Here is a 144,179-nt window from a genome sequence, read left to right on the forward strand (position 1 = left end):
TCCCTTTAACTTAAGTGTTAACCTTAAATGCGTTGTGAAAAGATGATGGATGTAGGCACATGTAATGAATTTATGCTTTCATAAAAGTGACTGGTGGGCCATTCTTGAATCTTCAAATCATTTTGTTTTTCTCGCCTCTTTTATAATGATTTGAATGCATGAAATAATTAAAGAATATGTACCCCAGTTTAATAGAGCCAAGAAATTTGATCCAGTACTTGTACAAATATACCCGTAGGGCCTACATACTTTGGTTCACCCCTAATTCAAAGATGGAATTTATTTTTACTATCAACCACAATTTGACCACAAAATATTACAGGAACTTAAAGATACAGTGTATACAAGAATTAAGGAATTGTAGGGCTCCTAGGACATATAAATAAATGAATAAATATATGAATAAAAGTGAGGATATGAGTTTGTGGGCACTTGCCCGTACGAGGCCATTAATTTGTACTACTGAGCAGGTCTGGCCAGAAGGTCTGTTTATAAACACTGTCAGCAAGTAATCAGGGCAGGGGACCAAATATAGTCGACCAAGCAAAGGCCATCAAATTTTTACTAAATTTTATGAGGGAAGTGATGAAACTCGCCAATTCGATCCCCCCCCCCCAAAAAAAAAAAAAAAAAAATAATGATAATTAATTAATTAATTAAATAAATAAATAAATAAATAAATAAGACGAAAAAAGGAACCTGGCGTAAATACTCAATCCTGAGTGATACACGCCATTACAATTAACCAAAATAGCATTTCGTCGACGAAATGGCTGGTGTCATGGCAATTTTGTCCACAAACTGACTGATCGCAACGAAAAAGAGACCTAAGGACACTTGGCGCTCCATACTACAGAATTATCCCTCGCCACCTTATTCGATGGACGGCCGACCTGGTACCGACAACAATAATATTTACACCGATTTTCCGCAGTTCCGGTCAAACAAAACACGCTACTCCGAGTAATTCTGAGGTCTTTACCATACACTGAAGCAAAATTTTGAGCAGATGTCAACTTCCGAGGAAGAAGAGGAAGGTGAGTATATAAAAAAAACGATCTACAATAATTTTTAGCGGCATATCTCTTCAGCTAATTGGAATTGAAAAAGGCAGACTGGCTGGAAGAACGGTTTATGCACGCACGCAAGTTGCAGGTAGCCCGACTGACGCCGACCACCGCTGATGGATGCACCAGACGCCGGGCCGGGCCGCCTCCGGGCCGTGTTACATCGACACACAGCAGGTGCCCCGCCGCGCCGCCGGGTTGTGTTTGGCTGTCCGACACGATGGTACGAACGTGTTGGATTGGGGGCTTAGGCTGGCCGGCTGCATGTGTGACAATTTTTTGCTACGTTTTCATTTTTATTTAGAATCTATTCAGTTTTCTTTACCCAGGGTAGCCCCATCAGTGGTTTACACACTGTTACAGGGGGCCCGCCCTGCAACAGAATGACAACAGTTCAACAAACACAAATTAACAAATCAAGAAGGACATTCCTTTTTAATTTTACATCATAGCATCAACACAATATCAATACTCAAGGTCCTATATGAATGAAGAAATGCAAAATTAATCTTTGGCGATAATAATACACAAACTCACATTAGGGCCTACTTGAAAAAAATATACCTAACGTAACAGTTAGGTCCTAGTTTAATAACATTATAACGTTAAACAGGAATATAAAAAATACCCGAATTCAAGGCTACCCCAAATGAGATTGTTATGCTGATTACGAACGCTTGAAAAGAGGTAACTATACACAGCCCAGTCGCTGTATGTAGTATTCGCACAGCGTAATTAATAACAGCGTCTGGTCGGGCTAGACTCTAGAGAGGTGGCATTTCGGACTTCAGCGGGGTGCTGATTCCAAATACATGATGCATAGACCTAGTGTGAAAATGATTTTTTTTTTTCCTGCTTGAGTTTTAACTTGTGGAATTATGAGACCATTATTACTTGTGTTTCGTGTACGATATGAATGTATGTCAAGGGGCGTAATTTTGAGTTCTTGCACATATTCGGGCATGTTGCCATGAAGTGTCTTGAAGACTGCTTTACAAGTGTTCAAACGCCACCTCTCTTCAAGCGTCCTGCCCATATATATGCCAACGTAACCTTCCAAGCACCTGGTTGGTTGGCACTGTGTGATCCACTCTCCTTACCACTCTGGCCATTTTCTTGTGTTGTTTGATAAGCACATCTTTAAGAGTTTGTGAGTAGTTTGACCATGCACAAGAACAATAATCAAAATACGGTAGGATTAACGAGTTTGCCAGGATTTTAGCGCTACTTTCGGTTAGGTACTTCTGCAGGCGTCTCAGCAATGCTAGTCGTGTGGCAATTTTTTTACAACATTCTTCAACTTGCTTTTGCCATCTCATTGATTCAACCATCCAAACTCCTAGGTACTTATATTCCCTCACTCTATCCAATTCGTTACCATCAATTTCAAGTTTCAGCTGCAGCAGATGGCAGTTTTCTTGAAGTTCCTATCACCATGAACTGAGTTTTCTTAACATTCAACGTCAAACAATTTTGTCCCAACCACCAGTTTTCATTGTACAATTCAGTATTCAGCACGGTTTCGATCTCCTGGGCATCATTTCCACTGTAAAACAGGACTGTGTCATCTGCATATAACATTACTTCACTCTTAGTCTTACTGAATTGGGGAGATCATTTAACATAACTGAAAAGAGAAGTGGCCCAAGTATCGAACCTTGGGGGACACCCACACATACATTAGTAATTTCCGATAAGACCCCCTTTAGTGAGGTGCGCTGTGTACAACCACTGAGATATGAATGGAACCATCTCAATGCATTTCCCCTCACACCGTACATACATAGCTTTCCCAGTAAAAGTTCATGGTCTACTGAGTCAAAGGCTTTCTTCAAGTCCAAATACACCGCTCCAGTTAGTTTACCACGATCCGTGTGTCTGTACAAAAAATCACTGAACGTACATATGTTACGTATTGTAGACCAACCAAATCGTGGTGGGTTTAGTTTTTTGTATTTGGACTGTAGTCTTTGGTGTGCCCTTTGGTGATTTTGAGACCGATGGAGAATAATGAAAAAAAATACTATAACACTGTTAGACCCTAGGGCCTAGGCTAGGGTATAACAAACAGTTTAGAGCTAGGCTTGGGCCTAGCGCTAGACAATACAATAACTAATTGTTAGAGAAGCACTCTGAGAGCACAGAACTCCACCAAGAATGCAGCTCATTTCCACCACTGATCTTGTTCTTCCATAGAGATAATCAGTGATTTCCATCCATGTGCTGAAAGCCGCCCAACGATTTCCCAATTTCCAAACAAGTTGCTGGCGATTCCTACCCGGACCCAACTCTATCGGAACTCATTTTTTCCGCGCACAGTAATGGTAACTACTTGGAATGGGCTTCCTAAAAACACCCTTGAAGCCACTTCATTGGAGGCCTTCAAGGGAGTCCTGCTTGGCATCTAGACTGAGGAACTGGATTTTTACTCGCACCATATATTTTTAATGCACCAACAAGCATGCACTGCAAATGAGCACCTAAGTTCAATTCCTTAGCACTACATTGTACATCCTGACTTTTATAGATCCTGCTGAGTATCTTCATAGAAGTAGAAGCCTTTGTTACGTTGTAAAACCTCAGCTGCACGGCGCACCTCGGCCTAGCAGAAACTAGAGTCTAGAGCACGCACTTTAGTGCGCGCATGCAAACCTCAAATACATGCAGCCTGAACTCCCAAGTTCATTGACCCTACCTGCCAAAATATCAAAAATCCTTCATAAATTCCCCCAAAATTCTCGAATCATTATCAAAAGTTTATCGTTTGTTATTTGTGTCATTCTCAACCTTTCCTGCAAGTTTCATCCCAGTCCATTAACCCATATCTGCCTGTGTAAACAAACAAGTGGCCCAGCACCGTTCGCGCACACACCCCGACAAACAATCCAAACAAACGCTCTTCATTAGCAAGCAATGAAAAAAACATAGACAAGTTATATATCATTTGAAAGAGGAAAAAAATCTCTTTTATATGATATATGCTGCCATTCAATGCATAGTACAGTCATAGTACTCGGCGGAAGTGAATGACGTCATCCCGTAATTCATACGTCATTTTATTCACTATGGAATATTCCATATGTGGCCCCTGTGGCGTTTGGACGAACTACGGAATATCCCGTAGATGACCCGATATGGGTTAACTACTTTTTGAGTTACCAACGGTAACGAAAACATAACCTCCTCCCTTGGCGGAGGTAATTAATAGTAGACATTTATAGAGTGCTTTTCCACAGGATACAAAGCGATATGAGATGTCATCCCTGGTCGCCATAGGAGATATGTCGATCATACAAAATACCAGGTAGCGACAGTACAAGTCCAGTGCACATATAGGGACATCAAAATAAATAAGTCTTCAAGTTTTGTTTGAAAAGGACATACTGTACGAGCTGAAATTTTCGCGGTGGTTTTATTTTCGCGAATTTCGCGAATCGCCTATGAACCGCGAAAATAACAACACGCGAAAATAACAACGTGCGAATAGATAAGTACAGTTAGACCTCACAACCGCGAAATTAACAACTCGTGAAAATGTCCTAGTAGCAATTCGCGAAAATATCTGTACACGAAAATTTCAGCTCGTACAGTAGTCTAGGTCCTAATCGTTACATCATAAATGTTGAATTAGGGCCTAACGTTTACTGTTAAAAAAAAAAAAAAGAAGGAAAAAAAAATGCATAACTCCCTCCTGCGACCAGACTGAACATGAACAGTAGACTCTAACGTTAGAACGTCTATAGAAGTTAGAACTGTGTGAAGGAGCTAGCACCCCGGGCCCGGGGTTAGCATTTCCCTAACTGTAGTCTGAAATACACACCTCATGTAGAGAATATGCTTTTTATGTCTATTTCTGATAACCAAACATATGGTTTGTTTGTTTGGGTGTCTTTCTCATCTGCCGGTTTTTAATTTCATTTTACAGTGTAAAGCAGTTTTTTTTTTTCCTAGTCTGATTGCAATCCACGTTTGTTTGCTTTGAGTCATGTGATACTTGCATCAGTTTTGTATTTTTGTGGTATTTTTCGTTTTTTTTATATTTGAACAAGTCTATTGATATAAATGTAATGTTTTAAGTAATAAGATTTTATTTTCTGGTGAATGCGAATGCAATATTTATTGTTGTCATATAGTACATTGAATTTCTGAAATGTTCATAACACCATCTCCATTAACAAGTGCAAGTAACCAGGATATAAAACTTGAGTACCCATGTTTGTTCATTACTGATTTTATCTCCAATCTTTTTCTTCTCAGATGCTTTTTTTTCAGTCTCGGGCAAACTTTTCTTTTTTCGTTTCGGTCAGTGCAATATTGCAATTCACAACAGAGCAATACTCGGACTCGTATGTTCTGTGTAATGTGATACACAAATTTTTTTTTAGTGTTTGAACAATCATTTTGATATATAAATTCAGTGTTAAAGTACAATGTATATACATTTAATGTTTAAGATGAGGCTCATCAGCATGATGTTTTTAATACTTTTTTCTTTGTTTGTTTATAATTGTTATCTTAATTAAGCAGGATATTTATTTCTCGTTTGATGTGTGACTGTGTATGCAAGAGTTGAACGGCTGCATGAGATGAGTATGGGTTTATCTGTATCTAGACATATGTGGATGTGATGTGCATGAGTACGTAGGTGTATGTGTGTTGATGCGTGTGTGTGCATGTGTGTGCGTATGAGTTAAGTAATATATTTTGTATAATAATTAGTATGAATTGGTTATTGTTTTGATATGATGCTGTATATGTTGTTCGATATTAATATGTTTTTTTCGATGTGATGCATTATAATTTAGCCTTCAAGCTACTTCTTTGCATTTTGTTTCAATAAACCATTATCAAATCAAATAAACATACATAATACACAGCCCTGTCAATCAAGCTGTCGCTGTGCACTAGTGTTGCCACAGCAGGGCGGTGTTTGGTCAGGCTAGCATATTCCTAACCCTAGGGCTAAAGTAGCCCGACCAGACGCTGTGTGAAGTGACACTTGTGTACTACAGCGACAGGGCTGTGTATTATAAGCTTTAAAAATAACCTTAAGAGTTAAAGGAAGCCAAGACTCAAGGAGAATTATGGATTGAGTAAAAGTATTTTAGACCGATGAATTTGCCTCTTGTCTTGTTCGGTAGAAATTAGATCGGTGGAGGAGCAGACTGACCTTACTGTTTTACAACAATATTTGGCCACCGAACAAGAGGCAGATTTATCGGCCTAGAATGTAGGCAGCAACATTTGGGTAGTAGAACATAGCAGTGAAAATTAGACAATGGGACAATTAATGCAAGAGTTATCAATTTTTTAAGTTTTGGCATTGTAATTTGATACTGGATAAAGAGACAACTACTTCAGTTTATGGCATCATGTGAAGACAACAATATACCGCTAGAGAAAAATTCAACATGCTTTCACTTTTGTAGCATAATGAAAGCAAAGGGGGGGGGGGACATTTGATGTATATTACCCTTAACATTGTCACTGTCAGTAACAAGTTAGAATGTGTAATTTTCATGAAAAAATGAATTTTTGTGCAATTCTCCTCATAAATTTCTTTATATTGTCCGTAAAGGCAGTATCACACTATCCGGGCAAGCCTTGTGTGCAAGTTGCGAAGAACAATTTTTGCTTCCTGGCTGGAGGTCCCCGCAGATGGCCCGCGCATGACAGTACTTGGCACAAATCTTGTCCGTAGTTACTCGGAGTTGCGCACGCAAGTCCTCTTTACCCGCATTCAGGTTTTGGCCCAGTGTTATCTTTCTGGGCAAGATACGCGGGCTTGATGCGTGTGGGGATTTTTGAGCGTGCAGGACAATTTTTTACAGGCAGACAAGGATTTGGGCGAGTTTTGCATGTGTCTTACCTGCTGGACCCGTGCCACTTTAAATACACGTTTGTACTTTTTACTTACTTTCATTGTTTGACCTGCGTGTCATGGGTGGCGAGTGAGGGCTGACAACTCGGTGAAGGAATTCCTGTGAACCAATTTGATATGGCAGATGTCCCACAGAATGGCGGAAAAGCATAGATCCACAGGCAACTTACGTACTTCAAGCGGGTCAACTGCCTGTGACTTGCGGTAGTTATGAGCCTCCTACTGGTGTTCTGCTTGAACCTCTGCGGGCAATTCCCGCGACTCCCCTGGAAAAGTTTTGGTCATGCTCAAAACTTGGCTGCAGGTAAATCGGACTTGCGTGCGCACCTCCGGACAACTGCGGGCGAGATACTGGCTATGTACTACAACATACTGGTACTGTCTCTGCTATTGGTAGCAAGGGGGTGGGGCAAAAAAAAAAAAAAAAGAGTAAAGAGGAGAAATCCTGGGGGAGCAAAAACAAAGAGGGAGAAAGGATGAATGAGAATTTATTCAAGCTATGAGTTATTAGTTAAGAAAGTATTAAGTGTCTTTAGATATCACTCTTTCATCTATAGTAGAAGTATTTTGTAATTAGACTTTTTAGGATTGAGTACACTGAAGATTTCATGTGTTCAGAATGTATTACTCTTGATCGTAATATTTGTTTTAATCTGTGCAGGAGCCCCCACTGTCTGGCAGTTCCTTCTTTGGAGTGAAGATCACAACACCATTGCAACATGTTTCATATCAGAGAGCAAGGCGGTAGGTGAGAGGTTGCTGGCCCACAATGCATCTGACAAAGGTGAGTGACCTCGTTGCCTTCTGTCCCCTCCAACAACCCCACAACAATTACACTTCAAAGTGTATCAACAAGGCTGGCGCCATGTTTTTTAAAGTGGGGGTTGGGGGAGCCAGCTATATTTTTGTGCCACTTCTAGGTTTTATCAGCTGACAATGAAGTAAAAATTCAGCTCCCAAAATTATCATCATGAAAGTCTTTGGAGCAAAATATGTCGTGTACATGCTTGGCATATATATGGCATTATGAACAAACATTTACAGAGCATCTGTGCATGCGGAGAATGCTTCACATTTTGATTTGTTACATAAAACTTGCTCTGCAGTCACTCCCTGTGTCACACAGAGTTTCCAAGAACTTGGAAAATTGTATGTTTATATAAGGCCAAGTAAAAAAAGAAACCAGTTTCTCGTCCTCGCGCGCATCGATTTTGGCCGCCGCATCAATTTTTTTACTATTTACTATTTTCAAAATGGCGCTGAAAATACTAAGAAATTCATAATTCTCGTCCCAGCCCGCTCCCCGTCCGCATCGATTTTCAGTTGCCGAATCGACTTTTTTGATATTTAATATTTTTTCGGCCGCCGAAAAAAAGAAATTGACAATAATATTCACCTACCAATGGTGATGTCTCATTTCTAATTACGCCTTGCGTCCTCTACTTAGCTGTACGATAGTACAGCTGTAGCTTCTGTAGTGCGTATGTAATAACGCATGCATTTCACACTGCTCCACAAAGCAGTCGAACTGTAGTTGGATGGGCGGGCCGCGGGCGGGCCTGGGCTGTGATGTACAGCGCACTCGGTACGTTGTGAACGCGATAGCGGCAACATTTTTGCGAACAATCGCTGATATTCCACGCGTATTTCGCGCAATGTTCGTATTTTTCCCCGTTTCTCATATTTTAAGCGGATGAATTGTACTGTACAATGCTTGTGAGGATTGTATGGAGTTTGTATACATTTTCCTGTCATTGTGACTATGTGCATGTGCGTGCAGTGTCGGAAGGTACGGTAATGCAGTGGCCGTGCCGCACCGTTTATTGGCAAAGTGTGCGTGTCTGTAGCTGTGTAGAGGCCCGTACACTCTGCTCTGTAACGTTGCATCCGACGGCGATGTATTGTTATATTTTGAAGATAAAATGAATGCGCTTTTCCAGCAAATGTAGAATTATTAAATGGGTGTATCTACAAAATAAATAAATTTTCCACGGATTCTGGTTTGTCTCGTATTTCTGCGGGATACTTTTCTTTACGATGTAAATTCACGGACACGGCCATGAGTCGTATCATCTGTAGTGTGGTATACAATCATTCATCATCCAAATGATGAGTGATTATCAAATGTCTTTTTACAACATGAAGAAACATCTTTAAATGTTTAATGCTATAATGCCATATCAGTATCATTTTGACATCCATCTGCAATTGTACAAGCCAGTTTCCAGTTGAATGTGCTACAATTGTACTGTGAAGAAATGCAGATACATACCAGCTGTGTGGACACAAAAAGTCACAAACACCAATGATAAATAAAGCAGTGTTTTGAATATCATGGAATTCATTTCAGTCGTACATTTGTTGAAAGACATGTTTTATACCTGTTTCAATTAATAGCACAATACATCAGAATTGCAAGTACACTGGTATCAGAAATGCCATTACAACACTAAATACCAGTCTTAAGATGGTCATTTTCCCTTGACATCTGTAGTGGAAAGAAAAAGCAAATGTATTTCTGCATCCATGAAGTTTCATTTCAAGTATGGTACATATAACTATTTTGTTTGAAAATGCACAGAGTGCAGGCAAGACATACACTTGGGACCTGGTCTCTCATAACACAGCTACCAGAGTGATATTTCATTTCATAAATTGGATATAGAAAATAGTAAAGCCCTCTCTCGTTACCTTTCTCAGAATTACCGGACGAGAAACACATATTACTTTCATTTTGACAATCCTCGAAAAAATAGTAAGATATCAAATAGTAAGGACCTCCCTCATCGCCTTGCTCAAAAAACCCGGACGAGAAACTACTTTCTTTTTTTACTTGGCCTAAAATGAATTAGGGCCTAAGGTTCATTGTTCCGAAATGTACAATTCTGTTGTTGTTTTAAAGAAAGAAAGAATAGAGAGAGAAAAATGGGGCACTATACAAATAATTTGCCCCAGATGCAATTCTGCATCTTACCCAGATTTTGTGCTCGGCCAGGTAAGATGAGTTTGGCGTCTTTTTAATTCCACAGAATTGGGACATCAACTACAGAAATATATGGCATGCAAAAATATTTGCATGATTTTATTTTTGTGCTAGTTTTTGGTTGCACGAAATGCATGAAAATTTCATCACTGCAAAAATTTCCACTTTTACAGTACCTCTGATGTACATAGTGTACATTAATTACTTGTGTTTTGCATACAGCTGTACATTCACTATAAGTATTTTAAGGGTACCACCTATCGGCAGGGTACCTGGTACCTTGATACTGGCACCCTGCGTATCATGGCTGTTTGTGTATAGAACGAAAATGTTCGTGTGGGATTAAGTGCCATTAGCTATAAAAACAATAAAAACAAAAAACAATGAAAATCAAACTCATAAACTAACAAACCAAACTAAACATGTGTCAATTACACATCCGCATGGTAACGATGTGTGACAGTGAAATTCATGTGTATTACCTATGGAGGGAGGGGGTGCTGATCGTGATGTACCCTTAAAAGCCGCGCAAAGAAAATGCGTGCACCAAAATTGTGTTATTTTACAATTGAGATTCAGAATCAACAGGACGATCAAGATATTCAAAACTGCAGTATTTATGCCATATTTGAGGGAAAAATTAGGCAAATTTGTTATATACCCCTGGAAGAAACAAGCTACAGATCCTTAAGGTGACGATAGGTGTTACCCTCAATCATACTTATTTTGTAGAATGTACAGCCTTTTGATATAAGAAATTAATTCATGGTTCTCTCCCTCCCTCTCTTTTACTGTCTTTACTCATGAAAGACAAAAGGGCTGTTGCCCGTTTCATGAACCACACAGGAGCCATGAGCATTCAAGCACAGGTAGCATTGGAAGAGAGCAGATCGAAACTGACAGGTCAGTACTATAATGTCATTATTTTCAGTATATTTATACCCGAACTTGAACAAAGTGTGTTTGGGGGTGTATATATACAAGAATCACTCTGGACACAATTTCAGACAAGATAAAGCATGACGGGAGAGAAGTGCTCCATCCAAGCGCCGACGGATCTGGGCCGGTTTCCGTTTTTGCCCAGACCCAGGCCCAGCCTAGCCGCACCAGACATGGACCCGAATGTGAAATGGCCACTTTGTGGCAGTGTTTTGTACGGTGGTAGGAACATTTCTGTCATTACGAATTTGAAGTCCTTAAATCATGCCATAGACATCCATCAAAATTGGTCATCAGGTCCATCCATATTTGCTTGTGCATGATGAGTTCTGTGCATTTTTACTGTCCGATCAAAGATCCTACACTACGTAGGATCTTTGGTACGTTTTTCCAGAACGGTTAGACCAGCAAACTGCTTTCTTTGCAACTGATTGACAAATTGCCCTACATCGACGTAAATAAGCACTGAATTGATCAGTGTTTTAGTAGTAGCCATGATAAAAAATCATGGGCGTACATACTCGAGCAGGATTCGAACCCACGACCTCCTGATCACCGGACAGGCGTCATCTCCACTAGACCACCGAGCCTTCGCCCGACAGCAAGTGTTGGTTCTAATCCTTATAGCATGCAGCGGGTACTGCTTTGTTATTCAAATTTATGAAGTTCTTCCGTCGAGATGTTTTCATTGCAACTGATTGACAAATTATTTTTGTCAATCAGTCAATTTATTTACGTCGATGTAGGGCAATTTGTCAATCAGTTGCAATGAAAACATCTCGACGGAAGAACTTCATAAATTTGAAAAACTGCTTTCTTGCATATACCACTGAACCTTCTCACTGTGCCTGCCATTGGTTGCAATAGGGAGACAAAAACAAGAAAGAAAAACCTGGGGGAGCAAAAATAAAAAAATGTATGTTAGTGTTTTAGATATCAACTCTCCCATCTATAGTAAGCTTTAGAAATAATTGTAGACTTTAGAGGATTGAATAGTGAACTGGAGATTTAATTTGTTCAGAATGCATTAATGCATTATTGTTGATCATTTATATATTGAATTTACAATTTTTTAGTTTCTTTATTTTATATATCTGTGCAGGAGCCTCTAACGTCTGTCAGTTCCTACTCAGGAATGGAGATCACAACACCATTGCGGCATGTTTCTTATCAGAGTGCAAGGCAGTGGGTGAGAGGTTGCTGGCCCACATTGCATCTGACAAAGGTGAGTCTGTGCCTTATATAAAGAGAAAAAACAAAACAAAAAAAGGGGGGGCCAAGTGTTTGGACCCTATGCACTGTAAAAGTGGATATTTTCGCGGGAAAAATTTTTCACGCTCGGCCGGTAGAGATGAATTTCACATGTTGTTAATTCTGCAGAATCAGGACATTATCTACTGGCGCGTATGACATGTAAAATATTGGCATGCTTTTAATTTTGCGCTTGCTTCTATTTGTGGAAAATGTGCAAAAAATATCCCCTTTTACAGTTTTTCTATGTATTAGCCCTGATGTTATGATGCTGGTGCACTGCTGAACGTATTGATACACTACAATTTTCTTTCATAAAGCACAAGAATTAGATTTCACCCATTTTGGAGGTAACCCAAAGTACAATGTTAATAATTCAGCACATTGGTGGATTTTGATTTGTTATGTGAGGGTTCTAAAAACTGCATCATATGTAAACATAATGAATGCATACAGTGCACTCCTGTTATAATGAAGCCATTATCATCGAAAACCAAAATTCAGGTCCCAAAATTTTTGTCAGCAAACTGTTGTATACATGGTAAACTCTCTTACAAACTGAAAAGAAAAAAACAACGTACCATGTAGCTCTCTTGCAGTTTCTTGCATAATTCAATAATTGAGTGAAACATCTCATTTAAAGGGAAGGTAAACCCCAAGAGCAATGTGGATTGAGTGAAAGCAGCAACATTAGTAGAACACATCAGTGAAAGTTTGAGAAAAATCGGACAATCGATGCAAAAGTTATGAATTTTTAAAGTTTTGGTGTTGGAACCGCTGGATGAGGAGACTACTAGAGGATATGACGTATGAGTGGACAAAAATACAAAGAAAATATAAAGGATATTCAACAAAAATTCACTTTTCTAGAATTATGAAAGAGCAGTGGACCAACCGCTTTCAGAAAGCAGGGGGAATAATTGCTACCCTTAACATATGTCAATATCAAGTTGATGGAATTTGTAATTTTCATGAAAAATGGATTTTTGTAGTATTTTCTTTATATTTTCTTGATATTGTAGTCCACTCATACGTCATAACCTCTAGTAGTCTCCTCATCCAGCGGTTCCAACACCAAAACTTTAAAAATTCATAACTTTTGCATCGATTGTCCGATTTTCTTCAAACTTTCACTGATGTGTTCTACTAATGTTGCTGCTTTCACTCAATCCACATTGTTCTTGGGGTTTATCTTCCCTTTAAGAGTAAGAATTAAAGTCTGACGTATTGTAAAAATCATTGGAAATATAAGACATTTTTGTAGCAATCTTGATTAGAGAAAGGGCAAATTTCAAATGCAATTATATTAAATAATCATTCTTGCATGAAAATTACATATATACGATATGGTTCAAATGGCCGCCAATGATATTTACAAGGTGAACTTACTTTGCAGAATATCCAGCATTTTCAGATTTGAAATTAATGATGCTTCTCTCTCTCTCTCTTGCTGTCTTCATTCATGATAGACAAAAAGGCTGTTGCCCATTTCCTGCATCATACGGGAGCCATGAGTGTTGAAGTACAGGCAGCAATGGAAGATGACAAGTCTCAACTCACAGGTCGGTACTATCGTATTCCCCTTTATTTATACCCCTACCAACACATAGTTTGTACTGGGGTATATAGTAATCACTCTGAAGTCCTGTGGCCAGGCAGTGGGTCTGTGCAAAATGTTTATGGATCAAACTACAGTAGCCTGACTAGTAACCGCTCACTTTGATACTTTATTGTGAATAACTTTACCAAATTATCTCCTTCCCGATCCAATCCTGTGAAATGTGGTTGGCGATATTGCTCTTTCTTATGTATGTCACCAACATCTGTTCACGAAGTCGAATAACGGAATAAACGCGCGACACGTTCGTCGTAGCATCCTGTACTAGCAGCCGCTCACCCCTGACTAGTAGCCGCTCACTAGATGGCGCGCGCACATTATGATGTATTAAGGCTCTGAGGGATGCTAAGATAGTCCCTTTCTGAATGATGATATGGGCATGCTTCCTAACACGTGTGCCAAGTCTTGAGATAAACATAAATTTTCGACCATTTACGGTGTGGTGGATATTCTAATTGTGTTCAATTTCCATATCTGAATGAAGAATCTATTATCACATTAATGTTTGTTTTGGTTTTTTTTAATGTGTAGGTATGTTGCATTTTGTGTCGTATTTATTATCATGTAAAGAGTTTGTTCGCAAAAACCGATAAGTCCATTTTTGAAGATTTTTTAAGTACAGTCTCTGTCATAAAGTACAAAATAATACCTTTTAAATGTTATGTTGATCACTACATATAAAGGTACATTTTTGAAGTTATGGTAAAAAGAAGCAAAAAAATTCTTATTATTCTCTTTATTTTTATTGACCTTTCATCGCAAATATCTCCATTTGGCAAATATGGACTTATCAGTTTTTGCACACAAACTCTTCATGTGGAAGACCAGCTTTGCTGATTCATAGTTGCGAAAATGGAATTATACAAGTTATGAAAGAGGCATTATTCACATGTATTGAACTGAATGATGCATGAGGGCTTTGAAAGATATTCAAAACGCATAACAGAATAGATCTAATGCAAATAAATTCATGTGCATGTGCACTGCGCTGTTTTATTGCAAATGCAATATCTTTTCTTTTTTTTTTTCCTCTCTGTTTGTTCCATTTTTCCTTTCTGTTTGTTCCATTTTTCCTTAGATCATTTCTAGATGTACAAACATGGCAAACATGGAACTTTACAAAGAAATCCATTAACTTTTTATACATAGTGTCAATGTTTCAAAACTTTTCCCAACAATTTCGTCATAAACATCATATATCACCCAATCATTAAAAGCGTATACACGGCATGCTTGGTATAGGTTTAGAATAAAGTCAAGAACTGGATTAAAATGTTTATAGTCTCGAGACTTTCCATAAAACATAAGGGTTATCGGTACATCATTGTACAAAATACTAAAACAGCTGAAACGTGATACTACTATTTGAATTTAACTTCTTACCAAGGTGTGATTGCCTGAATATCATGGAGGCAAACCACGCCCGTAACCAGTCTTTTTTTTTTCCTATGGAGAGGGTGGCGGAGGAATGTGTAAGTAAGAAAAGAAAACTGACTTTTCATGCATTTCATGCATTCGTTAGCGCCGACAATCTCGCTAAGCGGGAAGAGGAGGAGGAGGAGGGGAGATGGTTGTCACACATTGATATATCTCTTGTAGATCATTCACCCCAATTCCAATAGAATTAAGTATGAAAAAGGACTACATAATTATATAGTTCACCATAAAAGCTTTTAAATCTGTATATTGAAGGGAAAGTCCCACAGACGTTCTAGTGAATTCAGGGAATGTTGAACAAGAATGAAAACATATCAGATATGAACACTCCGAAAAATGTTATTAAAAAAATAGTATATCTACAAAATGCCATTTTATAAACAGGCAATACAACACCAATGCTGACATCTTTTTTAAAGATGTATACCTTCAAGACAGACTGGAATCTATTTACTTATATTAGTGATTTCTAAGGTAAATTATTCCATTAGATAGGGGCAATAAAAGCAAATGTTCATTCTCCGTAAAATGTGGTTCTTCTGTTTGGAATGACAAGTAATTCCTCACTTTTTGAACGAAAGTTCCTCTCTGGTGTGTAGATTTGAAGTAGCCCCCTCAGATAATGTGGAGCAAACATAAAAAAATATTCAAATGCTTATGAGAGCATCTTAAACTGAATCCGATTTTTCACTGGGAGCTAGTGTAAGCTTCCTAAAACTGGTGAAATTTGTTCATTTTTCTTAATTTTGTATATTGCTATTTTCTCCTGTCCTTGGTACAATAAATTGACCTCTGAAAGAAGAAAAAAAAATATCATATGGAGCGGTTAAGGTGGTGTAATACCCGGGATTTGTTTAAAAAAATATAAAAAAAATGTTGCAGCCAACCGCTCTTCAAAACCTTCCTTCTCATAAGGAGCAAGACAATTTGTTACCGCAACGTTTTCTGAACTACACTTTGTACTTCTGTAATAAAGTAGATAGTATCACTGCAGAACTTCAGTTGTTACGAAATAATTCAAACACCTGGCTGTATGAAGAGTCCACCCACTGTTACTCTTCATTTGAATACCTCAAGGCTCTGTCTGAGAGCGAAGTTGCGAAAGTTATCACTGCATCGTCATCAACAAAATACAGTCTTGATCCAATCCCAACATCGTTATTGAAGAAATGTCTTCCTTAATTGACTCCTGTCGAGATGTATCATTTATAAACGATTGATATTGGTTGTTTTCATTTGCAGTTTAAATGTGCCAATGTTTTGCCTGAACTCAAAGGCGCATCCAATGGGCCAGATGATTTGACAAATTGTAAGACCAATCGCCATATGTTTTTTTTTTCTCAAAATTATATTTTCTGTGAACTGTTTACTGCATTTTTTCAGCTGTTCTACAATTAAGAATAATGCACATAATATGTGCGTCGACATTATTAAACAAATAATATGTATGAGCGAGCGTAACATTGATATTGATGACTTTCGTGACGATTTAGGTCAGTCTCGAGTCTGTGTGTGTCCATCTTCCAGCATGAATGATCGTATTTACCACTTCAAGACTGTGGGCTTATCTTCGCTTCTGTACAAACATGCTCCCTCCATATCTAGAACAGTACAATGTAGACCAAATTCACCATGATTCAATGATAAAGTTAGTGAAGCTAAACGACAACTCGGACGATTTTAACTTAAAGCATTTTCATCACATGCAAAGGTTATAGATAGAGAGAATTTCAGAAGGTTTGAAAATAGAAATAGTCTATGTAATCTACGCAAAACTCAACACGGTTTTGAATATTCAGTTATTCGGAATATATTGTTGAAAATTTACAAACACACATTAACAAGATCATATTCACTGGTATGTTCTGTTAACCAAAAGGATGAAGGGACATGAGAACGACCGCTTTCAATTTAGCAGAAAGGGCATCGATACATGTATTTTGAGATTTCTGCGTCAACCTTATCTCTCAGTTCACTACATTCCAAATGCAGCCATGTGTAACAGAAATCGCAGGAAATCCATCCATCTTTGGCGGCTTCCTCTTTCCTGCATGCAGGACATACTTAACTAACATCATTTGATTCGATTCTTTCCTTTTTGTTCTTATTTTTTCCTTTTTCTTCAACGCTATTCTCCATTGTAGAGTCATTTTCCTTGTTTTCGTCTCTCTTCTTTTGCATTCCTTCTTCCAAACTCACATCTTTCTTCTTTTGCATTATTTCTTCCAACTTCGTTACTTCCTTCTGTTTCATTCCTTCTTTACGGTTCATTTCTTCTTTCCTATTCACGCTCAGATCTCTGTGTTCTTTCTTTCTATTTCCTGTACACATCCTCATCTCTTCTTTCTTCTTCTTTATGTCTTCTCTCTTCTTTCTTCTTTCTTCTTTCTCAATGTCTTTTTGCCTTCGTCTTTGTTTCCTTTGTTTCTCTCTCTCTTCCTTTCTTCTTTTCTTCGACTCTTCTTCCTCATTCTTTCTTTTCAGTCTTTCCTCCATGTGGGAAATGAAGTCATCTCCAGAAATCGCTTCTGAAAGCTGCAGCTTGCGCTTCCGACTACCTGGGACATGTACCACAGGAAACTCAATATAGTGTTCAAGAGAAGGGGAGATGTAGTGAGCGTTCAGAATCGGCGGCTTGCGTGGCGTGATTGTAGGCCTACATGTAGGGGTGATGGATCTCGAGTTCGAAGGTCCAGCCTCATCGTCACCTCTTCCCTCTTCTGATGCGGATGCTGGATGTGGCATGGGTGCTGGAGGTCGAATGGGTGCTGGAGGTCTTCCCATGGCATTGTGTCCTCCTCCGCCAACGTCTGGTTGTGGTGCGTCTTCATCGCCGAATGTGTATACAGCCGACGGCCTGAGCACACATGTATTGAACTGCCGCGTATACGGGAAAATCTTCGCTACTCTGAAGCCATTCACGGCGACAGACTGCTTACGAACTAGATCATTCCAGGCGTCTGCGAAGACCTGTGCGAAAGTACCTTTCGTCACATAATCTCCAGGATTCCGAAACCGGAAGTTTCGCTCAGCAGTGCACCATGATGCTTTCAGTGACCGAAAGACACTCAGATCACAAGGCTGCAGCACATGAGTGGCATTAGGAGGGAAGGGTACAAAATGATGCCATTGTCCCTACAGAATTTGGACACCTGAAGGCTCTGGTGGCCCTGAGACCATCTACCAGAAGGACTGGAAGTGGTATCTTCTTCTGAACCAAATAGGGGTGGAACAAGTTGGCAACGAAGCTAAAGAAGACTTTCTTATCCATCCACCCCTTCTTTGTCCAGCTGAAGAAAGATCCTTCTGGTCTTCCTTCTAGGGCAGTGGCGTCAGGACGACCCGGCAGAATGACTGGAGGAAGATAGTTTCCAGCCGCTGATGTAGTTACCAACACAGATACTTGGGATTTCTCTGAGTTCTTAAACACTTGTGCGTATTTTTCGCCTTTCTCAGCCAACACACGGTCTCCATACATCCTTCCAAGAGAAAACCCACTCTCATCGGCATTGAAGATCCTGTTTGGTTCATGTAGCACACTAAGTGCGTTGTTTTCGCTCAAGTAACTCTCTAAGTCATCAAACCATTTGTCAACGCGTTGTTGACTGACTATAGCCCGTTCTTTTCCTAGACTTTGTGGTGTGCGGTAGACGAGATCTGGGTGGCGAGTTTTGAAACTTCTCCACCACCGATCTCCAGGTCTGTTGTCAACGAACGGGTGTGCCCTACCGTTCTCATCTAGCCAATGCTTGATCACCTGAGAATGTGGAAACAAAGGAGTACGAACAGAAAAAAAATAATGTATTTTATTTGATATAGTCTAAGTGGAAGTTCGGTCAAGAATTTGCTTAATTCTAAATAAAAGAGGAAAAAACTACCTACAAAACAGTGCAAAAGTGATTTCACATAATTTCTATAAAAAAAAAATTTAAACCAGTTTTTATGAATATTCAAATGAGCGAATACTACCCTCTAGGGAAACTACCATCCAGCTAACTACCTTCTACGAATGATTACCCCCAGCTACCTACCCGCCAGTCAACTACCCCCCATCAAACTACCCTCAACGAAGTACACTTAATCAACTACCCCTAGTTAATTACCCTCCAACAAACTAGTCCCCCCCCCCCCTCCGAGTCACCTACCCCATAGACAATAGTTCGCCGGACAATAATAAACCTTATTTCATTTTTGTATTAACAAAGATTATGAATAATGAGTTGTAAGTAATTCATATATTGGTTGAGGGTCATTAACTGGGGGTATTTGGTTGGGGTATTTGACTGGGGTGATCATCCAAGTGTGTATTTAGCGGTGGGGGGGGGGGGGAGGGGTTTGGAAGTCTTTGAGCATGGTTATCCGGTTGGTAGTTGTTCGGGTGTTAGTTGGCGAGGGGGGGGGGGGATGCCAGTAAGACTACTTACATGTGCCCTTTGTGTCCATATTATTATCTACACATACAATAATAACTATCACCTCGTTGAGTACATAATAATGTTTACACGATGTAAGGTTTGATTATTTTCTTCGTTTGAACAGAAATTATATCACACTTTATTATGATACTATTATAGATATGGAATACTAAGAATTTCATTTTTTTTAACCTACATCTTGCAGATCTTGTTTTGTCTTCCCGAAGCCGATCCTAGCCATATCTTTCGCATAGTGAACAATTTCAGCTTCTTCAGCTTCTGTAAGTAATGGCTGCGGACCGTGCTTCGCGTCCAGCTCGTATCGACCATAGAATCTATCTCGTAGTGTTGTATTTGATATACCGTACACCTGTGACGCCACCCTAAATGACATCTCTCCAAATCTTACTCTGCGCAGGGCGGCCTGTAGGTTTTCCTTGGTCCAAGGCATTGTGTTCTGTTAAGATGTAGAAAAATAATTGATAAATTTGTTTTCATAATGGTATTTTCATGTCTTCCTTCACTCAAATTGATCGTTATATATATATATATATATATATATATATATTTTTTTTTTTTTTTTTAAGGAAGGTTTATTATCAATTTCTGTTAAATACTTTTAAATGTTGTTGTGGAAATTTATTCTCTGCCTCTAGGCCCATATTTTGCAAACAGGATAATTTCTTCTACGAAACTGACAGAGACAAAGCAGCGAGTCTGGTTTACCAAACACGTTATCCAGGTTGCATTGTACTAGTAGTTAGATGCTGCATGATGATGAAAGTAAAGGAGCATTCATGACTGGATGACAGACAACAAAATAATGACGGAAAACACAATCTTCATTTGAATAGACTTCATTTCTTTTATAATATTCACTGTTCTTGTAAACACATTTACATGAATAAATAAATATGTATACAATTATATGTAAAATTATGTATACATATATGCGCTATGTTATTTTGACAGCAATATAACATGAATTAAAATACAAATAAATAATTTTACAGACAGGAATCCAAAAATATATATTACATTACATAGAGTTCTATAAAACATTTCATACATCGCAAGTGCTGTATGATTGAAAATATTTAAAATTGTCAGATGTTGGTCTCTTTTTTTGTGTGTGTGAAACGAAGAATGCAAAATACATTTTCCAAAAAAAAAAAAATGTTTTACATTTTAAAATATTTTTTCAAACTTGTACTTTGTTATGTTATATAATATTCTGTATGCATTCATCGCCACTGTATCCTAATATCATATGTAGTTGAATCTTATAGCTATACTATATCTTACACTTTTCCATCACAATGGGCTTAGTTGAGAATGTGAGTGATTACGGAATTAAATGATCGTTATCAAACTCCACTTTCTTCAGCACTACCTCCTCTAGTATTGCACATTCTTTCGTCCCCGTATTGTCTGACAGTTCCCATAACATTTGAATGTAGATTTTGCTGAAATACAAGAAATACTCAATACTGGTGTGTTCGTTGAAGTAATATGTAATTAACGCTTTCTCTAATGCTCTCTGAAAAATGATCATCATTTCCAGCTCATGATTAGTTGCATGTTTAATTGATCTAACTGCATCAAGCAGTTTACTCCTTGTGGGCGAATTTTAGATCTGGCAGATATGGCACGCTAGAGGATATCGATAGGATGTGGGGGGGGGGGGGACGTGAGTTGGGGTTGGGTTTATGGGGGTTCATACCCTCAGGTGTGCCAAGGATCCCGCTCAGAGAGATGAGTGATGGGAAGAGGAAATTGGCAGAGCTGGGAAATGTTCTGTTGAATGTCAAATGGGTGAAATGAGAAAGAGAAATATATAGAGTAAGTTAGAATGTTACATGTATAATTTTCCCCTAAACAAAAAAAAAAAAAAAAAAAAATAGAACAAATATATCATATATGCCAGATATTTTTACCCAATATTAATTTTACAAACATTGATTGCATACTCTTAAATACCGCTACAATCTTCTGTACACTTATATATAATTTGAGTATCTGGAAGTTCATACCCTCGGGTGTGCTAAGGATCCCGCTCAGAGAGATTGGTGATGGGAAGAGGAAATCGGCAGAGCTGGGAAATGTTCTGTTGAATGTCAGGAGGGTGAAATGAGAAAGAGAAATATATAGAATAAGTGAGAATGTTACATGTATAATTTTCCCCTAAACAAAAACAAAAAAATAGAACAAATATATCATATATTCCAAATATTTCAAACCAATATTGACTGTAAAAACATCTATTGCATAATCATAAATACCGCTACAATCTTATGTACACGTATATATAATTTCAGTTTATGGGGGTTCATACCCTTAGGTGTGCCAAGGATCCCGCTCAGAGAGATGGTTGATGGGAAGAGGAAATCTGCAGAGCTGGGAAATGTTCTGTTGAATGTCAAAAGGGTGAAATGAGAAAGAGAAATATATAGAGTAAGTTATAATGTTACATGTATAATTTTCCCCTAAACAAAAAAATAAAAAATAAAAATAGAAGAAATATATCATATATGCCAAATATTTTTAACCAATATTAACTTTACAAACATCTATTGCATAATCTTAAATACCGCTACAATCTTATGTACACGTATATATAATTTCAGTTTATGGGGGTTCATACCCTTAGGTGTGCCAAGGATCCCACTCAGAGAGATGGTTGATGGGAAGAGGAAATCTGCAGAGCTGGGAAATGATCTGTTGAATGTCAAAAGGGTGAAATGAGAAAGAGAAATATATAGAGTAAGTTAGAATGTTACATGTATAATTTTCCCCGAAACAAAAAAAAAAAAAAAAATTTGAACAAATATATCATATATGCCAAATATTCTTAACCAATATTGACTTTACAAACATCTATTGCATAATCTTAAATATTGCTACAATCTTCTGTACACGTATATATAATTTCAGTTTATGGGGGTTCATACCCTCGGGTGTGCTAAGGATCCCGCTCAGAGAGATGGTTGATGGGAAGAGGAAATCGGCAGAGCTGGGAAATGTTCTGTTGAATGTCAAAAGGGTGAAATGAGAAAGAGAAATAGATAGAATAAGTTAGAATGTTACATTCAATTCAATTCAATTCAATTCAATTCGTTTATTCATCTCAATCATCATAAAAACAAATACATTGTGAGATCAACATAGCAAAAAGAAAAAGAAATATTGATGAGGAGAACGGGGACTACAAAAAGCGATAGCTTGAAAAGGCGTAAAGCCCCCAGATTACAATGGTAAATAGAATGCATGTACATGTAAATGACGAAGTGAACAGAATTTTTAAATGAAGTAAAATAATGAACTGCTTGAAATTGTACATAAAACACAGGAAATACTATACATTGAGATGGAAAATAAATAAATAAGGAGGTGTTAGCCCAGTGAAGTACGACGCCTCCTCCCCCCCCCCCCCATAAATACAGTCACATACATGATGCATATATATATTAATCTTGGTAAAAAAAAAAAAAAAATCATGAGTAATATTATAACTTTTGTAAGTTCTTTTGGAGTTCAAATCGAATAAATTATTGAACTTGGTTATTTTCTTTATAAATATGAATCAAAAGATTCTTCAATTTAAGTTTGAAAGAAGTTATGGTTGAACAAGAAGCGATGTCATTTGAAAGGTTGTTCCAGATACGGGGACCGGTATGCTTAACAGATTCTAATATGGAGTGACTATTGGCTACAGGATAATTGAATTTAAAACGTGAGCGAGTATTGTATTGGTGAACATCTATATTGTGGCGAAATAAATTAGAAATATTGACTGGTGCCAAATTGTTATTAACATAAAACATTAAGTTAGCGATTTTGAATCTATAAATATCATATATTGTTAAGGTTTTTAAACGAAAGAATAGAGGCTGAGAAGGGGCAAAATAAGCAGAATTAGAGCATATACGTAAAGCTTTCTTTTGCAATTTGTGTATGGGATCTAACTTAGTAACACCAACATTTGCCCATGTAATGGTGCAATACTGTAAATATGGGAGGACAAGAGAATTATACAACATAAACAGCTGCTTTTCAGGGAGCGTATTACGTAACTTGCATAATATACCAATATTTTCAGAAACTTTGTTACAAATCAAAGAGCGGTGTTCGTTAAATTTCAATTTTTCGTCAAATATAATACCTAGAAATTTAACTGATGTTGATATATGTAATTGAACATTATTCACCGTAATTTTAACTTCATCTAAAACATGAGATATTTTGGGTTTACAAAAATACATAACACTTGTCTTTACATAATTAACAATTAATTTATTAGCATCAAACCACTCAGACACTTTATCGAGCTCAGTATTTGTTTTAGAGACAAGATACTTAAAATCACTGTGCGAGGAAATAATATTGGTATCATCGGCAAATAACACAAAATTAAGAAGGAGGTTGCATAACATAAATCATTGATATATAAAAGAAACAGGAGAGGGCCCAGTATGGATCCCTGGGCGACTCCACACTATAATGAACTACAGTTATTGTAGAAAGTAAATTGGTATCTTTCATCTAAATAGCTGTGGAACCAGTCCCACACTGTACCCCTAATTCCAAAGTAAGATAATTTGTACAAAAGAATACATATTATACAGTGTTCACAAATTCATTTACATGATCTAAGGACGAACAATTCAATAAATTTAAATTAAAATCCCCCATGACATAAACTCCTTTGTTTTCTTTGGTCAGTCTCTCGAGACATTCATTAAACTGTGTGTTAAATTCATTAATATTAGATTTCGGATCACAATAGATAACGGCTACAATAATGTTTTTTGACCTGTGACGCTTATTTCAATAAAAAGTGAATCACACAAATCTTGGCCTAAGTTGAGATCAAATCTAACAGTAGAATTTAATGAATTGGGAATAAGCATAGCAACTCCCCCTCCCCTACTCTTTATTCTGTCGTTATGAAAAAATGTATAATTATCAAGGTGAAACAAAGTAATTGGTGTTCTATCATGAATCCAAGTCTCACTAAAACCGTAAACTGAAAATCTTGTGTCTAATTGACCAATGAAATCACGAATAGCATTGTATAATTTTCCCCTAAACATGTATAATTTTCCCCTAAACAAAAAAAAAATAAAATAAAACAAGATAAAACAAATATATAATATATGCCAAATATTTTTAACCAAAATTGACTTTAAAAACATCTATTGCATAATCTTAAATACTGCTACAATCTTCTGTACACGTATATATAATTTCAGTTTATGGGGGTTCATACCCTCGGGTGTGCTAAGGATCCCGCTCAGAGAGATGGGTGATGGGAAGAGGAAATCGGCAGAGCTGGGAAATGTTCTGTTGAATGTCAAAAGGGTGAAATGAGAAAGAGAAATATATAGAATAAGTTAGAATGTTACATGTATAATTTTCCCCTAAACAAAAAAAAAAAAAAATAGAACAAAAGGGTGAATTGAGAATGATGTATATTTTCTCCGAACAACAAGAAAATGTATAAATATAGGGCCTATCGTATATGCCAAATATGCTTAATCAGTATTAACTTTAAAAGTATTATTCTCTACAATTTAATGTATCTATATCATCATTCGATCATCATCAAAATCAGGTTATGATCATTGTTATTAGAATCTTTTTTTTTTTTAATTCATTGATGTTTCTAGCATATATCATGACATTACCACACTTTACCACAATTAACATCATCATCATCGTCATCGTCGTCATCATCATCATCATCATCAAAATCCGATCATCTTTACTACCACCATCACCACCGTTATGATTATCATCATCGTCATAAATTCATGAATATATGAGCATCATCACCACCATTATAATATGATTTTTGTCAATGTCATAATAATCTTTATCATTATATTAATTGATTTATTGGGCATCATCACCATTTATATACCTAGATAACCTTAACCTATACCCTTAACAATATACCCCACCACAACCATTATCATCATCTTCATCATCATCATCATCCTCATCCGATCATCTTCATCATGTCAAAGTGATTCATCACTCTTATCTATGTCTTCAGTATTATTACCACGTACTTCAATCAATGTGGTCTGAAAGCGCGCACGTAAAGTATGTATAGTGGGTGAGCGGTAACTAGTCAAGCGCCATCTCTGTACGAGTTACGAACATTTTTGCTTGCGTACGCAATTCCACGTACGTACCGTACACTACCATCGATCATATCATTTACCGACAGTCAAGTCGACAACGGACGCCTTTTCGTACGTCATATCTTAACTTTGAGGGATTTGACCATCGAATTCTTAGCATTGCGCATACGCTTACTGCAGTGCGTGCAGTGCTTATTATTGAATGTAGGGCCGATATTCTCGGTCATCATCAACAACAGTTGTGCGCTAAGTGGTGAGCGGTTACTAGTCAGGCTACTGTACTCTCATTAGGAATTCGAGCACTCTCCTAAAGTGAACTGTACCGTTCTGTACCCGCGCCAGAGGAGTGCTCGAACGCTCCTAAAGTGTACCGTACCGTACTGTACTGAGCCAAAAGTGGACCACTTCCTGATGTGCTCCAAAAGTGTACCAAAAGCGTACCAAAAGTTTGCTGTAAAGTATGCGCGTATCACGCCCATACGTCACAATGCAAAGACATCATTCTCTTTGTTTGGGACAGCTGTAAGTAGTTCAAGCGCCAGGTGGATGACATTCTTGCTACAAAAATGTGTGACCTTCCCTAAAAATAACTCGTGAGGTACGCTTTCTCGACAGAGTGCTCGAACGCTTCAAATCTGGCACAGTTCGGTACGGTACGCTTTGGTTCGCTTAAGAGCGCTCGAACACACCCATTGTATCTCCCGGCATATATACCAGAGGATAGTACTTTGGAGTCGGCAGTGTTACGCCGCTGCCGTCTCCGCAGCCGCAACTGCCACATCACACTGTCGTGTGCACTCTAGCGGCCACAAACCTTGACGGATTTTTTTGAAATTTTGTATGGAGGTTCATATTGGTATTTAGGTATATCCACACCTGTACCTTTGGGTGATGCTACCCCCGTTGTTCCGTCGTTTAAAGGGTAAAATGCCATATGGATTTTGTTCAAATTTGTATGAAGGTCTACCGCTATATGTTACCGTGCATCACAAAACGAACAAAAAGTCGCACACACTGATTTTGTGTTAGGACTAAAAATAGGTGAAATGGATCAACCTAGCCAATATTTAGTTTTTCATATTTTCTAAAAGAGCAGGTCTTCCTCTACATCATACTAAAATTTGGTATATAAATCGGGCAGGAAAGTGTGTTTTTAAGCAGTTTATCTCGAACATTTTTTTTGTGTAGAATAGTGTGATTATGTGTTTTTTTAGAGTCCCCTTTTCATTTCTTAAAGACCTTGTACACTTCACTTTCAACTCTCATAACTTTTGACAGGATGATGCTACTGCTTTGAAAGTTGGCATTGATTATGGACAGAATGTGTTAATAAGGCATGCTCAATTTCAGTTTAACCTGATATCACATCACCATTGCAGCATGTTTCTTATCGGAGAGCAAGGCGGTGGGTGAGAGGTTGCTGGCCCACAATGCATCTGACAAAGGTGAGTGACCTCGTTGCCTTCTGTACTTCCAACAACCCCACAACAATTAACACTTCAAAGTGTATCAACAAGGCTGGTGCCATGTTTTTTAAAGTGGGGGGGGGGGGGGAGCCAGTTTATATTTTTTGTGCCACTTCTAGGTTTTATCAGCTGACAGTGAAGTAAAAATTCAGCTCCCAAAATTATCATAATGAAAGTCTATGGAGTGAAATATGTTGTGTACATGCAGTGTTATATCAAAATGCAGATCACTATTCTACAAAATTATATGGCATTATGAACAAACATTTACAGAGTATCTGTGCATGCGGGGAATGCTTCACATTTTGATTTGTTACATAAAACTTGCTCTGCAGTCACTCCCTGTGTCACACAGAGTTTCCAAGAACTTGGAAAATTGTATGTTTATATAAAATGAATTAGGGCCTAAGGTTCATTGTTCCGAAATGTACAATTCTGTTGTTGTTTTAAAGAAAGAAAGAAGAGAGAGAGAAAAATGGGGCACTATACAAATAATTTGCCCCAGATGCAATTCTGCATCTTACCCAGATGTTCGATAATCCTAAAAATGAAGTAAAGTTAATTTTTACAGAGATGAAAAGGAGAGCGTACTAACTAGTCTTTGGAATCACATACCTTATATTGTTTTCCAATTGAAGAACCTTCTATAAAAACAAGTTTGCCTTAATTTTTAGAGTACTGAAGCTTCAGAATAATGAACCGTATATTATTTTTCATTTTCAAATTTAACCTTCAGAATAGCTGTTAAGCTATGGAGTAGCTACCCATAAAAATAGTGAACTTTCAGAATAACAACACCTGAATAACAGAGAGTTTTAAAAATGCTACTTATGAATTATTTTTCGCTGATTTTCTTATTTGAGACATTTATGGTATAACATGTGAGTAGAATTTTGCGCTTGGCTACGTAAGATGAGTTTGGCATCTTTTTAATTCCACAGAATTGGGACATCAACTACAGAAATATGTGGCATGCAAAAATACTTGCATGATTTTATTTTTGTGCTAGTTTTTGGTTGCACGAAATGCATGAAAATTTCATCACCACAAAAATTTCCACTTTTACAGTACAGTACTCTCCGCATAATCGGATAGGCTCGGGCAGAGCGTTTCTTACCCAATTATTAGTGGAAAAATGAGCAAAGAAAATGGGATTCCATCGGGATCCCGATGGAATCCCATTTTCTTTGCTCATTTTTCCACTAATAATTTATATTCATTTCTGGTCAGTTTTCTTCTGTTTACGTTTGTTTCTTACCCAATTAAGTGGAGTACCCGATTAACAGAAGAACACGTCTCATTCACAATTGACACACACAATGTGTATTTGGGTAATTCCATGAAGTTGGGGCAGTGTCCATGTAGCATTGTGATATTTAAACAATACATTTCAGCATAACTCGATATTAATTATGCTATACATTTATAGTTTGTAGGCTTTACATTTGCATTGAGGCCACACATTTTCCTGGAAATTTTGTGCCATTCAGACTCAATTTTGATGAAGTTATTAAACAATATGTAACAGTGTCCTGTAGCATTGTGACGTGTCCATGTAGCATCGTGATATTTTAAGATTTGGTCCTAAGAGACAAATTATGGCAATTAGCTTGACCAAAATTTGATGCAATATGCATATTTACAAGATATGAATGAGATAGCTAAATATCTCAAATTTCCTGTACACAGTTTTAATTTTAAAAGAAAATTACAAAATGTATCACGATGCTATGCGGTGTCCTTTTTTGTGACATTTGGTGGACACCGCGTAGCATAGTGACACATTGTGTAATTTTCTTGTAAAAGTAAAACTGTGGAAAGGAGAGTTAAGATATTTAGCTATCTGACTAATCTAGTAATTATGCATATTATATCAAATTTTGGTCAAGCTAATTGCATCAATTTGTCTTTTAGGACCAGATTTTAACTATCACGATGCTACATGGACACGTCACAATGCTACAGGACACCGTTACATATCGTTTTAATAACTTCATCAAAATTGAGTCTGAATGGCACAAAATTTCCAGGAAAATGTATGGTCTCAATACAAATGTAAAGCCTATAAACAATATATGTATAGCATAATTAGTATTGAGTTATGCTAAAATGTCACACTTTGTGCCCCAACTTCACGGAATTACCCACTTGAGATTCAGAATCAACAGGACGATCACGATATTCAAAACTGCAGTATTTATGCCATATTTTAGGTAAAAATTAGGCAAATTTCTTATATACCTTTGGAAGAAACAAGCTACAGATCCTTAAGGTGATGATAGGTGTTACCCTCAATCATACTTATTTTGTAGAATGTACAGCCTTTTGATATAAGAAATTAATTCATGGTTCTCTCCCTCCCTCCCTCTCTTTTACTGCCTTTACTCCTGAAAGACAAAAGGGCTGTTGCCCGTTTCATGAACCACACAGGAGCTATGAGCATTCAAGCACAGGTAGCATTGGAAGAGAGCAGATCGAAACTGACAGGTCAGTGCTATATTGTCATTATTTTCAGTATATTTATACCCTAGCTTGAAGAGAGTGTGTTTGGGGGTATATATACAAGAATCACTCTGGACACAATTTCAGACTTAAGATAAAGCATGAGGGGAGAGAAGTGCTCCATCCAAGCGCCGACGGATCTGGGCCGGTTTGCGTCATTGCCCAGACCCAGGCCCAGCCTAGCCGCACCAGACGTGGACCCGAATGTGAAATGGCCACTTTGTGGCAGTATTTTGTACGGGTGGTAGGAACATTTCTGTCACTACGAATTTGAAGTCCTTAAATCATGCCACAGACATCCACCAAAATTGGTCATCAGGTCCATCCATGTTTGCTTGTGCATGACGAGTTCTGTGCATTTTTACTGTCCGATCAAAGATCCTACACTACGTAGGATCTTTGGTACGTTTTTCCAGAACGGTTAGACCAGCAAATTGCTTTCTTGCATATACCACTGAACCTTCTCACTGTGCCTGCCATTGGTTGCAATAGGGGGGCAAAAACAAGAAAGAAAAACCTGGGGGAGCAAACACAAAAAATGTATGTTAGTGTTTTAGATATCAACTCTCCCATCTATAGTAAGCTTTAGAAATAATTGTAGACTTTAGAGGATTGAATAGTGAACTGGAGATTTAATTTGTTCAGAATGCATTAATGCATTATTGTTGATCATATATATATTGAATTTACAATTTTTTAGTTTCTTTATTTCATATATCTGTGCAGGAGCCTCTAACGTCTGCCAGTTCCTACTCAGGAATGGAGATCACAACACCATTGCGACATATTTCTTATCAGAGTGCAAGGCAGTGGGTGAGAGGTTGCTGGCCCACATTGCATCTGACAAAGGTGAGTCTGTGCCTTATATAAAGAGAAAGAAAAGAACAAAAAAGTTGGGGGGGGGGAAGTGTTTGGACCCTATGCACTGTAAAAGTGGATATTTTCGCGGAAAAATTTTTCACGCTTGGCCGGTAGAGATGAATTTCACATGTTTTTAATTCTGCAGAATCAGGACATTATCTACTGGCGCGTATGACATGTAAAATATTGGCATGCTTTTAATTTTGCGCTTGCTTCTATTTGTGGAAAATGTGCAAAAAATATCCTTTTTTACAGTTTTTCTATGTATTAGCCCTGATGTTATGATGCTGGTGCACTGCTGAGCTTATTGATACACTACAATTTTCTTTCATAAAGCACAAGAATTAGATTTCACCCATTTTGGAGGTAACTCAAAGTACAATGTTAATAATTCAGCACATTGGTGGATTTTGATTTGTTACGTGAGGGTTCTAAAAACTGCATCATATGTAAACATAATGAATGCATACAGTGCACTCCTGTTATAATGAAGCCATTATCATCGAAAACCAAAATTCAGGTCCCAACATTTTTGTCAGCAAACTGTTGTATACATGGTAAACTCTCTTACAAACTGAAAAGAAAAAAACAACATACCATGTAGCTCTCTTGCAATTTCTTGCATAATTCAATAATTGAATGAAACATCTCATTTAAGAGTAAGAATTAAAGTCTGACGTATTGTAAAAATCATTGGAAATATAAGACATTTTTGTAGCAATCTTGATTAGAGAAAGGGCAAATTTCAAATGCAATTATATTAAATAATCATTCTTGCATGAAAATTACATATATACGATATGGTTCAAATGGCCGCCAATGATACTTATAAGGTGAACTTACTTTGCAGAATATCCAGCCTTTTCAGATTGAAATTAATGATGCTTCTCTCTCTCTCTCTTGCTGTCTTCATTCATGATAGACAAAAAGGCTGTTGCCCATTTCCTGCATCATACGGGAGCCATGAGTGTTGAAGTACAGGCAGCAATGGAAGATGACAAGTCTCAACTCACAGGTCGGTACTATCGTATTCCCCTTTATTTATACCCCTACCAACACATAGTTTGTACGGGGGTATATAGTAATCACTGAGGTCGCGTGGCCAGGCAGTGTGTCTGTGCAAAATGTGTATGGATCAAACTACAGTAGCCTGACTAGTAACCGCTCACTTTGATACTTTATTGTGAATAACTTTACCAAATTATCTCCTTCCCGATCCAATCCTGTGAAATGTGGTTGGCGATATTGCTCTTTCTTATGTATGTCACCAACATCTGTTCAGGAAGGCGAATAACGGAATAAACGCACGACACGTTCGTCGTTACATCCTGTACTAGCAGCCGCTCACCCCTGACTAGTAGCCGCTCACTAGATGGCGCGCCCACATTATGATGTAAGGCTCTTAGGGATGCTAAGATAGTCCCTTTCTGAATGATGATATGGGCATGCTTCCTAACACGTGTGCCAAGTCTTGAGATAAACATAAATTTTCGACCATTTACGGTGTGGTGGATATTCTAATTGTATTCAATTTCCATATCTGAATGAACAATCTATTATCACATTAATGTTTGTTTTGGTTTTTTTTTTTTATGTGTAGGTATGTTGCATTTTGTGTCGTATTTATTATCATGTAAAGAGTTTGTTCGCAAAAACTGATAAGTCCATTTTTGAAGATTTTTTAAGTACGGTCTCTGTCATAAAGTACAAAATAATACCTTTTAAATGATATATTGGTCACTACATATAAAGGTACATTTGTGAAGTTATGGTAAAAAGAAGCAAAAAATTTCTTATTATTCTCTCTATTTTTATTGACCTTTCATCGCAAATATCTCCATTTGGCAAATATGGACTTATGGGTTTTTGCACACAAACTCTTCATGTGGAAGACCGGCTTTGCTGATTCATAGTTGCGAAAATGGAATTATACAAGTTATGAAAGAGGCATTATTCACATGTATTGAACTGAATGATGCATGAGGGCTTTGAAAGATATTCAAAACGCATAACAGAATAGATCTAATGCAAATAAATTCATGTGCGTGTGCACTGCGCTGTTTTATTGCAAATGCAATATCTTTTCTTTTTTTTCCCTCTCTGTTTGTTCCATTTTTCCTTAGATCATTTCTAGATGTACAAACATGGCAAACATGGAACTTTACAAAGAAATCCATTAACTTTTTATACATAGTGTCAATGTCTCAAAACTTTTCCCAACAATTTCGTCATAAACATCATATATCACCCAATCATTAAAAGCGTATACACGGCATGCTTGGTATAGGTTTAGAATAAATTCAAGAACTCGAATAAAATGTTTATAGTCTCAAGACTTTCCATAAAACATAAGGGTTATCGGTACATCATTGTACAAAATACTGAAACAGCTGAAACGTGATACTACTATTTGAATTTAACTTCTTACCAAGGTGTGATTGCCTGAATATCACGGAGGCAAACCACGCCCGTAACCAGTCTTTTTTTTTTTCCTATGGAGAGGGTGGTGGAGGAATGTGTAAGTAAGAAAAGAAAACTGACTTTTCATGCATTTCATGCATTCGTTAGCGCCGACAATCTCGCTAAGCGGGAAGAGGAGGAGAAGGAGGGGAGATGGTTGTCACACATTGATATATCTCTTGTAGATCATTCACCCCAATTCCAATAGAATTAAGTATGAAAAAGGACTACATAATTATATAGTTCACCATAAAAGCTTTTAAATCTGTATAATGAAGGGAAAGTCCCACAGACGTTCTAGTGAATTCAGGGAATGTTGAACAAGAATGCAAACATATCAGATATGAACACTCCGAAAAATGTTATTAAAAAAATATTATATCTACAAAATGCCATTTTATAAACAGGCAATACAACACCAATGCTGACATCTTTTTTAAAGATGTATACCTTCAAGACAGACTTGAATCTATTTACTATTATTTAGTGATTTCTAAGGTAAATTATTCCATTAGATAGGGGCAATAAAAGCAAATGTTCGTTCTCCGTAAAATGTGGTTCTTCTGTTTGGAATGACAAGTAATTCCTCACTTTTTGAACGAAAGTTCCTCTCTGGTGTGTAGATTTGAAGTAGCCCCCTCAGATAATGTGGAGCAAACATAAAAAAATATTCAAATGCTTATGAGAGCATCTTAAACTGAATCCGATTTTTCACTGGAAGCTAGTGTAAGCTTCCTAAAACTGGTGAAATTTGTTAATTTTTCTTGATTTTGTATATTGCTATTTTCTCCTGTCCTTGGTACAATAAATTGACCTCTGAAAGAAGAAAAAAAACATCATATGGAGCAGTTAAGGTGGTGTAATACCCGGGATTTGTTAAAAAAAAATATTAAAAAAAACGTTGCAGCCAATCGCTCTTCAAAACCTTCCTTCTCATAAGGAGCAAGACAATTTGTTACCGCAACGTTTTCTGAACTACACTTTGTACTTCTGTAATAAAGTAGATAGTATCACTGCAGAACTTCAGTTGTTACGAAATAATTCAAACACCTGGCTGTATGAAGAGTCCACCCACTGTTACTCTTCATTTGAATACCTCAAGGCTCTGTCTGAGAGCGAAGTTGCGAAAGTTATCACTGCATCGTCATCAACAAAATACAGTCTTGATCCAATCCCAACATCGTTATTGAAGAAATGTCTTCCTTAATTGACTCCTGTCTAGATGTATCATTTATAAACGATTGATATTGGTTGTTTTCATTTGCAGTTTAAATGTGCCAATGTTTTGCCTGAACTCAAAGGCGCATCCAATGGGCCAGATGATTTGACAAATTGTAAGACCAATCGCCAAATGTTTTTTTTTCTCAAAATTATATTTTCTGTGAACTGTTTACTGCATTTTTTCAGCTGTTCTACAATTAAGAATAATGCACATAATATGTGCGTCGACATTATTAAACAAATAATATGTATGAGCGAGCGTAACATTGATATTGATGACTTTCGTGACGATTTAGGTCAGTCTCGAGTCTGTGTGTGTCCATCTTCCAGCATGAATGATCGTATTTACCACTTCGAGACTGTGGGCTTATCTTCGCTTCTGTACAAACATGCTCCCTCCATATCTAGAACAGTACAATGTAGACCAAATTCACCATGATTCAATGATAAAGTTAGTGAAGCTAAACGACAACTCGGACGATTTTAACTTAAAGCATTTTCATCACATGCAAAGGTGATAGATAGAGAGAATTTCAGAAGGTTTGAGAATAGAAATAGTCTATGTAATCTACGCAAAACTCAACACGGTTTTGAATATTCAGTTATTCGGAATATATTGTTGAAAATTTACAAACACACATTAACAAGATCATATTCACTGGTATGTTCTGTTAACCAAAAGGATGAAGGGACATGAGAACGACCGCTTTCAATTTAGCAGAAAGGGCATCGATACATGTATTTTGAGATTTCTGCATCAACCTTATCTCTCAGTTCACTACATTCCAAATGCAGCCATGTGTAACAGAAATCGCAGGAAATCCATCCATCTTTGGCGGCTTCCTCTTTCCTGCATGCAGGACATACTTAACTAACATCATTTGATTCGATTCTTTCCTTTTTGTTCTTCTTTTTTCCTTTTTCTTCAACGCTATTCTCCATTGTAGAGTCATTTTCCTTGTTTTCGTCTCTCTTCTTTTGCATTCCTTCTTCCAAACTCACATCTTTCTTCTTTTGCATTATTTCTTCCAACTTCGTTACTTCCTTCTGTTTCATTCCTTCTTTACGGTTCATTTCTTCTTTCCTATTCACGCTCAGATCTCTGTGTTCTTTCTTTCTATTTCCTGTACACATCCTCATCTCTTCTTTCTTCTTCTTCTTTATGTCTTCTCTCTTCTTTCTTCTTTCTTCTTTCTCAATGTCTTTTTGCCTTCGTCTTTGTTTCCTTTGTTTCTCTCTCTCTTCCTTTCTTCTTTTCTTCGACTCTTCTTCCTCATTCTTTCTTTTCAGTCTTTCCTCCATGTGGGAAATGAAGTCATCTCCAGAAATCGCTTCTGAAAGCTGCAGCTTGCGCTTCCGACTACCTGGGACATGTACCACAGGAAACTCAATATAGTGTTCAAGAGAAGGGGAGATGTAGTGAGCGTTCAGAATCGGCGGCTTGCGTGGCGTGATTGTAGGCCTACATGTAGGGGTGATGGATCTTCCCTCTTCTGATGCGGATGCTGGATGTGGCATGGGTGCTGGAGGTCGAATGGGTGCTGGAGGTCTTCCCATGGCATTGTCTCCTCCTCCGCCAACGTCTGGTTGTGGTGCGTCTTCATCGCCGAATGTGTATACAGCCGACGGCCTGAGCACACATGTATTGAACTGCCGCGTATACGGGAAAATCTTCGCTACTCTGAAGCCATTCACGGCGACAGACTGCTTACGAACTAGATCATTCCAGGCGTCTGCGAAGACCTGTGCGAAAGTACCTTTCGTCACATAATCTCCAGGATTCCGAAACCGGAAGTTTCGCTCAGCAGTGCACCATGATGCTTTCAGTGACCGAAAGACACTCAGATCACAAGGCTGCAGCACATGAGTGGCATTAGGAGGGAAGGGTACAAAATGATGCCATTGTCCCTACAGAATTTGGACACCTGAAGGCTCTGGTGGCCCTGAGACCATCTACCAGAAGGACTGGAAGTGGTATCTTCTTCTGAACCAAATAGGGGTGGAACAAGTTGGCAACGAAGCTAAAGAAGACTTTCTTATCCATCCACCCCTTCTTTGTCCAGCTGAAGAAAGATCCTTCTGGTCTTCCTTCTAGGGCAGTGGCGTCAGGACGACCCGGCAGAATGACTGGAGGAAGATAGTTTCCAGCCGCTGATGTAGTTACCAACACAGATACTTGGGATTTCTCTGAGTTCTTAAACACTTGTGCGTATTTTTCGCCTTTCTCAGCCAACACACGGTCTCCATACATCCCTCCAAGAGAAAACCCACTCTCATCGGCATTGAAGATCCTGTTTGGTTCATGTAGCACACTAAGTGCGTTGTTTTCGCTCAAGTAACTCTCTAAGTCATCAAACCATTTGTCAACGCGTTGTTGACTGACTATAGCCCGTTCTTTTCCTAGACTTTGTGGTGTGCGGTAGACGAGATCTGGGTGGCGAGTTTTGAAACTTCTCCACCACCGATCTCCAGGTCTGTTGTCAACGAACGGGTGTGCCCTACCGTTCTCATCTAGCCAATGCTTGATCACCTGAGAATGTGGAAACAAAGGAGTACGAACAGAAAAAAAATAATGTATTTTATTTGATATAGTCTAAGTGGAAGTTCGGTCAAGAATTTGCTTAATTCTAAATGAAAGAGGAAAAAACTCCCTACAAAACAGTGCAAAAGTGATTTCACATAATTTCTATAAAAAAAAAAATCTAAACCAGTTTTTATGAATATTCAAATGAGCGAATACTACCCTCTAGGGAAACTACCATCCAGCTAACTACCTTCTACGAATGATTACCCCCAGCTACCTACCCGCCAGTCAACTACCCCCCATCAAACTACCCTCAACGAAGTACACTTAATCAACTACCCCTAGTTAATTACCCTCCAACAAACTAGTCCCCCCCCCCCCCCTCCGAGTCACCTACCCCATAGACAATAGTTCGCCGGACAATAATAAACCTTATTTCATTTTTGTATTAACAAAGATTATGAATAATGAGTTGTAAGTAATTCATATATTGGTTGAGGGTCATTAACTGGGGGTATTTGGTTGGGGTATTTGACTGGGGTTATCATCCAAGTGTGTATTTAGCGGTGGGGGGGGGGGGGAGGGGTTTGGAAGTCTTTGAGCATGGTTATCCGGTTGGTAGTTGTTCGGGTGTTAGTTGGCGAGGGGGGGGGATGCCAGTAAGACTACTTACATGTGCCCTTTGTGTCCATATTATTATCTACACATACAATAATAACTATCACCTCGTTGAGTACATAATAATGTTTACACGATGTAAGGTTTGATTATTTTCTTCGTTTGAACAGAAATTATATCACACTTTATTATGATACTATTATAGATATGGAATACTAAGAATTTCATTTTTTTTAACCTACATCTTGCAGATCTTGTTTTGTCTTCCCGAAGCCGATCCTAGCCATATCTTTCGCATAGTTAACAATTTCAGCTTCTTCAGCTTCTGTAAGTAATGGCTGCGGACCGTGCTTCGCGTCCAGCTCGTATCGACCATAGAATCTATCTCGTAGTGTTGTATTTGATATACCGTACACCTGTGACGCCACCCTAAATGACATCTCTCCAAATCTTACTCTGCGCAGGGCGGCCTGTAGGTTTTCCTTGGTCCAAGGCATTGTGTTCTGTTAAGATGTAGAAAAATAATTGATAAATTTGTTTTCATAATGGTATTTTCATGTCTTCCTTCACTCAAATTGATCGTTATATATATATATATATATATTTTTTTTTTTTTTTTTAAGGAAGGTTTATTATCAATTTCTGTTAAATACTTTTAAATGTTGTTGTGGAAATTTATTCTCTGCCTCTAGGCCCATATTTTGCAAACAGGATAATTTCTTCTACGAAACTGACAGAGACAAAGCAGCGAGTCTGGTTTACCAAACACGTTATCCAGGTTGCATTGTACTAGTAGTTAGATGCTGCATGATGATGAAAGTAAAGGAGCATTCATGACTGGATGACAGACAACAAAATAATGACGGAAAACACAATCTTCATTTGAATAGACTTCATTTCTTTTATAATATTCACTCTTCTTGTAAACACAGTTACATGAATAAATAAATATGTATACAATTATATGTAAAATTATGTATACATATATGCGCTATGTTATTTTGACAGCAATATAACATGAATTAAAATACAAATAAATAATTTTGCAGACAGGAATCCAAAAATATATATTACATTACATAGAGTTCTATAAAACATTTCATACATCGCAAGTGCTGTATGATTGAAAATATTTAAAATTGTCAGATGTTGGTCTCTTTTTTTGTGTGTGTGAAACGAAGAATGCAAAATACATTTTCCAAAAAAAAAAAATGTTTTACATTTTAAAATATTTTTTCAAACTTGTACTTTGTTATGTTATATAATATTCTGTATGCATTCATCGCCACTGTATCCTAATATCATATGTAGTTGAATCTTATAACTATACTATATCTTACACTTTTCCATCACAATGGGCTTAGTTGAGAATGTGAGTGATTACGGAATCAAATGATCGTTATCAAACTCCACTTTCTTCAGCACTTCCTCCTCTAGTATTGCACATTCTTTCGTCCCCGTATTGTCTGACAGTTCCCATAACATTTGAATGTAGATTTTGCTGAAATACAAGAAATACTCAATACTGGTGTGTTCGTTGAAGGAATATGTAATTAACGCTTTCTCTAATGCTCTCTGAAAAATGATCATCATTTCCAGCTCATGATTAGTTGCATGTTTAATTGATCTAACTGCATCAAGCAGTTTACTCCTTGTGGGCGAATTTTAGATCTGGCAGATATGGCACACTAGAGGATATCGATAGGATGGGGGGGGGGGAACGTGAGTTGGGGTTGGGTTTATGGGGGTTCATACCCTCAGGTGTGCCAAGGATCCCGCTCAGAGAGATGAGTGATGGGAAGAGGAAATTGGCAGAGCTGGGAAATGTTCTGTTGAATGTCAAAAGGGTGAAATGAGAAAGAGAAATATATAGAGTAAGTTAGAATGTTACATGTATAATTTTCCCCTAAACAAAAAAAAAAAAAAAAAAAAAAAATAGAACAAATATATCATATATGCCAAATATTTTTAACCAATATTAATTTTACAAACATTGATTGCATACTCTTAAATACTGCTACAATCTTCTGTACACTTATATATAATTTGAGTATCTGGAAGTTCATACCCTCGGGTGTGCTAAGGATCCCGCTCAGAGAGATTGGTGATGGGAAGAGGAAATCGGCAGAGCTGGGAAATGTTCTGTTGGCTGTCAAAAGGGTGAAATGAGAAAGAGAAATATATAGAATAAGTTAGAATGTTACATGTATAATTTTCCCCTAAGCAAAAACAAAAAAAAAAAAATAGAACAAATATATCATATATGCCAAATATTTTAAATCAATATTGACTTTAAAAACATCTATTGCATAATCATAAATACCGCTACAATCTTATGTACACGTATATATAATTTCAGTTTATGGGGGTTCATACCCTTAGGTGTGCTAAGGATCCCGCTCAGAGAGATGGGTGATGGGAAGAGGAAATCGGCAGAGCTGGGAAATGTTCTGTTGAATGTCAAAAGGGTGAAAAGAGAAATATATAGAGTAAGTTAGAATGTTACATGTATAATTTTCCCCGAAACAAAAAAAAAAAAAAAAAAAAAATTGAACAAATATATCATATATGCCAAATATTTTTAACCAATATTGACTTTACAAACATCTATTGCATAATCTTAAATACCTCTACAATCTTATGTACACGTGTATATAATTTCAGTTTATGGGGGTTCATACCCTCGGGTGTGCTAAGGATCCCGCTCAGAGAGATGGGTGATGGGAAGAGGAAATCGGCAGAGCTGGGAAATGTTCTGTTGGCTGTCAAAAGGGTGAAATGAGAAAGAGAAATAAATAGAATAAGTTAGAATGTTACATTCAATTCAATTCAATTCAATTCATTTATTCATCTCAATCATCATAAAAACAAATACATTGTGAGATCAACATAGCAAAAAGAAAAAGAAATATTGATGAGGAGAACGGGGACTACAAAAAGCGATAGCTTGAAAAGGCGTAAAGCCCCCAGATTACAATGGTAAATAGAATGCATGTACATGTAAATGACGAAGTGAACAGAATTTTTAAATGAAGTAAAATAATGAACTGCTTGAAATTGTACATAAAACACAGGAAATACTATACATTGAGATGGAAAATAAATAAATAAGGAGGTCTTAGCCCAGTGAAGTACGACGCCTCCTCCCCCCCCCCCCCATAAATACAGTCACATACATGATGCATATATATTAATCTTGGTAAAAAAAAAAATCATGAGTAATATTATAACTTTTGTAAGTTCTTTTGGAGTTCAAATCGAAGAAATTATTGAACTTGGTTATTTTCTTTATAAATATAAATCAAAAGATTCTTCGATTTAAGTTTGAAAGAAGTTCTGGTTGAACAAGAAGCGATGTCATTTGAAAGGTTGTTCCAGATACGGGGACCGGTATGCTTAACAGATTTTAATATGGAGTGACTATTGGCTACAGGATAATTGAATTTAAAACGTGAGCGAGTATTATATTGGTGAACATCTATATTGTGGCGAAATAAATTAGAAATATTGACTGGTGCCAAATTGTTATTAACATAAAACATTAAGTTAGCAATTTTGAATCTATAAATATCATATATTGTTAAGGTTTTTAAACGAAAGAATAGAGGCTGAGAAGGGGCAAAATAAGCAGAATTAGAGCATATACGTAAAGCTTTCCTGTGCAATTTGTGTATGGGATCTAACTTAGTAACACCAACATTTGCCCATGTAATGGTGCAATACTGTAAATATGGGAGGACAAGAGAATTATACAACATAAACAGCTGCTTTTCAGGGAGCGTATTACGTAACTTGCATAATATACCAATATTTTTAGAAACTTTGTTACAAATCAAAGAGCGGTGTTCGTTAAATTTCAATTTTTCGTCAAATATAATACCTAGAAATTTAACTGATGTTGATATATGTAATTGAACATTATTCATCTTAATTTTAACTTCATCTAAAACATGAGATATTTTGGGTTTACGAAAATACATAACACTTGTCTTTACATAATTAACAATTAATTTATTAGCATCAAACCACTCAGACACTTTATCGAGCTCAGTATGTTTTAGAGACAAGATACTTAAAATCACTGTGCGAGGAAATAATATTGGTATCATCGGCAAATAACACAAAATTAAAGAAGGAGGTTGCATAACATAAATCATTGATATATGAAAGAAACAGGAGAGGGCCCAGTATGGATCCCTGGGGGACTCCACACTATAATGAACTACAGTTATTGTAGAAAGTAAATTGGTATCTTTCATCTAAATAGCTGTGGAACCAGTCCCACACTGTACCCCTAATTCCAAAGTAAGATAATTTGTACAAAAGAATACATATTATACACAGTGTTCACAAATTCATTTACATGATCTAAGGACGAACAATTCAATAAATTTAAATTAAAATCCCCCATGACATAAACTTCTTTGATTTCTTTGGTCTGTCTCTCGAGACATTCATTAAACTGTGTGTTAAATTCATTAATATTAGATTTCGGATCACAATAGATATCGGCTACAATAATGTTTTTTTGACCTGTGACGCTAATTTCAATAAAAAGTGAATCACACAAATCTTGGCCTAAGTTGAGATCAAATCTAACAGTAGAATTTAATGAATTGGGAATAAGCATAGCAACTCCCCCTCCCCTACTCTTTATTCTGTCGTTATGAAAAAATGTATAATTATCAAGGTGAAACAAAGTAATTGGTGTTCTATCGTGAATCCAAGTCTCACTAAAACCGTAAACTGAAAATCTTGTGTCTAATTGACCAATGAAATCACGAATAGCATTGTATAATTTTCCCCTAAACATGTATAATTTTCCCCTAAACAAAAAAAAAAAAAATTAAACAAAATAAAACAAATATATCATATATGCCAAATATTTTTAACCAAAATTGACTTTAAAAACATCTATTGCATAATCTTAAATACCGCTACAATCTTATGTACACGTGTATGGGGGTTCATACCCTCGGGTGTGCTAAGGATCCCGCTCAGAGAGATGGGTGATGGGAAGAGGAAATCGGCAGAGCTGGGAAATGTTCTGTTGGCTGTCAAAAGGGTGAAATGAGAAAGAGAAATAGATAGAATAAGTTAGAATGTTACATTCAATTCAATTCAATTCAATTCAATTCAATTCGTTTATTCATCTCAATCATCATAAAAACAAATACATTGTGAGATCAACATAGCAAAAAGAAAAAGAAATATTGATGAGGAGAACGGGGACTACAAAAAGCGATAGCTTGAAAAGGCGTAAAGCCCCCAGATTACAATGGTAAATAGAATGCATGTACATGTAAATGACGAAGTGAACAGAATTTTTAAATGAAGTAAAATAATGAACTGCTTGAAATTGTACATAAAACACAGGAAATACTATACATTGAGATGGAAAATAAATAAATAAGGAGGTCTTAGCCCAGTGAAGTACGACGCCTCCTCCCCCCCCCCCCCCTAAGTACAGTCACATACATGATGCATATATATTAATCTTGGTAAAAAAAAAAAATCATAAGTAATATTATAACTTTTGTAAGTTCTTTTGGAGTTCAAATCGAATAAATTATTGAACTTGGTTATTTTCTTTATAAATATGAATCAAAAGATTCTTCAATTTAAGTTTGAAAGAAGTTATGGTTGAACAAGAAGCGATGTCATTTGAAAGGTTGTTCCAGATACGGGGACCGGTATGCTTAACAGATTTTAATATGGAGTGACTATTGGCTACAGGATAATTGAATTTAAAACGTGAGCGAGTATTATATTGGTGAACATCTATATCTATATAAAAAATCATGAGTAATATTATAACTTTTGTAAGGCATGACAGATTTAATTTCACGAGCGTTCGGCCGCATGGGGAACGCTCGCGTTCCTCCTTTTGTTAGGGGACGCCCCTATTCCTCCTGCGTGCAGAATGGGGGGCTTAATCCCTCTATTCATCAGCCTAATGAGGGCGTTCCTTGGACGCAACAGAACGGACTTGCTCACAAGTCGCATTCATGGCGTTCCTTTCCGCTTTAGGAACGCAAGGATTATCCCAACCACGTGCCTTCCGCGCACGGCTTCACCTATGAAAAGAACAATTTGCGCCGGCAAGTGCACAATTTACGGTGGACGCCAGAATTCCACATCGTTCTTGCCAGTTAAAAATAAATCGCGTGGCAAAAAACAGGGTGAGAGAAATCGCGCACTTCAGACAGTTTACAAACGATTGCGACTCCACATGCATTTTTAATCGTCAAGTACAGTCGCCTACGCTACGGAGTAACATTGCACCAGTTCGCAAAATTCTCTCGACTCGCAGTTTCCAAGCGTCATGAACAGGGCTGGTATTCCAAAAGTTTTGCCAAAGTTTTGCGATTATTCACAAGCGAGAAGTTGCATTCTGGTTTACTTTTCGATGACATTAGTCAAGGCTTGACACTTACGGTGGCTCGGGGCCACCAAAAACGCACGTCGGGCCACTAAAAAAGTCGGATGTTTGCCTTTACTTTCGAAAATGAACAGCGATAACAATCGGCTCCGTAAGATGCTAAAATAAATGTCATATGTTTGCTCTTAATTTTGGAAATGAATAACGGTAATATTCGACTCCGTATGATACTAAAATAAATGTCGGATGTTTGCTTATACTTTTGGAAATGAATAACGGTAAGAGTCAGCTCCGTACGGTGCTTAGATTAATGTCAGATAATATTGATTTTGCATTCGGAAATGAATAAGGATAACATTCGGCTCCGGAAGATGCTGAAATAAATGTCGAATGTTTGCTTTGACGTTCGGAAATGAATAATAATAATATTCAACTCCGTATGATGATAAAATAAATGTCTGATGTTTGCTTTTATGTTCGAAAATAAATAGCAATGACATTCAGCTCCGGAAGATGCTAAAATAAATGTCGAATGTTTCCTCTGACGTTCGGAAATGAATCAGAGTAATATTCAATTCCATACGGTGATTAAATAAATGTCGGATATTTGCTTTACTTTCGAAAGTAAATAGCAATAACATTCAGAAGATGCCAGAATAAATGTCAGATGATTGCTTTTACTTTTGGAAGTGAATAGCAGTAACATTCTGCTCCATACCATGCTGAAATAAATGTCGGATATTTGTTATTCCACACTGCTCGATTAAAAAAAAAAAAAAAAAAAAAACTGTTACGATTCGCTATTTTGATATGCTGAAGGTTCGCTTTTCTTATAAGTTTCGAAATTTCGGACGTTATATAGCTGATTCGAAAACGAAGTTTCTTACCACGAATATGATAATTCCTTTACAGATAAACGACCATCCTTTTTTCCATTTTCGGATGAATGAACCATCTGAATATTTTTTTTTTTTTTCCGGAATGATGAATATCGTGCAAAGAAGTAAACGATGTCACGTTCAGAAATAAACCCATATTCCCGTCACAGGAAAAGATTCGGCGTTTCTAATTTTCTTTTAGCCAAAAATGATATAAGTTTCGTACCATGCACGTAATTCATTCTCACATTTACGAACCTTCGGAATAGTGCCACAAATGGTATTAACGAGCCCTAATACAATTTTGGATTAACAAATTTATTAGTTAAGGCATATCAAATTTGCGTGTTTTGCGGGTTCTGCAAAAAGAACCATCGGATTTACGAACCTTATTCTTCTTTCGGAATAATGAACATAAGGCAAAGGAAATAACGATGCCATAATAAGAATTCAACGTATTTTCTTGCCTCAAAGATTTTCAATACTTATTTTCCGAACTACTAACCCCCAATGTCAGACTAAAAATCCGAAAATTAAATAAGCTTTGCTTTCTGATGTTTTGTTAATCCCAGAAATTAAAAGGAACAAGTTGTGTCATTCGTTTTCAGAGTAACGTAATTAATTTCATATCCCGATAAATGCACCTTTAGAATCACAAAATTCGTGCGGTTTCGGATTAATGAATCATATTTATTTGTCACATCAACGAATATCAATCACGGCAATCACGGCCTGTCACATTTGCCTATCTCGTCTCACAGCGTTGTTTCACGTCCGTCCCGTTTTGTCCTTGATGGCCTGAAATGTGACTGCCGTGGTTGCCGGGAACATGGTGTAAACGCGGCTTTTAGCTTTACACAACCCAATTCCACATCTCCAAGAGCCTGAAATGCTCAAAAGCGAGATTCTCTTTGCAGGTCGACTTGAGAATGGACAGGTTGGTATTCCTCCTGTGCGGAAGCAGTCAAGCTGTAGGCCTATACATGTATCCCCTTTCCATGGTCAACTAGTCATGTGCCATCAAACAATGAAAGTATCGATCGGGCACCAGCTACACATAGTCATGAATAGACATTGCGCTAATGGGCTCACAAACTCTTTTGTTGTATACATGAATATTGTCACTGGAGGCAGGTATCTACTGAGCTGAGCCTCTATCGCTGTGTACATCTTCATTCGAGTTTTATTGCGAAACAAGCACACGCGGATTAGTAACGGCATTGCACAAAACCCAAATCTCTTGAGAGATTTTGAAAGAGCGGGATCCGAAACCTGGACCCGTTTCTAGACACTGTACGTTTTAAATTTGATTTGAAAAAACAAACGCATATTCCCCAAAGTGCATGCAACTTTGCGATTTAAATGCAAGTGCGTTGCTGTGAAGATATGCGTGTGATTTCGTATGATTCTGTCGAGATAATTTTTCAGTGCCGACTGAGTTGAAATAGGATGTGTGATTTTCCTTCCCTAAGTCGCCATGTGATTTTGTTTTGTTTAAATTTCTATTGCCATACTCTGAAAATGAATTGTTCTCGCGCTCCGATTCGCAACATTACCGCTCTGTACGGCGCGGGCCAGTCTGAAATAAAAAGAAGAAGAAAAATTTGTTAATCCGGAAACGACATCCTTTCGGATTACTAACCTTCGTAAAGATGAATATCTTTCCATCGTCGGACTTATTTAACTTTGGACTGAGATTTAAACCTTCGGAATAGCGAACTGCAGTAACAATAATTTGCTACTATTTTTTCACTGACATTTCGTGAAGCACGATGCGTTTCGGTAGTTTGAAACGTGTAAAATGTTGCGATGTCTTTCCCCTGCTAGTGCAGACTAAGTTCGGTCACGGCGAAAGTTCCGTTACGAAATAAAAAAATATGATTCTTAAAGTCTTTTCAACAATAGCACGCTTCGGTATAGATTTTTATGCGTTTAAACGCAGTTTCTAGTTTCGTACAGAAACCGCAAGTCTTTTCTGCAACGCTCTTGCGTTTTAAATACAGCGTTGCTTGTGATTTGATGGACTTGCATTTGACTTTTAGAATTGCGTCTAAACGCAATTGAGTTTAAGTTTCTTACAATTTTCTAGTGTCGGATGATTATCAAACGCAAGTCTTTTCAGCGTTCCGTGTGATTTGATGGACTTGCATTTGATTTTTGGGGTTGCGTTTAATTTTTAATTTTGCGTACGAAGTAAAAAATAATACAGGTCTTTTCAACAATAACTCACTTCCGTAGATGTTTAGAGATGCGTTTAAACGCAGTTTCTTATAATTTCGTACAAAAACTGCATGTCTTCTCGGCAATGCTCTTGCGTTTAAATACAGCGTCGCGTGTGATTTGATGGACTTGCATTTGATTTATGGAATCGCGTTGAAACGCAACTGAGTTTTAAAGAAGTTCCCTACAATTTTCAAGTTTCGTACGGTTATCAAACGCAAGTCTATTCAGCGTTCCGCGTGATCACAAGGACTTGCAATTGCATTTGATTTTCAGAGCTGCGTTTAATTTTTAATTTTGCGTACGAAAAAAACAAACAAAATAATGGAAGACTTTTCAACAATAACGCACCTCCGTAGATGTTAAGAGATGCTTTTAACCACAGTTTCTAGTTTCTTACGAAAACCACAAGTCTTCCCTGCAACGCTCTTGCGTTTGAATACAGCGTTGCGCGTGATTTGATGGACTTCATTTGACTTCAAGAGTTGCGTTTCAACGCAATTGAGTTTCAGGTTTGTACAATTATTTTCTAGTTTCATATGATTATCAAACGCAAGCCTTTTCAGCAACGCACTTGCGTTTATGTGCAAAGTTGCTCGTGATTTGATACACCTGCATTTAATTTTCAGTTGCATTTAATTACATGTGGTTGCATTTGATTACTTTTCTAAAAACGGGCCCAGGTTTCTATTAACGCTTCGGAATAATTAACGTTAGAATATTCGGTTAAACAGAAACACCTACACGTGTATCATGTTCTGATAATGATTTTCTACTAGGACCTTTATGTGTACACAGTTTGTGCGTTTTGAGAATAACGAGCAGGAGAAAAGGGGGAAAGTGAACTGCTTTGGGTAGGCAACTACATGTAATTCTCCAAAGAATGTAAATGAATGTATGCCCTTTCATTTCTGGCGTACAAGACAATGGACGCATGGCGCGAACGCTACCACGCCGTACACTAGCGAATTACCGACTCGCGGGAAAACAATTCTTTTTCAGAGAATGGCGATAAGATTTTGAGCGAAAAAAAAAAAATTATGTCGACTTAGACGAGGGAATAAACACGTATTTCAGCTCAGTTGGCACTAAAAAATCAGGTCGACTTACGCGAGTTGTCGACTTCTAAATGTCGACTAAGACGAAGAAATTTTCAAGGAATAACAAAGGCAAAAATCGGGACTTTTTTATCGTGTCGACTTTACTGTACTATAGCTCCATAGTTTCAGCAGAGCCAGATGTGTATGCACCTCCCTGGTTTCAGGCAGGCAGCTCTCATCAGCTAGCTCTCGCCAACTCCAGCACGTGTCTCCATCAGCATGCTCGTATTATACAGCACAGGGTTACTATACATAGCCCCTGTTCCCAGGCCCCATGCAATTGACACGATGTTTACGACCCATTCAGCGCGTACGCAAATTCCTTTACCCTGCGGTTTTGCCTGGCGGCAAACCTGCTTTGAAGTTCCTGGAAATTTCCACCAGCCTGTTGCCTGGCTGGCACGGCCATGGGTGTCAAGTTTCCGTCAATCTACCTAGCTATTGTGAATGTTTTTCTTAATACACTTGTCACTTCATTACACACATTTTGCTTCACCTGAGAAGCTGCTTACAAGAGTGGTCTCACGCTCATGTAAGGGGAATAAATACTCTTTCGGATATACTTTTTGATTACGCCTCTCGTCGACGCAAATTAAGGTAATCACAGCGTTACTGACGCGTATAGTGCGATGCCTTTGGTGGTTTCATTTGTTTGCTAATTTGTCCGTTTTTTAAGCTTCCATGAAATCAACTGTGTATAAGTGTTCCGCACAAGACAAAGGGAAGACTTAATCCGGGCGTTCCCGAACGCTGGCTACATGGAGCGATGGCTTCGTGGTCGATTGGGTGCAGTGAAGTTGACGCTATTGTGTTCAAAACAAAGGCACTAAACAAAAGACTTTTAGGCTGGCGTTCCCGAACGCGGACGGCATGGGCGCATGCCAAGCTCGAGCCAAGCTGGCTACTTAACAGATAAGAAGGCATGCCGGACGCGGGCGAACGCTCGTGATATTAAATCTGTTGCGCCTAAGTTCTTTTGGAGTTCAAATCGAATAAATTATTGAACTTGGTTATTTTCTTTATAAATATGAATCAAAAGATTCTTCAATTTAAGTGTGAAAGAAGTTATGGTTGAACAAGAAGCGATGTCATTTGAAAGGTTGTTCCAGATACGGGGACCGGTATGCTTAACAGATTTTAATATGGAGTGACTATTGGCTACCGGATAATTGAATTTAAAACGTGAGCGAGTATTATATTGGTGAACATCTATATTGAGGCGAAATAAATTAGAAATATTGACTGGTGCCAAATTGTTATTAACATAAAACATTAAGTTAGCGATTTTGAATCTATAAATATCATATATTGTTAAGGTTTTTAAACGAAAGAATAGAGGTTGAGAAGGGGCAAAATAAGCAGAATTAGAGCATATACGTAAAGCTTTCTTTTGCAATTATAAAAAGTATGTATAATTATCAAGGTGAAACAAAGTAATTGGTGTTCTATCGTGAATCCAAGTCTCACTAAAACCGTAAACTGAAAATCTTGTGTCTAATTGACCAATGAAATCACGAATAGCATTGTATAATTTTCCCCGAAACATGTATAATTTTCCCCTAAACAAAATAAAAATAAAACAAGATAAAACAAATATATCATATATGCCAAATATTTTTAACCAAAATTGACTTTAAAAACATCTATTGCATAATCTTAAATACCGCTACAATCTTATGTACACGTGTATATAATTTCAGTTGATGGGGGTTCATACCCTCGGGTGTGCTAAGGATCCCGCTCAGAGAGATGGGTGATGGGAAGAGGAAATCGGCAGAGCTGGGAAATGTTCTGTTGGCTGTCAAAAGGGTGAAATGAGAAAGAGAAATAGATAGAATAAGTTAGAATGTTACATTCAATTCAATTCAATTCAATTCAATTCAATTCGTTTATTCATCTCAATCATCATAAAAACAAATACATTGTGAGATCAACATAGCAAAAAGAAAAAGAAATATTGATGAGGAGAACGGGGACTACAAAAAGCGATAGCTTGAAAAGGCGTAAAGCCCCCAGATTACAATGGTAAATAGAATGCATGTACATGTAAATGACGAAGTGAACAGAATTTTTAAATGAAGTAAAATAATGAACTGCTTGAAATTGTACATAAAACACAGGAAATACTATACATTGAGATGGAAAATAAATAAATAAGGAGGTCTTAGCCCACTGAAGTACGATGCCTCCTCCCCCCCCCCCATAAATACAGTCACATACATGATGCATATATATTAATCTTGGTAAAAAAAAAAAATCATGAGTAATATTATAACTTTTGTAAGTTCTATTGGAGTTCAAATCGAATAAATTATTGAACTTGGTTATTTTCTTTATAAATATGAATCAAAAGATTCGTCAATTTAAGTTTGAAAGAAGTTATGGTTGAACAAGAAGCGATGTCATTTGAAAGGTTGTTCCAGATACGGGGACCGGTATGCTTAACAGATTTTAATATGGAGTGACTATTGGCTACAGGATAATTGAATTTAAAACGTGAGCGAGTATTATATTGGTGAACATCTATATTGAGGCGAAATAAATTAGAAATATTGACTGGTGCCAAATTGTTATTAACATAAAACATTAAGTTAGCGATTTTGAATCTATAAATATCATATATTGTTAAGGTTTTTAAACGAAAGAATAGAGGTTGAGAAGGGGCAAAATAAGCAGAATTAGAGCATATACGTAAAGCTTTCTTTTGCAATTATAAAAAGTATGTATAATTATCAAGGTGAAACAAAGTAATTGGTGTTCTATCGTGAATCCAAGTCTCACTAAAACCGTAAACTGAAAATCTTGTGTCTAATTGACCAATGAAATCACGAATAGCATTGTATAATTTTCCCCGAAACATGTATAATTTTCCCCTAAACAAAATAAAAATAAAACAAGATAAAACAAATATATCATATATGCCAAATATTTTTAACCAAAATTGACTTTACAAACATCTATTGCATAATCTTAAATACCGCTACAATCTTATGTACACGTGTATATAATTTCAGTTTATGGGGGTTCATACCCTTGGGTGTGCTAAGGATCCCGCTCAGAGAGATGGGTGATGGGAAGAGGAAATCGGCAGAGCTGGGAAATGTTCTGTTGGCTGTCAAAAGGGTGAAATGAGAAAGAGAAATAGATAGAATAAGTTAGAATGTTACATTCAATTCAATTCAATTCAATTCAATTCAATTCGTTTATTCATCTCAATCATCATAAAAACAAATACATTGTGAGATCAACATAGCAAAAAGAAAAAGAAATATTGATGAGGAGAACGGGGACTACAAAAAGCGATAGCTTGAAAAGGCGTAAAGCCCCCAGATTACAATGGTAAATAGAATGCATGTACATGTAAATGACGAAGTGAACAGAATTTTTAAATGAAGTAAAATAATGAACTGCTTGAAATTGTACATAAAACACAGGAAATACTATACATTGAGATGGAAAATAAATAAATAAGGAGGTCTTAGCCCAGTGAAGTACGACGCCTCCTCCCCCCCCCCCCCATAAATACAGTCACATACATGATGCATATATATTAATCTTGGTAAAAAAAAAAATCATGAGTAATATTATAACTTTTGTAAGTTCTTTTGGAGTTCAAATCGAATAAATTATTGAACTTGGTTATTTTCTTTATAAATATGAATCAAAAGATTCTTCAATTTAAGTTTGAAAGAAGTTATGGTTGAACAAGAAGCGATGTCATTTGAAAGGTTGTTCCAGATACGGGGACCGGTATGCTTAACAGATTTTAATATGGAGTGACTATTGGCTACAGGATAATTGAATTTAAAACATGAGCGAGTATTATATTGGTGAACATCTATATTGTGGCGAAATAAATTAGAAATATTGACTGGTGCCAAATTGTTATTAACATAAAACATTAAGTTAGCAATTTTGAATCTATAAATATCATATCTTGTTAAGGTTTTTAAACGAAAGAATAGAGGCTGAAAAGGGCCAAAATAAGCAGAATTAGAGCATATACGTAAAGCTTTCTTGTGCAATTTGTGTATGGGATCTAACTTAGTAACACCAACATTTGCCCATGTAATGGTGCAATACTGTAAATATGGGAGGACAAGAGAATTATACAACATAAACAGCTGCTTTTCAGGGAGCGTATTACGTAACTTGCATAATATACCAATATTTTTAGAAACTTTGTTACAAATCAAAGAGCGGTGTTCGTTAAATTTCAATTTTTCGTCAAATATAATACCTAGAAATTTAACTGATGTTGATATATGTAATTGAACATTATTCATCTTAATTTTAACTTCATCTAAAACATGAGATATTTTGGGTTTACGAAAATACGTAACACTTGTCTTTACATAATTAACAATTAATTTATTAGCATCAAACCACTCAGACACTTTATCGAGCTCAGTATGTTTTAGAGACAAGATACTTAAAATCACTGTGCGAGGAAATAATATTGGTATCATCGGCAAATAACACAAAATTAAAGAAGGAGGTTGCATAACATAAATCATTGATATATGAAAGAAACAGGAGAGGGCCCAGTATGGATCCCTGGGGGACTCCACACTATAATGAACTACAGTTATTGTAGAAAGTAAATTGGTATCTTTCATCTAAATAGCTGTGGAACCAGTCCCACACTGTACCCCTAATTCCAAAGTAAGATAATTTGTACAAAAGAATACATATTATACACAGTGTTCACAAATTCATTTACATGATCTAAGGACGAACAATTCAATAAATTTAAATTAAAATCCCCCATGACATAAACTTCTTTGATTTCTTTGGTCAGTCTCTCGAGACATTCATTAAACTGTGTGTTAAATTCATTAATATTAGATTTCGGATCACAATAGATATCGGCTACAATAATGTTTTTTTGACCTGTGACGCTAATTTCAATAAAAAGTGAATCACACAAATCTTGGCCTAAGTTGAGATCAAATCTAACAGTAGAATTTAATGAATTGGGAATAAGCATAGCAACTCCCCCTCCCCTACTCTTTATTCTGTCGTTATGAAAAAATGTATAATTATCAAGGTGAAACAAAGTAATTGGTGTTCTATCGTGAATCCAAGTCCCACTAAAACCGTAAACTGAAAATCTTGTGTCTAATTGACCAATGAAATCACGAATAGCATTGTATAATTTTCCCCTAAACATGTATAATTTTCCCCTAAACAAAAAAAAAAAAAAAATAGAACAAATATATCATATATGCCAAATATTTTTAACCAATATTGACTTTACAAACATCTATTGCATAATCTTAAATACTGCTACAATCTTCTGTACACGTATATATAATTTGAGTATCTGGAAGTTCATACCCTCGGGTGTGCTAAGGATCCCGCTCAGAAAGATGGGTAATGGGAAGAGGAAATCGGCAGAGCTGGGAAATGTTCTGTTGAATGTCAAAAGGGTGAAATAAGAAAGAGAAATATATAGAATAAGTTAGAATGTTACATGTATAATTTTCCCCTAAACAAAAAAAAAAAATAGAACAAAAGGGTGAATTGAGAATGATGTATATTTTTTCCGAACAACAAGAAAATGTATAAATATAGGGCCTATCGTATATGCCAGATATGCTTAATCAGTATTAACTTTAAAAGTATTATTCTCTACAATTGAATGGCATCATTCGATCATCATCAAAATCAGGTTATGATCATTGTTATTAAAATCTTTTTTTTTTATTCATTGATGTTTCTAGCATATATCATGACATTACCACACTTTACCACAATTAACATCATCATCATCATCGTCGTCATCGTCATCATCATCATTATCATCAACATCCGATCATCTTTACCACCACCATCACCACCGTTATGATTATCATCATCGTCATAAATTCATGAATATATGAGCATCATTACCACCATTATAATATGATTTTCGTCAACGTCATAATAATCTTTATCATTATATTAATTGATTTATTGGGCATCATCACCATTTATATACCCTATAACCTTAACCTATACCCTTAACAATATACCCCACCACAACCATTATCATCATCTTCATCATCATCATCATCATCTTCATCCGATCATCTTCATCATGTCAAAGTGATTCATCACTCTTATCTATGTCTTCAGTATTATTACCACGTACTTCAATCAATGTGGTCTGAAAGCGCGCACGTAAAGTATGTATAGTGGGTGAGCGGTAACTAGTCAAGCGCCATCTCTGTACGAGTTACGAACATTTTTGCTTGCGTACGCAATTCCACGTACGTACCGTACACTACCATCGATCATATCATTTACCGACAGTCATCAAGTCGACGACAGACGCCTTTTCGTACGTCATATCTTAACTTTGAGGGATTTGACCATCGAATTCTTAGCATTGCGCATACGCTTACTGCAGTGCGTGCAGTGCTTATTATTGAATGTAGGGCTGATATTCTCGGTCATCATCAACAACAGTTGTGCGCTAAGTGGTGAGCGGTTACTAGTCAGGCTACTGTACTCTCATTAGGAATTCGAGCACTCTCCTAAAGTGAACTGTACCGTTCTGTACCCGCGCCAGAGGAGTGCTCGAACGCTCCTAAAGTGTACCGTACCGTACTGTACCGAGCCAAAAGTGGACCACTTCCTGATGTGCTCCAAAAGTGGACCACTTCCTGATGTGCTCCAAAAGTGTACCAAAAGCGTACCAAAAGTTCGCTGTAAAGTATGCGCATATTACGCCCATACGTCACAATGCAAAGACATCATTCTCTTTGTTTGGGACAGCTGTAAGTAGTTCAAGCGCCAGGTGGATGACATTCTTGCTACAAAAATGTGTGACCTTCCCTAAAAATAACTCGTGAGGTACGCTTTCTCGACAGAGTGCTCGAACGCTTCAAATCTGGCACAGTTCGGTACGGTACGCTTTGGTTTGCGTAAGAGCACTCAAACGCACCCATTGTATCCCCCGGCATATATACCAGAGGATAGTACTTTGGAGTCGGTAGTGTTACGCCGCTGCCGTCTCCGCCGCCGCAACCGCCGCGTCACACTGTCGTGTGCACTCTAGCGGCCACAAACCTTGACGGATTTCTTTGAAATTTTGTATGGAGGTTCATATTGGTATTAAGGTATATCCACACCTGTACCTTTGGGTGATGCTACCCCCGTTGTTCCGTCGTTTAAAGGGTAAAATGCCATATGGATTTTGCTCAAATTTGTATGAAGGTCTACCACTATATGTTACCGTGCATCACAAAACGAACAAAAAGTCGCACACACTGATTTTGTGTTAGGACTAAAAATAGGTGAAATGGATCAACCTAGCCAATATTTAGTTTTTCATATTTTCTAAAAGAGCAGGTCTTCCTCTACATCATACTAAAATTTGGTATATAAATCGGGCAGGAAAGTGTGTTTTTAAGCAGTTTATCTCGAACATTTTTTTTTGTGTAGAATAGTGTGATTATGTGTTTTTTTAGAGTCCCCTTTTCATTTCTTAAAGACCTTGTACACTTCACTTTCAACTCTCATAACTTTTGACAGGATGATGCTACTGCTTTGAAAGTTGGCATTGATTATGGACAGAATGTGTTAATAAGGCATGCTCAATTTCAGTTTAACCTGATATCACATCACCATTGCAGCATGTTTCTTATCGGAGAGCAAGGCGGTGGGTGAGAGGTTGCTGGCCCACAATGCGTCTGACAAAGGTGAGTGACCTTGTTGCCTTCTGTACTTCCAACAACCCCACAACAATTAACACTTCAAAGTGTATCAACAAGGCTGGCGCCATGTTTTTTTAAAGTGGGGGGGGGGGAGCCAGTTTATATTTTTTGTGCCACTTCTAGGTTTTATCAGCTGACAGTGAAGTAAAAATTCAGCTCCCAAAATTATCATTATGAAAGTCTATGGCGAGTGAAATATGTTGTGTACATGCAGTGTTATATCAAAATGCAGATCACTATTCTACAAAATTATATGGCATTATGAACAAACATTTACAGAGCATCTGTGCATGCGGGGAATGCTTCACATTTTGATTTGTTACATAGAACTTGCTCTGCAGTCACTCCCTGTGTCACACAGAGTTTCCAAGAACTTGGAAAATTGTATGTTTATATAAAATGAATTAGGGCCTAAGGTTCATTGTTCCGAAATGTACAATTCTGTTGTTGTTTTAAAGAAAGAAAGAAGAGAGAGAGAAAAATGGGGCACTATACAAATAATTTGCCCCAGATGCAATTCTGCATCTTACCCAGATGTTCGATAATCCTAAAAATGAAGTAAAGTTAATTTTTACAGAGATAAAAAGGAGAGCGTACTAACTAGTCTTTGGAATCACATACCTTCCTTATATTGTTTTCCAATTGAAGAACCTTCTGAAAAAACAAGTTTGCCTTAATTACTGAAGCTTCAGAATATTGAACTGTATATTATTTTTCATTTTCAAATTTAACCTTCAGAATAGCTGTTAAGCTATGGAGTAGCTACCCATAAAAATAGTAAACTTTCAGAATAACAACACCTGAATAACAGAGAGTTTTAAAAATGCTACTTATGAATTATTTTTCGCTGATTTTCTTATTTGAGACATTTATGGTATAACATGTGAGTAAAATTTTGCGCTCGGCTACGTAAGATGAGTTTTGCGTCTTTTTAATTCCACAGAATTGGGACATCAACTACAGAAATATGTGGCATGCAAAAATACTTGCATGATTTTATTTTTGTGCTAGTTTTTGGTTGCACGAAATACATGAAAATTTCATCACCACAAAAATTTCCACTTTTACAGTACAGTACTCTCCGCATAATCGGGTAGGCTCGGGCAGAGCGTTTCTTACCCAATTATCGGGATCCCGATGGAATCCCATTTTCTTTGCTCATTTTTCCACTAATGATTTAAATTCATTTCTGGTCAGTTTTCTTCTGTTTACGTTTGTTTCTTACCCAATTAAGTGGAGTACCTGATTAACAGAAGAACACGTCTCATTCAAAATTGACACACACAATGTGTATTTGGGTAATTCCATGAAGTTGGGGCAGTGTCCATGTAGCATTGTGATATTTAAACAATACATTTCAGCATAACTCGATATTAATTATGCTATACATTTATTGTTTGTAGGCTTTACATTTGTATTGAGACCATACATTTTCCTGGAAATTTTGTGCCATTCAGACTCAATATTGGTGAAGTTATTAAAACGATATGTTAACGGTGTCCTGTAGCATCGTGACGTGTCCATGTAGCATCGTGATAGTTAAAATCTGGTCCTAAAAGACAAATTAATGCAATTAGCTTGACCAAAATTTGATATAATATGCATAATTACTAGATTAGTCAGATAGCTAAATATCTTAACTCTCCTTTCCACAGTTTTACTTTTACAAGAAAATTACACAATGTGTCACTATGCTACGCGGTGTCCACCAAATGTCACAAAAAAGGACACCGCATAGCAATATATGTATAGCATAATTAGTATTGAGTTATGCTAAAATGTCACACTTTGTGCCCCAACTTCACGGAATTACCCAATTGAGATTCAGAATCAATAGGACGATCACGATATTCAAAACTGCAGTATTTATGCCATATTTGAGGTAAAAATTAGGCAAATTTGTTATATACCTTTGGAAGAAACAAGCTACAGATCCTTTAGGTGACGATAGGTGTTATCCTCAATCATACTTATTTTGTAGAATGTACAGCCTTTTGATATAAGAAATTGATTCATGGTTCTCTCCCTCCCTCTCTTTTACTGCCTTTACTCCTGAAAGACAAAAGGGCTGTTGCCCGTTTCATGAACCACACAGAAACCATGAGCATTCAAGCACAGGTAGCATTGGAAGAGAGCAGATCGAAACTGACAGGTCAGTGCTATATTGTCATTATTTTCAGTATATTTATACCCTAGCTTGAAGAGAGTGTGTTTGGGGGTATATATACAAGAATCACTCTGGACACAATTTCAGACTTAAGATAAAGCATGAGGGGAGAGAAGTGCTCCATCCAAGCGCCGACGGATCTGGGCCGGTTTGCGTCATTGCCCAGACCCAGGCCCAGCCTAGCCGCACCAGACGTGGACCCGAATGTGAAATGGCCACTTTGAGGCAGTATTTTGTATGGGTGGTAGGAACATTTCTGTCACTACGAATTTGAAGTCCTTAAATCATGCCACAGACATCCACCAAAATTGGTCATCAGGTCCATCCATGTTTGCTTGTGCATGACGAGTTCTGTGCATTTTTACTGTCCGATCAAAGATCCTACACTACGTAGGATCTTTGGTACGTTTTTCCTGAACGGTTAGACCAGCAAACTGCTTTCTTGCATATACCACTGAACCTTCTCACTGTGCCTGCCATTGGTTGCAATAGGGAGACAAACACAAGAAAGAAAAACCTGGGGGAGCAAAAATAAAAAATGTATGTTAGTGTTTTAGATATCAACTCTCCCATCTATAGTAAGCTTTAGAAATAATTGTAGACTTTAGAGGATTGAATAGTGAACTGGAGATTTAATTTGTTCAGAATGCATTAATGCATTATTGTTGATCATATATATATTGAATTTACAATTTTTTAGTTTCTTTATTTCATATATCTGTGCAGGAGCCTCTAACGTCTGCCAGTTCCTACTCAGGAATGGAGATCACAACACCATTGCGACATATTTCTTATCAGAGTGCAAGGCAGTGGGTGAGAGGTTGCTGGCCCACATTGCATCTGACAAAGGTGAGTCTGTGCCTTATATAAAGAGAAAGAAAAGAACAAAAAAGTTGGGGGGGGGGGGCAAGTGTTTGGACCCTATGCACTGTAAAAGTGGATATTTTCGCGGAAAAATTTTTTCACGCTTGGCCGGTAGAGATGAATTTCACATGTTTTTAATTCTGCAGAGTCATTACATTATCTACTGGCGCGTATTGCATGTAAAATATTCGCATGCTTTTAATTTTGCACTTGCTTCTATTTGTGGAAAATGTGCAAAAAATATCCTTTTTTACAGTTTTCTATGTATTAGCCCTGATGTTATGATGCTGGTGCACTGCTGAGCTTATTGATACACTACAATTTTCTTTCATAAAGCACAAGAATTAGATTTCACCCATTTTGGAGGTAACCCCAAGTACAATGTTAATAATTCAGCACATTGGTGGATTTTGATTTGTTACGTGAGGGTTCTAAAAACTGCATCATATGTAAACATAATGAATGCATATAGTGCACTCCTGTTATAATGAAGCCATTATCATCGAAACCAAAATTCAGGTCCCAAAATTTTTGTCAGCAAACTGTTGTATACATGGTAAACTCTCTTACAAACTGAAAAGAAAAAAAAAAAAAACAACAACATACCATGTAGCTCTCTTCCAGTTTCTTGCATAATTCAATAATTAAATGAAACATCTCATTTAAGAGTAAGAATTAAAGTCTGACGTATTGTAAAAATCATTGGAAATATAAGACATTTTTGTAGCAATCTTGATTAGAGAAAGGGTAAATTTCAAATGCAGTTATATTAAATAATCATTCTTGCATGAAAATTACATATATACGATATGGTTCAAATGGCCGCCAATGATATTTACAAGGTGAACTTAGTTTGCAGAATATCCAGCATTTTCAGATTTGAAATTAATGATGCTTCTCTCTCTCTCTCTTGCTGTCTTCATTCATGATAGACAAAAAGGCTGTTGCCCATTTCCTGCATCATACGGGAGCCATGAGTGTTGAAGTACAGGCAGCAATGGAAGATGACAAGTCTCAACTCACAGGTTGGTACTATAATGTCATTATTCCCCTTTATTTATACCCCTACCAACACATAGTTTGTACGGGGGTATATAGTAATCACTGAGGTCGCGTGGCCAGGCAGCGTGTCTGTGCAAAATGTTGATGGATCAAACTACTCTCATTGGGTCCGTTCGAGCGCTCTCCTAAAGCGAACTGTACTGTACCGTACCCGTGCCAAAGGAGCGCTCGAACGCTCCTAAAGTGTAACATACCATACTGTACCGAGCCAAAAGTGGACCACTTCCCAATGTGCTCCAAAAGTGTACCAAAAGTGTACCAAAATTTCGCTGTAAAGCATGCGAGTATCATGAGCATTCGTCACAATGCAAAGACATCATTCTGTTTGTTCGGCACAGCTGTAAGTAGTTAAAGCGCCAGGTGGATGATATTCTTGCTACAGAAATGTGTGACCTTTTCTGAAAATAACTTGTTGGGTACGCTTTCTCGACAGAGCGCTTGAATGCTTCAAATCTGGCACAGTTTCGGTACGGTACGCTTTGGTTCAGTTCGCCTTGGTTCGCTTTAGAGCGCTCGAATGCACCCATTGTATCCCTGGCATGTATGCAGGAGGGTACTTTGGATTCAGCAGTGTTACACTGCTGCTGTCTCCGCCGCCGCGTCACATTCTTGTGTGCGCTCTAGCGGCCACAAGCCCTGACGGATTTGTTTGAAATTTTGTATGGAGGTTCATATTGGTAATATATCCACACCTGTAACTTTGGGTGATGCTGTCCCCGGTGTTCCGTTGTTTATAGGGTAAATGCCATGTTTTTGTGCATAGGTTGTGTGCACTCTAGAGGTCACATTTGCTAATTCAATGGATTTTGTTCAAATTTGTATGAAGGTCTACGACGACGTAATCTACAAGCCGATATATTTTGTATGTGCTTCCCCCAGTTTTCTGTCTTTCATAGGCCTGTCAAAGGTCATATTGCTGGTGGATGGTTTGTGCGTGCGCTACAGGCTACATTTGTCAATGGATTTTGTTTAAATTTGGTATGAGCTACAAGTCTAAAGATTTCGGATGTGCCGCCCCTAGTGTTCTGTCTTTTATAGGGTCAAAGGTCATATTGTTGATGGATGGTTTGTGTCCGCTCTATAGGCTACATTTCTGTGTAGATTTTGTTCAACTTTGGTATGAAGGTCTACCGTGATATGAGCTGCAAATTGAAATATTTTGGATGTGCCACCCCCAGTGTTATGTCTTTTATGGGGTCAAAGGTCATATTGTTGATTAATGGTTTGTGTGCACTCCATAGGCTACCTTTCTTGACAGATTTTGTTCATACATGTATTTGGTATGAAGGTCTACCATGATATAGTCTACAAACCTGTAGATTTTTGATGTGCTGCCCCCAGTGTTCCGTCTTTTATAGGGTCAAAGGTCATGTTGGTGGATGGCTTGTGTGCACTCTATTGGCTACTTTTCATAACAGATGTTGTTCAAATTTGGTACGAAGGTCTACCATGATATGAGCTACAAGTCAAAAGATTATGGAAGTGCTGCCCCCAGTGTTTTGTCATTTATAGGTAAAAAAATTACACTTTTTACGATGCAACGCCAGACGCAGAGCATTGTTTGAGCAACTGTGTGACTGGGGCATTAGCAGCAATCCTGTAGCCAGTCTGCATGCAGGTGACAACATATCTTCAGATATTACTATTGAATTTTGTGTACAGGTGCATTATACTTTAATCTATACCATAAATATTATTTTGTGAAGCTGCGCCTAGTTTTCACAATATTCAGCAGGGGAGGGGATCTTTGTCCCTCGCTCAAATTTGAAGATGAAGCAAAAACTGCTGCTAGTGCCTGGGGATACAATCTCATTGCACGGCAATAGACGTTTCTAGTTTCCTCTTGATATTCACATCTTCCATGTTGTCTCTATCATCTTTTTATCCTTCAGTTTGGACTAACAAAACCACAGTCAACCTTGTCTAAAGTCAGATCTATTTTGACTGAAGAAATAGCTCGCCTTAAACGGAAAATTAAACCAAACTCAACTTACAGAAAATTTGACTTATGAGGGATTAAAGTCAGAATAAAAAGGAAAAGGACCTTTGACTTGGGCAATTATTTAAGTTTTGCGAGGTGGACATAAGGCCCCCATCTCACTAGGAAGGTGACCATGGCAACCGTGGTGATTTAACAAATTTTGGCACGATTGCCGTCCATCTCCATTTTTGGCCTCCGAGGCGATTACACTACAGTTACTCTACGCTCAACTTGCGCTGTAGGCGATAGTGCCATGATAATGCTACGACGCTACCACGTTTTTGCCGCTTTTCCAAGCCGACGAGATGCGCTGCTTCTGCAATCAAAGCGCTCATATTGCGAAATTTGTATGCTTATCAAGACCTCGCTACAAAGTGATACGATCGGAGCGACAGTGATACGTTTACGCCACGCTCATGCTACGATCTCAAGCGATCAGTGTTTAAAATGGGTTTCATGATTGAATTTCTTCAGGCAAGATGGCAGTGTCAAACCAACATAGATATGCAGAATATGGTTTTACTCTTACATCTTAGCATTCTAAAACATGCCAGTTAGAACCTGATGTGAAATTGCACTATTAGTTAAGTCATCCATTCAACTAAAAGGTAAAATGTGTATATAATATTAAAGAACCGGCCTACGAGCAAACTACAAATCATATCTTACAATGAGACAATTTTTTTGAAAATATATTTGAAAAGATTACAACTTAATTTACTTTCATTGACTTGAGACGGTATATGATAAACAAACAATTTAATAAACAGTGTAGATTCGTACTGAGTGTACGTGGAAAAATGAGGTTTATACACTTTTATCCATGTCCACCTTCCTGGTCTGTGCACCACTTTCTTTCTTCATTCATGGTTGGTTCCTGTTAGGCAATACTGTAAAAAGTGGTAATATCTGTGGGCAATCGGGGCCGCATTCGATGCGCTTGAGTTACGCCTAACGCGTTGCTACCCCGTCAGAGTTACGAATGTGGCGCTTTTAATGCGCTCCTGAGGCGATTGTGATATGCTCTAAAACCACAGCAAACTCGCTGCGGAAGTTTTGGACATGTTCAAAACTTCTGTAGCGAGGGCGCCGACCATGGCGATGGTGGCGACCCTCCTTGCTTCTGAACCGCTCAAGATACGATGGAGAAGATTTAAAGCGATCAAGCCATGATCCGCCGCATTTGTCGATTTTTGATGATTTTAGCAGAATTGCCGTCTAGTGAGATGGGGGTATAAGCAAGGTTAACTGTACACCAAAATGACCCAATTATTTTGTCATGTGACTTATGCCTTTACTGCATTATGACTTTGCTGAATGTCTTGCTTCAGGAGCAGAAGTGAGAGATAAGCATCAATTTTCCATTGTCCTCATTGTCGTTGTTGATAATGTCAATAAAGTGGTGTTTTCATTCTAACTTTCTACATCTTTGACCTATGACCATCAATTGTTGCCACAGGTCTGTACATAGCCTTTAGATTACTGGTCAAGTTACAATATGGGTGAAATCTGACATGGTCAAAGGTCAAAAGGTCAATGAACTTGCCCTGATAAGCACTTTACTCCCATTGTTGTGGTGTACTCAAAACTTTCCACTATTTTGAGTAATGACCACCAAACTCACACCACAGGTACATAACATAAAAATGCCAAATTTGAATATACATTGTAGTTGAAGTCCTACTTGTTCAAAGGTCTGATGCCAATGTACTATACCTGATAAATCCAATACGTTGCACTGTGATGTACTCTAATATGAAAATGGCGAGATCATGCTTGCTGAAACATCGGAAATGGCCAGGCCCTTTTCAGGGCCATAAGAAAAGTGGTGCACAGTTAAGCCTTCTACCACCCTTCTACCACCATGGAAATCTTCAAAGATTTCATCATAGTCTAATAACTTTCCACAGCCACTGAGCTACACAGTGTATGACCACCAAGTTCATATCACAGGTATATCCTAAACATGCCAGTCAAGTTCAAATATTGGTGAATTCTCACCAGGTCAAAGGTCAAAATGTAAATGAACTTTCCCTTATAAGTACAATAAGCTGTGACCACCAAATTCATACCACAGGTACAATACCAAAAGACACAAGTCGAGTTGGAAATTAATTAATTCTGACAGAGTCTGTAGTCAAAATGTCAGTGAAAATTCTTTGATAAGCACCCTTTTTGTGTGCTCTAAACAGTTTTCTACAGCTTTTAACTTTGACCACAGTGATCAATCAACTTGTATTCCTGATTACACTGTACACATACATATGTAGCATGGTGGTGTACCTCAGTAACTTTCGCCAGCTTGTGAGTTATGACCATCAAATTCATACCACAAGCAGAGATTCCAAGTCTCCCACTTTCGACTGAAGATCTCTGAAAGCCCATTTTCACAAAATCTCCCCTTCTCCCGCTAGAGATTAAATTTCTCCTGCCCTGGCTCTGTGTCTCCTGCTCGTATGGTTATGTAGATGCCATTATTATATGCATGCATATAGCACCTGCATATGATATATGACATCAAGTTTTATTAAGCCAAAAGATATAATTTGAATCATTGAATTATTACTTAGTGCCATCATATGTTGAAGAATACTAGTATTACCTTGAGAGAGCAACTAGAACCCTAATGACCCGAAGAACTTTGCTCTTCGCACACATCATGTTTGAGACTCCCATTTGCTAGAGGTTCAGATGGGAGAATCTTTAGATCAGAAGGTGCTTGGGCTTCTAGTCTCTGCACCAGTACAAATTGTACATCATCCATAGAACGTGGCAGTCAAATATGAATATTGTCAAAGAGTCGAACACCTTACACTGAAAAAACACTAATCACAAATTGTGACGTATGTATGCTACTACTGAGCAACCTCTGCAAACCGGCACACAAAATAAATGAGTCCTCAGTCCATAGTTTGAAACTGTGCTGTGGTGTCTTATTCTCTGTCCTTGCTTGTACAGTTACATCTCATAATGTACACCTTGCAAATCTTCACTGTGTCGGTACCCTTTACACCTTGGTTACACTGTACTCGAAACGTTTGCACCAAACAGTTGCACCGAACAGTTTGCACCTTACAGTTGGACCTTGCACTTGCACCTTACAGTTGCACGTTCAATCTGCAAAATCAAATTAAATGTAACAACAATAATAAGCATTTGTGCTCAATTACACATCATGGATTTGCATGAATGGATAACCAAATGCTATAACACTGCTCACTTACCCTGATACTTTGGGTTCATAATCACATCTAACTCCTTACTCTTTATAGTGATCTCCAATCATTATCGAATACACCTGAATTTATAACTCTTTCCCTGTTTCAGACCTAAATCAACTTCACACAGTCCCTAAATTTAAACAATACAAACTACTATCAGACTTATCCTATGCTGTATCAGCATCCCAACCGATTAATACCCTATAGAGGCCTACATCGTGCCTTTCAACTGCACTCAACAGTGTTCTCACGCCATATAGCCCTGTTACAGCCTTGTAACGATTCTATACACCAAACTTATTTGATTAATCAATTTCACTTATTAATTCCGATACACCCTGTTGTACTTTACATACAGTACGGGCATTATTCTTCCTTTTACTTTCATCTGCCATATAACAGCACCTTCATTTTCATGCTTTATACACAACAAACACAACCTATTGTACACTGTACACTCATACGCTACGTATTGACTTGCACGTAACTAACATACATGCGCTAACGTACATACACATGTAAATCATTCACACTTTTCTACCCAAATTTTCACATTATGCAATTATACTTTTTATCATCTTTACACTCATACACCATTTCAACATTCCTCAATGGAAATCTTGACTTTGCAATACTCACAACATTGGACTTAAGCCGATTAGTGTGAATTTACTTGCAGAAATCACTGTCCACAAACACCCTGGTCTGTGATTTTTGAGGCTGGCAACCAACGCCCCCTATCGACCGAATAAGTCAATCCAGGCAAATCCCCGCTTCTGACGTCACTGGAAACCAACACATACTAAAAACTTACACAAATTGTTGTATGAGATGAGAAAACTGTGTTGCATGTTTGCCTTGTAACCTCAAATTAGCATTTAAATTGACAAAAGTTACAGACCATTTGAAATTGATCAGTGCCTAGTAAGCTCATGGTTTGGCAACTTTTTCTAGAAGTTTATTTTTAGATAGAAATTAAAGGGTAATACCATTATGTAGAAGATGATTTTCATTTGTTTAGGGTTCATTTTTGTCTCTCCAGGTTTTGTTCCTGTCAGTAGAGAGAGCGTGCAAAGAATGTCTACAGGAGTTCATGTAAAGATTGAGACTGAAGATGATAATCCAGGAGTAACTGCACAGTCAAGTGTTGAATATCCCACCAACCCTCCTGGGGCTTCCATGAGAGATGGTAGTGGAGCAATGGACAATGACGCCAGTGATGATATCTCTCTGGTATCTTCAGGAGTTGTTGTTAAGATTGAGCCCATAGATGACAATCCAGAAGTAACTGTGCAGTCAAGTATTGAATATCCCACCAACCCTCCTTGCACTTCCGAGAGAAATGGTAGAGGTGAAATGGATGCCACTGGTGACATCTCTCTGGTATCTTCAGGAGTTGATGTTAAGATTGAGCCCATAAATGACAATTCAGGAGTAACTACACAGTCAAGTGTTGAACATCCCACCAACCCTCCTGGCACTTTCCCAAGAGATGCTAGTAGTGCAATGGACAGTGACACCAGTGATGACATCTCTCTGGTATGTTCTGGAGTCGTTGTTAAGATTGAGCCCATAGATGACAATTCAGGAGTAACTGCACAGTCAAGTGTTGACTATCCCACCAACCCTCCTGGGACTTCCACAAGAGATGAAAGTGGTGCAATGGATGATGATGCCACTGATGGCAATGGGTATGCTCTCTGGGATCTTCAAAATAAAGAGGAGGCTACCCCAAAAGAGAATGTTACCCCAGAAGAAAATGCTACCCCAAAAGAGAATGTAACCTCAAAACAGTGTGTAACCCAAACAGAGAATGCAACCCCAAAAGAGAATGCCATCCCAAAAGAGAATGCAACCCCAAAAGAGAATGCAAAGGGAGTGAAAAATAGGTGTGTAAGAAGGCATGGTAGAGGGCATAGGTGCCGATACTGCCATGCCTTGTTTAGAAGAGCCTTGAACTATGATATTCATCGGTTGTTCTGTCGTGTACAACTTGTGCCATCAGTCTATGCTTGCTTTCGATGTCACTTTATCAACAAAAGTAGGGACGTTGTACTCAGACATCTCCGAGAGGCACATAAGGTTCCTCCTGAAGAGAAACTGGAAAGGATCCAAGATCTTCAGATTCCTAAGAGCAACATAGTCAGTTTGAAGATCAGTACCATCAGAAATGGTGCAGTGCGCTGCCTAGACCTAATGAAGTATTTTGCTTGTGATCGATGTGACTTTATTGACAAAGGCCAGGAACCTATCATCAGACATCTACAAGTGGTTCATGGGTTAACTCTTGTAGAGACACTGTCAAAGTATCGAGAACTTGAGGTTCCTGGGAGGAAGGTAGAGACTAGCAAATGGCGGAAGCGAAAACTGAGGTGGTATTTTACAGGCAAAAGTCAAAAGAGAAGGAAAAGGAAGAACACCACGAACTGTGACAGAACGTCTTCCTCTGGCACTAGTCAACTGGAGGAGTGTAGTGATGCTGACATTGTGATGGACTTGGGTTGGAATGATACAATACAAGACAGTGAGTCCCCTACTGAAAAGGAAGGCAATTGCAGGAGAGTATTACCAGAGGAACTTAAACTGGGCACAGTATCCATAAAACTTCAAGATGTTAAAAAGACAAAAGGAGATACTACAGCAGGAGAGCCCGGCGGGCGCAGATATAAATGTCATGTTTGTGGTAAATGCTTCAAGTGGTGCTCCGGTCTCTCCACACACAAAAAACTTCACTCAGACTTAAAAGTGTTATTATGTGAAATCTGTGGGAAAAAATTCCATTGTAAAAATTCCCTGAAGGTGCACATGAACTGGCACAACAATATCAGGGACTTTGTGTGTGAGGTTTGCGGCAAGGCATTCCTGACGAAAGCAAATTTTAACAAGCATTATTTCACCCACACGGGTAAGAAACCTCACCCCTGCACTGAGTGCAAGCAGGAATTCATTGAACGTCGAAGTCTGCGCAATCACCTCCTGAAGAAACATGGTATTCACATTGAGCACCAGGCACCCAGGAAATCATCAGTTGTTAAGATGACTAAACCTCCTCAAACACAGTAGATCAAGTAGATCAAAGTAGATCAAGTGCACTTGGGATACCATCAACCCAAAGAATTGATAATGAATGTGTCCATAGCTCTGTTGTCTCTGGTCAACCAGCCCTACTTGATGTTGTCTCCAGTGCTGTGACAGCCAGTGAAATCTTTGAGGATGGTCTCAAGACAGCTAAGCAGGTGTCTGAGGATCTCCAGCCCCCAACGATGACTGCACAGTCACTGCCACAGCATTCTAGTGACATAGACGACAATATGATTGCTACTGAGGCACTGATGCAAATCATTATGTCATAGTACATGGTCGGACAGTGACTGCTGCCATGACATTGTATTAGTGAGATGTGTCCAAATCCAGACTTTTGTGTATGTGTTTTGCTGGCTGTGTGTTATATACCTGTGCCACATATTGTCACTGGAGGCATCTCGTTTTAAGGTTGTTATGATCAATTGTGGGGACAGCGCACTTTACCTAAAAACTTAATGGGAATATGGTATATGTACAACTGTATGTGTAAGTGGACAAGGCTGTGTGTGTGGATTTGTAGACTGTGCATGCACTTGGGTCAAAGGACAGAGTCAAATCCGTAAAATGACAAATAAGTCCAGTGTCTACTCTACTGTGTGATTTGGGCCTGTAAATTAGCTTGGATTGCTCTTGACTAACACCAGTTTGCCACGAGCCACCACAAATTCATTGATGTGTTCCTTTCTGTGTCCATTGTACAATCTCTTTTGTATCTCTTTGGCATCTCAAAGCTACTTTCCCTTGGAAATGCCTTGGTCCCATTTTTTCGCATGCGTCATGGTTTAGTACAGCCAGGAATGGGTCAAAATTGTTCATTTTCATATCATCATCTGATCTAGAGTCTGTTTCTGTGAATGATTAGTTAATATTTTCTTTTGTTTTTGCTTGTTTGTTTTCCAATGGGTGGGGTTCTTGTATGTAAGTCAATTATTTGGAAGGAGACAATTACCTTAGCTCTACATCTGGAGCCTGGATCCTTCTTGAGTGAGTGAAGAGTTGGAGGCAATGAGTTGGGTTGTCCATCCTTCCGTATGACATCAATTTTGTGGACAGGGTAACTAAAAACAATGTCAGAGGTATTGTAATGAAATCTAGCATACATGTGTGGGTGAAGTTGTGCCTATCAACTTTTGGGTGCACATGCTCGAGGCCAAAGGTCAAGGTCAAATGTTCAAAATTTCACTATTTCTCCTATATCTATGCAATTCCTGCAGGATTTTTTCTTATGTGAAACTTATAATATCTTTGTACATCACCCAATGGAAATTTGCTTGGAAAGGTTTTTGCCATAAAGTCAAAGGCCATATGTGACCCTCCATCACAAAACACACAAAAAGTCGCCAGACATGGATTTTTGATTTAGAATAGATTCTGAAAGAGCAGAATCTAAGCTTGAAAATGATGTATAACTCAATTTAAATGGACTCTCCTAACCTATCTAAATATTGGAAAGAAAAGACACACTCTGGAAAGTGTGAACTGAGAAAACAGGCTCTGAAGTACAGGGTGTATTCAAGCGCTTAATCTTTACCAAGCTATGCTAGCTGTGGGATGAATGGAACAAAAAACAGGATATTGACCTCCGGAGCAACAACAATGATGGGATTATCAGATTAAGCTGAAATTGAGCATGCTTAGCACATTCTGTTCATGATTGATGCCAACTTTCAATGCAGTAGCATAATTCTTTCCAAAGTTATTGGAGTTGAAAGTGAAGTGTATGGACAGGGGTTTTTTTTTCGAGAAAAACTGCTGAAAACACAAGTTCGTGTGCGTTGTATGATCCCAAATTTTAATATAGTATAGGACAATACTTGCTCTTTCAAAAAATATGAAAAACTGAAGATTGGTTAGGTTGACCCATTTCGCCTATTTTCAGTCCTCACACAAAATCACTGTGTGCGATTTTTTGTTTGTTTTGTGATGCACTGTCACATACGGTTAAAGGTTATGAAGTTAAAATGCTAAAATTCAGTTCTTCCTCCATATCTTGAAAGTGGCCGAAGTATCATCATTAAGCTTAGTTTATGTCTATGCATGTAAAATATGTACTGCCTGACAGTGATTCTCTTGGGAATTTTGGGGTCATAAGGTCAAAGGTCAAAGACCATGGTAAAATGTTAGATTTTACCACATGTATTTGATACTTACATTACCCTTTTTATGCCTCCACCAAGAAGTGTCGCTGAAGGCATTACGTTTTCGGGTTGTCCATTTGTCCGTCCGTCCTTCCATCTGTCCGTCCGTCCTTTCGTCCGTCTGTCCTTCCGTCTGTAATAAATTTTGTGGACAGCGTAACTAAAAAAACGTTTGAGGTATCTAAAGCCCCCGTCACACTAGAGTGGATGGAGCCAACGAATGCCCAGTGGATCCGAAAACTTGGAGATACGCTCACATCCGTTGCTCGTCGTTCGTAACCCGCTTGACGTTCGCTGCGTCCGCTAGCTGTTCGGAGAGATTGTCAGAGATCCGCCGGAGCCAAATTTTGATTTTGGACGTGTCCAAAATCTTGAGCGGATGACGAACGGAATGACAATCCATTTTGTGTTCACCTAGCATCCGACGGAGTTCGTCTCTTATTCGTCCGCCGTTCGTCCGAATTCGCCCAGCAAATCTGCACAGCAACACACATTGATTAAACGTAGTAGAAAAGAATAATAGATGTTCATAGCACACATAATTGTAATAATGAGAATAATAGTAATAGGAAAAAAAGGTCTTATTTACCCAGGGTAGCCTCTACTGTGTTGCCACTGCTCTACCAGAGGGCCCTGCGAATATTATCACCCTAACGTTGCCAGGTACCCATTTATACACCTGGGTCGAGAAGGACATCGTGGATAAAAAATCTTTTCCAAGGATGCAAGTACTGGGCGGGAGTCGGAAGTCTTATCCACTATGCCACAGCCCCCCCGCATGACATTTCATCATACGTATTCTGGCATTAAGTAATAAATGGTAGATAATAACTGCACTTGCAGTGCTCGTATAGAGAACATTCTAAACCGCTGCTATAAAAGTCAGCCTGTAGTATTAAAATGGGAATCTCTGCATGGAAATTGGGAATTGTGAAAGTTCGACTCCAGTTGGAGGCACCAGACACAATGGAAGATGTAGGACTACCAACATCATCTTCAACGTGATTATCAGAAGGAAGTGCACTTCTAGGGGAATCTTAAAGGGAAGGTAAACCCAAAGAGCAATGTGGATTGAGTGAAAGCAGCAACATTAGTAGAACACATCAGTGAAAGTTTGAGAAAAATCGGACAATCGATGCAAAAGTTATGAATTTTTAAAGTTTCGGTGTTGGAACCGCTGGATGAGGAGACTACTAGAGGATATGACGTATGAATGGACAACAATACAAAGAAAATATAAAGGATATTCAACAAAAATTCACTTTTCTAGAATTATGAAAGAGCAGTGGACCAACCGCTTTCAGAAAGCAGGGGGAATAATTGCTACCCTTAACATATGTCAATATCAAGTTGATGGAATTTGTAATTTTCATGAAAAATGGATTTTTGTAGTATTTTCTTTATATTTTCTTGATATTGTAGTCCACTCATACATCATAACCTCTAGTAGTCTCCTCATCCAGCGGTTCCAACACCAAAACTTTAAAAATTCATAACTTTTGCATCGATATTCCGATTTTCTTCAAACTTTCACTGATGTGTTCTACTAATGTTGCTGCTTTCACTCAATCCACATTGTTCTTGGGGTTTATCTTCCCTTTAAGGACTGTCGAGGGTATTGACACCAGGAGTACTTGGTAGTGACTTCTGCTTCCTTGTTTTTGGGGCCATTTTCACAGTCACAACATTACTCGACACTGTCACTGCTCAAAATAATTTGGTGAAGTGTGCGTCAGCCGAGATCCGTCATGTGATTGCCGCAGTATCGCTTTGCATATGTTGGGCATTCGCTGCTCATTCGCTTTGTCCACTCAGCATCCGTTGGATGGACTGCACGCATTCACTTTCATTTGTTACTTTATCCGCTCGTAACACAGCATATGCTCATCTATCATTAGGGAAACGTTCGAAAACCACATTTTGCTTAGAATTCGAGCGAATTCGAGCGTATCTGGACTTTGCCAAATTTCACCCATCCGCTAGGCACGCTGATTTATACGCTATAGTGTGACGGGGCCTTAAGAAACTTGTCATGTGTATATGAGTGGGAGAAGTTGTGCCTATCAACTTTTAGGTGCAAATGCTCAAGGTCAAAGGTAAAAAGGTCATGGTCAAATGCTAAAAAATTGGTCAAATGCTAAAAAATTTCACTATTTCCCCCATATCTATGCAATGACTGAAGGTATTTTCTTGAAACTTAGTGGAAACGTGTACTACTAAATAAAGATTTTCCAGTGAGAATTTCAGATCATGAGGTCAAAGGTCAAGTCAAAATGAAAAAATTTCTCTTTTTTGTCAATATCTCACAAATGGTTCAAGGTATCTTCATGGGAGCTATTACATATGCATGTACTGACTGGCAGTGATTATGTAGGGAAGTTGGGGTCATGGGTCAAAGTTCAGGGGTCTAAGGTCAAGGCCAACTCCTATAACTTTCACTATTTCCCTCATATTCATGCAGTGTGTTGAGGATTTTCTTCAAACTGAATACACACATGTATTACCCATTAGAGATTCTCTTGGAAGTTTCTTGCCAAACGGTCAAAGGTCAAGTTAAAGTTCTATGTTCCTCTTCTTCTTCCATATCTTGAAAGTGACTGAATGTATCATCATGAAACTTAGTACATGCATGTTCTACCTGAACTGACAGTGATTTATGTATATTGCATGCTTGTATAGCATCTGCATATGATATATGACATGAATTTTTATTAACCCAAAATATATGATTTGAATCATTGAATTATTACTTAGTGCCATCACATGTGAAAAATACTTTCTAGAAACCCTGAGATAGCACGAGAAATCATCTGGAAGCCTAATGACCCCATGGATTTTGCTCTTTGTGCACATCATGTTGGAGTCTCTGCACAAGTACAAATTGTACATCACCTAAAGAACATGGCAGTCAAATTTGAATATGGTCAAAGGTCAAAGAGTCAAATACCTTACATTGAAAATACACTTATCACAAATTTTGGTGTGAGATGAGGAAACTGTGGCATGTTTTACCTTGTAACCTTAAATTAGCATTTAAATTGATAAATATTACAAACTATTCAAAATTGATCAGCGCCTAGTAAACTCATGATTTGACATCTTCTAGAAGTTTATTTTGAGATGAAATTGAAGGGTAATGCCATTATGCAGAAGGTATTTTTCATTTGTTTAAGGTTCATTTTTGTCTCTCCAGGTGTTGTTCCAGTCAATGGAGACAGCAGGCAAAGGATATCTCCTGGAGTTGATGTTAACATTGAGACCACAGACAACAATCCAGGAGTAACTGTGCAGTCAAGTGTTGACTATCCCACCAACCCTCCTGGGGCTTCCATAAGAGATGGTAGTGGTGCAATGGACAAGGAAGCAAGTGATGACATCTCTCTTTTATCTTCAGGAGTTCATGTTAAGATTGAACCCATAGATAACAATCCAGAAGTAGATGCACAGTCAAGTGTTGAATATCTGACCAACCCTCCTGGGACTTCCACAAGAGATGGTAGGGGTGAAATGGATGCCAGTGATGACATCTCTCTGGTATCTTCAGGAGTTGATGTTAAGATTGAGCCCATAGACTACAATCCACAAGTAACTGCACAGTCAAGTATTGAATATTCCACCAACCATTCTGGGACTTCCACAAGAGATGGTAGTGGTGAAATGGACGCCAGTGATGACATCTCTTTGGTATCTTCTGGAGTTGATGTTATGATTGAGCCCATAGATGGCAATCCAGAAGTAACTGCACAGTCAAGTGTTGAATATCCCACCAACCATTCTGGGATTTCCACAAGAGATGGCAGTGGTGCAATGGAGAGTGACGCCAGTGATGACATCTCTCTGGTATCTTCCGCAGTTGATGTTAAGATTGAGTGCGTAGATGACAATCAAGAAGTAACTGTACAGTCAAGTGTTGACTATCCCACCAACCCTCCTGGAGCTTCCACAAGAGATGATAGTAGTGCAATAGACAATGATGCCAGTGATGACATCTCTCTGGTGTCTTCAGGAGTTGATGTAAAGATTGAGACTATAGGTGACAATCAAGAAGTAACTGCACAGTCAAGAGTTGAATATCCCACCAACCCTCCTGGGACTTCAATGAGAGATGGTAGTGGTGCTATGGACGATGATGCCAGTGATGTCAATGGATATGCTCTCTGGGATCAAGACCTTCAAAGTGAGGAGGAGGCAACCCCACAAGAGAATGCCATCCCAAAAGAGAATGTAACCACAAAACAGTGTGTAACCCAAACAGGGAATGCAACCCCAAAAGAGAATGCCATCCCAAAAGAGAATGCAACCCCAGAAGAGAATGCAAAGAGAGTGAAAAATAGGCATAGGTGCCGATACTGCCACACCTTGTTTAAAAAATCCTTGAACTATGATATTCATCGGTTGTTCTGTTGTGTACAACTTGTGCCATCAGTCTATGCTTGCTTCCGATGTCACTTTATCAGCAGAAGTAGGGACATTGTACTCAGACATCTCCGAGAGGCACATGAGGTTCCTCCTAAAGAGAAACTGGAAAGGATCCAAGATCTTCAGATTCCTAGGAGCGACATTGTCAGGTTGAAGATCAGTACCTACAGAAATGGTGCAGTGCGCTTCCTGGATGTGATGAAATATTTTGCTTGTGATCGCTGTGACTTTATTGACAAAGGCCAGGAACCTATCATCAGACATCTACAAATGGTGCATGGGTTAACTCTTATAGAGACACTGTCAAAGTATCGAGAACTGGAGGTTCGTGGGAGGAAGGTAGAGACCAGCGAATGGCCAAAGCGAAGACGGAGACGGTATTTTACAGGGAAAAAGAGGAGGAGGAGGAAGACCAGGCAACCGGAGGAGTGTAGTGATGCTGACATTGTGATGGACTTGCATTGGAATGATACAATACAAGACGGTGAGTCCCCTACTGACAAGGAAGGCAATCACAGGAGAGTATTACCAGAGGAACTTAAGCTGCGCACACTATCCATAAAGCTTCAAGACGTTAGAAAGACTAAAGGATACACTAGAGCAGTAGAGCCCGGCGGGCGCAGATATAGATGTCACGTTTGTGGCAAAGGCTTCAGGTGGGCCTCTAGTCTCTCCTCACACAAAATACTTCACTCAGACTTCAAAATGTATTTATGTGAAATCTGTGGGAAAAATTTTCCTCGTAAAGAGTCCCTTAAGGTGCACATGAACTGGCACGACAATATTCGGGACTTTGTTTGTGACGTATGCGGCAAGGCATTCCTATTAAAGTCAAATCTTACCAAGCATTACTTCACCCACACAGGTAAGAGACCTCACCCTTGCACTGTATGTAAGCAGCGGTTTTCTGATACCTCTGCTCTGAGATGTCACCTTCTGAAGAAACATGGTATTCACCTTGAGCTCAGGGCACCCAGGATATCATCAGGTGTTAAAATGACTGAACTTCCTCAAACATAGGATCCTCCTTCTACAAAACAAGAGCTCCAAATTGAAAGTACAACCAGCACACGTGAGATGCCATCAGCCTCAAGAACAGTTGTGGAACCGGTCCATAGCTCTGTTGTCTCTGGTCAACCAGCCCAATTTGATGTTGTCTCCGGTGCCGTGACAGCCAGTGGAATCAGTGAGGATGGTCTCAACACAGCTGAGCAGGTGTCTGAGGATCTCCAGCCCCCAGTGATGACTGCATAGTCACTGCTGCAGCATTCAACCAATGTAGATGACAATATGATTGCTACTGAAGCACTGATGCAAATCATTGTCATAGCACATAGTGATTTCTTCCACTATTAAGTTTCCAAAGTTTTGACTGATTCGTTCCTGAGCCGAGTTTTGCTGGAGACATTATTTTGTTTGTGTTGTAATTGTTCCTTGTCCATCTGTCCATAATCAGATTTGTAGAGAACATAATGTTTGATCCACTTGAGGTTTCCAAATGAAACTTTAAGTGTGTGTTTATTCATCATCTTGCGTTTAGCATTTGTCCATCATCCCATGTCCGTCATCCGTCATGTGTGTAAGTTTTGATGTTTTCATCATCATCTTGAAAATTCCTCAAAGAATTTTCACCAAACTTGGCAGGTATTGTCCCTAGGGAAATAGGTTCTCAATTTGTTCCTATAGGCACCATTCCCCCAGAGGGGCCTAAATCCCCTAAAATCAGGGAATCTTCAAATATCTTCTGTAGAACCAGAATTGATAGAGATAAGTTAATACATGTACTATGATTTAGCAGACCCTACATTGATGACTGCATTTTCAAAGTTTTAAATTTGTTTATGGTGGATCCAGGGGTGCCCTGTAGAGATGGGGGGTCGAAATGGGATCTTAATAGTTACATATTGATCATCATCTTAAAAATGCCTTGATGGAATTTTACCACATTAAGCAGGTAGAATCCCTAGAGGGATAGGATCTTAATTTGTTCAAATAGGCATGTTGTATGAAAGAATGTGTGGATGGTGAATTTGAGATACTCAGGTGAGCCCAAGGACCCCGGGATCTTGTTGCAAGTAACTAGACAAGGCTGCACCTATAAACTTCTTGTGACCCACACACTTCAGGTTGGACATCTTTTGCCATGGTCAGATTCTAGAATTTCACCACTTTCCTCATATCTCTGCATGTTACAAACTATTTTCTCGTATGCTTTTACGTTTTGATGGTGAAACAACACATTTTCTACAATTCCTTTGAAATGATTCAGTAGTTTACTTAATCAAACTCGGTAAGCCTGCCTTTGCATATGTACAGTACAGTATTATACATTATTGCTTATCTGTGAACCTATTCACACTGGCACAGTAGCACACACCCAGAGAAAAACTCATTTGGTTTTTCATCGTTTCCACCATTCATGATGTGTCATTGCAGACTTGCACATGCCCTGTCAGATTTGAACACGGTAGCGCCCTTTGGCTCATGTGAACCTATTATCAGGAGTTTCGGGGACAAGGGCTGTTGTAGATTTATCCTTTGGCTCGCCCAATACGATGTACATGTATATCAGACTGCAAAGTCGACTCGGCCAGGATTTGTTTTGTTCCGTTTTGTTTGTGTTTTGGTTTTTTTTGTCCCCGCCGAACGAGTTCGAGCAGGGGACTATGAAACGGGCTCCGTACGTGTGTGTGTCTGTGCGTCCGTCCGTCCGTCCGTCCGTCCGTCCGTGCGTCCGTCCGTGTGTGCGTCCATGTGTGATCAAAATGTTCAATTTGCTACTTCTCTGTCATTTATGAGCCAATTTTGATTCTGTTTGCTTTATATGATAGCGCTACATGGGAGCTTTAAAACTTCTACACAGAATTTCAGTTGTGACCTTTGACCTTGACCTTTGACCTATATTGTACATTTTGCTACAAAATGCTACTCCTTCGCCATTTCTAACCCAATTTCGATTCCGTTTGCTTTATGTGATGGCACTGGGTGAGGGCTTCAAAACTTCTACACAGAATTTTGACCTTTGACTTCTTTGGCCTTTGACCTTGATTTTTGACCTTTATTGTACATTTTGCTACAAAATGCTACTCAAATTCATGAAATTCTTCCGTCGAGATGTTTTCATTGCAACTGATTGACAAATTGCCCTACATCGACGTAAATAAGCACTGAATTGATCAGTGTTTTAGTAGTAGCCATGATAAAAAATCATGGGCGTACATACTCGAGCAGGATTCGAACCTACGACCTCCTGATCACCGGACAGGCGTCATCTCCACTAGACCACCGAGCTTTCGCCCGACAGCAAGTGTTGGTTCTAGTCCTTATAGCATGCAGCGGGTACTGCTTTGTTATTCAAATTCATGAAATTCTTCCGTAGAGATGTTTTCATTGCAACTGATTGACAATCAGTTGCAAAAAAAAAATGCTACTCCTTCGCCATTTCTAACCCGATTTCGATTCCGTTTGCTCTATATGATGGCACTAGTTGAGGGCTTCAAAACTTCTACACAGAATTTTGACCTTTGACCTTGATTTTTGACCTATATTGTGCATTTTGATACAAAATGCTACTCCTTCGCCATTTCTAACCCGATTTCGATTCCGTTTGCTTTATGTGATAGCACTAGGTGAGGGCTTCAAAACTTCTACACAGAATTTTGACCTTTGTCTTCTTTGACCTTTGACCTTGATTTTTGACCTATATTGTACATTGGCTACAAAATGCTACTCTGCCATTTCTAACCCAATTTCGATTCCATTTGCTTTATGTGATGGCACTAGGTGAGGGCTTCCAAACTTCTACACAGAATTTTTGACCTTTGACTTCTTTGACCTTTTGCACTTGATTTTTTACCTATATTGCACATTTTGTTACAAAATGCTACTTCCGGCGGGGACATATATTACGCACCGCGTAATTTCTACTTTTCCTCGTTTTTTTTATGCCTCCGCCACGAAGTGGTGCCGGAGGCATTACGTTTTCGGGTTGTCCGTCCGTCCGTCCGTCCGTCCGTCCTTCCGTCCGTCCGTCTTTCCGTCCGTCCGTAATGAATTTTGTGGACAAGGTAACTATCAAAAGCTGTTGAGGTATCCTAATGAAACTTGGCATGTATGTGTATTAGGGGGTGAAGTTGTGCCTATCAACTTTTGGGTGCACGTGCTCAAGGTCAAAAGGTCAAGGTCAAATACATAAAATTTCACTATTTCCACCATATCTATGCAATGCCTGAAGATATTTTCTTGAAACTTAGTGTATACATGTATTACCCAATTTAGATTCTCTGGTGAAAGTTTGGGTCATGAGGTCAAAGGTCAAAGGTCAAAAGGTCGAGTAAAAGTATTAAAACTTCTTTTTTTTCTGTAAATTGGAAAATTGTTCAAGGTATCTTCATGGAACATAGTATATACATGTACTGACTGGCAGTGATTATCTAGAGAATGTAGGGTTCATGGGGTCAAAGGTCAGGGGTCAAAGGTCAAGTGTAACACTTCAAAATTTTACTTTTTCCCTCATGTTCATGCAATGCCAGCAGGATTATTATTTTTTTTTACACTTGGTGTATGCATGTGTAACCTAATAGAAATTCTCTGGAGAGTTTTTTTTTTTTTTTTTTGCCTCAAAGGTCAAAAGGTCAAAGATCAAGTGAAAGTGCTGAACTAACTTTTTCCTCCATATTTCGGAAGTGGCTCAATTTATCGTGAAACCTACTGCATATTTATGCATGTTCTACCTGAAAGTGATTATCTTATGAATTTTAGGGTCAAAGGCCAGATGAACATGGTAACAATTTACTATTCAGTACAGAAGTTGCACTTTTTCTCCATACCGGTACCATGAAAATTACTCAATGCATAAATGTATGAATGGCTCAAAGTCAAGTTAAAGTCCTTAAATCCCCAAATACATGCTCTCCTATTCATCCAATTAAACCAAGGTCAAGGAAGGTGAACATTCAACACATTTGTGACAAACTTGTCATTTCAATATTTTGCCAGTTTTGTGAAAATGTAATCACACATTGTCCACATGTACTATCTAGACCTATTAGGAGAATCATGCATTATGACGGAGGCATATCAGTCGCCATAGCGACATTTCTAGTTTTTTTTTTTGCATGCGCTATTGCATAGGGCAAAAATCAAAACTCGAGGAGCTTCAAATAAGACTATTTTTCGCTCATCCAATGTCTTATTGTTCCTAGGAGAATGAGTGCAATGTACTCCGCTTATTATGCACTCCGCAGTGACTGACAAAGTAAAAATTCCGGTACCAAAATCAGAACCAACCGGTATCTGGTAATTTCACTATAACAGAAGAAAACTACCATCTTTGAGGATTAAGTTGAAATGTGCATTACATTTTCTGTTGTTTGTGTATAATTCATTATATTGATTGTCATTGATTGTCATTTATGCGACATATCAGTCATTGATGTCAAGTTCAACTGCACTCAAAATCTTTGCGTTGTCCAATGTGTAGAAGTGCATTGCATTTATGGAAACCATATACATTGTACACGTATACCCTGTATGGTGTATGTCCTCACCAAAATTGGTATATGTTAATATGAGAAGATAATAAGAACTGATTGCTATAATGATAATAATAATGATAATAATGATCATAATAAGAACTAGACTTGGAATTTGTCAAGACTGACAAATTAGGTGATCCGATTTTTTTTTAATCAATGATTCGAGTCCTGATCGCAATAGACATGACCATATACGTTTCATCTGTGTTTAGAGACATTGGCCGTGTGATGTTTGGATTCTCATTTAGAAAAGAGAGTCAGGTCTGCCATCTTTGGTACCAAATTCTGTATACACTATAACGAAGATACAGAATGAAGTATTTTGACCATTGACCCAACTTTGCACAGCCAAGATGGCATCTGAGCAAAAAGTGGTTATTTTGTGAAATGATTCTTGTAACATGGTCTTTACGTGTGCAAAATATGGGAAAGATAGGACATGTATTCACCAAGATACAGGTTGAAACATTTATGACCTTTGACCCTAATTTACATACCCAAGATGGTGTCTGATCAAGTAGTTGTTATTTTATGAAATAATGTACGTGACATGAACTAAACATGTGCAAAATATGGGGATGAAAGGGGCTGTTTTTCTCGAGTTATTGCAAAGAAAGTTGCAGAAAGAAAGAAATATCTCAATACATCGAAGATAAGTTTGATTTCAACCAAGTTTTTTGACGTGATCTCGGCGTCGTATGAAAAATTGTAGAGATCAATGACGATAGCCCATAGTCTCAGCTACAACATATTAAAATCTGGGAGAAATTCACCGAAGAGTAAGTGAACTCGTGCTCGATAAAGACCGCCATGTCAATTTTTATTTCCAGAAAAATTCCTTCCCATAGAGATAACACGTAAACTGGTTAAATTTGACAAGGTTACATTATATCCATTTTCACGAGGTGAAGACATCATCCGATTAAATCTTCGATAAATAGAACTTAAGAGTATTAAATTGGCTACAACATACTAAAATCTGGAAGAAATTCACCGAAGGGTAAGTGAGCTAGTCGTAGATAAAGACAATCATGTCAATTTTCACATCTAGAAAAATTCCCTCCCATAGAGATAACACGTCATAATGAAGATAAAGAAAGAAGTACATATGACCTTTGACCCTACTTTGCACAGACAAGATGGCGTCTGAGCAAAAAGTGGTTATTTTGTGAAATGATTCTTGTAACATGGTCTTTACGTATGCAAAATATGGGAAAGATAAGACATGTATTCACCAAGATACAGGATGAAACATTTTTGACTTTTGACCCTAATTTACATACCCAAGAAGGTGCCCGATCAAGTAGTTGTTATTTTATGAAATAATGTACGTGACATAAACTAAACATGTGCAAAATATTGGGCTGATAGAGCTTGTTTTTCTTGAGTTATTGCAAAGAAAGTTGCAGAAAGAAAGGAATATGAAAATACATGGAAGATAAGCTTTAATTTCAACAAGTTTTTGGGCATGATGCCGACTCCGTATGAAAAAACGAAGGGCACACTTACGATAGCCCAAAGTCTCAGCTACAACATACTAAAATATGGGAGAAATTCACCGAAGCATAAGTGAGCTAGTGCTCGACAAAGATAGTCATGTCAGTTTTCATTTCCAGAAAAACTGCACTCCCATAGAGATAACACGTAAACTGGTCAAATTTAACAATGTTACTTTTAATCCCTTTTTACGAGGTGATGCCGTCATCCAATCAAATTGTTGTTATTATATATCTGAAAGACCATTTAATAAGCTACAACATATTGAAATTTGGACGAAAATCAACTAAAGAATAAGTGAGATATGCTTGAATGAACTTGAAATTTGATGACGTCATTTTGAAAATTTACTTTTTTTAACTTTATTAAGAAATTTGATATATTTTAATCATTTTTCCAGCATTGCCAACCCATGAAATGACATGTACAACTCATCAGCTTTCAGAATATGTAAAGAAAATGGGGGGTCACCGTCCATCCTGACGAGTAAAATCGGATTTAAAATTGGCAGTTTTTTGGCATAGTTGCACTGTATATCGCCATTGACGCGCGCGCGGAATTTCAACTTTGACGGACCCGTATGACGTCATATTGAGTTGGATTGATTTGAAACTTGGTCGAAATATTCCTTGACATTTCAGATATCCGATCTGAGTGTAAAAACGGGAAATTTATATTGCATATGAGCTGTGCGTGCGTATATGTGCGCGCGCGTACGCGTCCGTCCGATTTTTTCAAATTTTCAAAAAATGCTCCAAATGGTCTGAAACGTGTGCAAAAAATTTTGAGCTCGATTTGAGCATACAAATATATCAACGCGCGCGTACGCGCACATTTTCAGAGTATAGATGAATTTTGAGAAGATGAGTAGAATCAACTTGATTCGAACTATATGTGACGTAAATTTCACTGAAAAATTCCATTCCATTAATGAGATATGAATGAGAATGTGTTTTCATATATTGACGTCATAGTGACGTCACGGTCGACTGATCACTATGATTTTACTTGATGGGTCGTCTTTGGGACACGATACATATATGGTATGATTTTGACATTGATATGAAGAGGACTTTCTGAGCTAACCTCTACACAACATTTGAGGAGAAAGAACTTTTTTTTCTGACAACGGGAAGTTTAACACTAGACTTGGAATTTGTCAAGACTGACAAATTAGGTGATCCGATTTTTTTTTAATTAATGATTCGAGTCCTGATCGCAATAGGCATGACCATATAGGTTTCATCTGTGTTTAGAGACATTGGACGTGTGATATTTGGATTCTCATTTAGAAAAGAGAGTCAGGTCAGCTATCTTTGTTACCAAATTCGGTATACACTATAACGAAGATACAGAATGAAGTATATTTGACCATTGACCCAACTTTGCACAGCCAAGATGGCATCTGAGCAAAAAGTGGTTATTTTGTGAAATGATTCTTGTAACATGGCCTTTGCGTGTGCAAAATATGGGAAAGATAGGACATGTATTCACCAAGATACAGGTTAAAACATTTATGACCTTTGACCCTAATTTACATACCCAAGATGGTGTCTGATCAAGTAGTTGTTATTTTATGAAATAATGTACGTGACATAAATTAAACATGTGCAAAATATGGGGATGATAGGGGCTGTTTTTCTTGAGTTATTGCAAAGAAAGTTGCAGAGAGAAAGAAATATCTCAATACATCGAAGATAAGTTTGATGTCAACCAAGTTTTTTGACGTGATCTCGGCGTCGTATGAAAAAATGGAGAATCACTGATGATAGCCCAAAGTCTCAGCTACAATATATTAAAATCTGGGAGAAATTTACAGAAGAGTAAGTGAGGTAGTGCTCGATAAAGACCGTCATGTCAATTTTCATTTCCAGAAAAATTCCCTCCCATAGAGATAACACGTAAACTGGTTAAATTTGACAAGGTTACATTATATCCATTTTCAAGTGGTGAAGACATCATCCGATTAAAACTTTGATTAACAAAACTTAAAGAGTATTACATTGGCTACAACATACTAATATCTGGAAGAAATTCACCGAAGGGTAATTGAGCTAGTCGTCGATAAAGACAATCATGTCAATTTTCACATCTAGAAAAATTCCCTCCCATAGAGATAACACGTCATAATGAAGATAAAGAAAGAAGTACATATGACCTTTGACCCTACTTTGCACAGACAAGATGGCGTCTGAGCAAAAAGTGGTTATTTTGTGAAATGATTCTTGTAACATGGTCTTTACGTATGCAAAAGATGGGAAAGATAAGACATGTATTCACCAAGATACAGGATGAAACATTTTTGACCTTTGACCCTAATTTACATACCCAAGAAGCTGCCCGATCAAGTAGTTGTTATTTTATGAAATAATGTACGTGACATAAACTAAACATGTGCAAAATATAGGGCTGATAGAGCTTGTTTTTCTTGAGTTATTGCAAAGAAAGTTGCAGAAAGAAAGGAATATGAAAATACATGGAAGATAAGCTTTAATTTCAACCAAGTTTTTGGGCATGATGCCGACTCCGTATGAAAAAACGAAGGGCACACTTACGATAGCCCAAAGTCTCAGCTACAACATACTAAAATATGGGAGAAATTCACCGAAGCATAAGTGAGCTAGTGCTCGATAAAGATAGTCATGTCAGTTTTCATTTCCAGAAAAACTGCACTCCCATAGAGATAACACGTAAACTGGTCAAATTTAACAATGTTACTTTTAATCCCTTTTTACGAGGTGATGCCGTCATCCAATCAAATTGTTGTTATTATATATCTGAAAGAGCATTTAATAAGCTACAACATATTGAAATTTAGACGAAAATCAACTAAGAATAAGTGAGATATACTTGAATGAACTTGAAATTTGATGACGTCATTTTGAAAATTTACTTTTTTAACTTTATTAAGAAATTTGATATATTTTAATCATTTTTCCAGCATTGCCAACCCATGAAATGACTTGTACAACTCATCAGCTTTCAGAATATGTAAAGAAAATGGGGGGTCACCGTCCATCCTGACGAGTAAAATCGGATTTAAAATTGGCGTTTTTTTGGCATCGTTGCACTGTATATCGCCATTGACGCGCGCGCGGAATTTCAACTTTGACGGGCCCGTATGACGTCATATTGAGTCGGATTGACTTAAAACTTGGTAGAAATATTCCTTGACATTTTAGGCATACGATAAGTGTGAAAAAACGGGAAATTTCCATTGCATATGAGCTGTGTGTGCGAATATGTGCGCGCGCGTACGCGTCCGTCCAATTTTTTCAATTTTTCAAAAAATGCTCCAAATGGTCTGAAACGTGTGCAAAAAAAATTTGAGCTCGATTTGAGCATACAAATTTTTCAACGCGCGCGTACGCGCACGTTTTAAGAGAAAATATGAATTTTGAGAATATGAGTAGAATCCGCATAACTTGAAATATATGTGACGTAAATTTCATTGAAAAATTCCATTCCATTGATGAGATATGATTGAGAATGTGTTTTCATATAATGACGTCATAGTGACGTCACGGTCGACTGATCACAATGATTTTATTAGACCCGTCGTCTTTGGGACATGATACATATATGGTATAATTTTGACATTGATAGGAAGAATACTTTCTGAGCTAATCGATACACAAAATTTGTCCAGAAATAAAGAAAGAAGAAGAAGAATAAGAAGAACCACCAACAAAGAATCCGTACAGATACAGAAGGTGATCCGAGAGGATACTCGGATCACCTAATGATGATGATAAATAGAGAAGCACTCTGAGAGGGCAGGCCTCCGCCAAGCAGCTCATTTCCACCACCGATCTTGTTCTTCCATAGAGATTAGTGATATCCACTCATACACGTAAATACATGCTAAAAATCGCCTGATTTCCCAATATATACCAGTAGAAGCCTTTTGTTACATCATCAACTTTCAGCTGCATGGCACCTCACCGACCTGGCAAAAAGTAGAGCATATACTTTAGTGCATGTACGCAAACTTTAAATATGTGCGGCTTGAACTCCCAAATTCATTGACCCTACCTGCCAAAATATCCAAAATCCTTCATGGAATCCATAAAAATTCCCAGATAACTATCAAAATTGAATCATCCGTTCCTTCTGTCATTCTCAAGTTTTCCTGTGAGACTAATTTAAATGTGGACTGGATTTCCCCTTTAAATGATTCCACAGAGGATGACTGGCAAACAGTAACAAGGATATCATTCTAAGCTTTTGGTCCAATGTGGGAAAAAGAATGAGTTCTGATGAACTCATTCTTTAGTTCATGTAAATGAAATGTAAAAGAACTGAATGATCAAAAATTTTCAGGACAGTTTATAGCAATAAAAAAAAAAAAAATCTGAAGATACAGGACAAAATTTCTTTCTTTCTTTGTAATGTGGTTGCTAATTGAGTTGACATGATACAGGTACATATATTGTACATGCATGTGCAGTGGAGATTCCATATATTGCGATCACATGGTACTTGTACCAGGACCAGTATGGAAGGGTAGTGAAATGGTAGTGAAAGGTAACCAAGGGCAGATCCTGGAATTTCATAGAGGGGGGAGATGATGCGAAGAATATTTTTGGTGCTACTTCTGGGTTTCATCTCATTTTTTTCTTATTGTCTCTTTTGTTTTAACAAAAAATAACGAGGGTGCGCGCACCCAGTGCGCCCCCCTCTAGAACCGCCACTGGTAATTGTCAGTGGTGAAGGGTATTTGAATGGTGGGCTCCTAGGGGTTAGTGTTATACCCATATGTCGAGATATGTTTGCCTTTTTACAGATATAAGTTCTCAAAGACCACAATTAGATACACTGGAGCAAAATGCCCGAATGAGTTATACCAGCTTTTATTAAAGAGAGTCCGACACTGTCATGTTTAAAATGCAAATACCCAATATTTTTAATGCAAAGTGCAATTGAATAATTACTGTAATAATTTTGCCACTTTTTCCCCTTTTTTATGCCTCCGCCACGAAGTGGTGCCGGAGGCATTATGTTTTCGGGTTGTCCGTCCGTCCGTCCGTCCGTCCGTCCGTAATGAATTTTGTGGACAAGGTAACTATCGAAACCTGTTGAGGTATCCTAATGAAACTTGGCATGTATGTGTATTAGGGGGTGAAGTTGTGCCTATCAACTTTTGGGTGTACATGCTCAAGGTCAAAGGTCAAAAGGTCAAGGTCAAATACATAAAATTTCACTATTTCCACCATATCTATTGAATGCCTGAAGATATTTTCTTGAAACTTAGTGTATACATGTATTACCCAATTAAGATTCTCTGGTGAAAGTTTGGGTCATGAGGTCAAAGGTCAAAAGGTCAGGGTCAAATACATAAAATTTCACTATTTCCACCATATCTATTGAATGCCTGAAGAGATTTTCTTGAAACTTAGTGTATACATGTATTACCCAATTAAGATTCTCTGGTGAAAGTTTGGTCATGAGGTCAAAGGTCAACAAATACATAAAATTTCACTATTTCCACCATATCTATTGAATGCCTGAAGATATTTTCTTGAAACTTAGTGTATACATGTATTACCCAATTAAGATTCTCTGGTGAAAGTTTGGGTCATGAGGTCAAAGGTCAAGTAAAAATATTAAAACTTCTTTTTTTTCTCCGTACCTTGGAAAATTGTTCAAGGTATCTTCATGGAACATAGTATATACATGTACTGACTGGAAGTGATTATCTAGAGAATGTAGGGTTCATGGGGTCAAAGGTCAGGGGTCAATGGTCAAGTGCAAGACTTCAAAATTTTACTATTACCCTCATATTTATGCAATGCCAGCAGGGTTATTTTTTACACTTGGTGTATGCGTGTGTAACCTAATAGAAATTCTCTGGAAAGTTTTTTTTTTTCTCTTTTTGCCTCAAAGGTCAAAAGGTCAAAGATCAAGTGAAAGTGCTGAACTAACTTTTTCCTCCATATCTCGGAAGTGGCTCAAGTTACCTTGAAACTTAGTACATATTATGCATGTTCTACCTGAAAGTAATTATCTTATGAATTTTAGGGTCAAGGGCCAGATGAAAATGGTAACAATTTACTATTCAATTCAGAAATTTCACTTTTTCTCCACACCTGTACCTTGAAAATTACTCAATGCCTAAATGTATGAATGGGTCAAAGTCAAGTTAAAGTCCTTAAATCCCTAGATACATGCTCTCTTATTCATCCAATTAAACCTACGTCAAGGAAGGTGAACATTCAACACATTTGTGACAAACTTGTCTTTCCAATATTTTGCCAATTTTGTGAAAATGTAATCACACAGTGTCCACATGTACTATCTAGACCTATTGGGAAAATCATGCATTATGGCGGAGGCATACCAGTCGCCAAAGCGACATTTCTAGTTATTGTTGTGATGTTTCTTTGTTGTTTTTGTTCCTTGATGTAAATTTGATGGAAATTGCGACCTATTTATTGATTGTAAGGGAATCGGTCTCGATAGGCTTCATATGGCCTTTACTGATCCCTCACATGCTATGTTTGTACATATTTCTCTTCTGTTCTATTGTGAACGTGATGTTTATTTTTAGCATGTGAAATTAAATTTGAATTTGAATTGAAAGTGTTAATTGTCATTTTTTTGTTTGTTTTTCCCCCACCTTACATGTTCTGTTGTAGGCGTATCAGTGGCCCGGATTGGTGGTTGGTTGGAATTAAGACACCAAATTGGTGTTAGTGATCAGAAAAGGGAGATATACCATCTTCCAGATTAGCAGATCTTTTTATGTTTAGGTCTCCGCTGCACTGTGTTGTATGATGTTGTTTTGTGTTGAATGTGTGTGTGGCATGTGGCATGCTGTAATAGCATACTTATTCTTAAACTGGGTATGCGATCAAACTACTGTACATTATCACACTGTATACACTATACCTCCAACTTCACAATGATGGGATCTGCCTTCTATACTGTAGCCAATCAATATAGAGCAAGTTGATCAGCCACCTAGCCGCTTAATTGGCTCCAGGGGTCAATCATCTATGGTGTGATTTGGAGATCTTCCATGGTCCCTTTTTTATATGTTTTTGCAAATTCCCTTTGGCCAAGGCTCAATCTTGCAAGCTGCTTTTGGGGGACGAGGGGGTGCATGCTTTTGTTTTTATTTATTTTTTTATTTTTTTTTTTTGGTACCGGTATTCTTTCATTGATCATTTATAATCATTTTGATCTGGTTGATTTGTTGTACGCTGTGATGCAATCTTCTGCTTCTGCATCTGCTTCAGAACAATCTTCTTTGAAATAATAGCGATCAGCGTCACCTGAGCTACCACTTGGTATGAAAAGTTAGTTTGCAGGCACAAACCCATGTTTTTCAAAGAAAAAGTCTGCATTTGCCAAGACTATTACACACACCACTGGCACTGCTACAACCACCAGTGCCAGTGGTGCATGTAGTAGTCTTGGCGCGCGCAAACTTTTTTATGACCAACAAGGTCTTGGTCACAACTAGAGTGGCCATTTTTACATAGTTAGTTTTCAAGTTTGAGACATTACTCCTGAACCAAAAATGGTACTGACCCCTAACTTTCTCAAAATATTAATTACCGGGTATATGTTAGACAAAATTCTTGAAACATTTCAAGATAATCCTTCAGTCTTTCTCTGATTTATGCTGAATCAAGCATTTTCATGATTTTCCTTTTTTCAGAAAAATAAAAAAAGGAGTGTTTTTTCCTTGAAATCTCAATCCATTTTTTTTTGTAGGTAGACCAGTGGAATGTTGTTTGTTACAATAAAAACTTGAAAATAAGCCATGGTCTACTTATAGTTTGTAGAGGGAGTGGACCTCGACCTCTGTTTTTAGCTTTCTGTCCCCCGGTTGTGAGAATAATGTCAGAAGGAGAGAGAGAGATGCAGAGTAGAAAGAAGAAATATGTGCAATGCAGAGAGAATAAGTTGGAAAGAGAAAGATGGATAATCATTACATGTATCATATATATATATATGGTTACTGACTGCGCACAGATAAGGCTGCATGTACAACCGTACATGTAATGCCTTCGCATGGTGAATGTAGTTTGTTTGAGAGGTCATGCAAGAAGGGGGAAGTTTCAGGGATGTACTAAATGCACCCAGTTTTTCTCAAATTTACATTGTATTTACTTTCAATTTTTCGGGGGAGGGGGTGGTGTTTTCATTTTGAATGTGCACAGCTAAATTCCGATCCGTCGCATCCAAACTGAACGTAACAACAGAGGGCGCTCCACTAATCACTCACTCGCCGCTCATCATCGGTGGCCTACACTACAGCAGGACGTAATGGAGACCACAACGACACTGAAATAATGTAGATTCTACAATCTCTACTGGAGTTCGGTTCGGTGCTGTACAGAAGAAAATGTAATGTCGAATCCAGTGGAACAGGGAGATGGTGAGTATTCACGTAAAATGCCTGACAATACCCCTTCCTCTAAAAATATGTTAAACAGGCGGACGACGTACCGTAGATGGTACCGGCTCGTGCATCGCGCCGCCTGGGGCGCTAATCCGGTCCGGGACCGTATGCTGTCGTGTCTGCCGGAGCAGCGGCGTGTAGTGGGATGTAGAGTGCGTACATGCGTTCCACCATCACCAGCAGCAGCACCATACCAAGCACCAATTAAGCAAGAAGAAGGTGCCGAGCTAACTGTTAGACCGATAACTCTGTCCCTTGTTTAGACATATATAGTGGCCCGTTAGACCCACAAATATACGCCCTGATAATACTAAAGGATTAGGAATCGCCCACAATGCACAAATCACGTGATGTTAGATCGTAGTTTAACGCCATAACGGTCGTTAGATTCTTACATAGTAACAACATGAATCTTAATGTTCTTAGAAACCATAAGGCATAAATAGGAAAACAATCTCTTGTCTTGTTATTATGTTAGTCACCATGCTAGAAAAAATAATGAAGGAATTTTCAACCACAATATATGTAGGGTCCAAGTTCAGTGGGGTTTTAATATTGCGGCCTGGTGGAGACTAGTTTCTCTGTCTAACAAAAGGAGTATGAAACTCTTGGATCCTACCGAACAGTGTGTTAAAACTTGTGTAAATTAAAATTTCAATCTCTAACCTTGATGCATTGGTCGGTCGCAAATTCTGATCTATTGATCACCTTAATGTTGGTCTGAAATCTTTCAAGTAGAACCATGTAGGGCCTACATAGAGTTTCTAGTACATTGTAATTTGTATGTTGATTCTAATTGCAAGAAAAGTGGGTTAGACATGCAATGAAAGTTAACTTAAAAGGGAGGGCATTGAAACCCCCCCCCCAAAAAAAAAAAACAAAAAAAAAACAAAAAAAAAAACAAGCAAGCAAGCAGCAATACACGAAGTCTTCATTTCTGTACTTGTTAATGTTATGTTAATGTTAGCGAGTGTTACAAATGTGTATACATTTTTGGTTTTAGATAACTTTCATTGCATTTTTTTGAATTGTATCCCCCCCCCCCCCATCACAAACACACAAACGCACACATGCATGAATGCATGCACAATTACACAGTCATGCAGCACACCATGTTAAATGCATACCGCCAATCTCTGCACACACTGCATGCTGCCACACACTCGGGATAGGTCTACTTCAGGTAGGTAGGCATACCTACAGTACATTAACAAGCTAAAAACAGTTGTACTGTTTGTACATTTATGTTATATTGGATGGCTATGAATGGGATACCAGGGAATATTGCATGATTAGGGCCAATATTGCACGAATCGAAGATGAGTGCAATATTGGCCCTAACGAGTGCAATATTCCCTGGTAGTCCATGAATCAAGGCCATCCAATATAATTATTATCATCTATACAATCAAGTAGAGCACAAAATTACCCGGCTTCTACTCGTCTTTGAAGTTGACTCGGCAGTCACATCCCAGCGCTGAAAAGGGGAAGCCCCTAAAACTGCGTACATGAAACAAACAACTAGCAAGATGCTTGCGCGCTTGTGAATTGTAAGAAAAACGACGCGCACTAGTAGCAAGCGTTTGCGCATTCAGCAAGCGCTCGCGCAATAGACGAGACAGAATTGAATATGGTATAATCTTGAACGGCAAGTAACAACGATAGCCTATGGGGAACTAATACGTTGGCCTATGCGTTTCGTTCAATATGCTCTGATATTGAACGGTAAAAATTGAGCGGACTACAATACACGTTTTTAATGCGCCGCTAAAACGTCCTATATAGATGATAATTATATAATATTGGATGCACTTGAGTGGTATATCAGATATATTGCAATATTCATGTTGATGAATGCAATATATCTGATATACCACGAAAGAAATCCAGTATTATTATTATTATACATACAAACCACTTTCCACACATACAAACCACTTTCCACGAATTTCAAAAAAAAAATGAAAAAGGGTTTCACTCACCATTATATTGTTTACAAAATCTAACCTTTCAACTTTGTATCATGGACGTGTATCTACGCACAGTACTGTACAGTACAGTACATGCATATCAGCGAGCGACTGCCGCAGAGAGCACAGACGATTTACGTGTACTCCTATGGCATTTCTCAACCTCATCGCGCAATGCCACTGCACTTTGCTTTCTTTGCAAGCGATACTGCGCACGCGTATAAAGAAACATTTGAGTGCGATATTGACAGCAGAGTGCAATAGTGGAAACAATATTGTACTCTTTTTCTCCATTGATACGGGTAACGTAAAATGTATAGGACAGGTATTATGCTAACAGTATTGTATGTCATTGAGCAAACCCCTTGCAGGAATATTGATACATGGTTTTATTGTATCGAAAAAGTGGCTTGTATGTATAATAATTGTGGATAATATTTGAGAAATTTTTTCTACATTATTGGGGGTTGCTACATTATGTGGGCGATGTCCAATTTCTAGTTTGTTATAGGTGATTCTCTACATTGGGGTTTGATGTATTTCTACATTTTTAATAGTGGATGTTTTGTGGATTTAGCAAGGCTTCTTGTTACATTCGATACTAACCTATACCAATGATACCTGTCTCTTCTTTTTGGGCTTCTTGAATATTCAATGTTGGGACATGTAGCATGGTCAACCCCCAAGTAGACATTTACTCGGGGACTGACCATATTACATGATGCAGGACCTACCGATGTTACATAGGAAGCCCAACAAGAAAGGCAGATACGGTACCATCGATCTACAGTAGTACCAACCGTACAGCTAACAAGAGGCGGATTCAAGTTTATTCACTTTTCATAGCTCTTCTTTCATTCTGTAGCAACTAGAACATTTGAATGATACATGTGTCCGTTAACATGAGAACAACAAACATGGCTGTTATTTAAACCCTTATTTATAGTAGACCTTTGTAAGTGGATAGCTGCATTGCCACTTTGCTAGCAAGTAAAGAAAAGAAGAAAGATGAGGCGACCCTAGAATAGCAAAGCTTGTAAGGGTCCTCATAATTGTCAACTCAATAGTATGCAACAAATGATTACCGGTAAATGCTTCCATAACAATTGAATTTAGACCTATAGATCTACTGTATAACAAGCAATTATTAAAGCAAAGAGGTATGGACAGAAAACTCTTATTTTAAAAGGTACATAAAACAAAAACAATCACAGATAAATTAAAAAGAAGAAAGATTGAACAAGAGCAAATGATTTGTGAACCAATAATGAGGGGAAAAGAAAGATAAGTTGGCAACAACACAAGTATGGAAGCAGAAGAAAGTCTACAGTGCTTTACACAAATGTATTGCTCGAGTGCTAAGCTAGCTAAATGATGCATGGCTTTCACTTACCGTACTGTAAAAGTGGAAATTTTCGCGCAACCAGAAACTAGCGCGAAAATAAAAGCACGCAAATGTTTTTGCTTGCCATGTGTTCATGTGCGTGATGTCTTGATTCCATGGAATTAAAAAGAAGCGAAACTCTTCTGACCCGACCAAGCTCGAAAAATTGGACGCGCGAAAATATCCACTTCTACAGTACTTACATGTATGTACCCCATGGTCTGAGCTGTATACCCTGTAGCGTGAGCAGGTTGCGGTGGTTGAAAATTTTCTAAACAGAGCTGTTTGTCGGATTGCTTTTCTTCGGATGTTGCCTCCATACTTCACAGAAAGTACATACGTAGGCCATTTCACCCATTAGCCCTCCTGACCATTGTTACAGTACAGCCTAATGGTAAATTCTAGAGGATGGAATAGCATTTATTCTACTTGTCCAGAACACAAGATTTGTAATCATGAAAATGTGAAAGTGGTGTTTTTTTTTTTCATCATCTTCTGTGCCTCATGTATAGAGTGTAACAGTCCACATTTATTTCCAGTCCTGTGCACATTGTCTCGGGGGGAAAAAGAAGATCTTTCAAAGAACAGTATGTGGTTTTAAAAAAACAACAACAACAATCATCCTTATTAAAACTGAGCTAACTATTTTCAAATTACTTTGTTTCATATTCAGGAGCCCCCAATATCTGGGAGATCCTACTCAGGAATGCCACTCACAACTCCATTGCAGCACTATTCATGTCAGAGAGCAAGGCAGTGGGTGAGAGGTTGCTGGTCCACAATGCCTCTGACAAAGGTGAGTGACCTTGTTGCCTTATGTTATTCCAGGGATCCCTGGATGGACCAAAAAAAAACAACAACAAAAAAAAAAAAAACAGTGCAGTTTATGGGGAGACAAAATTGCAATTTGGTGATCATTTGACCAATTGAGTTATCTGGGTAAAAATCTGGTCTCAGTCTGGTTCACAATATTACTGAATGTTGGATTTGTACTTTCCCCATCAAAACACCCCCTTTTCTTTTCATTTCTTGAATGTAATACTAGCAAATTATTCACCTGACCCTAACCCTAGTCTTACTCTAACCTTATCACTAACCAGTATTTAGCCTAGGGGGTATTGCCCTTGGGGGTAATTGCCCTGATACGCTGAAATTGGGTTTACATAACGGTATCATTGATAATGCATATGTTGCTTAAATGTGTTTTGTGTCTTATGGCTTAGTACTCATAAAAAGCATTAATGCAAGTTTAACGTCCGTGTAATACTGTACGAGCTGAATTTTTCACGAATTTTGCGAATCGCCTTTGAACCGTGAAAATAACAACTCGCAAATAACTAAGTTCAGTTAGACCCTCACAACCTCGAAATTAACAGCACGCGAAAATGTCCTCCAAGTAGCAATTCGCGAAAATATCTGTACGCGAAAATTTCAGCTCGTACAGTATATTGTCAACCTTGCCTCAGTTGATTTCACATAAGTTCAAAAATTGGCAAAGTCAAGGGAAAATTCAACATACAAAGAAAACATGAAGTCATATTTATATATTCACAGACACAAGTTATCCTTGTAACAGGATATTAAACAGAAACTGCAGCACTAAAAAAATACACACAAACAAAAACCTACTTACCTTCATGCTTCTATATTTGAGAAGTTTCTTTCATGAAGTTAAAAACATCTTCCTTATTAAATTTCCTTTCCAGAACCATCCCAAATGTGACGCTTCTCTTACTGATATTTTAGTCAATTTAAGTAATGTGCTTTTCAGGTGTTTACAAGGTTGACTTATGTTGCAATATATACAAACTTTGTGCTCACTGAACATTTTGCAGCAAAGCATGTATAAAAGCAAAGTGCTTATGATTGCCATGTAATGTAAGGTTATGCACGGAGTCGTAAAATCAGTGATAAATTAATATAGTGATTTCTACTGGCAAAGTTTCAGCCTTAAAGATGGCCTTTCATTTTTGCATTCCTTCCCAAATAGCACAGAACATGATACATTCCACCAGAATGACAAGACTATTGCAAATCTATAACATTTCTGTGATATTTGAAGGTTCCATTAAAATTCAAATAATGCACCAAACGCTCACCATAACGTATTCTGTGTACTAGGCACAGCTGCATACATTAATCCTCCTGTGGTTGTAATATGATACTTATACTTCGAACAACAGATATGCATGTTAAAGCTGTCAGAAAAGAAGAATTCACTAGCTTCTCTTACTTTGTTATCAATGGCAAATAACAACACACCACTTACATGAACTACATGTACAACTAAGTGCATCACACAGGTCTGTAAAACTAGATTGGTATTTAGATTTGTAATTTTTGCGAAGTTCGCAAAAATTATTCAAATCTTAACGGTCAATTTAACTAAACAAATAAAGACCCTCTTGAGTTCAACATTAACAGGAGGTTTCCAAATAGTGTTTTCTTCAATACCGAAGTGTTCTCACCAATTTTTCAAAAATTTGCATGCAAAAGGGATTGGCTGTCTTTAAAGGTCCTGTTTACCTTTGGGAACAGTGATTTTAAAAATTCTCAAGATATCACATTTGATGCATATGTGTAGGTCTGTTGTATCACAAAACATCCTACATATGTACCATATGAAATGTTCCCAATAAAGCCTAAAATATAAGGAGATATCAGTATGTTTCTCATTAAACCATAACTGTAGACGGTTTAGTCTGGCAACATTTTTATTATAGATATTGTTCACATTTTATCTATTTAACAATACTTAACATTGATTATACGGATTTAAATTTTTACAGTGATTGTTTCTACCCTGAACTCACATTTTGGAACCATTTTAAAGCGCTGATGCTGCTTTCTTGTTTCATCTGCAAATGGTAAATTATGCCTTTAACATTCATCTGACAGAAATAAATTTATGCTTCTGTCACTCTGTCTTGGTATCTTGACGTATTAAAGACCAAAAGGCTGTTGCTCATTTCCTGTACCACACGGGAGCTGTAAGCATTCAAGTACAGTCAGCAGTGGAAGAGAACAAGTCTAAAATCACAGGTCAGTACTGTAATGTTGTCATCTCCACAATATTTATTGTTTTTCTCCTTTGTATTCACTAGCATCCATATCTCTTGTCTCCCATCATCATTTCCATCAGTCTGAACTGTTAGTTGTCCATGTCGAAATGACTCAATTAATTTGCGTAAGTCAATTAATTTCATTAATTTCAAGTGACTAAGTCCTGGGTTTTTCTCTATTCGATGAAGTTAGTTTTCAAACTTTTAACCTGTGTTTGCTGGTTGACAGTCAGGATAAGCTGCTACATGCTGTTACCTCATGACAGCGAAGAGATACTAGTTATGACTACATGACATCATATACCCAGACATGTTCCAGAAGTCGAAGGAGAAACAGCAGGGCAAGTTTCTTGATCTTTTTGAGCTTAATGGGTAACTATGCTTAAATGAACTGTCGACACCAGGAAATGAATGGTCAGCCTGCTTTCATGTGACCTATCCACTGCATAAACTTCTCAAGAAGGGCACGAGTTTCAAGATTGCCTCGAAGTGGATCCTTGTGACAGAGATTGTTACCAGAGAAGAATCCAGCACTAGGACCTTGGGCACAGAAATCAAGGTCTCAATCAGGAAGGTCATCAGTTGTGACCTGACATGTAGCCAAACCTCTGAAACCCAACATTGCCAGGGATATTCAAAGAGCCTGGGAATGCCTCAAGAATATCTGAGATACCATAGTGCAACCTGCTGACAAAGACCAAAGTACTATGGTATTGAATGCCAGCAACTACAAAGGGAAGATGACAGACTCCTGTCAACGGACACCGCGAGATTCAGAATGACATTACTCCAGACGCCCTCTCCCGAAAAAACTCACAGCCCCCTTGATTTGGCTACAGAAGAAAGGAAGCTTAGACAACAGCACCTGTATACTGCAGATTGCATAGCAAAACAGAATCAGCCACAGAGAATCTATGGTCTGCTCAGGATTCACAAGCAGTTCATTCCACTCCACCCCATAGTGTCATGCTTAGGATCATTTGCATGTGATCTGTCCCACTTCCTCGCCCAAGTTCTTGCGCTGCTCACGGCATGAACGGATTACACTGTCCGCAGCACCCAGACTGAGCCGACATGAATTGCATACACACAGCATGGCACTGGTATACCAAAAGAGTGAGGGCAGCCATCCAGATTTGACTCAGAAAAGGCAATATCAATAGGGATATGCCCATTGGGTTCCCCTGAATCATAGATGTGCTGTATTTACCTTCACCAACACAACAAAATTCCATCAGCATTAAGGCAGATCTGATGAGATTCCACCTCCAACGTTCGCAAAGAAGCTGATTAGCTAGACTGTCAACCAGTGGACACAGGATGGTGTACTAACCTACCTGCCCCAGTTGGCAGTGGGCTCCCAACTAGGTCTGCAAAAAACTTGCATGTACCATCCATCATGTTTCATTGTACCTGACAAAGATCAGTAGCAGCGAGCTAAGCATCGTACTTCACACCTATGATTTCTTCATGGGACAAACGATTATCTTTACCCCAGATACACTGTGATGATCAATGTTTTCAGTAGTGTCGTGAAGTTTAATGTCAGTGTTCTGTGAATATTTGAATGGTATGTTGTTTATTGTTTGTTAATCTCTCCAGGTTTTGCTCCTGCCAGTAAGGACAGCAGGCAAAGGATATCTACTGGAGTTGATGTTAAGATTGAGACCAAAGATGACAATCCAGGAGTAACTGTACAGTCAAGTGTTGAATATCCCACCAACCCTCCTGGGGCTTCTATGAGAGATGGTAGTGGTGCTATGGATGATGATGCCAGTGATGACAATGGCTATGCTCTCTGGGATCAAGACCTTCTAAGTGAGGAGGAGGCAACCCCACAAGAGAATGCTGAGGGAGAGGATAGAACTGACAAAGGGCAGGAGTGCCAAAGCTGCCATGCCTGGTTTAGGCACACCTGGGACTGGGATATTCATCGATTGCAATGTCCTGCGCAGCGTGTGCCATCAGTCTTTGCTTGCAACCACTGTGGCCATATTCGCAAAAAAAGGGAAAGTATGATCACACATCTCCAAAAGGCGCATAATTTTCCCTTTGGAGAGATACTAGCAAAACTCCAGGATCTCAAGATTCCTCTGAGCGATATACCCTATAAGAAGAGCCAGATCTATACAGTCAGGAAGTCAGGCCGAAGAGAGCAGATGAAGACCTATGCTTGTGATCACTGTGACTTTACTCACAAAGGCCAGAAACCTATCATCAGACATCTACAAGAGGAGCATGAGTTAACTCTTGCAGAGACACTGTCAAAGTACCGAGAACTTGAGGTTCATGGGAAGAAGGATAAGACCAGCAAACGACGGTCAAAGCGGGCGCTGAAGTCACGTAAACTGGACAGGCTTGGAAAGAAAAGGAACATAAAGAATGCTAACAAGAGGAAAACTGCTAGATCATCTAGGAACTGTGGAAGAAACTCTCCCTCAAGCACTAGTCAGCTAGAGGAGTGTACTGATATGGACATCTTGATGGACTTGACTTGGAAAGATACGATACAACACCATGAGACAGCTACTGATGAGAAAGATGATTGTGGGAGAGTACCACGAGAGAAAATAAACTTGCGCACACTATCCATAAAGCTTCAAGACATTAGAAAGACAAACGGAGATACTACTTTTGAAGCCAACTCCCAAATGGAAGAATCAGCAGGAGAGGCAGTTGGGCACACTGCAGATATTGCTCTCTCCACCACAGAGCATGGGGATGTGAACAAGGAAATGGAGGCAAAGCTGGAAGAAAGCGAAGACAAGGAACAAGCACAAGCAAGTGAAGAAAGTGATGACATGGAAAAGGCACAAGCACGTGAAGAAAGTGAAGACAGGAAACAAGCACAAGCAAGTGAAGAAGGTGAAGACATGGAAAAGGCACAAGCAAGTGAAGAAAGTGAAGACAGGAAACAAGCACAAGCAAGTGAAGAAGGTGAAGACAGGAAACAGGCTCAACCAAATGAAGAAAGTGAAGATGGGGAACAGGTGCAAGCAAGTGAAGAAAGTGAAGACAGGAAACAAGCACACCCGAATGAAGAAAGTGAAGATGGGGAACAGGTACAAGCAAGTGAAGAACCAGTTACCAAAATATCCCCCACAGAGTCCACAGAAGGTGTTCAAAGCAGCTCGTCTGAATTCACACAGAATCATGATAAAAATCCCCACCAATGTAGTATTTGTGGTGAACATTTCAAGTCAGATTATTACCGCAGACGACACATCTCTGTTGAACACTTTGGGATGACATATACTTGTAGTACTTGTAACAAGGTATTTGACACTCTCACAAACTACCGGTTACATATCAAATATATGCACAAAAACAGGGCAAATGGCAAAGTTTTTGAATGTGAAATATGCCAAAGAACTTTTCACAATGAGGTAACTTTCATTGCCCATAAATATATACATGGAGACAAATATGCATGTGAAGTATGTGGAAAACCACATGGTTCCCGGAGAGCAATGGAAGCTCATTTAAATCGAGAGCACACAAAGGATAAGTTGTTTTCCTGCGATCACTGCGACAAAGTTTACTATGACCTCAGAACGTTGAAGCACCATATGCGTCTCCACTCTGAACGTCAGTATGAATGTGACATTTGTCACAAAAAGTTCTTTACAAGTTCGGAAGTTATTACTCACAAAAGAAACGTCCACACTGAAAAGTCTCATCTTTGTGAAATTTGTGGCAAGAGCTTCAAATCCAAGGGAATCCTGAGCCAGCATTGTGACAGTGTTCACAGCACGGAGTGCAGATATAAGTGTGATGTTTGTGGCAGAGGCTTCAAGCGAAGCTCGCATCTCTATGCCCATCAGAAGTGTCACACTGATATCAGACCATTCACGTGTGAATTGTGTGGGAAAAAATTCCGCACTACCAGTAACTTGAAGGTGCATACAGACTGGCACAAAAATATTCGGAACCATGTGTGTGAGGCATGCGGCAAGACATTCCTGACGAAAGCAAATCTTGACAAGCATTACTTCACCCACACAGGTAGGAAACCACACCCGTGCACTGAGTGTGAGCAAGAATTTGTTGATCTTCCTAGTCTGAGACACCACCTCCTTAAGAAACATGGTATTCACCTTGAGCGCAAGGTACCGAGGAAATCAGTCCTCCCAACAAATGAACCTCCTCCTACAGAGGGTCTACCCAATACAGAGCAAGAGCCCCAGAGTGAAAGTACATTCAGCACAGTTGGGATGCCATCAACCCCGAGAGCAGTTACGGTGGAACCAGTCCATAGTTCTGTTATCTCTGGTCAACTAGCCCAGTTTGATGTTGTCTCCAGTGCTATGACAGCCAACGGAATAGGTGAGGATGGTCCAAAGATAGTGCAGGTGTCAGAGGATCTCCAGCCCCCAGCAACAACTGCACCGTCACTGCCACAGCATTCAACCAATGTAGATGACAATATGATTGCTACTGAGGCACTGATGCAAATCATTATGTCATAGCACATGGCTAAATAGTGACTTCTGCCCCTCTCAGTGAAAAAGTTTCCAAAGTTACCTTCTTATGCCTCCTTGGTGAAGTCTTTGCAGGAGGCATTATGTTTTCTGGTTGTCTATCTGCCTGTAATTGATTTTGTGGAGAACATAGCCTAGAACCACTTGAGGTATCTTGACATTTAACCCTAACTAGGCCGGGACGTTCCGCGCAATGTATCGCTAACGCGAAAAGCTATCGCCGCGATGTTTCATGACTATTTTCTTTCGAGTCTCCCGCATCTTTTGACACCAAATTTGCGATGCCCGGGTGTGCAATTCTGAAGTTGCGCATAAATATGTTCATGTCAGACGAATAATTGCTCAAGAACGTGAATTCGTGTACAATTTCAATGCAAACTGTGCTTACAGGCAAATTTTATAAAAAGCATGATTATATTGGGGTTTTATTGATCAAAATCAATTAATAACATATTTTCTTGTTCAGAGCAATGTCGTGGACAAGTTTCATCGAAAAAACAGTGAAAAACATTAAGTCGGAAAATACATAAGAAATTTAAAAAACAATAAAATACTTCAGAATTTCTTTCTGATGGCACAATTTTTTTTCTCTTATATTTGCTCAGGACACTAAAAAGAATATTTACACAAAAATGTGCCCATTTTGAGCTTTATTAAGTGATTTTTACCAAATTGTCTGATATCATGCATCATTGTGGTGATAAGCACAATCAGGGTATGCAATCATGACTTTCTCACTTTAAAAAATTGTAACTTCTAAAAGAATGCACCAACTGACTTAAAAATTCACATGCAGCATGCCAAGACATCAGTAATCACATGTGGTAAGACAATAGCTAATTTCTTCTCATTTACTGTTAATTATTAAAGATTAATTACCAAAAAGTCCCCCAAAACCCACGTAATGCGTCAAAAAAAGCGTTTTACAACTTACGTAAAATCAAGATTTGAGGTCCATATTTTAAGTCTACCCCTATGTGTTTGGTATCAAATTAATGGATTTTTTCCTGGCATTGCTTGCATGCAATAAAAAACAGTGGTTCTTTCAGCTGGAGAAAGTTATAAGGTCTGAAGTCCCATCCTGGTAGGAGTGTAATGCTGGCTTATTTTTGTGACATTGTGACCTTTTAACCCATGCTGTACAGCTATACATGGAGAAACAGCTTATTTTTTCGCTTTTCCTGAAAGTACTGAAGACACACTACAATATGGTGTGCTGTTTGCCAATAAATGTTCAGCCAGTTTTGAGTTTTGAGCCATTTTCAAATGCTGAGTAAAATAAGTGTAGCCGTTTTTCAGTACTTTCAGTTAGGTATATCCTGATTTGACTACTTTAAAGAATCTTTTCCCCTTATTGAATATCCTTGTTTTTTTAACCATGAATTGTACATATGTAGAAATCTATTGTGTGAAAATTTTAGCAAATTTGAGCAATAGGAACTTATTTTTTTATATTTTTACAAATTGCTGAGCATAAATAAGACCGATACACGCCCATGTAATACTGCATGAAGGTCATATGATAAGTGTTCCGTGTTCATATTTCAATGCTTGTTCAATTTCTAAAGATATCATAAGCAAAAACATAGTATTTTGGCTTAATATGTCATTGTTTGAGTGTCACAGCTTGGATATCAACTCAAGTCATCATAAATCTCACATTCATTCTTCTATCTGTGTTTACAAATATGAGAATTGATCCAAACACTGTGCGCACATTCAAGGTCAAACTGTACAGATAATTTTTTAGATGAAAAATATAATATCTTCCAAAGTACCAGCCCTAATTTCATAAAAATTTGTAATAATGGCCACTATATGTCTGTTACCTATTCCTGAAAGTTTCGCCTCTTCACTCTTTGGCAAAAGTGAAATATGATAAAATATGTAAAAGTGGTTTTATTTGAATTCAAAATAATGCCTACAAAATTTATCATCCATTTCGAGAAGTGAAAATATGAAATTCATTCATATTTTGTGATATGTCATGGCTATGTGCTGGTGGTGAATGAAAGGGATATTTATCAGGAATATCTAACAGCAATATCAGATGAAAAAAGCATTCTCCTTTTTTTTAATGAATTTTTCCAATATATTAGTCATTTCAATGTAATTCGACACCCCTAATTTAAATGCTAATTTATGCGCAGTTTAATGCAAAATTTTGACTCTTTCTTTACATGAAATGAAGATTTGAACACTCAGCTACAACAAACAACAAAAAAAGCATTTTCACCAAGTTTTTTCATTTTTGCCCTGTTACACAATTGCATACCCTGATTGTGCTATTGACCCAAGTGCATAAAATTAGAATATTTTTTTTCAAAATTTAACTTTTTGGTACTTAAGATTACGTCATAGGCAATGTGTGTGCCAATTTTCGTCGCGATCGCCGAGATCTAGAGCCCCCCCCCCCCCCCCCACCGGCTCTGTGATCTACCTAAATAGCCCGGCCTAGTTAGGGTTAATACATGAGTGGATGGAGCTGTGCCCTATCAGCTCCCAGGGGCCTGCGCACATGTGCAGAAAATAAGGAGAGTGTACTAGAGTTGTATGTAATGTAGTGTGACTCAAGTTACTAGTATAACTCAGATCCCTTTGACTAATAGGCCTGAATTCATGAAGGTGGTACAATTGAAACCATGGTTTAAACCATGGACAAAGACCATAGGTTTTTATGGGGCGCCAAGTGTCGCATGGTCTATTTCGTTATGAAATGAACATTTCATCGACGGGTCATTTCGTCATAACGAAATAAGCCATGCGACACTTGGCACCCCATAAAAAACTACTGTCTTTGTTCATGGTTTAATTCATGGTTTCAATTGTACCATCTTCGCAAATTCGGGCCATACGGTTTCATTCTCATGGTGTTTAGAGTTTTCCTTCTATTCATTCAATGCTATGTTTTAAGACTGCAAATTTGACATTTTTAATCACATGAATGCATAGAGAAAAATGGGTAACTGTGGGAGCTTCAAATAATGCTCCGTCTCATTGCTTTCAGCAAAATGATTGAGGGGCCTACAATGAATTGTACGAATACATTTAGTGAAATTTCATAAAAATGACAGACGAAAAATGTGTACAGTGCATTGTACGAATATAGTTAGTGAAATTTTGTCAAAAAAAAGAAGAAGTAAAAATTCAGGTATCAAAATTATCATACACTGTTTCTGCATGAAATCTATACTTGTATCTTATCATCGTGCATCACTGTTCGACTTTGATAAAACAAAAACAAATTAATTTATTGTAAGAAAGCTGCCAGTCTAGGGGATTTCATTTAAATTGGAGCCGCCTATACTGTACACTGTATCCCTCTAACATATGATAGTAATTGTCATGTAGAGACATGTCTAGTCATCATTGTCCAGTACAAGTGCACTCCAAAACTGTCTTCTGTCTGATTGGCCTACTTCAAATTTTGAAAAACATTGGGAATATGTTGCCAATTCATGGGTGTCAACAGAGGGGGTGTGTTGGTGTACGCACCCCCTTTCAGACCCTTAAAATAGAGAAAGTTTTACTTATCATGTATGCACGCACAATTTAAAGGCACATGGTCCCGGTGGTATAGTTAAATGCGTACGTGGGCGCATGAGACCTACGCTATCGAATCCTCTCTTACGCTGTGACCCATTTCCCCGAGTCCGAAGAACTCCGATCCACTGTAGTCAGTGGTCTGATCAGAGTTCGGCTCATGATTTGGCTGAGGGGGATGACAGCTTTAGCAAACTTCTTTTGTGATGTCATAATAAGAAGCACATTATGCATGCACCCTGGCATTACTAAAGACTGCGTGATGCGCAGAGAAGACAACGAAGGCCACGTTACTTAGCAACACCTACGCGCTTTACTCTTGATGACAGCTCAATTTCAGCAATCTTGGTATCAATGCTAAAGGTGATTGGCAGTATCATCAACAGCGCCCTCTACACTACCGGGACTATGCGCCTTTAAATCTCCCGTGGTCTCAGAGGTGGGAGACTCCCCATCCAGACCCTCCCCCTCTCACTCATACGGGCTCGGTCACTTTGCTCCCTCGCATGCGCGCAGATAAGAGACCTTTCCTTCTTCTTCTTCTTCTTCTTCTTCTTCTTCTTTTTTTTTTCTTTTCTGCTGAAGAAACCTGGAAGTGGAAGCAGAAATATATAAACGCACCCCCTTTGAAAAAAAAGCTGATGACGCCCCTGCAACTGGTCTACTTTTGGCTATGATCTTGCAAGATTTGTGCCCAGTGCATCTGGCCCTTTATTTAAAGGGTTTGTTTGAAAGCATTTTTCAGCGTAGTTATGACAGTGACTGGCATACATAGTATTGTAAACTCTCACCAGGGTTAACCTAAGTACGGTGTACAGTGAAAGAAAGAGACACTATTCTGTAATTATGAAATGTCGCAAAGTTTCCATCAAATTTCTATTAGATTGTTATTGATGACCCACACCCATGTAAAAACACCATATGGTTTATAAATCAAGTTCTGTATTGTGTGAGGGGATGTGGTAGATGGCTGTGTCCCATGACAGATTCTTGTTTTTATCACAATGTTGAGTCATCAAGTGAGCTAGCACATTAACACGCAGAACAATGCTACGCCAAACACCAATGCTATACTGAAATGAAGAATTGGGTTTCCTGTTTTCCAGATGTTTAACTGTCATTTCTAATACATGTTTATTTGGATTTTTGCTGAATAATTATATCTGTTGGTCAGCACACATTTATCTTTTGTGAATGACAAATATTGGATTGTGCAGTTATTCTTGTTTGTACTACACTGTATCTTGAATTTATAATTCTTTTAAATGGAAACCAGGGCCCCGTTTCATATACTTGTTATCAGTGACAAGTTGTCATAGTTGTTATAAGCTACTGAATTCCTTGCATTTGATAGGCTAAGAGCAAATTTGTCACAGAAATGTGGCAATTGTCACTGATAACAAGTTTTGTGAAACGGGACCCTGTTCAGTATACTGTATAAGCTGTTATTTTTGCGTGCAGATATTTTCAAGAATGAGGAGGTCACAGACATTTTCGCGAGATGTAGTTTTTGCAAATTGGCACTGACGCTATCATAAATGCACTATTAAGCTAGCCCATGGCGACACTTTCGCATGCTGTTAAATTCGAGATCCAACTGTGAGTCACGAATTTTGCCAAAATTAAACCCTCGCAAAAATAAAAGCTTATACAGTACAGTAATTATGCTATCCGTGAAATGACAGTTCAAGTGTATCAGTGTGGGCAGGGTGGATTTATGTCATGTTCTCATCTGGTCAGCCATGGATACCAATTTGAAGAGAGTTGGCATTCAACATTCTGCTATTCAGCTTAATGGATGTGCCATGCCAGTCAAGGTTTGATAGCTCATTTTGCATTTTGTTGTTTGTCGTGCAACATGCAAGCAATGTTCAAAAACTGGCATCATGGAGTAAAGCAAATCTGGAAATCAAACCCTTGAAACTTTGTTTGAATGCTTTATGGTGAAGGCTCTGTGAGATTAATTGAGGTGAATCCTGTTGTCAAATGTCTGTATGTGTCGTTTGTTTTCTTGTGCAAAGTTTGTTTGAATCCATGTAGGCCTAGGCCCTAAATATTGATGTTACACTGCATAACTACCGAAGAGATTTATTGTAATCGCTCATCAACAAGGGGGGAAAAAATGAATGACTTACCAAACCTGAGTCATAAACTTTGCAGCATTTCAATTTTAACATTACCCATGAAATTTGAATTGCAGCACACCTCTGATTGTAAACGATAATCACAACAAATATGTAGGCCTACAGTGTACGGCTGTATCATTTTACAAAAACTGCATTGTATCAATCTTTCCGAGGGTACCAAACATGCATCAATTATTACTCATATAAGAGAGGTACAGTATAATTGATCAAACTCGAATTTCCAAACTTGTACATACACCAATAGTAAACCAGGTAATGAAAACAAAAATATATAGAGTTAATGATGCCATCTTTCAAAACAAGGTCAGTAAACATTACATCAAATGTAACATAAAAGACAAGACATTTCGATTAAGTTTGTACTACATATATTGTATTGCCATATTTACGTGTTACGGAAATACAAATATAATGATTTGTCAAATGCCTGCAATTGGACTATGGTGGGAAAGGAGGGTGTGTTTGTATGCGTATGTGTGTGTGTTTGTGTTTAGAAAAGAGGTTCCATGTCATTTGCTTCCGCAACAATTGCTGCCATTTGATATAGACCTGCATGCTATAAAGACAAACACATTTTTCTCACAAACCTATCTCATATCCGTGTCCTGATCCTCACATAGAAATATAATGTAAACCTAAAACCTTATCACAAGTATTCACAACCATTACCCTAACCCTAAGTACTTGGAGAAAATAAGACCAGAGCAATTGTCGCAGGAGCAAATGTTGTGTCACTGAGAAAGGAAGGAGTAGTGTGTGTGTGTGTGTGTGGTTATATAAATATCCATTATTGACACTAAAAGGGGATTGGAAAAACATACAAGACTACAGGGTTAGGAGGGGCAGCTGTGGAGAGCTGCTGGGGGAGTGGGTTTCTTTGGTTGATATACAATATGATTAGACTACATTCTGTTTCGGTTTACAATTGGTTTTTAGATAATTATCATGTTTAATGTCTGTTTCTGTGAAAATAACTACAGTGATATCGGCTTATTTATATTCTTTGAATGCTAATGAAGAAAGACTCTAGAAATAAAAAAGAATGTGAGTGTTTGCAAGGTGTACTGATGCAAAAAAAAAAAAAATACTTGGAACTAAATGCCAGCTGAGACAACAACAACAAAAAAATAGAAGAAAACAAATACAATGAAAAGATTGCATTGCACTCGGGGAGCTTCGATGTCATATTTGATCATGGGTATTAGGACGAAAAATATTACCCATGTGTCATTAGTGTGTGTGTCTTGGAGCATGTGTGAAAGTGTTGGATAACATTTTCCAAGATATTACCACCGGTATTGTAATATCACACATTTCTGATCTCTATCCAATTTTCGCTTATTTGTCGACGGGACAATTTTCCAGGGATCTGAATAACCATCTTTCTGGGAATATATTTGCAGATGAAACAGTCGCATTTTTAAAACTAATGATGATGTCGGCTGATGTCTCCCACTTCCACAAGAGAATAGTTATATGATACTTTCCTTCAAAAAAAACCTGAAGACATGCATTCATAGTACAATTCCACTTACATCTTCTACCACAAAAGATACCTAGCTGAAAAAGGGTTTATGCACAAATCCCCATGAATTACCGAAACGTGTAGATCTATAGACAATTCAAAGTAAATCAATTTGTATAAAAAAGCGTGTGTGACTGTATACTGTACAAATCTAATGCAGATTCTAAGAAAAAGTATATAGTGATTATAAGAATGTAACATTGATGTTGAAAAAAAAAATATAATACCAGTCACTCACTGTTTTGATAAAACTAATTTTGAGGAAATGGATAATCACCTTATAAAGGATAGCATTGTGTAAATAATGATTGAGCTTCTGGCCCATTATGTTTAATCTGTGTTCAGCAGCTGGCCAAGTATACCAAATGATTACATGAATCTTGTTAAACAGATGATCCAGATGTAAAATATAAACTAAACAAAAACATCAATAATTCATAATAATAAAATGATGATTATAATAGTAATAATGATAATAATAATAATAATAATAATGATAATGATAATAATGATAATGATAATGATAATAATAATAATAATAATAATAATAATAATAATAATAATAATAATAATAATAATAATAATAATAATAATAATAATAATAATAATAATAATGTTCATGCCTCTTCAACTCCTTTATGTTGCCCAAACTTTCATCTCGTTTGAAAAGGGGTGGGGGGGGGGGACATGTGCAACATTTTGACAGACAGTAGATATTGCTGATCTGGTTGATTGAGCTATTTTCAATTATTGGCAGTTTAAAAGAGAAATCCAGACGACTTTTTTTTTCCCCAGACTTTTCCATTTTAACATACAATGTATATAAATTGGTTATATGCCTACTTTTTCAGAGTTGGTTTGTAGCTTCATGGTTACAGCTAGAATTCATAGTGATTTGAATAAGTAATAAGAATGATTTCAAAATTCACAACAAATCACAGTGAACAAGGATGGTACATAGCAGCTTTGCAGTAAGAATGCAGGATTGGGTGCTCATGGAAGCAGAACAAACGATGAAAGCATGCACGAATAACCTCTGTAGTTGTTAAACAAGTGGTATTGTAATGGAATTACATTGCTATTTGCTACTAATACTCAAATAATAGTCTCATATGTCGTAATCCTTGTATGGGGGTTTTCAGAGAGTTGGTTTATCTGCTCAAGGACCGCGATAAATCTCACATATCTATAACCGACACTTTCGATTTATGTACTATAATTATGATGTGAAGTTATGAAAAAGGCCTACTACCTGTTCTGGTAGGGTGAATTATCTGTCCAAATTTCTTGGATGGACGCATTATCGGGATAGCACCATCACGCGACATGTCGGAGGAAAATCAAAAATCAAGACTGTAAGGGCAACTAGGGAACAAACATCGAGTACATGTACCCCGGTATTTATATTTGGGAACATGATAGACCATTGATTATATTCGCCGCCGTTGCTTGTTCCACGCATCTGTGCGACCCATCTATACACCGTCTAATAAGATCGAGCTTGTGCTAATTTAGGACTGAAATTGAACGATGAGGTTCCCACTTTTGATGGAATATTAAGTTGTGGTAAATTCTGAAAAAAGTGAGAAAATAATAATTAAGGGAAAATGAGAATTGATCATGATTATCCTTTATGTCTGTCAACTCTTGTTTAGCAAGTTAAGAAGTGCGGTTTCACTATATGCACTATTTGGCCCGAAATCACGAAGGTGGTACAAATGAAACCATGGTTTAAACCATGGACAAAAACCATGGGGCGCCAAGTGTCGCACGGAATATTTTGTTACGAAATCGGTCATTTCGTCAAGAAAATGACCATTTCGTTAACGAAATTATCATTTCGCGGACGAAATGTAATGTTGTCATTTCGTTACAAAATAATCATTTCATCGACGAAATGATTGATTTCGTAACGAAATATTCCGTACGACACTTGGCGCTCCATGGTTTTTGTCCATGGTTTAAACCATGGTTTCATTTGTACCACCTTCGTGAATTCGGGCCATTATGTCTATAACGCTCACCTGCAATGACAAATTTAATACATGTATAATTTGTATAATTCAACGACTGAAGTGGTGGTACAACTGTATGACATATACGATGATTATATATTGCGGGTTAATAATGTCATGTGCATTCTCATAATTGGATGACGAGAAGTGAGGCAAATAACAGAAGAAAAAATACTGAGACCTCTAACTGGTGCGTGATTTTCTTGTATGCCATTTGTTATCAATTATCCATCATAACATGATAAATATAACACCCGAGTCTAAAGAAAAGGGGTTCGAAACACCTTCCTCACAGTAGAATGTTGCGTATGGCCATGCATTCATGTTAGACTTCGGGTCATTGCCTGTCAAGATAATATTTAGATGTGGTTTTTGGTACGCTGGGGTACCAAATAGAAATCTGTTGTTTTGTTTGTTTGTTTTTTGTCAAATACAATATACTGCCTATCCTATTTCATTTTCATCGCTGTATCCTGGCTGGGTTACCAAAAACAAACAAACAAAGTAAATAGAAGTTGGGTAAAAGTAATATTTAATGCTTAATGAAAGAAAATTTTGTTGTAACAATGAGCAATTGCAGCAGCGCATCTATATATATATATATATATATATATATATATATATATATATATATATATATATATATATATATATATATATATTATGTGAGGACCTGTTAGGAACACATAAGTTTCCTTCAATATACACAATAAAGTTTCCCTGAATAGTAGAAACGTGTGTTCCAGACCACAGCCCCACTCCCTTGCTTTGGCAAGAGTGTCATGAGTGGACCAGGGAGGTGCTAGAGAAGGAGAGGCAACTAAAGCTCTCCTTTGAAGTCATGCGCGGCACTGCCGAGAAGTTATGCGTTCAACTACAGGTGTTACCCATGTGCTTTGACAAAAGAGAGCATCAATAATCGGGACGAGCGCTCTCACATCTAGAAACATTTGCTCCTACTGCAATTCGCTCTCTCTTTCAATGTGATGGCAACAATGAATTTGTGTACCTTGAATTGGAGCAGCGAATCAAAATGCAGTGTAAAACTCACAATTTTAACAGCAAATAGTTTAAAAACACGCTGGAACACGCTTTAACGGAGTACTTTATTTGAAAGATCAAAATATTCCCTTATTAACAGATAGAAAATTAACATGCGGAAATCTGCGCATTATAGAAAAAAAAAAAAAAAAAAGGTTTTTAAGAGGGCCTAATTTTCATTTCCTTTCGATTTGCGAATTACGAAGAAACTAGAAATACATGTTAAAAATATTGAATTCTTTCCTAAACTATTCTAGATCAATTCGAGTACAGTATTTCATTTAAAATTTTGCGGTGAAATAAAGCTTGTAATTCAACAAAAGGTGAAATGCGTTCTTCGTCTCCGAACTTCGTCTTGCAACTAGAGCGGTGCCGAGCATGACTTCAAAGCGTAATGAAATGCTAGACATCCCATTGTAACGCCTTGAACCCAAACATGACTGTGTTTGCATGAATTACGAAGAGTTGCCACTCCATCTCTGTAACACCTCCCTGAGTGGACGATAATGAGCCCCTTGTTTTACCAGACCTTTGGCCTTGATGGGTCTTTGCAGTTTGCCTATGTGGGAAAAAGTTTTGCTCTCACGGTGAGAGCTATAATATGACATCGGCCAGTTGAGACGTGTTCTGTAGCGGCTGCTTTCATACAGCCGACTGCCATATCCCCCTACAGGTAAGCCGAATCGATTTTCTATTATTTTGCATATAAAGATGTGCATGGATGTATCATATTGTAATTGTTAAATTGCAGGTTAAGTTTCTAAGCTTCTTACGATATGTTCTCTTTCTCTCTCTTACTATGTCTCTCTCTCTCAATTTCTCTCTTCACTCTCCATTTCCTTTATACAATTCTCCTTTCACTTTCACCTTTTCTTTTTCCTTTTCCTCTCTTATTTATCTCATTCCTTCAGATCATTGTAAATAGTTAATATACTTGCTGAAAGCAATATGTTGGAGTAAGGTTAGGGTTATACTTCATCAGATGGAAGTATTACCATGGATTGGTTGTGTAACGTATGGACATAAAGCCAACATTCAGCGTCCTGTTTGTTGGTATGATTATTGTTCACATAATTATGTGTATTTCCAACACACCTTGTGATTAGTGTAATTTTATTGTATATAGATAGAGTTAGCATCATTATAACTCTTTAGTTGATTGATTTAAAGTTTTATCTGATTGAAAGTCAGTATAGGAAAATCAAGCATGATGGCACGAGAACCACCAATCTCCAGTGCATCATGTCATGTCTTTATTAGATTATGTATTAAGAATTCATTTCATCTCAGTACAAATGCTGGAGACGGCAGTCAGATTGTCGTATAGGATCCGCCAATAGGTTCTTGTACAGATTGCATATTGTGACTAAATAGCTGTACGTAATGTGGTAGACAGTATGTATGATTTAGCGTTGCCCTTTAACCCTAATCCCACCGGGTTTTTTGAGGGACTTGAAACCACGGGGGGGGGGGCCTTTTTGCCCCCCCCCCCTTCAGATCTCGGTCATGGATTGCGCGATCCTCACGAAAATTTGCACTAAGGTAGAGGCCAATGTAATCTACAAGACTGTATAGTTAGATTTTTCAAATTTTAATTTATGTATTTTATATTAATTTATGCTAATTTATGCAAAAATAACTTTTTTTGGCCTATAAATCAAAAAATAAAGCTCCAAGACTTCTAATTTTTGGTGGACATATTCTTTTTCAATATCCTCAACAATAATATTGAAGCAAAAATTCGGCTTCATAATTATTTCTTATGTATGTTATTGTTTATTGAATTTCTTATGTATTTCTTTGTTTTTTACTCTTTTGGGGGGTTTTTTCATCAAAATTTGTCGCAGAAACTTTTTAAAGCATAATCAGGCTAAAATAAATCATTATCAGCCATTGAAAGTAAAAATATTTATTTTTATATGAATTAATTGCAAAAACACAATTTACATTGGATTTGTACACAAAATCATGTTTTTGAGCAATTTTTGGGTCGACGAATTTTTTTCACAGGGGCGTGGCTTCAGAATGGTATGCCCTGGAGCGACAAATTTGGTCTCAAAAGTTGCGCGATACTTGAAAGAAAAAAGTCATAAAATGTTGCGGTGAGAGCATCACGCGTTGCGGAATAATCACGCGAAACGTCGAGGGGGGGGGCCAAAATGCCCCCCCCCCCCCCGGTGGGAATAGGGTTAAGTGCATTAGTTGCGCACTTCGTAGTCGGTGGTCAGCCACTGCGTCCCCCCCCCCCCCCTCTCTCTCTCCTCCTACTTTCGCTATCGCTATCGCTATCGCACTCTAGTTTGCAGGCACAAACCCTTGTTGGTCGTAAAGGAGTCTGCGTGCGCCAAGACTAATACATGCACCACTGCACTGCAGCCTCTCCCAACAATTTCCAGAGATTGTGTTACAAAGTAATTGAGTTGATGTTGATGAGGTAAGATTTAGAATTTTTTCTGATGAACCATTTGTTTCAGTGTTAATCAATGAAAGGTGATTATTTTTGTTAAAGTGAATTATACACGTCTTTGATGCTTTTTTGAGTATTGAAGAATTGAAGTTTTTGCATCATTCCCTCGAGCTGCGTCTCGAGAAACAGAGATACATTTTTTTTTTCTTGTTTACTTCACAAATTGTGTGAACACATCTTTGTTACAGTTCCTATATCGATTATTCCGGCTTGGTCAACGTCATTGGACTAAGTCAAATAAATCCCTTCCTTTAACTGTAATTGGAGTGTTATGTTTTGATCGTTATAAAATCTCCTGTTGAGTAAACTAAACCCGAACTGGGCCAGGTTAGTTCAAAATCTGCGACACACATATATATATACGGTATATATATATATATATATATATATATATATATATATATATATATATATATATATATATATATATATATATATATATATATATATATATGTATATATATATATATATATATATATATATATATATATATATATATATATATATGTATATATATATATATATATGGATAACATCAGCGCTCATCACACACACACCATCTGTGATCTCGGTGTCGCACACAAACAGCGGCAAGGGAATCAACACAAGACCAGCCCACCGAAGACGTATAAAATATGTAATCATGGGACGTGTTAGTGGATTAAATTACATGTATCTCACTCTGAATTACTGGTAAAACAAACAAACAAACAAAAACATTATTGTACAATGATGGTAAAATGTCAACACATGGTTGACACGTCAATGGGATCACTATCGCCGACTACTATGTTTTGGCAAAAAAAAAAAAGAAAAGAAAAAGTTTTTTAACTGTACATCAGAGATGACGCTACGCAACGATGTAACCCGGGGTATGACGGTATACCTCTGGGTAAGGAGTGGTGCCCCGCATTTCTATCTCATTCAGCCATTCATTCGGAAGTCAAGACTCTCTTTAAATCCACAAATGCCGTCGGGGGTCAAACTATCAAGGATTTGGTTTGGATTTGGAGTTTTCAGTACAAAATTTGAAATGAAAAGAATTTTGGGAGTATAATCAGCGGACCATGCTCGCCGGAACCGTCCCCACCCCCCCCCCCCCCCAAGTTTGTACGGGCCGCTTGTGAAAGTATATCGCGGTTTATCCAGTCGATTCATTTACATGGGAGAAAGTGCGGTTTTCTGGTGCTCTCGGGGCGAACCCGGATGTCAAATGATACTCTGAAGGGCAATTCCGGACCACTTGGTAGTTACACTGAAAAGGAAGAGTGCAATTAAACAGTGATATTTTAACAAATCGGATTTAAGTTTACATGCAGCTTATAAAAGATCAAGATCAACGGAGAGTTGTGATGTGATGACCGTCAGTTTGCTCATTTTGCATACATATCAGCAATTCGGGAATTATTTTGTCACATATTTGCGAGACTTAACTTCAAAACTTCCCAAATTCGTATTACTGATTTCTGTCAAATGTTCAGTGTTGTGCTGATTACATTGTACTTTTTTGTTTTCAGACTAACTTTTAACTGCTCCGAAGTTGACCTTTAATCCCCTCCCTGTATCACCTTCTAAAGTGAATGATATTTCTCTATCTATCTCTCCACATATTATCTCCCTATACTGTATCTATCTAAACTTTCCCTCTTTTTCAATACAAATGTCATCTCTTCCATGATCTCTCCTTTGATCAAGGAGGTACTAAGCTCGCCTAGTACCTCCTTGCTTTTATCGAAGTTGACGACCCTGTCAATGTCAATGCCCGTGTGTACACAGCAAAAAGTCCGGTGTTAAATATGAAACACCAAGCTGATATTAGATTTCCGGTGCTCATTTGTGGTGTTAGATTAACACATCTGGGTGTCACTTCGAAATATATATATATATATATATATATATATAGTTTCTTTGTTACTGTTCTTCTCGTTGATTTTGAACTTCAGGAAGACGATCAAGAATTTTCCGATGAAGTACTTGATATCAAAAAAAGGGAGGGGGGGGGTGAACACATCTACACCACAGTAACACCAGTTGGTGTGGTCTCCTATTGAAGCTGGGCGGGTGTTCTACCATTGACGTTGACACCAGCAATATTAAATCAACACCATCGCGCGGTGTCATTGTTGAATAAACACCAGCGCATTGTCAGAAATATCACCAGATACAGTGTCAAACAACAGGAAGTGCCAGGTAAACACTTTTCAACACCATCACAACCGTAGTATTATACCTTTTCAACCTGTGGGTGTGGTCGTCTATTGACACTTGATCGGTGGTAGATTTAACACCGATGTTCTTGCAGTGTATGTCCATGTCTATGTTTCTCTTTTTGTCTGTCTATGTCTTTGCATGTCTTTGTTCTTCCCTCGGTTTTGTATTTCTATCTACTATGACAGTGCATATTGTGGAATTTCATATACAATTATGTATGTGTTAAGGGCACACTGTCTTGTCACAAGTTTTTGTACTTATGTGTTACTTGTAATTATATGTATATGTATGTATATATATATATTTATAATATATGTATATACATTATATATATATATATGTATATATATAATATGTATATGTATATATATAATATGTATATGTATGTATATATGTATGTATATATATATATATATATATATATATATATATATATATATATATATATATATTTATAGATATATATAGATATATATAGATATATATATTATGCTTTAAATAGATGTCATTGAACCTGAACCTGCATGAGCCGGTTCACCTTCTGTGTTCTGTGCACTGAATATAGACCCACTACAAGAGTATGAAAGGAATAAAGCTATGCATGAACGTGTATCAGGTAAAGTAAAATGATTCGAACTGAATCAAGATATTTCCTGAAACTTGGACATAAAAGACTCCACTTTACTTATCTAATTTCTCCTCAGGTTTCTGAGATGTACCCACCTCACAGCATAGGCACTGGTTTGTACAATATGCATAATCATTATGTATGATATTTATACTCATATCTGTTGTTTGGATAGCGAGACAATAAACGGATATAGATTCTAATACCCAAAAAAAAAAAAAAGAGTCGTACGCTTTGTATTAATATCTTCACTCCCGCGCAACGCTAACGCAAACACTATTTTGCAGACTTATCATTATATACAACGCAAATCCTAGTACTTATATCCCATAGGAGCGCATTGCAGGAGTAAATCGCCGAGAGGCATAAAAACTGACAAAAACATCATTAGTCTTTACTGACCACAATTGGGTTGTAGAAGCTGTTCCCTACAACACGTGCAGTCATGTCAAGAATTTTTCTTTTTCACCAACTTACCTCGATTTCAAAAAGAAGTCCTTGTTTTGCAGACCAATACTAAGAAGGCCTCCACAAGTAGGCCCTACACTGCCAGTAATGATGTGTCATGATGTGTCATGATCCAGATTTCTAGTTTTGTTGTTGTTTCTACCGAACATGTATTATTATACCCCATTCATTCTTGGGTGTGGTGGTTTTTTTTTTTTTTTTCTTCCGTTATATCAAGTTTTGCTTTTTTTGCAGGGATGACTTCTCTAACCTCGCCGTAATGGTGTCTGCATGCGTGAATTTGGCGACTCTAAAACAAGTTTGATGAAAATCAGACAATCCTTGAAATGTTTTTTTAAACGACGGTGCCGCTATCGCTGAATGAGGAGAATATACAGCAGTTTGTGCAACGTGTCACTGCAGGACAACTATATAACGCGCGCGAGTTCCATAAAATGTCAGAAAGTCAAGCACTCTTTCATTACAGTATGCAATACAATATGTTGTGTATTTTCTATATGAAACTTTTGATCTCTGAAAATGATTTGCTCTGTTTGGATTCTAAGCACTTCTAAATAAGCTTGACAACGGTGTAAACGCGCTTACAGGCCTTATTGACTTTTTATGAGTACACCATTTTCCATTTTCCATTTTACTTTTTTTTTTTTTTTGCTGTGATCTTTAACAACTTATGCCTGTAATCTTGATGTGGTGGTGTGTTTTTATGTATAATTGTTTGTGTGTTTTATCTTGTAAACACTGGATGTTTTAATGCTGCCATTTTATGATTTGAAATGGAAATAAACGAGTTGACTTGAAATTGAATACAAGAAAAGTGAAAATATGTTGAATTTCCTCTATTATTTCTTTTATGTCGTTTTCCGTGCAAGGCACCACAACTGTTGTATAGTGTTCTCATCCAGCAATGAAAGAGGCTTGAAAGTGGGCAACTTTTAAACGGATTGTACGATTTTCTTAGAGCTTTACTGATGTGTGCTATACTACGTACTATGTTACTCCATCCCCTCAATCAACATTAGATATGCAGGTCGTATTTGGGTTTCTTTCACCTTTGACTGAAGTACAGTATGTTATTTCCACGTTATTCTCGCACGGCGGGTGTTTAATAATTCATTAATTTGTTTCTTTCTTTCTGCACATGTGGGTGTTCTGATGGGCTTTTAATTCCTGTAATTTTTCTCCTTACTGTGCTCTTTTCTTTTAGAGCCCTTCTTCCTTTTCTCGGAGTTAACATCCCCCAACCTTTTTGTCGCTAAGAGCAGGGAATGTTCACCTCCTTGTTCACATGCAGAGTCCAAACGTTTATCTATAAAAGGCCGCCCTCCTAAGTCTGTTTTAGGGCGCTGTCTCTGTTTCCCGGAAGCGTTTTTTTTTTTTTTTTCAGACGGCACAGATTGGGGCATAGCACGTATTAAACCTATGGGAAACACGTTGGGTTAGGGTTAGGGTTTAGGGTTAGGGTTAGGGTTAGGGTTTGATGGTTAGGGTTAGGGCTAGGGTTAGGGTTAGGGTTAGGATCCCCAATCTGTGCCGTCTAAAAAAAACACGCTTCCCGGAAAAGGATTGAGAGTGCCGTGTGCAAAAGCGGATAAGACCCTGGGCCCTGTTGCATAAAAATTAAGATCAGACATAATAGGTCAAAAAATAAAAAAAAAATACATCTCTGAATACTCACTCTGTTAGGCTGGTATTATATCTGACTTGTGTTTGATCTTCATGTTTTTGTTTGATTGCATCTTTGTGTGCAACAAGGTCCTGAACTCACACCTATCAGATTACTGCTTGGCCCGTAGGCCTTATACACTGCAAAAAATTGGTGTTAGATTTAACACCATGGGTGTCAAATCAGACACTGATCAAGCGTCAATAGAGGACCACACCGACAGATGTAGAAAGTATAGGGTTGTTGTGATGGTGTTGAAAAGTGTTCGCATGGCACTTTGTGGTGTTAATTTGACACTGTATAGCTGGTGATATTTTGACACGATATACGCTGGTGTTAATTCGACAATGACACTACATGGTGTTGATTTTGTATTGCTAGTGTTAATTTCAATGGTATAGCATCCACCCAGTGTCAAAAGGAGAACACATCAACTGGTATTACTGTGGCGTAAATGTGTTCACAACATTTTTTTTTTTCAAAAATCAAGTACTTTATAGGAAAGTTCTTATTCGTCTTCTTCAAGTTCAAAATCAACAAGAAGAACAGTAACTACATTACCTATCTTAAGAATAAGTTTTATATTTTGAAGTGTTAATCTAACATCACAAATGAGCACCGGAAATTTAACACCAGCTATATTCATATTAAAAACACCCGATTTTTTGCAGGTGTAATGATTTATATATAAACAAGATTCAAGATTCAAAATTCAAATTTATTTTCATTTCCATCAAATAAACAGAGAATTTGTATACAATGTATAAGCAGAACAGATTTGTAATAACTGCAAAAACGTTTAACAAGATGACATGTGAAATATTTAACAGAGAAGATGTTTTATCAGAGAATGAGGTCGCCATGCACCTCCGTGGTTTTTATAGTTTACTCTTGTTGATTGACAAATTGCCCTTCATCGACGTAAACACGCACGGATTACTCAGTGTTTTAGTAATAGCCTTGACAAAAATCATGGGCATACATACTCGGGTGGTAGTGGGACTTGAACCCATGACCTACTGATTGCTTTATAGACAGGCGCCATATTATCCACTAGACTTCGAAGCTTCAGCCAGATATGTGGTGGATGGTTCTGATCCCTTTGATAGTAGAAGTGGTATGATTATTAATGCTTATACCACTACTGCTACTATGATGTGCAATAATGATGACAATGATCGATGACAACTAAATAATATCACAAGTATATAATGATAATCATGATTATGATAGTTACGATTACCACAATTTTTCATTAAAATAATCATGATAATGAAAGTAATGAAAATAATAGCGAAGGCGACTTTATGATATAGAGAAACTATTGCTACAGTGTTGTACAACTAAACATCATGTACATCGTGTAGGCCCTACTAACCTATATCATAACAATGGTGATAAAGAGATATAGGATGTTATAGTGAAAGTAAATTTAATGACATTGCCTCCCGGGGATTATATTAATAACCCTGAAACAATTACCCGTGGTAAACAAGACCATGGTGACTTTCATTTTCATTAAGTGTTAAAGTTTCAATTAAGATGGTACCAATGAAAAGATACCAACACCAACGACAACAAGACAACAAAACACGATAACTCATAATAACGTGAATAAAGCAATGCGGACTATAAGGATAGATGAACAGCGCAAAGAAAGACCAGGAAAAAAAAAACAACTATAACAGCAACGAGATAACAATGATATAGTTTATGGGCCATTGTCGGACTTCATATCAATGACCCTAATTCGATCAGATCATAACAGGAAATCAAGCAAAAAATTCTGGAAAACTAAGAGAAAACGAAAGTGTGTGGGAGGAAGTCAGTAGTAGGCTTTGATCTTGGTTTCCGGCGTCAACACACTTCTCTTTCCTCCAAATTGTTCCGTATGTATACGCTGAACACACAGCGCCATTTCCTTGCCCAGAAGTCCTGGGGTCTTGCGCTATCAACACCATGCCTGCCGCGTAAAAAGGATGATACCTCGGGTGCACGTAACGAGCTCGACACCTACGAGTGATACATCCTACGAGTCATTCAGCTCATCAGTCATACCTCCCACGAGCTAGACACAAATTAAACGAGGCCCACGATCTCGACATCCGGCAAAAGAAGACTATACCTACAAGTTATTGTGGTCCACGAGCTAGACAGTAGGCAAAATAGAAGGCCCACGAGCCCCACACTTATAGCCCCCCCCCCCCCCCCGCCAAAAAAAAAAAAAAGACTAAGCAGTATAGTATCCAGCCTGTAGACCCCTTTTTTTTTTTTTTTTTTTTTTTTTGCTTAGTATCGTGTTTTGGGGCCTTTTAGGGCGTATGAGCTGTATGACATGTGAGATATGATGTGCATCTCAAGGACTTTTTTTTTCCCAATGTCGAGCTCGTGTATGGGTCATATAACTCGTGGGTATCGGGCTCGTGGGATGACCCCGATATTATTTCTCCGTATGGGGAATTATGCATGAATTATACATTAGTGACTCTTTCGGTTTTGTGTTACTTTCCAGTCCACTGAAAGGATAATGCGGATCCGTGTTGAGAATGTCAAGTAATCTCGTCTTTCATAGGTTTAAGAATGCCACTTGGCCGAGCCGTGCAGAAATGCTCGGTCCAAAACAACTGGGGAAGAGTCTACACTGTACGCAAAACTATTGGTAAAAAGGAATATCCATAAACTTCTTATTCCTCTAACTTCCCGCCTTCGACATTATACTTGTCACGCTTTTTGTGAACTTGAAGTGGCTCACACACGTGAATCTATTTACCAAGTTGCAGGTATTCAAGTGTCATTTTCCTGTTACAAGATCTCTTTCCCTGTATTTCTTAATGACTGCACTTGGGGTAGCTTATCGACCTTGGACAGGAAAGCATCTAATATAAAGTTATCGGGTTACATTGTATAGGCCAATTTGTAGCTGTACATCAATATTTTTGCGCCCACTCTTCCTCGATGGGTATCGCTTCTGTATAGAATTCTGGTTTCGCTGGCTCAAAGAGGTTACGATATTCCTTACTTTCTTTCTCAATCCACTGTAATATGAAATCGAACAACAGCAAAAATATTAGGATATCTGTACTGCTTTTTGATGCTCATGAAAATAATCGATGTTCATTGTATCACATCACATTCACCATCTTTGTCGCATTTATCGATGAGTAAAAGTGTAAAAAAAAAAATAAATAAACACTTCACGGTAGTCACCCTGATTCTAGAGGTGAATCTATGAGGGGGGAGGGGGGTATAATTATCTCATCATGTCCTAACAACAGAACATAGAACTTCCTGGTTTGGGGAAGATTTTGCCCACTGAGAGGTATGTAACTCACCCCGAGTGTCTTCCCGAGCTACTGTTTGGAATCTCCCTCATTTTGACGTGCAAGATTAGTGTTGGCAGCCCCGCAGGAAAGTCAAGTAATGAAATCTTGCCAATAAAAATATACAACTCTTCCGCGAAGATAAAAGTTTTCATAGTATGGGAGTGTCAATACGCATTGTATAATCATGATATATGCAAATCACTTTGACACTCAAGAAAAGAGGGAATAAATAAATATGTATATATATATATCTATACATGTGTATATAGTAAGTCCAGGGGGTGTTCCTTAAAGCTGTTCGTAAAGTTACGAACGACTTACGAGGGACTGGTGATCAGTTCTTGTGCTGAATTATGGAAATTCTGATAAGTATAGCACATCAGAACTGATCACCAGTCGCTCGTAAGTTGTTCTTAACTTTACGAACAGCTTTATGAAACAGGGCCCTGATCTAATTCAAATCAATGAACGGAGCACGGATTACTCCTGTAGACACAAGGGGGATCACAGTGTCATGACGTTGATAATTTTAAACCTATATTATGTAAGTGCCTATACCTCATCCGAGATATTAAAAAGAGCACTTATTCTAAATCAGCTTTATTCATATTCAAATAAGAATAGCTGCCTGCATACTATCATTGTCAATAGGGATTTAGAACATCCTACTCTATATGCATCAACGGCTATACATGTTTAGCTGAAATTACATACTGTTTAACAAAATGCACCAGGGGCAATAATCGGGGGGATCATCCGTGGTTTACATACACTAATATATAAAGCGTTTGATGTGATACCGAATATTTCCTTGTAAACCGATGATATAACAGAAATGAATATAATTGTATAAAATGATTGACAATGATAATTGATATGATTTATATAACGCTAAATCCATTCTGTAGAATGAAGAGAAGAGAAGGAAGAGAAAGTGAAGAAGGTAAAAAACATACACATTTTCAAAGTAATGAGTAATCAAAACATGCAAAAGGAGGCCTTAAACAGGTGAGTTTTTAAACTGCTTTTAGAGGAATCTAATGAAGAATTTTTTTTTTTTTTTTTTTTTTTTGGGCTGGAGGTAAGTTATTCCATAAGGTGGGAGCAGCATGGCCAAAGGCACGTGTGCCCCATTAGTCATTGTAGTGAATCTTGGAATTATAAGAGAGCCGGAGTTAGATGAGCGTAGAGATCTAGCAGGGATGTAATTATGGAGTAAGTCAATGTTATACTGAGGAGCAGCGCCCTGAATTCAATAGAAAATCAGAAGTAAAATCTTTAAAATAATGCGATCTTTGGCTTGTAACCAATGAAGTGATCTCAAAATAGGGGTGATGTGGGTGTGCTTCTTGGACAGTGTAATGATGCGTGCTGCCGCATTTTGAAGCCTCTGTAGCATATAGAGAGAGCTGAGTTTGTGGTAAGTTAAATAAGACGGAGTTTCCAAAACCAAGCCTAGAGGATATCAAAGCATGGACTAATTTTTCGATCGGTTCAAATATTTTCTAATGAAGCCGATATTGCGAAGTTGATATCGTATAACAGATCTACAAATACTAGAAACTTGATAAGACATAGTCATATTACGATCTAGCATTTTACACCCAGGTTGCGACAGGTTTGGGACACATTAATTGACATGCCGGAAAAAGAGACGGAATTTATGTTGATTTTACCTAATTGTATCTTCGAACCAAACATTAAAAACTCAGATTTAGCCGTATTCAATTTCAAAGAATGTGAGTTCAGCCATAAATAAACATCGGTCATTGCATTCTCAAGCTGACTCAAAGCATGTAAGGCATCGGCCTGGTTAGGTTAAAATATATATAGAGCTGAATGTCGTCAGCGTATATGTGATAGTTAATTTTGTGCTGACGCAATATGTGTTCCAGGCCAATAAGATAAATAGAAAACAATGTGGGCCCGCCCACAGAACCCTATGGAACACCGCAATTGAGAGGCAAATATCATTTCATTTACAACTGTTGACACGCACTGCCTGAATGGCATGAAGGGTAAGATTATACCATTCGTATGCCTGACTTTTTACACCAAGAGATTGGAGAGTGTTTAACAAGATTGTATGGGTAACAGTTGAAAAAGCGAGTTTAACAAACGGAAGGCAGTTGCAATAAATGATTGTGTCAGTGAAAGTGTGAAAATCAGATCAGAAGTACCACAGGAATCTTTATCAGGTCCGTGATATTTCCTATTTTTATTACTGACATAATCAACTTGATACGTTCCACAATTATATTCACTATGCTGACGATAATGCAGCCATTTAAAGTATGATAAATTTGTCAAGGAGGTACAAAATAGCTTACAGGAAGGGAGACCTTGATTTTATTCGTGAGTGGCTAAACCTTAATAGTATTCACTTACACCCATAAAAGACTAACTTCTTAGCTTTTGGTCATAGACTAAATTTGGGAACAATAAATGTTTTGGTGATAAAATACAAAAACTTATTCATAGAAAATGTAGAGAAAATCAAATATTAATGGCGTTCTACTCAACTCTATACAAATAGTAATGACGTTTGAAAATATGTATCAGTATCATTTAATTTCTTGGACAATTATAAGGTTAGCTTAACCTTAATAGTAATCACTTACATCCACAAAAAACAACAACAAACAAACTAGGTTCTTAGCTTTTGGTCATAGACTAAATTGGGAAACAATAAATGTTTTTGGGATGAAATACAAAAACTAATTTAAAGAAAATGTCGAGAAAATCAAATATTCATGGCGTTATACTCAAGTATAGTATGACGTGGGAAAAATATGTATCAGTATCATTAATGTCTCGGATAGTAGGTTACACTGTGGGAGAATCAAACGATGTCTTTCATATGAAATGCAATATATATATATATATATATATATATATATATATATATATATATATATACAATTATATATATATATACGATTTTAATACATTGATTACTGCTGGATGCATCAAAGGGAAGCTATGCAAAAGCAAGCAAGGATAAGATACAAAAACGTCAGAATAACACAAATGATTTTGATTGACTACCCTCATGTCGGCACAAATTGAGTTGGGTACACTAAAATGGCAATCAGTTGAAAAGCGTTTTAGATATCAATGTTCAAAATTCAACATGATTCAGTACCAACCTATTTGGAACCACACATAAACAAATACAACGCAATATTCAATTAGTGTCCCTTGCAAGCGTCCCGCCCAAGGGCGTAGTATAAACGAGAATCATTTTCAATAACATTGCCTCCATCTTGTGTACAACATGCACTCTGTTATGTATATGTAATGTTCAGAAATGCACTCCAATTCCTGTTTTGAAATGCATTGTAAGGCTTCCATTAATCGAGCTGCGTCAACCTCGTCCTACGGCCTTCGCTCATCTGGCCTTTATGCCAGAGGTTTACTCGCTAAATGCCCATTACGCATCTAAAGGGAGATGGAAACCCAAGTATGGAAAACGGGCATTTATCTCTATTGCTCCTCGCCTATGAAACTCCCTTCCCTCATTCTCTGTGAAATTGACAATTTGGAGCACTTTATTCACTCGAGACTCACATTTTGCATCAGACGTTCAATTACTATAACTATCCTGGGCCCCATTTCATAAAAGATGTTTATAGGATGGCAACTCTTTCTGAAATGGCAACATGGCCAGTCAGGAAGCTGGATTCTTGTCGATGTCATGACAACTGCCATTCCAGCAAGAGTTGCTATCATATCAACTTTTTATGAAACGGGGCCCAGGAGGAGTCTGCGCTTTTGATAACGATTAATGGCACCATACAAATGCTAGGACTCATCATCATCATCATCATCATCTGCATTACGTGTTTATTCTTCGATTCGCTCTCCAGTTTATCTAACTTGATTTGTGTAATGCATGTACATTGATAATGTTCCATGTATTTTCATGATGTGTAAATCCATTTAAAACTGCAGGACTCCAGTGGATAGACGTTTAGCCCGACAAAGTGCATTTACCCCCATCAGCTGTTAGCATCGATTTGTAATTCCGGAAATGGGCCTGCCGTCAAGTTATAAAGCACACATACACACACACACACACACACACACACACACACACACACACACACTCCCTTAAAAGGGATTTTAATGAATGATTCATCATCCATAATAGTGTACATTGAGAATGAAAAAGAAAATAATTATAAACACACAGACTAACGGTCTCAATAAGCATCAAAAGCAAGCAATCTATCAAAATTGGCCGCATTTGGCTGATAGAATTTCTTCCGATGGTCTGTAGCTCAGAATTATGATTAATAAATGATACATAGATTTAGCACGATTTTAAATTATTTTCAGTAAAATTGATATTGTCATCTTTGTCATCAAAGACCCCTTTCAGAGATTTATTTGCAAAAGTACAATGTCATCTACTTGAAAGTTGTTTTGAATGCACTTGTTGAAAAAGCCCCCCCCCCCCAAAAAAAAAAGTTTTCGTGTGCTTGCAGATCTGCGATATTTGCTCTAATTTGTACTTATTGGTCCTATAATATGGTAATGTGTTTTTTTTTTTAAGTGTGATAGAACGCCATGGCAACACAATTACCCTTGGGTAGTGACGAAAATGTGAAATCTTAACCAAAAAGGTTCACCGAAAGTACTGGTTGCTGCGGAATGTTTTACATGTTTGATAGCATCGATTACATAGATTATATCGGGCCATAGCGGTATTGATCTCTCGCGAAAGTGAATTGCATCGTATTTCTGCTATAATTATAGGACACTATCCTATCATCACGCACTTTTAGTCCAGTCAAAATATGAAAAAAAAAAAGTGTGTCAACCCAAAACAAATTGCATCACCAACCATCCCCCTTGCATTTAACCTTTGGAAGAGAGCTATCAAAATACAATATTAAAAGTTCCCTGAAAGTCGAGTGGTGGATAAATGCCTAATTTGCATAAATTCAAAAATGGCCGCCATGTAACCTATTTATGCTGATATCTCGGGTTATAAAACGCAGAGAAAGTCCGTTCTGGTGTCTAAACCTATGTTTTTTAGGTCAAGGAACACAATTATGACTTCAGTAGTAACTTTAAAGTATTCCTTTGCACATAACTTGCGTAACTTTGCTTATAAAATATATCCAAAATGGCCGCCATAATGACCTTTTAATATCTCTGGACATAATATAACCTGTAAACAAGTAAATTCTGGTGTCCATGCCTTTGTTGTTGTTGTTTTTTAATGTCAAGGAACACATTTATAATATCAGCGTTCTACACTGAATGGGGGAGGGCGTTTCTGAAATAAAATAAGTCGGTATACTGACTTTCAATATTTCACGATAATGACTTCAAAAACACTACAAAACAACTCGATATCCTGGCAAATCGTGCCAGCCATGCAGACAAATTCTTGGTAAATCTTTCCGATACACAGCAAGCAAATTCTAAATGGTCTAAGATGAATGCAAAGGACCTGCCGACTACTGTGTTTTAGCTTTAAGATACCAATAACTATATACAGCACACAAAAATAGTGATATACCACTAGAACCATACACTCTGTTTGAAGGTCTCTGTTGGATAGCGTCTGTCCTATTTTGACGGCTTATAACAATTCTTCAAAATGCCGAAGGAGAACATAGCTAAAATTATTATCATGAGAAGAGATGAATCCAGTGTTGGCGTCGTTTCATTAATATCTTCTCTCTGTCATTTTCTCGTTTTGAATTTGTTTTGTTGTTGTTGTTGCTGTTGCTGTTGTTTTGGGATTACTATCCTCGAGTCAAACGAAATGAGTATTTTTTGTCGTTATCACTTCCGCCCTTCAAAAGCTCCTAAGCTTATTTGCTTTGATGTTTGTTCATTTCTATTGTTGGATTCAATAACACGAAGTCATTTGCACTGTTGATAATAATTATAATCTCTGTCCATTTTTTATTACCTTTCATATGAGCTCGGTCTATATTATTGAGCAGTCTTGTGACATAAATAACCTTTTCGCCTTTGTTAGATATTTCACCCCTCCCGTATGAAACATAACTTTGCCTTCGACTCATAACAATCTTCTGCAGTGGGGTACCGTGGGTCAAGACATTGGGGGGGGCACCTCATGGCAGCAACATCAGAATTGCATAACGGTATAAATATATGCGAGCGAGCGGAGCGAGCGAGCTTGAAAATTTTGACATTTTACAGTCCCCAAACTGCCGTTTGTAGCTAGAATATATGATAATATATTTGCTTTTGAAATTAAGGGCGTTGCACTGGGCGCAACTGCTGGCAGTTGCTGGCAGTAACATGAATGGCATAACGATTAAATGCGAGCGAGCGAAGCGAGCGAGCTTGAAAATTCTGTCATTTTACAGTCCCAAAAATGCCGTTTGTAGCTATTATTTTCGCTTTGGAAATTATTGGGAGGGGGCGCACCGGGCGCAACTGCTGGCAATTATTAGTACTGACAGCAACATCAGGAGAATTGCATAACGATTAAATGCGAGCGAGCGAAGCGAGCGAGCTTGAAGAGTTTGACATTTTACAGTCCCAAAACTGCCGTTTGTAGCTATATTTTTTCGCTTTGGAAATTTAAGGCCGTGTCACACCAGCCTTGCGTGCGACTTCCGTAGAACATTTTTGCTATCCGGAGGTCCCCGCAGGTGACCCGCACATGACAGTACCTAGCATGTATCTCAAAAGTAGTTACCCGGAGGTGCGCACGCTGGCTCTATTTACCCGCTGCCAAAAAAGGCCCTGTCACACCAGCTGAGCGGGCTTATTGCGTATGGGGATTTTTCAGCACGCAGAATAATTTCTGCGGCCGGACAAGGTTTAGGGCGAGTTTCGCGTGGGTATTACATGATAAACGCGTGATACCTAAGTCCTTCTTGCGTGTATTCCGTTGAACTGCATGTTAGGCGCGTGGGTGTCACGTGATAGCTTCGTGATAGCTTCTTTTATGTCATTTACGGGCGATATACGGGCTCTGCGAAGTACCTGCGCCACAACTGCGTGTTATCTGCGTACTAGTCGCCTGCGAGGTGAGTGCTAGCCTGAACAATAGGCTGGTTCGAGTAGATGGGCAAACAAGGTTTGTCAACTAGCTTTCAAGAAGTGAAGATGCCCCGTAGACGGAAAGTGCACAAGGGCAGAGAACGTCCAGTGGATGGACAGCCACAAAGCCCGGAAGATTCACAGCAAATGCACCAAATTGCTGCTGAAGTCCATTCGGCGGATGAAGTCCTGTCCGAAAGGGACCAGGTAGTCCTCGACGCCACAGAGGACAAAGAAGAGAATGAGTCCAACACGTCACACAAAATATGCTCTTAGAATGCCCGCAAATGGCACGCACTCCCTTCACATATAGGCATAGATCAGCGGGCAAATTACCTACTTCAAGTGGGTCAAATGCCTGTGAATTGCGGCGGCTACGGCCCTCCTACGGGTGTTCTGCGTGGTACTCTTCGGGCAGTCCTCGCGACTCATCCGGAAATAGTTTTGGTCATGCTAAAAACTTTGCTGCGGGAAAATTGGACTAGCGTGCGCACCTTCGGGCAACTAAGGACGAGATAAGTGCTAGGTAGTGTCAAGTTCGGGCCAACTGCGGAGAGCTCCGGGTAGCAAATTTGTTTCCCCGCAAGTCAAGCCGCAAAACTTCCCCAGATATGGTTACTATGACAAGGCCTTGAGCATGCTCAAAACTTGTTCCGGAAGAGTCACGGGAGTTGCCCGTACTAAGCCGTAGAGGTACGCGCAGAACACAAGTAGGAAACCCTTACCGGTAGCACCTCACAGGCAACTCCAAAGCAGTTACTTCGCAATCCCCGTAAGTCGCTCGTAGCAGAAAATGGATCGGTTTCAAAGCTCTCACGCTAGTCACACGGAATGCACGCAGGTAGAAGCTAAGTAGCACGCGTCTAGTAAGTAAGAAACAAGTGCGAAAATTGCAAACATTCTTGTCCGCCCGCGGAAAATCTTCTACGTGCTTTAAACTACCTCCTCGCCACAAGCCCGCGTAGCTTGGTGTGACACCGCCTTTATTAGGAGAAGGGGCGCACCGGGCGCAGCTGCTGGCAATTGCTGGCAGTAACATCAGGAGAATGGCATAACAATTAAATGCGAGCGAGCGAAGCGAGCGAGCTTGAAAATTTTGACATTTTACGCTACAGTCCCAAAACTGCCGTTTGTATCTATATTTTTTCGCTTTGGAAATTCGGGGGGGGGGGGGGCGCACCGAGCGCAACTGCTGGCAATTATTGGCAGTAACATTAGGAGAATGGCATATAACGGTTAAATGCGAGCGAGCGAAGCGAGCGAGCTTGAAAATGTTGACATTTTACAGTCCAAAAACTGTCGTTTGTAGCTACATGTATTTTTTTTTCGCTTTGGAGGAAGGGGGCGCCCGGTGCGCCCCCTGGATCCGCCACTGGTACTCTAGTCAAGGGTATTGGTTTATGTTCATGATTGGGGGAGTATGACCAGCGAGGGGGCGTCGAAGTGACCAAGCGGGAGAAGGATGTCCAAAATCTGCACTTTATATAGAGCATCCCCTAATTTGTTTGCGTTTGTGAGTGTGTGTGTTTCATAAAGATGGAAAAGTTAGGAAATAGCCAAGGTCAAGTCTTATTATTGGCAATGCAAGGCATTTTAATATAGACTAGTATGTAAAGCAACACTGCAAAATCAATGATCAAGCTTTGATAGCAAATGCGCACAAGCTATCAAACATCACATTGCGTAACATTGCAGCGACTCTTTTTGCCATTCCGATGTTCTGAGTACACTGCGCACATCCTGCTTATATTCAAAATGCCAACCATAGGAATCACGCTGAATCACAATCTTTTGTCGTCTCCGGGCTTTTTGAACAATGTTTCACTATAATACCTCTTTAGTTATATGGTTAAAAGAAATCTTAGAAAAATATATTTTTCTTGATCATCCTTTCATGTCGATTTCAAAATCAGTTTACTAACCCTTGAATTACCATTTTGGTAGTTTTTTTTCTCTTTTTTTTTTCTCTTTTTTACCAGCGGATTGGGGGGGGGGGGGGGCACGTGCCCCCCCATGCCCCCCCCCCCCCCGTAGTTACGCCAGTGATCTTCTGGTAATAGCCTTTGAAACAATCAATCCATGTGGCAACATCTATTTCTACAAGAAAGTTTTTCCATAGAAGTTCGTCTATTAGTCACCTGTACCAAGGGGTTCCTCTGAATGGCCAGTTCAGCGCAAATCTATTTTTTAAGGAGGGCGCTACTGGCTGTTCTGTGAGTTTTCAACCACTGCAAATAAAGGGAATACAGAGAATACAGGAAGTGTTTTTTAGAAACTTAAACAATCTGCTCGAAAATGATGAATTTCTAAACTTTGGTCTAAGTCAACTGATACTGTCATCGCTGGATTAGAGGGCTATTTTATACAACAGCTCATGGTGTCACTACTAGCAGTGGAACGATGTAAAGAAATTATGAAAAGAATCTCGCAAAGAATGTTCTTTCTATATAGCATCATAATATTGACCACTTTTGAATTCCCTTCCTCTTTCAGAAGGACTGATATCATTGTTTTATAACTTCAATTTCTGGCGGGTATACGCGTAGTGGGATTGTGTTCTTCAATAACAAATTAAATAGTTTTGTGTCAGAAATCCCTTTAACGATAATCATGTTGTACTTTATTTGTTCTAGCAGGGCTGGATCCACGAATTCCGTAAAGAAGGGGCGCCTTTACAAAATTATAGGGGGGCCGCCGGCGGCCCCCCCCCCCCATTTTTTTCTTTTTGTTCACTTTGTTATGACAAAAAAGGGGGCGGTGATCGGTGAGCTGTAAGTGGTGAGCTCCCCCCCCCCCCCCCCCCCGGATCCGCCACTGGTTCTAGGGTGTAGTATTACGGTAGCTAGACGAAGGCGATGGTAGTCGACCGTGATCATGGCTCCTACTCAAGGTCGCTGGAATCGGAAGAGTCACAGTGGCATCGATAGTAGCAGAAGAGCATCGGCCTGCAGTTGCAATTTCAGCAGACTACTTCCGCATGAAGGTATGAAATTTGAAACTATTCGCTGAGAAGCTGATATCTTTAGTGCTTTATGACTATTCTAACTTTTTCCGTTTGTTATGTTGTTTTGAAGTCATTCATCATAGGCATTCCTTACAGAGCCATCGCTCACAACTGACTATCAACAATCCTTCCTGATGCCGCATTGTATTACACAAATCTAAAAGACGCTCTTTTTCGCTCTTCAAACGAGAGTGTCCGAGACTAAGGTGATAGTAGAAATCTCCCTATAGAGGCTCAGTACATTCATACAGACAGATTATAATCGGACAAAGAAAATCGTTCAGATATCGAAATTTCTGCAGCATTTTGGTTGGTTTCATGTGCAATTCTCTTCAAATGGGGTCTTATATGTATACTAATTGGTGATGTCATAATGATACCATGTATATCTAAGCTACCATAGCAAAACATTTAAACGAAACAAACACCTACACACACACACACACACACACACACACTCACATTATATATACAGTATGTCCCCCCCCCCCAAAAAAAAAAATACAATTGGATTTTTGCATTGATAACTTCCAATATGATTAAACTGTCTGAATGTTATGTCAGGGTCTATAACATCTTACCTATTTTGCAACAAAAAAACAAAACAAAAACAAAAACAAACATCCAATTTGATTAAGTGGTCACAAAGAAATGTGAACAGTCGTGAAGCATGTCGTGGATGTGATTTTTCCAAGTTTAGCACTTGGATGTTCTTGAAACTGCATATTAATGTGTGAACACAATGGAAAAAGCTTGGAGGGAAGGGATTCCTGACATGCTCTACAAAAATCCTTATTTCTCTTTGACCACTGAAGCAAATCGGATGGGGTTTTCTGCAAGACGTGGATAGTAAGTTATAGTTTCATACCCTGAAATTGTATTTGGATTGATTCACTATTTTTAAAGTTATCGTTGCTGAGGGTCCCGTTGTAATTTTGGGGGACATACGGTATTGTGGAATGGTGTTGATATTTTTACCGAACGTTTCTGTCATCTTGGGAAGAATGATATAGGCCTAATTGAGACAAAGAAGACAGTAGATGTCGCATGATGCTGGTTGGTGGTAGAAGCTTTCGACCTCAGGTCTTCGTCAGCTTTATTGTGTCTCAATGATATATATATATATATATATATATATGTATACATGTATGTATTAATATATGTATGAGTATCTATACATATAAAATGTAGATACCGTATTTCTATTTATATACATCGAAAAAACCCACTTACATATAATATATAACTGCAATACAATTATGAATATCTATAGACATATAAGAATTATGTGTAAAAACATAAGTGCGAGTATCGATACCTATATAAACATTCTTTTATAGATATTGTATATAGATAGACAAGAACGTGTATTTTTATTCAAATACATCGAAAGAGCACTTGATCTAGCTCTTGATAATTGTAATAACATCTCAGTTACAATTAAGTCAAAGGAGTGTATTACTTTCCATATAAGGAAGTCTTGACATCCCTTTTATAGAATCTCAAGTTAACTTTGTCGCAGTAAGGAAATGCTATGTATAGATAACTGCAGATATTCTCATTTTCCTCAAGCTTTTAATCAATAGGTTATTTTTCTGCATTTACTAAGTCAACATTATAACTTGTCATTATTGTATGGACTATACTGTTGAACATCGCGTCCATCAGTTTCTCATAGATATTATTACCTGGTGTTACATGAAACTACAAAGTCTCTGACATTGTATAAATCATAAGATATGGAAACGTATGGTAAGTATCTCTGAACGACCATAATTTTTGCCCTTTCATATTATGCTCGATATTAGCAGCACTCAATACTTCACATCGTGGGTAATATAACATTATATAAAATGTGAAATGTATACTTTTCACAATAAACAATTTGATAGTGATAGCATAACAATTTTTCTCAAAGCCGTATTTGTTTGAGTATTTCTTTTTGTTTTGTTCGTGTGTGTGTGTGTGTGTGTGTGTATGTGCATTTAAACTTCATCTATACAGCTCAGCGATTACGGCTAAACAAAGTGTGAAAATTGAACCACCATAATTTCAATTCAATTCAAATGATTTTAATTCCATATAAAGTATACGAGGTATAACGCTTACATGAATTAAGATATCACTCGAATTTCAATAATACATAATACAATTATAATAATTCTGTTTATATATTTCGATAAATGAACAAAGTAAGCGATTAAAATCTCACTGTTTAACTGATTATGGAAAAGAGAAATCCACAAGAAAAGCATAGCTTGTAAATTTTGTGAATACTGTTACGACCAAAATCACTCTGAGAATGATCGCACAAAAGAAACAATCAACTAATGTTCAGGCGGTTTATTAACAGCGATATTGTGGGTACAGACTCGTAATCGGTTTTCACATCAGTACAATAATGATCAATAGAAACAATTACAAATCGGTAATAGAATCACTTACATATTATGTTATCAAGTAGTCCTTTGAAAATGTTCAGATACGATGTTCGATGCACCGATGAATGATCCTTGACGCACCGATGAATGATTCCTCCGACGTAACTCCAAAGGCACAGGTTGCATTAATCCACAGTATAAATCCGGGGTAAAATCCACGATAGATGTCCACAGCAAAACGTGTAGAATCCAAACGTTATGACGACCACGTCCAGTTGCGGCGTTGAATGATGATTCACTTTATAATGTCCAGCAAGGACTCCAGCCCGTCACAGCTTTGCCGTAACAATGTCCATTGACACTAAAATATGGAGTCTATCTCCAATGTAGGCAAATTAATTCTCTGCAAGCAAAATGTCTCCCAGGCCTTATCTCCACAAACACAATTTGTATAGCAGGTCAGCAGGTAACACAGGACTGACTTTAACAAGTCGCTTCAGAGCCAGAAGTGACGTAACTCTCAGAGCAGAGGTGTTGGGTACTCTGCCTACCTCAGAATTTCTCCTGCTTATATACTATCCATTCACCCCTTTCTAGTACATTCTGTAATTTTCTCCAACCTGGGGCCACATACCTGAACATACTAGCAAGTCCAAATTCCAGGAATCCTGGATGACTCACTGCCTAATATGTGCATAACATCATTGCCAAAATTAACTACCAATCACATTGGGTTACAAGGGCAGTGCCTCACTCAGCCAGCACTTCCTAGAATTTTCTGGAATGGGTTAAATCATTCTAGATTGAGTGAGCTATAATGTATTTCCTGTCACATGCATACATGTACTGTAGCTACATTGTATACCCTGTAGAAAATTCTCCACTGATCTGGTCAGCCTGTATGTACTATATCTATATCATATAGAATGTTCTCCATTAATCTGGTCACCCTGTGTACATACACATTAAACAACCATGCATACAGCCTTGATACATGTACATAACTACTTGTGTGTACATTTGTGACAATACGTCATGAAGATAATAAAGGGCATCTCAGTATCAGTCAAGGAGTCTATGTATGAAAATGTTGACATCATGACGTCAGACAAAAACGAACAGAGAGAAAAGACTAACAAGGACGAGGACCAAAACAAGACGGAACTGGCAGAAAAAGAAACAAAAACAAGTGGTCTACGATAAGTTGTTTTTTTTTTTCTCCGAAAGATTGCCAAGATGTACCAATGGGCAAAAGTTTGGGGTTCAATGAAGATTTGCTGACTAATAAAACCCGGACTTTTGACATTTTTAGATGATAAAGATGTTTATTTAACAGTGTGTCAGGATCCCCTTTAGCTGATGACATCATTTTCATTCCGTCATGTTTCAAAACAGGTTAGTCTTTTCAGAGCCCAAGGGCTTGGTTGAAAAAAAAAAAAGGAAAAAATGCCCTGTATTCGCCCAAACGAAAATACAAAGTCGAAACTCAATTTAGTCATACAAAACCAAGGGTAAAAAAGATCGTAAAAATCACAACTCAACAAACCGAATGAGTACATGACACTGTGAATAAATTGAAGGCAACCCTCCCCCCCCCCAAAAAAAAAAAGGAACAACAACAACAACAACAACACACACACAAACACACACAAGCAAGCAAAAAACAACAACGAAAACGTGGAAACAAGGAAAACAATGCGTATAGAGATTATGAGAAATAACATCAAATCATGGTGTGACTGGTTTCGAGTAGAAATCTCAAAATAAAAATCTGTTTTGGGAATAATACACTCGTGACATTACAAAACTATGTAAAGCACTGTTAAATGTATACTGGTATTGAAAGAAAACCGCCATTTGTTTTGGATTAAAACATCGGAAAAAAATAGAACACACGGAAAAGAAAGAACAACAATAGGCAATTAAAAAAACACCACGTGGTAATCACAAAAACGTGATTGCTATTTTTATGTACTTTCATTGTGCAGTGTACATCAGTAAAATGCACCGATGAAATTCTACAATGACAAGTTCGATATAAAGTTCGAATTTTGTTTTCAAAACTTTGCAGTGATGTTGCAGTTTGAACTAATGCTCTGCAAGGTGATTGTACTCCAATAAATCCTCGAGCTCCTTTACCAGAGATTATGTTTATGTGCATTTCCGAAATAAAAGGGTACTTTTCAGGGATGTCGCTATATTTCCTGTTTCCAGTGTGCATTGTACCCCCAATACAATATGATCTTGTAGAACACTTTAATGAGAGATAACTTTGTTCCAAAATTGCTTCAAAGAAGCAATCTATTAGAATTATGCCAAAATTAGAATTTTGGGGGAACGAACAATGTAACGCTGGACAGAAAGCTATAATATACTAAAATATTCTATGAAGGTGAAATAATATTATGAATTTTCATTGAAACTTTGTGGTTTTTTCAACTGAATGACCTCGTATTTACTAGAAAAGATAATAACAGCTCTAGAATTCTATTTAACATTTTGTTTTATACCATTTAAAGACTTAGTGGTGAATGTATATGTAACAATGACAGACCAACCTGTTGCATTTTGCATTCCATTACCAATACCATGCAACAAAATTTAGCAAAGTATAGACGTGACCATATACGCAAAATTTTACACACATAAGTATTTGAAACATAGCATACCTGTATAGAGAACATACAAAGTGAACGCATAGAACATTTATCATTGAAGGTATACACTATGAGAGGAACACACAAAGTTAAAACTGAAGAAGACAATTAGAATGCAGGGGACCATCTCAATAAGCACAGTTCGACATTGACAGTGGTCCGGGGCCACCAAACTTTCAAAAAAAGCATTACTTTTGCTGACCCGATCGGGCAACCGAGATTCAAAATAGATTATTATGTTTTCTTTAATCTAGAGCCGTTACACCTTCTTTTTTTTTTTGGAGGGGGGGGGGGAGGGGGCACCAGCTTTAACATTCACAATTTAATGATTTCAGTGACCTAAACGATCCACCCCAGAAGAGAGAGAGAAAAAAAAACCAACAACAACACAACAAGTTAATGTCGAACTCTGTCATAAGCAAATTCAAGGTTGACTAGAAAGATGTCTCCAGAAAATTACAGAGCTCTGAACAAGGATTAACCACCCGTCTTCTATGGACAGATGGAAAATTAAAACAAAGCAAACCAATCATCATAGCAATATGAGCTGGATATCCTGTGAGCTTATGACTTCAGTTGGGTTTATTCTTAGATTTAGTCCTGGGACGTGTAGGCCTACATTTACAACAACAACAACAAGAACATAAATATACGTTTTTGAATGATATGTGTTTCCCTACACAGAAACGATATTGAATAACTGAAAATTATGTTTATTGTTTTAGTTTTAGTTTCTTCAAGAAATTATATTTTCTCTTCTTCAAGGAACAACAGCTCTCATGATAAAATTAGAAGCACGTGACTGTTTTGAGTTACCCATTTACAAGCCACAAATACATGCACCCACATGCTTTCATGTTTTCATGACTCTTTTTCCACTATAGGTACCCTATACCTTTGTTTGAACAATAATCTACCTGTCGAATTTCTATACTTGATGATATGTTCTGCCATAGCTCCTATACTGTGAAAACAAGGCTTTATGATTTTATTTTAATTGCTTTTGCCCTTGTTATTACAAGAACGTATCTGCCTTGACAAAGATGAAACAATGTGGAGTGGATTGTTTGTGTTGTAAAGATGGAGATAAGTTAAGATTATCATGTTATGTGAAGTAGACGCCTGTGAAACACATGTGAAATGAAGCGAAAGTTCTGTCAGTGGTTTTAGTGATAATCATCGTTTATTCCAGGCCTGCAGTGATATATGAAATCAGCAATACTCCGCGCAACTCTGTCATTCTCCAGAAATTAAAGGGATTGTATAGTTTTGGTTGAGACCTAACTTTAGGTTTCTAACATTTTAGTGAGATAAGGAAAAACCTCCTATGAAATGTGAAAGAGCATGACTGTAATCCCAAGAGAAATTCAGCGTTTCATTGATGAAAATTTATTTTGAAATGACTGAGATATCCAAAAACAGAGTGATCCCTTTAAAAGATGAGACCCACCTTTCATTTCAATCGCTTTGTTTTTTGTTTGTTTTTGGATGTCCCAGCCATTCCAAAACCGATTTTCATCAAATAAACTTTGAATTCCTCTTAGAATGATATGCTCCATACCATTTCATAAGTGCTTTCTTGGTATCTCACAAGAAGTTAAAAGCCCAATCATCACCTCAACCAATATTATGTCATCCCTTTAAAGGGATCGTATAGTTTTGGTTCAGACCTAATTTCAGGTTTCTAACATTTTTTGGTGAGATAATGAGAAACCTCTTATGAAATATGAAAGAGCATGTAATTCCATGAGGAATTCAACGTTTTGATGAAAATTGGTTTTGAAATGGCTGAGTTATCCAAAACAGAGCGATTATAATAAAATGTGGTACCCACCTTTTATTACGATCGCTTTGTTCTACTTTGTTACCTCTGCCAAGGGAGGAGGTTATGTTTTCGTTACCGTTTGTTTGTTTGTTTGTTTGTTTGTTTGTTAATTAGTTAATTACTAGTAGTTAGTCCGTGTGCAAAATAACTCAAAAAGCTCTAGTTTCTGCTAGGGCAAGGCGCGCCGTGCAGCTGAGGGTTTATGACGTAACAAAGGTTTCTATATTGGGAAATCGGGCAACTTTCAGCATACAATGCCGTACCACATTATGGGTGGAAATCACTTATCTCTATGGAAGAACAAGATCAGTGGTGGAAATGAGCTGCATGCTTGGCGGAGGTCTGCGCTCTCAGAGTGCTTCTCTAGTTTTAGGATGTTTTAGTCATTCCAAACCCGATTTTCATCAAATAAACTTTGAATTCCTCTTAAAATGGTATGCTCTGTACTATTTCATACGTGTTTTCTTGGTATCTTGCAAAACGTTAAAAGCCCAATTCCCATCTCCACCAATACTGTACTATCCCTTTAAAGTCCGCCCTCTATGCCCCATGTCCAAGTTGAGATGGATAAGCAAAGTAAACTTTAATAGACGAGCAAAGATTTGACGAACATCAGGATATTGGATTTGAGAAAAGTATTATAACCTTTAGCAACTGAAGATTCCGTACATAATGGTTTATATCCTGGAATGTACAGCAATATCAGTCTCATTTCGACAACTTTCTGAATTATGCAAAATAGATCCCTGCATGTTTGTTTTTGTCTACTATGAGTTATATTTATTTGAAAATTTATCAAGACTTTACCAAGAGACTTCTGTGTCACAGAAATAATACTGACTTACTTTTGTTGACCCATGACCTCTTTCAAATTAGGTAATTATATATTCTATATGAAAACAATAAAATAGTAAAGCAAAAAAAAAATATAACAAAAGGCGGACGGGCGGATTCGGAAGGTTCAATTACTAATGGGTTGAAAGTATTGATTTTAATTTTTATTCACACGTATCATTAAATTCTCTTAGTTATATTGGTCACAACTTATATACTTACTATATGCAATTCTTTTTATTGGCTCAAAACTGTCTCATTGGTTTGTGCAAAAAGTAACCTAAATATCGTTTATTTGATCCATACTTGTACAACTGAAGACTCCCCTAATATACTAGTACCCCCTCCCCCACCCAAAAAAAAAAGAAAAAAAAAGAATAAGGAATAGTTGTTAGGTAAATGCAAACATAACAGAAATTAAAAGCAAAGAAAACATGTTGCCTTCACCTATTCAGATTGTCAAGTTATGTTACTGGTCAGCTGGAAACATTAAATCACATCATGTTATCTGACGTTTATTGTTGCCAGTGTATTCATTGTTATAATACCTATGATAAATGCCTAATATCATAAAACTTCAATGATATTATGTAAGATATGATTTATTACAATGATCGTAATAGATAAATGTGCCATCGTTGTTAAATGAAACCCTATGAATTTCGAATTCAATTACTTTATTCTGCTTCCGATTTTAAATACGCCTGATATTAAACTTGGATAATAACATATCTAAACTAGAGATTGTAATTTGTCATCACTGACAAATTAAGGTGATCCGATCTTTTTTTTAATCAATGATTCGAGTCCTGAGACTGCAAAGTCTCAGCTACAACATATTAAAATCTGAGAGAAATTCACCGAAGCATAAGTAAGATAGTGCTCGATAAAGAGAGTCATGTCAATTTTCACATCTAAAAAATTCGCTCCCATAGAGATAACACGTCATAGCAAAGATAGAAAAAGAAGTACATATGACCTTTGACCCCACTTTGCACAGACAAGATGGCATCTGAGCAAAAAGTGGTTATTTTATGAAATGATTCCTGTAACATAGTCTTTACGTGTGCAAAATATGGGAAAGATAGGACATGTATTCACCAAGATACAGGATGAAACATTTATGACCTTTGACCCTAATTTACATACCCAAGATGGCGTCTGATCAAGTAGTTGTAATTTTATGAAATAATTTTCGTGACATGAACTAAACATGTGCAAAATATGAAGGTGATAGGGGCTGTTTTTCTTGAGTTATTGCAAAAAAAAATGCAAAAAGAAAGAAATATTGCAATACATCGAAGATAAACTTCAATTTCAACCAAGTTTTTTCACGTGATCCCGACAACGTATGAAAAAACAAAGGGCACACTTACGATAGCCCTACATCTCAGCTACACCATGATAAAATCTTAGAGAAATTCACCGAAGCATAAGTGAGCTAGTGCTCGATAAAGATAGTCATGTCAATTTTCATTTCCATAAAAATTGCACTCCCATAGAGATTACACGTAAACTGGTCAAATTTGACAAGGTTACCTTCAATCCATTTTTTCGAGGTAATGTCGTCATCAAATCAAAATTGTTTAAATACATTTATGAAAGAACATTAAATAAGCTACAACATATTGAAATTTGGGTGAAAATTGGCAAAGGATTAGTGAGATACGCTCGAGTAAACTTGAAATTTGATGACGTCATTTTGAAAATTTACTTTTTTTACTTTATTAAGAAATTTGTTATCTTTTACTCATTTTATCAGCATAGCCAGTCCATGAAATGACATGTACAACTCATCACCTTTCAGAATATGTAAAGAAAATGGGGGGTTACCGTCCATCCTGACGAGTAAAATCCGATTTAAAATTGGCGGTTTTTTGGCATAGTTGCACTGTGTATCCCCATTGACGCACGCGCGGAATTTTGAATTTGACGGGCCCGTATGACGTCATATTGAGTCGGATCGACTTGAAACTTGGTAGAAATATTCCTTGACATTTCGGACATCCGATCCGTGTGAAAAAATTGAAAATTTCTATTTCATATTAGCTGTGCGTGCGTATATGTGCGCGCGCGTACGCGTCCGTCCGATTTTTTCAATTTTTCAAAAAATGCTCCAAATGGTCTGAAACGTGTGCAAAAAAAATTTGAGCTGGATTTGAGCATACAAATATTTCAACGCGCGCGTACGCGCGCGTTTTGAAATAAAAATAAATTTTGAGGATATGATTAAAATGCGCTTGGCTTGAAATATATGTGACGTAAATTTCATTGAAATATACAATTCCATTAATGAGATATGCATGAAAATGTGTTTTCATATAATGACGTCATAGTGACGTCACGGTCGACTGATCACAATGATACATTAGATTTGTCGTCTTTGGGACATGATGCATACATGGTATAAGTTTGAACTTCATAGGCATAGCACTTTCTGAGTTAACCTCTGCACAAATTTTGGGGAGAAATAAAGAAAACTAGAGATTGTAATTTGTCGTCACTGACAAATTAAGGTGATCCGATCTTTTTTTTAATCAATGATTCAAGTCCTGATCGCAATAGGCTTGACCATGCAGGTTTCATCTGTGGTCAGAGACATTGGCCGTGTGATGTTTGGATTCTCATTTAGAAAAGGGAGTCATATCTGCTATCTTTGGTACCAAATCTGTATACGCTATAACGAAGATACAACAAGTACATATGACCTTTGACCCCACTTTGCACAACCTAGATGGCATCTGAGCAAAAAGTGGTTATTAGGTGATCCGAGTATCCTCTCGGATCACCTTCTGTATCTGTACTGATTCTTTGTTCTTCATATTTTTTTTATTCTTCTTTATTTCTGGGCAAAATTTGTGCAGCGGTTAGCTCAGAAAGTGCATTACCTTTCAATGTCAAACTTATACCATATATGTATGATGTCCCAAAGACGACAGATCAAGTAAAATCATAGTGATCAGTCGACCGTGACGTCACTATGACGTCATTATATGAAAACACATTTTCAATCATATCTCATTAATGGAATAGAATTCTTCAATGAAATTTACGTCACATACATTTCAAGTTATGCGCATTTTACTCATATTCTCAAAATTCATATTTTCATTTAAAACGTGCGCGTACGCGCGCGTTTAAATGTTTGTATGCTCAAATCGAGCTCAATTTTTTTTTGCACACGTTTCAGACCATTTGGAGCATTTTTTGAAAAATTGAAAAAATTGGACGGACGCGTACGCGCGCGCACATATTCGCCCACACAGCTCATATGGAATGGAAATTTCCCGTCTTTTTACACTTATCGGATGCCTAAAATGTCAAGGAATATTTCTACCAAGTTTCAAGTCAATCCAACTCAATATGACGTCATACGGGTCCGTCAAAGTTGAAATTCCGCGCGCGCGTCAATGGCGATATACAGTGCAACGATGCCAAAAAAACGCCAATTTTAAATCCGATTTTACTCGTCAGGATGGACGGTAACCCCCCATTTTCTGTACATATTCTGAAGGCTGATGAGTTGGACATGTTATTTCATGGGTTGGCGATGCTGGCAAAATGATTAAAAGATATCAAATTTCTTAATAAAGTAAAAAAAGTAAATTTTCAAAATGACGTCATCAAATTTCAAGTTTACTCGAGCGTATCTCACTTATCCTTTGCCAATTTACACCCAGATTTCAGTATGTTGTAGCTTATTAAATGATCTTTCATTAATATAATAACAACATTTTGATTGGATGGCGGCATCACCTCGTAAAAATGGATTGAAAGTAATATTGTCAAATTTGACCAGTTTACGTGTTATCTCTATGGGAGAGCAGTTTTTTCTGGCAGTGAAAATTGACATGACTCTCTTTTTCGAGCAGTAGCTCACTTATGCTTCGGTGAATTTCTCCCAGATTTTAGTATGTTGTAGCTGAGACTTTGGGCTATCGTAAGTGTGCCCTCCATTTTTTCATACGACGTCGGCATCACGTCAAAAAACTTGGTTGAAAATGGCACGAGGCTTCGATGCAGCGTCATTTTGCTTAATACACAGGGCCTATGGAGAATGAAATAGGTCATTGCGTAGCGCATCCGACTCGTAACCCTAAGGTCCCTGGTTCGAGGCTCACCCCTGCCAATATTTTTTTTAATTTTTTTAAACACTTTTTTTCTTCTTTTTCTTTAGTTAATCTTAATCTCCCTTTCCTTACTTTATCTTTTTCTGATTTTTTTATGCTTCTCCTTCAAATTTCTATAAAATAACATAATTTTTTCTTTATTTTTCTTTCTTTCTACTACTTTCTGTGCAATAGATGAACAACAACAATGGCTATCAGTCCCATATTTTGCACATGTTTAGTACATGTCACGTACATTATTTCATAAAATAACAACTACTTGATCAGACACCATCTTGGGTATTTAAATTAGGGTCAAAGGTCATAAATGTTTCATCCTGTAT

At 37.9% G+C, this 144,179-nt stretch overlaps 3 protein-coding genes across 3 annotated transcripts; all 3 read left to right on the forward strand.

The window, feature by feature from the left end:
* The first annotated feature begins 11,982 nt into the window (after window positions 1–11,982).
* LOC140237050 (uncharacterized) lies at window positions 11,983–99,664 on the forward strand. Its single transcript, XM_072316991.1, has 6 exons — window positions 11,983–12,095; window positions 13,591–13,683; window positions 27,120–27,185; window positions 96,362–96,454; window positions 98,077–99,536; window positions 99,653–99,664. The coding sequence occupies exons 2-6, from the start codon at window positions 13,632–13,634 to the stop codon at window positions 99,662–99,664; spliced, it is 1,683 nt and encodes a 560-aa protein (XP_072173092.1). The 5' UTR covers window positions 11,983–12,095; window positions 13,591–13,631.
* Window positions 73,993–75,773, forward strand: LOC140237346 (uncharacterized). Its single transcript, XM_072317283.1, has one exon. It carries the CDS (start codon window positions 74,000–74,002, stop codon window positions 75,629–75,631), a length of 1,632 nt encoding a protein of 543 aa, XP_072173384.1. The 5' UTR covers window positions 73,993–73,999; the 3' UTR covers window positions 75,632–75,773.
* LOC140237347 (uncharacterized) lies at window positions 99,462–101,222 on the forward strand. The gene has a single exon (XM_072317284.1). The coding sequence runs from the start codon at window positions 99,720–99,722 to the stop codon at window positions 100,941–100,943; it is 1,224 nt and encodes a 407-aa protein (XP_072173385.1). The 5' UTR covers window positions 99,462–99,719; the 3' UTR covers window positions 100,944–101,222.
* Window positions 101,223–144,179: the final 42,957 nt, after the last annotated feature.

The sequence above is a fragment of the Diadema setosum genome, chromosome 13 (genome assembly GCF_964275005.1).
Source record: "Diadema setosum chromosome 13, eeDiaSeto1, whole genome shotgun sequence".
NCBI lineage: Eukaryota > Metazoa > Echinodermata > Echinoidea > Diadematoida > Diadematidae > Diadema > Diadema setosum.

Bases quoted from the DNA above. Each gene is read 5' to 3' on its own strand.
- LOC140237050 (XM_072316991.1), top strand. From the start codon at position 13,632: ATGAGTGTTGAAGTACAGGCAGCAATGGAAGATGACAAGTCTCAACTC. The intron at 13,684-27,119 runs GTCGGTACTATC...TCACCATTGCAG, and splicing joins TGACAAGTCTCAACTCACAG to CATGTTTCTTATCGGAGAGC. The intron at 96,455-98,076 runs GTCAGTACTGTA...TAATCTCTCCAG, and splicing joins GAACAAGTCTAAAATCACAG to GTTTTGCTCCTGCCAGTAAG.
- LOC140237346 (XM_072317283.1), top strand. From the start codon at position 74,000: ATGGAGAGTGACGCCAGTGATGACATCTCTCTGGTATCTTCCGCAGTT.
- LOC140237347 (XM_072317284.1), top strand. From the start codon at position 99,720: ATGACATATACTTGTAGTACTTGTAACAAGGTATTTGACACTCTCACA.